Raw genomic sequence first — 144,179 nt, 5'->3', positions numbered from 1 at the left:
ATGGATTTCCTTATAGCATCTTACCGTTAATACACAGAATCAAAGAAAGACATGCATGAGACATTAACGTCAGTTTGGAGAATTTTACTTTGGGGGTTCCTAGAGCCAATTCTGAGGGCACTGAACATCTCTGCAGATGTCGTTCCCTGATGCTGATGTGTTAAGGATAAGGGTGGCCTGCTGCTATGGTCAGGATTCAGGCATCTTCCATTCTGGAAATCCAAGAGGCCAAAGCTGAATCTGTGTCCCAAACCTAACTAACTGGCCTGGACAATCGTGACATCCAGGGGACAGCACAGAGGTGGAACAGGCTCAGAGTCTCCAAAAGCTTTAGTTCAACGAAATCTAGTTTCCCATTGCCAATATTTGAGAAAATAAGAAGACTCATGAGCTGTCCATCTGGATGGACGCTGCCTGAAATGCCTGTCACTTATTCAGCAGTTCTCCTTGAAGTGCAGTCCATCTATAGTTTCATATTTCACCACTAAAGCAAAACTTGAAAGTGATTACGAGTCCTTTGCATAACTGTTAGATTTTTTTCTTGCTTGATTTTTTTTCTTAGCCACCTGGTGGTAAGAGTGTAAAAGGCAGGATTTAAGAGTTTATGATGATAGTTTACAAATCACAACCACCTCATATGCCTGGTACACATTTAAAAGCATGCACACGCAGACCAGGTGAACCGAACAAGGAAAGGGCTCGTGTTTAACTCTTAATTTACAAAAGGATCTTTAAATAGACACCGGCTTCTTTTTGAGACGGAGTCTCGTTTTCTCGCCCAGGCTGGAGTGCAGTGATGTGCTCTCGGCTCACTGCAAGCTCTGCCTCCTGGGTTCAAGCGATTCTCTTGCCTCAGCCTCCTGAGTAGCTGGGACTATAGATGCCCGCCACCACGCCTGGCTAATTTTTGTACTTTTAGTAGAGACGGGGGGGGGGGGGGTTCACCATATTGGCCAGGCTGGTCTCGAACTCTTGACCTTGTGATCCACCCACTTCAGCCTCCCAAAGTGCTGGGGTTACAGGCGTGAGCCACCACGCCCGGCCAACACCAGCTTCTAACATAACCAGCGTCTAACATAAAAACCACCTTTATAAAAAGATGCCTCAAGAAAATATTCCTAATATATATGAAAATTTCATGACAGGAGGAAATGTTAGTAAAATCTGTACGTGATCATGTCAAAGCATCTGTTTTCTCCACATGATAAATCAAGCCACTAACAATGCATACTGCCATTTGGCAAGTTAAGACTTTGTTAGAAAAAAGTAAAATGATTTGGACTTGGGTAGCATGAAGCTCAGGCCCCTGCCAGAGGGGCTCTGCCACTGGCCAGGGAGAAAACAGTTTCAGAATCATAAACTCCTGGTCCAGAAGATGGCCTGGCAAAGAACCCATCTCTGTCTTTACATTTGCTGCATTAATTTGCTTTTGTCATTCAACATCTTGTGTCAAAATTGGCCCCAGCAGATCCTGGGCCCACCAGACTCACGAAGGCCATGGCGATCACAGCTGTACCCTGGTTTCAAGGACACCAACTGCTGCCCTAGTCCTTCTGTGACCACCAGCAGCCACACACTGCGCCAGTCCTGAGCAAACGCAGCCATTCTACATAGTGGAAACGGAGTAAGAAGCACATGCGATGTTGTGCACGTTTCCCCTAGAGAGGGTTTTTCTTATTTTATGGAAACCTTCTTGTGTCTCATCAAGTAGCCACTTCCCCTCCCCTCCCCGCATTGTAACATTATTTTCCCTGGAGAAAACGCCGAGTGTCTGATATAGTTACACATTAATTCTTCAGAAGTTTCTTAGAACTGTAGGAAACAGGTGAAAAAACAAAATGCCTTGAACTTTGAACCTGCGTCTGGCCTGTGCGCGTGAGGTGGTCCCTAAGGTCACTCTTCCCCGCGCGGCTCGGGGCGACGTGCCAGGGAGGGCTCGGGCCGCATCCTGTTGGCTCTTTGATGCTTTCATTTTGTCGCTTGCTGGTTTCTTTACAGCAAAGGCAAGGGCTTCCTGCTAAGGCAGACCCCTCACCAGCCCCACTGCATACCCCGGAAAAGTCCCTGGCAAAACACCTTTCTTCCATTATCTGCACAGGCCCCGGTAAAACGCTGGCGCCTTTGAAATCAGAGGCCAGGGTCTCCTCTCCACGGTTCGCTCAAGACACTGAACACTCACAGGTCTGTGAAATCAAACAGACACTTGGTCCCTGATGCCACCCCGGGCCCCCTGAACGCTCCTCAGCAACCATCCCTTGAGTTTTTACTCTTTGGCCATGCCAAATATAAATAACGATTTTTTTCATGCCACATCACTTTAAAGGCAATTGTGTTGCCACCTTTAAAATGTTCAGTGACCAACAATGCAGACATGACCGTCCCCTGCATTCCCATGTCTGCTTCAAGTATGGAAAGGAATTGCTGGAAAATCCCAAGATGCCAGGCCAGGTAATGAGCTCTATGCAAACAGGCAGGATGGACCAGCCAGGGCCATGGCCCCAAATTCCAGGCGCGGCAGCAGGACCAGAGGTGCTGCCAGCCCCTGCTGCCTCCTCGTGGGACGCTCAGAAGGTGTAGCGGAGGCCGGCAGCAGGAGCCAGAGCCAGGAACACATGCCGTCAATCTCATCACACAGGGCCCTCAACCTGCGGGGATGGCCTCAGGAACCTGGCTCCACTTGCTGGATCTACCTGCGCCTCACAGGGGATCAACGCTGCCCCCATGGGACAGCCCTGACTCCATGCCCACCCCATGCCAAATGCTTCACTTACATTCTCCATCTGGTGCTCCAAACCACATGGTCAGGTCACTGCACTCCCAGCTTCTCCCCCATTTTGCAGATGGGTAAGCTGGGGCAGAGATGACTCACAAACAAGGTGACCCAGGCAAGGGTAGCAGAGCCTTCACACCTCCTCCTTGACCTCCACGGCCCCTGGAGGAGGGTACCTCCTCACTGCCCCCAACCACTCCAGGGTCCCAGGCAGCCAGTGGCCTGGGCTGCCCCTCATACCAGGCTCCGGCCACGTCCACCGTGGCCACCTGAATCTAGAAGGTGCCCTCAGGGTTTATTAAGCACACCCCGGGCTGCCTGCCTGGCATGTGCCATGGAATTGGCACTGAGAAGCTGCCACTATCCTGAAATTCCCGATTTTGTCTTTGTATTTTGTAAGTGAAGCAAAGCCTGCTGGATAACACAGCACTCCCGTGAGCAAAGAGCCCAGGAGCGTGGGATCGTGGTGGACCCAGGCTGTAGGGGGTTCCGGCATTAGGGTGAGGCTTGGGTGAGCTGCTGCCCTTCCCACTGCAAGCAGAATCTGTTCCCCCTGCAGAAGAAAGTAAGGGTTCGGAGAATTCAGACACCAGAGGTCCCATAATGTCCCTTCCTACCCGCACGTCAGCCAACCACATACTTGGAAAATGACACAGAAAGCCAGCACAACCTGCCAGGCCACCCAGAGTGCCTTTCCCTCCGCTCTCCTCCATCATCAGTAGGTAAAGGCAGACAGTGTTGGTAGAATATGTGTACCTCAAGAGATGAAAAAGTTAATTTTTTTATAAGAATGAAAGAGATGGGCACGGTGGGTCACGCCTGTAATCCCAGCACTTTGGGAGGCCAAGGCAGGCAGATCACGAGGTTTGGAGATCGAGACCATCCTGGCCAACATGGTGAAACCCCATCTCTACTAAAAATACAAAATTGGCCGGGCGTGGTGGCGGGCGCCTGTAGTCCCAGCTACTCGGGAGGCTGAGGCAGGAGAATGGCGGGAACCCAGGAGGCAGAGCTTGCCGTGAGCCAAGATCACGCCACTGCACTCCAGCCTGGGTGACAGGGCAAGACTCCATCTCATTAAAAAAAAAAAATGCATGTGTAAGTTATGAAAACTGTCATTTCTGTGATTTCACGAGTTAAATGCATCGAATACATGCACTGAAACTTAAAACTGATATCGCACAATATAAAGATGAATGAAAAGCTCCATGCTGAGAATTCTGTAATAAATAGACTTGGGTGCCGTGGCTCAGTCTGTCAGCCACTGAGTGCCATGGCTCATACCTGTAATCCCAGCATTTTGGGAGGCTGAAGTAGGAGGATCACATGAGCCCAGGAAGTCGAGACTGCAGTAAGCCATGATCTCACCACTGCACCCAGCTTGGGCCTCCGAGTGAGACCCTGTCTCTGAATAAATAAATAAATATGGAATATGTAATAAAATAATGTTTAGCTTTTAACAACTAAAACCCTCCACGCCAAGTTGAGAGGCTGAGCTGCAAGTCAGCAGAGGAAAGGGCTGCTGCCTCTTCTAGGTCCCTTGACCGCGCCTTTTCTTGCTTTTCGAGCAAGGACGTCGCATGGCCCATCCTCACGCCTCTAAACCACAGCTCCTCGAGGGCGAGGTCTTGCCTTCGCTTCCTTTCACCCCCCTATGTCATCTGGCATGGTCCGGCGCATGCAGTAGGCACTTCATAAATACTGCAGGAAGCCAAGGGGTCATCCCGCTCAGCCCAGATTCCCAAAGAGGCACCGTGGGCCTTCGGGCTGTTAGGAATCTTTCAGGTTCTCCTTGTCTCTCAAACTCCACAGGTTCCAACACAGCCCTGGGGGCACATTCACAGGCCCTGGATTCGGTGCTGGCTCTGCCACCTCTTCCTTCCCACAAGAGAACCAGGTCTCCAGACTCTCAGACCAGGCCGGGGGAGCAGGGCAGAAGCGGGATGTGCAGAGAAGACAGGCGGGATGGCACGGGGCGAGCTTCAGCCCCCATTGCAGCCACTGACAATGAACCTGCAAAACTCACCTCCAGGGACAGCACCCAGACCAGAGGGGGTGGGGTACTCGCTACCAGGGACACAGGACCCTCTGGGGAGATGGAAATGTTCTTTATGCTGATTGTGCAGTGGTTCCATGGGGGATACATTTGTCAAAATCATTGACCTATCTATGCAGTTAATCTGTGGATTTTGTTGTATGTAAATTATACCTCAAAAAAGGTGACCTAAAAACAAGACTGAATGAGCTCACAGGAGGCAGGCCGGTCCTGTGCAGGCCTGGTCTGCACTTACTGTCACTCGTGTGTGTTCTCGTCGGAGCTCAGCAGGCTTCACAGCCCCGAATCAGAAGCTGGAGCTCCTCATCGTTAGGGTTTCCACAAGCGCCCAAGCCTGTCCAACGCATTTCTACAGGTTTGTGCTGGCTTCCCTTCCACTCACTTGTTTTCTGGAGACAGTCAATAAAACAAGACAAGAACAAGCCATCTCTGCCAGTAGGGTCAAGGTCGAGCAGGCCCGGAGGCATGAGGTGGCTGTAATCCCTGCAGGCCTGGGCACTGGGGTGGAGACCAGGGCTTTCTCTGCCCACCCAGGGTCCCATGCACACCAGCTGCTGACTAAGCAGTGAGTTCCCACGAAGAAACAGAGCAAACAGTTTGCCTTTTAGAGTATTTTTCCAGGCCTGCTGGAAGACGGTGCAGCAATCACACGCTGGCAGTTGCTCAAAATATGTTTATTCTGCCTGGGGCAGCAAAACCCCGGGCAGCTGGGAAAAGCCAAGAATCTGTGGCTTGTCCCAGCCCACTCTCCGCTTGTTAAATAGGACACCCAGGCCTGGCTGATGGCAGGCAACTTTTTGTCTACCTTGTGTGCTCCCAAAGGTCTGGACTGTTTCAACTCCGGCAGAAGGCAGGGGAGGCCTGGGAATGCCACCTGTGCCTTTCTGCTGTTCATTTTTCTAGAGCATGGCTGCTTTTCATTTGGAACCTTTGGGCTAGAAATACTTTGAGTTTGAAACAGGAATAAAATATACATTAGTGTTCTGTTTTTCAGAAATATCTTAAGGTTGTATTGATGAACATAGTTTTATATCACTGTTTTGCCTTCTTAAGTGAGAAGTAGAGAATCCAACTTTGAGTTAGAAGAAGCACAAAACAATTACAAAATATCACAGTCATTCTCTTCTCTAGGTTTGCTGACAGTATTCTAGAAGGATAAGAATATATAAGAATAAGAAGTTAAACCTACTTCAGAGTGAAGAAATAGAAATTAAAATGCAGGTGGGGCCCGGCAAGGCCTGGGCCAGTGCACCCTGTATTTAGCAGCTCAGCCATCTGGTTGCTTCGGGAAGATCAAGTCCCTGGAGAGGGACTGGACATAGTAGGTACAAAAATAGTGAGATCCCCATAAACATGAACAATTATCATGTGCCCTTAAAATTTAAAATTAAAAAAATTTAAGAACTGAGAGCTGATAAACAGAGGTCAAAGCCACACTCCTGTCAAACATCTAGGAAGAGGCCCTCCTGACCCAGGCCAAGCAAGGCAAAGCCACAACAGAGTGGGATAGACTGCAGGGACATCCAGGGGACACAGGGTCCACAGGAGAGCCAACCAGGGAGGCCACCACCCAACATCGTGGAGCAGAATAGATGCATCAGCATGAATTAGTCAAAGTATTTCAGAGAATACTTCAAAGATAACCACCAAATACAACTGCAAGATGTCAAATTTAAAATCCCTAGGAATGCCACCTCCACTATGCATGGAGCCTGAGCATAGCTTAGAAACCACCACCCATGAACCGGGAGCAAGGGCTCATGCCTGTAATACTGGCACTTTGAGAGGCTGAGGCGGGAGGATCACCTGAGGTCAGGAGTTCGAAACCAGCCTAAGATGGTGAAGCCCCGTCTCTACTAAAAATACAAAATTAGCCAAATGTGGTGGGTGCCTGTAATCCCAGCTACTCCAGGAGGCTGAGGCAGGAGAATCGCTTGAACCTGGGAGGCGGAGGTTGCAGTGAGCCGAGATTGCGCCATTGCACTCCAGCCTGGGCAACAAGAGTGAAACTCTGTCTCAATAAATAAACAAACAGCCACCCATGTGGCCCTACCTGCACATCTGTCCACTCCAAACCAGCACAGTATCATCCTAACCTAGGGCTCGCTGCTGGTTGGCACTGCCAGCCAGGGCCCCACATCCCACTGCCCAGAAACATGAAATCAGGAGCTAATAGGAACCCCACATGCCACTGAAAACTGGGCAACAAGTTGTATTGTAGCCACCTGGTCTGCTGTGCCAGCGGCAGGGAGCTGGGTCCAGGCCCAGCCAGACTCTGCCTCCAGTGGGCTCTGTAAGGCAGGACTCCTTTCGGTAGCAATAACAGGCTTGCTTCCGCATCACCTTTTGCTAAGAACATTATTAAAACCAGTTTAAACCCTCCAAAAAGATGCTGACTACCTGGAGATCATGTAGCCGGAGGTGGCAGACAAAGGAAAGGAAAGCAACTCTAGAAAAGTCCACTGCTTACGTCAGCGCGCCCAAAGATATGAGGCCTCATCCCCAACACACGTGGACGCACACGCACGATGCCATTTTCACACATTGAAAACAAAACATCTTTAAAGATAAAAGCATAGAACTCAAAATTAAGCCTGATTAAGTTTTTTGTATGAATTATCTTGTTCCCAAAGCATTCAAATCCTTTCAGTGCTTGTATAGTTACCCCAAGTTAAATTCAATTAAAATGGCTGAGAGCGAAGACTGAACTACAAGGAAGAAGGGAGCGGGGGAGGCAATTCAGGGCTGTCCTGAGCGAGCTTCTACACCCCCTGCACAGAGTGGGTCCATCTGCCACATTCCTGTGAGTCCTAAACGCACGGCTGGCCACTGTGTGCTGGCGGCAGCCTGAATTCTGAGGCCAAAACTTCCAGAAAAAGGCACTGAGCTGGAGGGACTGGCCCTTCTAAAGAAACTGGATGCACTGAATGAATTAAATCCAAGCTGATTATACACTATACCCTCACAAAAAAAAAAAAAAAAAAAAAAAAAAAAACAAAAAAACAGGCCGGGCGCGGTGGCTCAAGCCTGTAATCCCAGCACTTTGGGAGGCCGAGACGGGCGGATCACGAGGTCAGGAGATCGAGACCATCCTGGCTAATACGGTGAAACCCCGTCTCTACTAAAAAAATACAAAAAACTAGCCGGGCGAGGTGGCGGGCGCCTGTAGTCCCAGCTACTCGGGAGGCTGAGGCAGGAGAATGGCGTGAACCCGGAAGGCGGAGCTTGCAGTGAGCTGAGATCTGGCCACTGCACTCCAGCCTGGGCGGCAGAGCGAGACTCCGTCTCAAAAACAAACAAACAAACAAAAAAAAACAATAAACAACTCACTTTTAAAAGCTCCATTATAGCCAGAAACCGCTGACGAAAGCCAGGCCAGGCTGCAGCCAAACACGCCAGTCTTTGGGTTTACAACTCCTTGGTCTCCCCAGTGTTAGGGGTGGATCCCAGGACCCTAGATACTATTTAAAAGCACGTTTGGGTATATACTCGGCTTCTGAAAAAACACTTAAATGCCCACGCACGGACCACTCCCGAGACAGCGGAATGCGTCAGGAAAACGTGCAAAGCCCCACCTGCTGCCGTGTGGTTATTAGGGAGAGCGGGGCTCCTCCAGCTGAGGCTCTCTCTCCAATCCACTTGCTTCAGAAACAGCAGAACAGCCGCTTTGTTTTTCATTATGGAGTTGTTTTCCCCCCAGATTTACAGTGTTCTTTCTTTCAGTTATGAAGCTGAAATCGTGTTTACTCAGCCATTTTCTGAATCGAACAGCTCACACATGTGAGGCATTTGACTTTTTTGGGAGGGGTATGTAAAAGTGTTGTCATTTCTCTCATCCAAAACTACTTTCTTAATTAAAAAACAACAACAACAAATCCATAATGTATATATAAACAGAGACGATAAAACCAAGGATGCTCTCCTCTCTGCCCCTAAGCTGTCCAAGCCAAGAAAACTTTTTCCTCAGGGAGGGACCAGTGCCCGTGACAAGGTGAGGAGGCCACTAGCCTCTTCCCACCTGCCGGAACTGGTACTGACTTTACTCGGCTCCCAGGAACTTCCCAGAAAAGAAGGAAAAAGGGATTTCTCCAAGCGGGCCATGCTTCAGTAACCACAAAATAGCTAAGCAGCACCTTAAAAATGTTCAACTCTTTACTGGTCCTTTGAATGGGTCCCCTAAAATCCAGGACCCCCAGGCTGTGCTGTCCAGGGAGCACCTGTGCCCAGGCAGAGGAGGGCTGAGGAGCAGAGCACAGCTGCCCAAAGAAGCTGCTCCCATCCCTTGGATGTTTGGGGTTTTTCTTTAAAATTCATGCAAACTTGGCGTTGTTTTACTATAACAAGGTTTCACTTATTTTCAGGTTAAGGAATTTCTCTCCCTTCCCTCTGCCCCCATCTAAAGGCAATTCCTTAGGGAGCAGGTCCCCATCTCTCAGAGGGGGCAAGACCAGTACAGAGAGGTAGGCTATACCTCCTCCCCTGGCCTAGCATCCAGGAAGGAAAGGAGGGGCTGCCTGGCCAGGGTAGCTCCCTGTGGGCACGCTCCCTCCAGACCATGCTGGCTCTATAGCTACCCGCACCTGAGGGGCCCTTGACCCTTCCTCCAGCCGTGCGCAGGGCAAGCTTCGAGTGTGGGCCAGGCGAGATCTCTTGGGAAGACAAAGCCTGGTGGAAACTTGCTCTATGAATTTCTCATTTCCCCAGGAGAGAAGAAAATTCACTGGATGGCGGCTGTCAGGGGCTCTTCAGGAACTGATTTTGTTCTCTCCTGGGGAAATGAGGAATTCACAAACTGGGCCTCCAACAGCCCCATGACAAGTCAGGTGTTACTGTCCCATCCCACACATGGGAAACTGAGGCTCAGACGAGTTATTTAACTGACACAGCAAAGCTGTTACATGGAATGGGCTGGATTTAAGCCGGGGCTTGATCCAAAATCCACACGCCGTCCCCCAACATACTCTGTGGTCAACCAGGAGAAACAGACGGGGAGGTTCTCAGTTGAAGAAAAGACTGAAGCTCTATCTGGTTCTCCCAGCAAACACTACCATTCTGAGATGTAAAGACGGTGACCTGTGATGAGCCTTGTTACCAATCCCCACCTATTGTTCCTGTGCAAGGGGCTGTGCTTTGAGTCCTTTTCTTTCCAACTTTAAAAACCAAAGCTAGATGTAAAGGTTTTCTAAGGCAAGGAGTGCCTGCCAGCCACTTAACGTTTGTGCCCAGTGCTCAGGACGTCCAGGCTGGCTGACAGGCCATTCCTTCATGAGGTACTGAGCGTCTACGACGGGCCAGGCATCCAAAGACAGAAAAAGCAGCAGTCCTTGTTCTTAAAAAGCTGCAGCCTGGTGGAGCAGCAGAGATGCTGAGTGCTGATGAGAGGGCGCTCTGCAGTGGGGACAATGAGTCCCACATCAGGACCAGGTGTCAAGTGTCCTGCAGGAGAGGGCGACCCAGGCAAGCAGCAGAGCCTCTGGGGATACCCAGGAGCAGGCAGGCCAGGCGGCGGGTGGCTGGGGAGTGGGGGAGGACCTGAGCAGAGGGGATGGTGGGCTGTTGGGGGAACAGTACTCATGCCAGCGGGCAGGGCAAGGCAGGGCCCGGGCCTCCAAGGGCCTTCCATGGTATCTTATGGAGCCAGATTTCGGCTTCTGTGTGAGGAGAGCCATTCAAGGGTATTACGCCTGGGAGGTGCGTGGTAAGATCTGGGTTTTAAAATATCGTGCAGTGAATCCCCGGGGAAGACTGTGTGGCAGTTTTAGGAAAGCTGAGCCTGTGTGTCCCCAAGGACCAGCAATTCCACTCCCAGGCAGATGCACAGCAAAAATGTGAACGCGGGTTCACCAAAATAGCATGGATGGGAATGTGCTTATCAGTACCAGGTGTCACATCCCCAAACCAGACACAACCGAAACGTCCACCAACAGTCAAATGGGCCAGTCAACTGTGGCATACCTGGGATACTCTATGGCAACAAGAATGAATAGGGGCACGACACGATGGCATTCACCATGAGTAGCACCAACTGAGAGCGGCCAGACAAGAGCACACACTGTAGGACAAGTTTACCTGAAGGTAAAGAAGTAACAGGCGGGGCGCGGTGGCTCACGCCTGTAATCCCAACACTTTGGGAGGCCCAGCCAGGCAGATCACGAGGTCAGGAGTTCAAGACCAGCCTGGCCAATAAAGGGAAACCTCATCTCTACCAAAAATACAAAAATTAGCCGGGCGTGGTGGCGTGCACCTATAGTCCCGGCTACTCAGGAAGCTGAGGCAGAAGAATCACTTGAACCCGGGAGGTGGAGGTTGCAGTGAGCCAAGATTACCCCACTGCACTCTAGTGGGGGTGACAGAGCGAGACTCCATCTCAAAAAAAAAAAAAAAATAGTAACAGCCAAAACGAACCTCTGTGCCAGGGGCAGGTACACAGTGCGTCCGCAGGAATCCTGCACTCTTCTAATCTATGGTATACTTTCATAAAATGTACACTGGGCCTTAAAAACAGAGTAACAGTAGAGGATGGATTTTTTCAAGGGCAAGAGTTACATACAGGAAACACAATGAACAAAGATATATAATTAATCACTACATATAATTGGTACTACACATAATTAAGTGGAATTCAGAGGTGATGGAGAAAAAAGGCTTCATGGACATTGCCTGGCCTGAACTGGACACGAAACCAGATATTTCCCAGGTCTTGAAATGGACAGTTGCCCACCCTTCCTTTATGTTCCCCCAGGGGATGAAAGCCAAGCGGATTTCTCAGGGGCTCAGAAAGTTCGAAGTCATCATTTAGTCCTCTCAGATTGAAGAAACTCCTATCGTAGAATAGTTAAATGATACCAACTGGAAGCAGACGGATCCAGAATGTGAGGCATTTTAGGGGAGAAATGATTATAAGACAGTTTATTGCATTAGAAAAAGTGAGGGTGATTTCCCTTACATTAACGATTTAAGGTACTGCCATGGGTAAATGTACAGACCTTGTTTGGATTCTGATTTGAAGACATAACCTACACAATGACTTTTCTGAGACACTTAGGAATATCTTATAGGTATATCTAGGTAATAAAAGAGTCTACCAAGGAACATGGTTAATGTTTTAAAGTATGATAATGGCATTGTGGTCCTGTAAGAAAATATCCATATTTTTTAGAGATGCATATGGAAGTATCTAGCATTTGAGAAGTATTATAATGTCTGGAACATACTTTAAAATACATCAGCATATCAAAGAAAAGAGGGAATTGATAAGGCATGTATGGCAAAGGCTTGATAGTTATTGAAACTGGGTGATGGATATATGGGAATCGTTGTACTGCTCTATTACTTTTACAGGTAAATGGGAGAGAGAGAAAAGAAATCATCAGTATAAGAAATCAAGAAGGGAACACCACTATATAACAAACATTAAAAGGATAATAAGGGAATGTAATGAACAACATTATACCAATAAATTCAACTTAACTGAAATGGAAAAATTCCTCAAAACGTCTAAAGTATCAAAGCTCACTCAAGAAGAAGTAGATAACCTGCAAAGCCCTGTATCTACTTAAAAGCTTTTACTCACAGTTAAAAACCCTTGCACAAAGGCAGATGGCTTCATTGGTGAAATCTATCGAACACTTAAGGAAGAAACAATACCAATGTTTTCCAATAATACCAAACAAATTTCCAGAAAATCAAGGAGGAAGGAGCACTTCTCCTTTTATGAAGCCAGTAGTACCTGATACCAAATCAAAGACATTGGTAGAAAAGAAAATTACGGCCAGGCATGGTAACTCATGCCTGTAATCCCAGCATTTTGGGAGGCCAAAGCAGGTGGACTGCTTGAGTCCAGGAGTTTCAGACTAGCCTGGGCAACATGGCAAAACCCTGTCTCCACAAAAAAATACAAAAACTTAGGTGGGCATTGTGATGCATGCCTGTAGTCAGTCCCAGCTACTTGGGAGGCTGAGGTGGGAGGATCACCTGAGCCCAGGAGGTCGAGGCTGCAGTGAGCTGTGATTGTGCCATTGTACTCCAGCCTGCATGACAGAGTGAGACCCCATCTCAGATTTTTTTAAAAAAGAAAAAAATCTGGGTGTGGTAGCTCACACTTGTAATCCTAGCACTTTGGGAGACAGAGGCAGGAGGATCGCTTACCAGCAGTTCAAGACCAGCCTGGGCAACAGAGAAAGACCCTGCCTCAAAAAATAAAAAAAGAGAAAAGAAAAAATTACAGGCCACCGTCTATCCTAAACATAAATGTAAGAGTCTTGAACAAATATTAACAAAATTCAATAATATGTAAAAAGGATAGTACAGCATTACTAATGTTTCATCCTAGGAATGCAACATAGTTTAATATTTAAAAATCAGTCAATGAATTGCCGTAGAAACAGATTAAAATGGAAAAACCACATAATGATCTCATTACAGGATAAGCACTTGACTAAAGTCAGCAAATTCAAGATAAAAATTCTTAGCAAAGTGGAAATCAAAGAGGACATCCTCGATCTACTAAAAAGGCTAAGTCTCTGAAAAACCTACAGCTAACATCCTTCTCTTTATAGTGAATAATCAAGTACTTTCCCTTGAGATTGTGCAAGGCAAGGACGTCCACTCTTTCCACTTCTAAATCCTGGAGGTTCTAGCCAGGGTAATATAGGACGAAAAAGAAATAAAAGGCATACACTTCAGAAAGAAAGAAAACTGTCTTTTTTGCAGTTAACATAACTGTCAACATTGAAAATCCTAAGAAAATCTACCAAAAGATTGCTACAACAAATGAGGTTAGCAAGGTTTTAGGATATAAGGCCAATAAACAAAAATCAGTTGTATTTATATATTCTAGCAGGGGAAAACTGGAACCTGAAATTTAAAAATCCAGTATCATGTATAGTATCACCAAAAAATCTGAAATACTTAGGGTCCCACTGAACAAAATATGTGCAAGACCTGTGTACTGAAAATTCCAAACACTGATGAGAGAACTTTAGTATCTAAATAAATGGAGAGATACACCATGTTTTGATGGATCATTTTCAGTTAAACTGTTAATTCTCCCCAAATTGAGTTAGACATTCAACATAATCTTAATGAAAATCCCAGGGTTTTTTGGTAGAAATTGATGAGCTAATTCTAAAATTTATATAAAAGATAACTTAAAGAGTATAACTGGATTGTTTATAACTCAAAGGATAAATGCTTGAGGGGATGGATACCCCATTCCCCATAATGTGCGGATTTCACATTGCATGCTTGTGTCAAACCATCTCATGTACCCCCATAAATACACACATCTAATATTTACCCACAAAAATTAAAAATAAAACTTATATAAACATTTGAAGGATCTAGTATAGCCAAAACAACACTGAAAAAGCTAACCAAAGTTTCTCTTTTTTTTGAGATGGAGTCTTGCTCTGTTGCCCAGGCTGGAGTGCAGTGGTGCAATCTTGGCTCACTGCAACCTCCACCTCCCAGGTTCAAGCGATTCTCATGCCTCAGCCTCCCAAGCAGCTGGGACTACAGGCAGGCACCACCATGCTGGCTAATGTTTTTCTATTTTTAGTAGAGATGGGGTTTTGCCATGTTGGCCAGCCTGGTCTCAAACTCCTAGCCTTAAGTTATCCGCCAGCCTCGGCCTCCCAAAGTGCTGCCAAAGTTTCTATTTCAATACTTACTACGAAGTTACAATAAACAAGACAGTGTGGAATTAGAGAAAAGATATGCATCAAGGTTGACGGAACATTCTTTCTGAGATAATGAATGTGATATGGAATTAGTGGTGCAGGCTTCACAACTCTGAATATACTAAGAGCCACTTACTTGTATAGTTTAAAGTGGTGACTTTTATGTTGTGTGAATTACTTCAATAAAAAAAAAAAAGAGTTAAAAAAAAATCAATGGAACAGAGTCCAGAAGTAGACCCCTATTTGTAGGGTCAGCTGTTTTCAATAAAGATGCCAAACTAGGCTGGGCACGGTGGCTCAAGCCTGTAATCCCAGCACTTTGGGAGGCCGAGACGGGCGGATCACGAGGTCAGGAGATAGAGACCATCCTGGCTAACACGGTGAAACCCCGTCTCTACTAAAAATGCAAAAAAATTAGCCAGGCGTGGCGGCGAGTGCCTGTAGTCCCAGCTACTCGGGAGGCTGAGGCAGGAGAATGGCGTGAACCCGGGAGGCGGAGCTTGCAGTGAGCTGAGATCCGGCCACTGCACTCCAGCCTGGGCGACTGAGCGAGACTCCGTCTCAAAAAAAAAAAAAAAAAAAAAAAAAAAAAAAAAAAAAAAAAGATGCCAAACTAATGCAATGGGGAATCTGTAGTCTTTTAAACGAATGGTGCTGGAACAATTGCATATCCATATGCAAAAAAAAATAAAAATAGATTTTTAAAAACCTCTTACCTCACTCCCTGTACATAAATTAACTCAAAATGTATCCAAATGTCAGAGTTAAACTTTCTAGAAATTTTTTGATAGGACACAAAAAGCACAAATAATAAAAAGAAAACATGAATAAGTTTTTTTTTTTTTTTTTTTTTGAGACGGAGTCTCCCTCTGTCGCCCAGGCTGGAGTGCAGTGGCCGGATCTCAGCTCACTGCAAGCTCCGCCTCCCGGGTTCACGCCATTCTCCTGCCTCAGCCTCCCGAGTAGCTGGGACTACAGGCGCCGCCACCTCGCCCGGCTAGCTTTTTTGTAATTTTTTTAGTAGAGACGGGGTTTCACCGTGTTAGCCAGGATGGTCTCGATCTCCTGACCTCGTGATCCGCCCGTCTCGGCCTCCCAAAGTGCTGGGATTACAGGCTTGAGCCACCGCGCCCGGCCATGAATAAGTTTTGACTTCAAACTTTAAAACACCTGCTCTCAAAATACTCAGGTAAGTAAATGAAAAGGCAAATGTAGACAGAGAAAATATCTACAAAATAGATATCTGATAAAGGACTGTTAAGCAGGATATACAAAGAACTCTTACACCTCAAGAAGAAAAACAATCCAATTAAAAGTGGGCAAAACAGCCGGGTGCTGCAGTCCTAGCTATCTGGGAGGCTGAGGCAGGAGGACTGCTTGAGCCCAGGAGTTAGAGACCAGCCTGGAAAACACAGCAAGACTACTTCTCCAGAAAAACCAAAACCAAACAAACAAAATGGGCAAAAGATTTAGACTGACACTTTACCAAAGACCTATGAATCTCATGTAAGCACATGAACAGATAGATGCTCACTATCATTAGTTATTAGGGAAATGCAAATAAAAACCACAAAGAGATACCATGAAAGTGGCTAACATGGAAAAGACTATTAATACCAAGTGTTGGCAAGATGTAGAGCAACTGAAATTCTCATACATTGCTTCTGGGAATTCAAAATGGTACAGTGACTCTGGAAAGCAGTTTGACAGTGTCTTATAAAGTTAAACATACATTTACCATACAACCCAGCAATTTCGCTTTGGGGAACAGACCCAGGATAAATGAACTCATATATCCACATAAAGACCTGTACATGACCGGAGGACACTATGTGAAGTGAAATAAGCCAGGCATAGAAAGACAGGTACTGCATGTTCCTGCTCACATGTGGAATGTGAAAAACCTGACCTCCTAAGAGCAGAATGGTGGTTACCAGAGGCTGAGGTAGCCAGGGGGACAGGGGATGGAGAGAGGTTGGTCAGAGGGCACACATTCACAGTTAGATGAGAGGAGTTAAAAAAAAAATAAAAGAAAAATGTCCAGAAGAGGCAAACATACAGAAACAAAAACAAGTCACTGCCTGGGGCTGGGGTGTAGGGGTGATGGGTGTGGAGGATAGAAGAGGAGAGAAATAGGGAATGACCACTAATGGTTATGGAGTTTCTTTAATGGATGATGAAAGTGTTCTAAACCCATCGTGGTGATACATTTTGTGAGTCAGAGCACAGCTCTGATGATGGTAAATACAGTTCTGCACAACATTCCAAAAAACCATTGAACCATACATTTTATTTTACTTTTTGTTTTATTCATTCATTCATTCATTCATTTTTGAGACAGAGTCTCACTCTGTTGCCCAGGCTGGAGTGCAATGACACAACCTTAGCTCACTGCAAACTCTGCCTCCCTGACTCAAGTGATTCTCCTGCCTCAACCTCCAGAGTAGCTGGGATTATAGGCATGTGCCACCATGCCCACCTAATTTTTGTACTTTTAGTAGAGATGGGGTTTCACCATGTTGCCCAGACTGGTCTTGAACTCCTGACCTCAGGTGATCTACCCACCTTGGCCTCCCAATGTGCTGGGATTACAGGCGTGAGTCACCGCGCCCAACCTGTATGTTTTATTTTATTTTTATTTATTTTTGAGATGGAGTCTTGCTCTGTTGCCCAGGCTGGAGTGCAGTGGCACCATCTCAGCTCACTGCAACCTCTGCCTCCCAGGTTCAAGCGATTCTCCTGCCTCAGCCTCCCGAGTAGCTGGAATTACAGGTGTGTGCCACCACACCTGGCTAATTTTTGTATTTTTAGTAGACATGGGGTTTCACCATGTTGGCCAGGCTGGTCTCCAACTCCTGACCTCAAGTGATCCACCCGCCTTGGCCTCCCAAAATGCTAGGATTACATGCACGAGCCACCATACCTAGCCAAGATGAAAGTCTTAAAAATAGAAATCTAGCTGTTAAAAAGATTGTGTTACATGTAATTCAGTTATGTACACCAGTTTAACAGCCAATAACTAGAAAGAACCCAAATGTCCATCAACTTGAGAATGCTTAAACAAACTGAGGTGTACAGATATAATAACATGCATAAACATCATCAAACAGATGAGCTGAGTGAAAGAAGCCGGACACTAAAGACTACATTCCGTATGATTCCATTACATTCAGGAAAAGCCAAGCCATGGGGGCAGAGCAGAGACTGCAAGGGGCTGTTGCTGGGGAGGGAGACTGACTGCAAAAAGGTGTCAGGAAGCTTCTGGGGAGATGGACAGGGCCTGTATCTTGAGTGTGGTGGTGATTACATGAGTATACATATTTATCAAGATTCGTTGACCCTTTAAAAAAATGCACTGAACTTTAAACAGTAAATGATCAAGCCTGTAATCCCAGCACTTTGGGAGGCCGAGACGGGCGGATCACGAGGTCAGGAGATCGAGACCATCCTGGCTAACATGGTGAAACCCCGTCTCTACTAAAAAAATACAAAAAACTAGCCGGGCGAGGTGGCGGGCGCCTGTAGTCCCAGCTACTTGGGAGGCTGAGGCAGGAGAATGGCGTAAACCCGGGAGGCGGAGCTTGCAGTGAGCTGAGATCCGGCCACTGCACTCCAGCCCGGGCGACAGAGCGAGACTCCGTCTCAAAAAAAAAAAAAAAAAAAAAAAAAAAAACAGTAAATGAGTGAATTCTGTCTGTAAATCAAAAAAGCTGAATTATTTTGGGGAGAAGCCCCTCCCAAACAGCAGCATCTGAACAAAGTCCTTCAATACCCCAGGATCTGACTCGCTTTTCTGTAGCGTGTTGCTGCTCCATAAACATTAAGCCTTTTCTTCTTTGCCACATAGGCAAGTCTGTTCCTCTCTCTTCCTATTTGAGTGAATATGGCTGGAAGTCTCTTGATATTCTCCTTTCTTAGCTTTTTACCCAGGAGCTTTACTCAAGTCTACTTCCAGGGCCAAAAGGGAATGGATAGGGAGTGAGTGTTTCTGTGGGAGCTGTGTGGCTCTCCCGGGCCCTGAGGGCTGCGCTGGGAATGTGCCCTCTGGGTTTGTATCCCTTGCTTTCACTGGGGCTGCGCCCGGCTGAGGGGGGCTGCGCCTGGCTGAGGAGGGCTGCAGCTTTGCAGCTCTGCTGTCATTGAGCTCTGTGCGATCCCTTTAGCCTCCCCACGTTTTATTCTGGACATTTCCATTCCCTCACATAATCTAGCTTTGTTTTTCTGACTCTTGGCCAAGGTTTTTGGTGTCAGTGTGTTCCTAGGACATGGTGTCCTAAAGTACAATGGAGTGATTTTCTAAAGAACCAGGACATGTACTCTAGCAAGACGGATGTGTGTGGGGGAAAATATGGGTCAGAATCTTTGCAATTGCAAACATCTCTGACAGCCCAGGCTGCGCACCCCGCATCTCCTTCAGGGCCTGGGATAGTGGGCTGGTGGGCTGTCATTTCATCACAAACACGCCTCTTAAACCATTCATCCACACAGCTCAGGAACACGTGCCTCTTCCCCCAGCTCCTGACTCTGCATTCATGCTTGTGGCTACGCCCACCTAAGTCTCATCAAGCATCAATACCCTCCCGGGGCATTTTAACCTCTCCATTTCAGTATTTCCAGCTCCACTGCTATTATTTTACCAGCGATTATCTACAAGCTTTCCTTGAACTTTGTGTTATATTTCCTTTTGGTTATCATTTTCTGGTATAAGCAACATTTCCATATTAGGAACAGCCCCAGAGAGCTGCTTATATCTGACTCGGTAACGGTGGTGAACCATATGGTATGTGAATTATTTCTCAATAAAGCGTTAAAATAATGCAATTCTGTATAGATCCATACAAATATAAAAATAACACTGAAATGGTTTCTATCGTAAAGGTAATAGTTGATGGATGAAGATGGTTAGCCCTGCCTCCTGCCTCCTCACCCTGATTTTGAGCTATCTTAATGCTGTGTCTTCCCGCAGAAGGCTTTCCTGGACACATGGCCTTGTCTTACCTGGGGCTATTAACACCAGGATGAGATTCTGAAATGTGCAGCGCAGGCTGAACACCCAGCAAGTGGTACTGGTTCCCTTCTCAGATCAAGAGAAGGCCATCTTCAGAAGATGTGTGCAGAGACTCCTGTGCTTAGAAGAACCCAGCAGTGACAGGGCCTGGGATGCCCTTCACACCTCCAACCCGGGACCCTGGAGGGGCAGAGGTGCTGCTCAGTGGGGGGCTGGGGGGCTGGGGCTCACGACCTTGGCAAATGACTGAACCTCTCATCCTGGATCTCCTTCTCTGTCCAGTGAGATGCCAGCACTTCCCAGAGATGGTGGGGGTATCCCCGGGGAGTACAAGAGTGCCCAGCACAGGTGGGTTCAAGCAATGACAGTTGTTTTGAATGAAATAAAACAAACAGGAAATCATTAACTCGGCTCAAAGGTCACGCTGCAGAGTCTCCATGCCCCAGAGGAGGCTGTGTGCAACAGTGGGTTCGAAAGGATCAGATTCCAGACAGCTCCCAGGTGACTCACTTTGCCTCACTGGGGTTTAGGTGCCTCTAAATGGGGACAGAAACTCGTACCTTGCCTACCTCGCAAGCTTCACCCTAAAGCTCAAATTACAGAAGTTGTGAAATTTTATTCTTCTATAAAATGGCAAGCCCCTGTCCACTGCCTGTGTGGACCCTGACAGAAAGTACCCTAGATATTCTCTACAACTAAGCTCGGTGGAGGGCTAAGACTTGATTTCCATTTTCATAAATACACCTTAGTTTTCCACAGAAAAAAAATTGTTCCTTGCACGAACACCATTGTCTCCAAACCTGGCACCAGCAAGGATCATGCCTAGCACCTCACGCAGTACCTGTGATTCACCACATATACTTCACCCACCTTCACGGCACTCAGAGGACACTGGGACAGACAGCGCAGGCAACTCACCCAAAGTACACCACTGGTAAGAGAAGCGCATGAGGCCAGGTGTGGTGGCTCACACCTGGAATCCCAACACTTGGGGAGGCCGAGGCGGGCAGATCACCTGAAGTCAGGAGTTTGAGACCAGCCCAGCCGACATGGCAAAATCCTGTCTCTACTAAAAATACAAAAATTAGCCAGGCATGGTGGCAGGCGCCTGTAATCCCAGCTACTTGGGAGGCTGAGGCACAAGAATCACTTGAACCCAGGAGGCGGAGGTTGCAGTGAGCTAAGATCACGCCATTGCACTCCAGCCTGGGCAACAGAGCAAGACTCTGTCTCAAAAAAAAAAAAAAAAAAAAAAAGCACGGCTTTAAACTTGGGTGGGCTCTTGACTTCAGAGTTCAAGCTCCTAACCCCCAAAAAACAGCTCCCGTTCCCCTGCCTGGGCACCCACTGTGATGTGCCGAAAAAGCAAGCAAATCAAAGCATCACTTGCCTTGAACTGCAAGGAAGCCCCACATAATCTCACTTGTATAAATCAAGCCAAGCACAGACTTCCAGAGAAACCAACCCTTCCGGCCCCTGATCTTGGACTTCTGAACCTCTAGAACTGTGAGAAAGTTCTGTTGTTCAAGTCACCTGGTCTGTGGCACTTGGTTGTGGCAACCCTAGCGAATGAATGCACTGATGGACGCTGCCCCAGGATGAATCTGCAAACATTACCCTCAATGAGAAGGGCCAGACACATGGGGCACGTGTGACGTGCATCCACTGATCCAGAACACCCAGCACGGGCAAAGCCACAGTGGCGGGAAGGGGGATGGAGGCTGCCCGGGGCTCGGGATGGAAGAATGGAAGGGACTGCTTAGTGCGGACGGGGTTTCTTTCTTTTGGGGTGAGGAAAACGTTCTGGAACTGGACAGAAGTTGTGGTCACATAACATTATGTACTAAATAATCACTGAATCCTTCACTTTTAAATGGTTTTCTGTTCTGTGAATTTTATCTCAATAAAAAAACCTCTAAATTAAAAGTAAATAAATCTTTTAAAATGGTCCCAGCTGGGCATGATGGCACATGCCTGTAGTCCTGGCTACTCGGGAGGCCAAGGTAGGAGGATCACTTGAGTCTAGGAGTTTGAGTCCAGCCTGAGCAACACAGTAAGACCCTGTCTTTACATTAATGAATTAAACTAAACTTTAAGAGATGATACAGATAAAATCTACTATAAGAATATGACGTGTGGAATGCCACAGTGAGGGTTTTGTTCAGCACATCATAAGGAACGGCAAAAAGAATGGATTTTGCTTGTGGGTGACTTGGATGCAGCCCCCGACAGGGCTGGGCACTGCCCCTCCTGGGGAGGAGGGTAAAAACCATGCTGGAAAGAGGGGAGAGGAGGAGGTGGGGTGCCTTCCAGGCAAGAAGCATGAGCCCAGACGTGTGCAGGGAACAGGGATTTGGACCCTCTGGGGGCCTGTGGGCTACTGCAAACCAAAAGACAGGGACTGGGTGGAGGGAAGCCTCTCCCAGTTCTTCCCTCTTTCCAGAGGGAAGCAGGCTGGGTGCCCATGGCCACCCTCGGTTGGACCTGCGGCTGGGGCTCCCCACGCCTGCTGAGTTCCCAAAATGCATATAAAGCTTCAACACTTCTAGGCCCCTCGCAAGAGAGTTGGATTTAGTAATTTAGGAGTTGGGGGCAGGAATCTACATTTCAAATAAAACATAGTATTTTTCAAAGGTCTCCAGGTGATTCTGGTAATTACCCTTTGGAAAAATCATTGATTGTGGGAAGGGTCTTTCTGTTTTACAGTGATGTTCTCGAACTATTAACTTTTAGATTAAAGAGGATGCATGATGCTCTGTATACCGTAAAAACAGAGAAGGGACACTCCTTCATTTTCACAGGTTTTCCTAAAAAAGACTTACATTCAACCTTCACCTACATGGCAAGTTCAATTAACCAGAAAAGCTAATTTTGTATAAACATATATTTTTTTTAAAAATTATCCAAGTTATATAAAAAGGAAAACAAAATACATAAAAATGAAGATAATACAAAAAGCCTTAGAATAACTAACAGGTAGCTCTTCCAAGTTTAGTACATATTTCCCCACCATTCTATGTAACTATGAGACTGTTGCCTAAATAACGCGGAGGACACATTTTCTAAGAGCATTATGTTTTTACTCTCATGATTCAAGGTCTACCGAAGTATAAATATTAAGCCACAGGAATGGCCATTTGAATAGTGTGGAATACATTCCATTTTTTACTTTCAACACCTGGTGTCACCAGCATCATGCAGTACCCGGCTCTGAGTGCTCCATGCCCAGGGTGGCGGGGCGGGGGGGGGGGGGGGGGGGGGGGTTGGCCTGAACCTGACAGAAGGCAGGCCTTCATCGGGGAGGGAAGCCCGAGGCCCAGGTCACCCTTCCAGAAGCAGCATTTTAACCACACTCCAGACTGCTATTATTCCCAAGGAACATACAAGTTTAAAGGGTGGTTGTGATGTTTGTTTTTGACTTCAAGCACAATGATGCAAGGAAAAGCCTGTTGTGATGCAGACCTGGAATGCTCTCTCTGTAGTATTTCACAGGGGATGGCTGTCTTCCCCTTCCCAATCTTTGACCTTGTTCCCACTGCGTATGTGGCTCTGCCCCCAGAATTCACAGCTCATCTTGTTTAGATTGGCTTGGTGAAATCAAAAATCGAAAATCTCAGGGGAAACTTCATTCTTTAAAATAATGTTTGCTCAGATCAGACTTCAAAAATCTGGGAGATTTCAAAAGGAAAGACACAATCCTTTAACCATCATGCTGAAAGATCAGAGTGTCACCTCTCAAAAGGGATGAATTGGTATTTTAAAGCCTGGTCCAGTCAACCTACCTGACAATGTAAACAGCTTTCATTTGCACATTTGACTCCTGACAGTCGAGGCATAGTGCTCACGAGACATAACAAAAAATAACAGCCCTGATGTTTCACAACTTTAAAACATGATGCTGGTGACACCAGGTGTTTGAAACGAGGTCGCTGCCTTGTAGCTTTCACAGCAAAGAGTTCCTGCAAAAGCCTCTCTGCAGAAAGCTGGTTTCTAACCACTCAGGTTAACCCCCCTTCCCTTCCCAACTGCTTGAGCAGTGTTTTACATTGATGAGGATGCCCCTTTCTTCTTCCCTACTCAGTTCTATCTTGTGTGATCCTCTCCCAAATAGTTTCACTGCTGCTCCCCCTCAAAGCTGGAGTGATATCTCCAAGATGCATGCCCGGTCGTGCCCCTGCCTGTCCAGCTGTGGGGACTTCTGTGTGGCAAGCAGACTCTCACATGGCACTCACCAAGCCCGTGCCTGGCATCCCTGTACCTGTGTGATTCCTGCCCCCGAGCATGGGTTTAGCGACTAACTGCCAACAAACACAACCGAGAGGAAGTGATGGGATTCAGTTATAAAAAGACTGCAGCTTCTGTCCTGGGGGCTCTCCTCTGCTCTCAGATCCCCCACTGTGAAGGAAGCCAGCTGCCATGCTATGAGCATCTCCATGGAGATGCCACGTAGAGAAGAAGTGAGGTCTCCACCAACAGCCAGAAAGGACCAAGGCATGCCAGCTGTCAGGTAAGCGAGCTCGGGGCCTCCCCAAGTCAAGCCTGGAGAAGGCCACAGTGCAGCCAGCACCTGAGTGCAGCCTGTGACAGACCCAAGTCAGAATCACACAGCTAAGCCACTATTAGATCCTGAGCCACAGAAACTGTGGGATAATTTTTGTTGTTTTCAGTCACTAATTTTGGGGGTGATTTGTTCCTCAGCAGTGGATAATTCCAGAGAGCCAATCCAAATGTCTTCACGGGCTCACAAAGGCCAGTTGCCGCTCAGCCATGCCTCACACTGCCTGTGGTACTTTCTTTGCTTTCTAGGTTGCTACTGCCTTTCAGGCCCTCACTCTTCATTCCTCAGCACTCTGCCTGGCAAAATCCTCCTTGTGCTTCCAGGTTACTTCAAACACCATCATCCTGGTAGCATGCCTCTCACCCTAAGCTCTAGAGGCAGAGCTGACCCTGGGACACCGCAGCCCTTTGCCCCTGGCCTTGCGGCTGCTGAGGTCTCCTTTGCCAGATTGCTGGCGGCCCGGGCACCAGCAACTCATGCTCCTTGGCTCTCAGCCCTGGTACTTGGGTGTGGTGGGTATTTAAGAAGTGTCTGCTCAGAGAGTAAACCACTGGTTAGTTGCCAACCTGATGCCCTTCATCCCTGAACATGGTCATGTCTGTTTCCCACAAGGACATCTGATCTCACCACACTACATGTGTGACATCAGGGCATCAGCATTCGTGACTACGTTTACTACCTTCTTGCAGACCGTTTGAACTTTTTTAACTGTCCTGATAATGTGCTTTACAGCAAAAGGGCTCAGTGCATAATCCGAATTGTATGTAGCTATGTCCTTTAGCCTCCTTCCATCCAAAAAAACAATTCCTGCCTGTCTTTGGCATTCATGATCTTTTAAAGATTGCAGGCCATTGATTTGGTTGAATGTCCCTCAGTTTGGTTTTGTCTGATGCTGTCTCCTGATTAGATTTGGATTGTGTATTCTGAGCAGGAATCTTTCAGAAATGATGTTATGTTCTTCTCACTGCCTATCAGACACCTCATGATTTCAACTTGCTCCATTATTGATGACATTCACTCCCATCACTTAAGGTGGTGACTGCCAGGCTTCTCCACAGAGAAGTTACTTTTTTTTTTTTTTGAGATGGAGTCTCGCTGTGTTACCCAGGCTGGAGTGCAGTGGCGCAATCTTTTGCTCACTGAAAGCTCCGCCTCCCGGGTTCACGCCATTCTCCTGCCTCAGCCTCCGAGTAGCTGGGACTACAGGCGCGCACCACCACGCCCGGCTAATTTTTTGTATTTTTAGTGGAGACGGGGTTTCATCGTGTTAGCCAGGATGGTCTCGATCTCCTGACCTTGTGATCCGCCCGCCTCGGCCTCCCAAAGTGCTGGGATTACAGGCTTGAGCCACCGCGCCCGGCGAGAAGTTACTCTTTTGCCCTTTATAGTTGATAAGTATTTTATGAAGAGGGATTTTGAAACCATGCAACATCTCATTCATCATCAGACCTGCCACTTGTTCATTTATTTATTTGTATCTGTATGGACTTATGGTTTCCTATTATATCCAATGCTATCATTATTTCTTTTGATGCTTACATTGTCCCCTTTTGGACAGATGGGGTGAATTCCAGCAAGCTTCTCTGTCCCCTTGGCCCATCTTCCTCATTCTTCTGTTGCTTTCTGGTTCAAGACGTTCCAGGCTCATCTTAGACTTTCCCTGTCTCAGCCCTGGCATCAGCCCTCTCTCCAAGGAGCTCTTGTTCTCTTGTAGAAAATGGTATTTAGATGCCAAGATCTGGGTGCAGGGTGTGCTGTCATTGGGCTGCATCTGTCTGCAACCCCCCTGCCAGCAGAATATATGCCTATATCCACATACAAACATACACACATGCACACTTACATTCACTTCTTTATACCTTTACATCTATGTTCACTTCTGTATCTGTCTACACTTATTGAAAACTATGAATTCACACAAACACAACCCAAAGCATATCACAGGATTCATTCCAGTTTTCTGCATTTTTGTATTCATAACTCTCTTCTTTTTTTTTTTTTTTTTTTTTTTTTTTTTTTTTTTTTGAGACGGAGTCTCGCTCTGTCGCCCAAGCTGGAGTGCAGTGGCCGGATCTCAGCTCACTGCAAGCTCCGCCTCCCGGATTCACGCCATTCTCCTGCCTCAGCCTCCCGAGTAGCTGGGACTACAGGCGCCTGCCACCTCGCCCGGCTAGTTTTATGTATTTTTTAGTAGAGACGGGGTTTCACCGTGTTAGCCAGGATGGTCTCGATCTCCTGACCTCGTGATCCACCCGTCTCGGCCTCCCAAAGTGCTGGGATTACAGGCTTGAGCCACCACGCCCGGCCTCATAACTCTCTTCTTTGACACTGGGAAACCTGGCTCCCACTAGCCTGAATGCAGTTACATATCTGACTGATCCCTTTATGTGCTAACTAATTTCTAATCTCAGGTACTACCATCTCCCCTCACAAAAGAAAAAGGCTGGTGGAGCTCTAGCCATAATGTCACATTCAAAGGAGGCGGCATGAGGCAGGGCAGGTGGAGAATCCCAGGGCCTTACTTCCAATTGAATCGGGTTCCTTTTTAAAACCTCCCTGGAAGCCTCACGCATTTCTGCTTACCTCTCATTCACCATAATTAGGCACATGGGTCACTGAATAAAACAGGACCAGTAATTAAGAAAGAAGAGAATGGATATTTGGTTGCAATCAGCAATTTCTACCAATCCCACTTTTTATATTTATTGGCCAACATCCTGCTGTCAAGGTTTACTGAAGACCTTGTATTAGTCTGTTCTCATGCTGCTAACAAAGATATACCCAAGACTGAGTAATTTATAAAAGAAAGGTTCAATTGACTCATGTTCAGCATAGCTGAGGAGGCCTCAGGATACTTACAATCATGGCAGAAGGGGAAGCAAACATGTCCTTCTTCACAAGGCAGTGGCATCAAGGAGAAGAATGAGTGCCCAGTGAAGGGGCAAGCCCCTTATAAAACCATCAGATTTCATGGGAACTCATTCACTATCATGAGAACAGGATGGGGAAACCGTCCCCCATGATTCAATTATCTCCACCAGGTGCCTTCCTTGACACAACACGATTATGGGAACTACAATTCAAGATGAGATTTGGGTGGGGACACAGCCAAATCATATCATCCCACCCCCGACCCCTCCCAAATCTTGTCTTCACAATTCAAAACACGATCATGCCCTCCCACAGTTCCTCGGTCTTAACTCATTCCAGCTTTAACTCAAAAGTGAAGTCCAAAGTCGTCATCTGACACAAAGCAAGTCCCCTCTGCCCATGAGCCCACAAAATAAAAATCAAGTTAGTTGCTTCTTACATACAATGAAAGTACAGCCATTGGATAAATAAACCCATTCCGAATGGGAGAAATTGGCCAAAACAAAGGGGCTACAGGCCCCATGCAAGTCTGAAATCCAATAGGGCAATCATTAAATCTTAAAGTTTCAAAATGATCTCCTTTGACTCCATGTCTCACATCCAGGGCATGCTGATGCAAGAGGTGGGCTCTCATGGCCTTGGGCAGCTCCGCCCCTGTGCCTTGCAGGGTACAGCCTCCCTCCCCGCTGCCTTCACAGACTGGCATTGAGTGTCTGCTGCTTTTCCAGGTGCACAGTGCAAGCCATTGCTGGTTCCACCACTCTGGAGTCTGAAGGACTCTCTTCCCACAGCTCTACTAGGCAGTGCCCCAGTGGGGACTTCAACCCCAAATTTCCCTTCTGCACTGCTCTAGCAGAGGTTCTCTATGAGGGCTCTGCCCCTGCAGCAAAGTTCTGCCTGGACATCCAGGTGCCTCCATACATCCTCTGAAATCTAGGCAGAGGTTCCCAAACCTCAATTCTTGACCACTATGTACTCACAGGCCCAATACCACATGTAAGCTGCCAAAGCTTGGGGCTTGTACTCTCTGAAGCAACTAGGAGGCAGGGCACCATGTCCCGAGGCTGCATAGCGCAGGTGGGCCCTGGGCCCAGCCCACAAAAGCATTTTTCCCGCCTAGGCCTTCAGGCCTGTGATGGGAAGGGCTGCTGAGAATGTCTCTGATATGCTCTGGAGACATTTTCCCCACTGTCTTGGTGATTAACATTTGGCTCCTTGTTACTTACGCAAATTTCTGCAGTGGGCTTGAATCTCTCCCCAGAAAATAGGTTTTTCTTTTCTATCACATTGTCAGGCTGCATATTTTCCAAACTTTTTTTTTTTTTTTTTTTTTTGAGACGGAGTCTCGCTCTGTCACCCAGGCTGGAGTGCAGTGGCCAGATCTCAGCTCACTACAAGCTCTGCCTCACGGGTTCACGCCATTCTCCTGCCTCAGCCTCCCAAGTAGCTGGGACTACAGGCGCCGCCACCTCGCCCGGCTAGTTTTTTGTATTTTTAGTAGAGACGGGGTTTCACCGTGTTAGCCAGGATGGTCTCGATCTCCTGACCTCGTGATCCGCCCGTCTCGGCCTCCCAAAGTGCTGGGATTACAGGCTTGAGCCACCGAGCCCAGCCTTTTTTCCAAACTTTTATGGTCTGCTTCCTCTGGAATGCTTTGCCACGTAGAAACTTCTACCACCAGATACCCTAAATTACCTCTCTCAAGTTCAAAGTTCCACAGATCTCTAGGGCAGAGGCAAAATGCCACTAATCTCTTTTCTGAAGTATAACAAGAGTCACTTTTGCTCCAGTTCCCAACAGGTTCCTCATTTCCATCTGAGACCACCTCAGCCTGGACTTTATTGTCCACGTTGCTATCAGCATTTTGGACAAAGTCATTCAACAAGTCTCTAGGAAGTTCCACACTTTCCCACGTTTTCCTGTCTTCTTCTGAGTCCTCCAAATTGCTCAAACCTCTGCCTGTACCCAGTTCCAAAGTGGTTTCCACATTTTTGGGTATCCTTATAGTAGCACCCCACTCTCTGTGGTACAAATTTACTGTATTAGTCCATTCTCATAATGCTAATAAAGACATACCTGAGACTAGGTAATTTATAAAAGAAAGAGGTTTAATTGACTTATGTTCAGCATGGCTGAGAAGGCCTCAGGAAACTTATAATCATGATGGAAGGGGAAGCAAGCATGTCCTTCTTCACATGGTGGCATCAAGGAAAATGAGTGCCCAGTGAAGGGGGAAGCCCCTTACAAAGCCATCAGATCTCATGAGAACTCACTCACTATCACAAGAACAGGATGGGGGGAACTGCTGCCATGATTCAGTTATCTCCACCTGCCCTCCCACGACACGTGGGAATTATGGGAACTACAATTCAAGATGAGATTTGGGTGGGGACACAGCCAAATTATATCAGACCTCAAATGAATCTCTGTAACAGTCTGGGTCCTTACCCATCCTCTAAGTTTATAAAATCCCAAGCAATGTCCCCTTCCACCATGATTATAAGTTTCCTGAGGCCTCCTCATCCATGCTGAACATGAGTCAATTAAATATCTTTCCTTTATAAATTACCCAGTCTCAGGGATGTCTTTATTACAATATGAGAATAGACTAAAATACAGTAAATTTTTACTGCAGAGTGGGGTGTTGCTATAAGGTTACCCAAAAATGTGGAATCTTAGGATTACATGCCTGCTCAGATGATGTATCACAACTTATTTGTTCATCTAGTAATTCCATATGTGAGAAAATGTTGCAATTGGCCTCCCTGAGAGATTGCTGAGTCTCCAAGAAAACGACCCCCTATGAGGACAGTTTATAGCCCTTGAGCTGTGTGAAAACACGGTGCCAGAACAGATCAAAACTCGAGCCCAAAACACCATGGCATTAAAGAGATGGGGAAGAAGAGAGCAGTGACAACAGTCCTAGCTCTCTGCCAATCCAAAGGAAAGAAGGGAAAAAAGGGAAGATAACAGTGTCAAGGAGGGTAACCTCAGATACATGGGAACTAGCACGTGAGAAGCACCCTTTTGTAAGTAGGGAGATTTGTTTTGCAAAATCCCCCAGCAGGCAAGCCTTGGCAATACATTTCAGATGAACTCATCCAAAATGATGCTGTGTCTTTGCAAGGAAAATTGAAAAGACCATATTTAATGCAAAGATATTACAGTTTTTCTAGTGACAATATAGAAGTGCCATTCTTTGATACCACTCTAATATCCTTCAGAACACAGACGTATATATGCTGCGCAGCAGAAGAAACTGTGGTGTGGGCAGAGAACATACTTTCTTTTTTTAATTTTAATTTTTGCAGAGACGGGGTCTCATTTGGCCAGGCTGGTTTCAAGCTTCTAGCCTCAAGCGATCCTGCCACTTCAGCCTCCCAAAGTGCTAGGATTATAGGCATGAGCCACCACACCCAGCCCAGAGGACACACTTTAGAACTAGATATACTTCATTTCAAAGTCCGGTAAAACCCTGCCATCTTTTAGCTGTGTGACCTTGTTCAGGGTGTTTTATCTCTCTGAACCTCAGTTCCAACTCCCAACAAATCAGGATAATAATGCCCACCTCAAACACTGAGGTATGGAGATAATGTATGTATATACACATTCTGGCACACACATGATTTCAGTAACTCTTAGTCCCTCTGAGTGAAGGATAAATCACAAAATTATAAAGACTAAATAGAATATATCACAGATATAATAATGCCTGGCATATATCTTGTATCCAATAAATGTTATCCTTTTTTTAACTCACTCAAACATACAAAAAGCCATATACTAGTTATCTGGTATGGTTGACTGGTGTTCTTTATTATGAAATTTAACCTTTTATGTGCAGGAAAAACCAGTATAAGCCCTTCTCTGCATTAGTCAGCACAGTACACTAAAAATGACATAGCACATGCACACTCCCAGCATCAGTATTCACAACAGCCAAGGGGTGGACGCAAGCCAAGTGTCCACTGACAGAGGAAGGGATAAAGAAAATGTGGCATATACACACAATGGAATATTACAGAGCCTTGAAAAGGCTAAAAGGAAATTCTGACCCATCCTACAACATGGATGAGCCTTGAGAACATTATGCAAAGCAAAATAAGCCAGTCCACAAAAAGACAAATACTGTAAGAGTCTACTTTTATGACATACCTAGGGTAGTCAAATTCATACAGACAGGCAACAGAATGGTGATTACCAGGAGATGGGGGATGGGGAAAATGGGGAGTTGTTTAATGGATATAGAATTTTAGTTGTGCAGGATGAAAATGTTCTGGAGGTTGGTTGCATAACAATGTGAATATACTTAATACTACTGAACTGTACACTTAAAAATGGTTAAGATGCTAAAATTTATGTGTTAATGTTTAAAACAGTTATTTACTTTTGTAGGCAGGGTCTTGCTACGTTGCCCAGGCTGGGGTGCAGTGGCTATTCACAGGTGTGATCACAGTGCACTGTGGCCTCAAACTCCTTGCCTCAAGGGATCCTCCTGCCTCAGCCTCCTGAGTAGCTGGGACTACAGGCATGCACCACCACACCAGGATAAAAAACGTTTTTTAGATGATGTAAGCTTTTCATAAGAACACAGAGTCCTCACACTGATTAACGCTGCAGGTAGATTTATGCATTTTGCTGCCCAGAGCTGAATCTGTATCCAGCTTCAGGGTATACTCTAGAACTTGCTTTCCTGAATAAATATCTGGGGTTTCTTAGGATACAGCTGCTAAAGGAAAACACTGAACTTGACATCATTTGCTATATAATGGCATCTTTTATTAATATCCTTGGAGAAGAACAGGGGATTAATGCTGGAAAAAGTTTAGAAAGTACATTTTAAAGTTGAAGAACATGAAATCTACACTTCAATCAAACTAAATGATTTTTCTAAGACCATATAGGTAGCAATCACAAGGAGAGTGGGAGAGAAGCGGCATCTCCCAGTTTCCTCTACAATCCTCTTAACACCCACAGTCCACTGGACTTAGCTCTCCACAAGTCCTTACCTTTGAACTTCACTGTTTACTACACTGCCACCAGGGGGCAGCAGGTGTATTAGTCTGGTATTCTAAACACCCTGGACTAAAGGCCCAATACTCTTCCATTACCCCTTCCCCCATCCCATGAAATATATGTGCATATATGTGACTTCATTGAAACAATCTCAATAAGCCAGAAGTTTGAAAGAAACCCATACATAACTTTTTAAACAAAACAAAGACTTGAGTCCAATGGACGTAACATCCCTACTAATCCTTTACTATTTCTGATTTATTCCAACCCCAACAGATGTAATGGTCAATTAATATGTTAGGTTTTTTTATTTGCTTGTTTTGAGAGATGGGGTCTCATTATGTTTCCCAGGCTGGTCTCAAACTCCTGGGCTCAAGCAATCCACACACCTCAACCTCCTAAAATGCTAGGATTACAGGTGAGGGCCACTGCACTTGGCCTAATACGTTAGTTTTAAACCAAAAATGACTCGACCACAGGATCAACAAGCAAAAAACAAATAAGCCCATTAAAAATGGGCAAAGGACATGAACAGACACTTCTGAAAAGAAGACATACAAGTGGCCAACAAACATACCAAAAAAAGCTCATCTTCACTAGTCAGAGAAATGAAAATCAAAACCACAGAGATACCATCTCACACCTATCAGGATGGCATTATCAAAAAGTCAAGAAAAAAAAAAAGATGCTGGCGAGGCTGTGGAGAAAAGGGAATGATTATACACTGTTTGTGGAAATGTCAATTAGTTCAGCTACTGTGGAAAGCAGTTTGGAGTTTTCAGAGAACTTAAAACAGAGCTGCCTATCTATCCCATTACTGGGTATCTATCCAAAGGAAAATAGATCATTCTACCAAAAAGACACATGCACTCATATGTTCATTGCTGTACTATTCACAACAGCAAGGACATGGAATCAACACAGGTGCACATCAGCAGTGGATTAGACAAAGAAAATGTGGCACATACACTCCATGGAATACTACACAGCCATAAAAAAGAAAGAAATCATGTCCTTCGCAGCATCATGGATGCAGTTGGAGGCCATAAGCTTAACAGAATTAATATGGGAAGAGAAAACCTGGCCGGGCATGGTGGCTCATGCCTGTAATCCCAGCACTTTTTGGGAGGCTTAAGCAGGTGGAATTATTTGAGGTAAGGAGTTTGAGACCAGCCTGGCCAACATGGTGAAACCCCGTCTCTGCTAAAAATACAAAAATTAGCTGGGCGTGGTGGTATGCACCTGTAGTCCTAGCTACTCAGGAGACTGAGGCAGGAGAATCGATTGAACCTGGGAGGCAGAGGTTGCAATGAGCTGAGATCGTACCACTGCACTCCAGTGTGGGCAACAGAGCAAGACCCCATCTCAAAAAAGAAAGAAAACCAAATACCACATTTTCACTTATAAGTGGGAGCTAAATGCTGAGCACACATGGACATAAACCTGGGAGCAAGAGCCACTGAAGATACTAGATCAGAGAAGGAAGGGAGGCAGGGGTTGAAAATGACCCACTGAGTACTATGCTCACTACCTGGGTAAAATATGCTCTGTAGAAAACCTGCACAGGTACCTCCTGTATCTAAAATAAAAGCTGAAATAATAAAAAGAAATTAACAGAACTGCTTCCTCCAGAATATCATATAATATATAAATCACACTTGTGTGTAAAAAAAGAGGAAGAAATCTATCCCATTTCTTTAACACTTGAAACCAAATCTTCCCTGCAGTTGGCCTCTGAGGCTTCAGCCACAGCAACCTCAAGAGCCCACCTGATGTCTGTCCTCAGTCTCCTTTGTCAGCTGTTCTTCATTTGTGATGTCCCTATATTAGAAAGGAAGGTCTGTCAATAGGTCGAACCCTCCAGTAACTTTTCAGAAGAAAAACAGGGAGATTCAAGTGACAAAATAAAACCTATATGCTACCGTTCTTCCAAGCAGATGACAGGAATCTCCATTCTGTGCTTCTTAAATACTACCACCAGCTGAGAGCCTAAACCATAGCAGTTAATAGGTGAGGCTTGAATTTACAAAAGCAGTGATGGGACTGCTCTGTATCCCATTGGTGATGGCCAGTACAAGAATCCACACATTTTAAATCTATTTGCATTGTACAAACAAGTTGGTTTTACTGTATATAAACTTAATAATAATGAATGAAAGCATGAGAGCATGCAACTACTCTAAAACAGTTTAAAATGAAAGGTAAAAGAATAAGAACACTCTGAATCAAATTAATGCCTGGCATACAAAATTATTTTTAAAAGAGACAAGAGATACATAAACCAAATACAATAGATGGGATTTAAAAATTCTGACTTGAGGCTGGGCACGGTGGCTTACGCCTGTAATCCCAGCACTTTGGGAGGCCGAGCCAGGCAGATCACCTGAGGTCAGGAGGTCGAGCCCAGCCTCAACATGGAGAAACCCCGCCTCTACTAAAAATACAAAATTAGCTGGGCGTGGTGGCGTATGCCTGTAATCCCAGCTACTCAGGAGGCTGAGTCAGAAGAATTGCTTGAACCCGGGAGGCGGAGGTTGCAGTGAGACGAGATCGTGCCATTGCACTCCAGCCTGGGCACAAAGAGTGAGACTCCGTTTCAACAACAACAACAAAAATTCTGACTTGAATAAACCAACTGCACAGACCTTGCTTTGTAAAAGTAGGCCTGGCACAGTGGCTCACACCTGTAATCCCAGCACTTTGGGAGGCCAAGGCAGGCAGATCACTTGAGGTCAGCAGTTCAAGACCAGCCTGGCTAACATGGTGAAACTCCGTCTCTACTAAAAATACAAAAATTAGCCAGGCCTGTGGTGGGTGCCTGTAATCCCAGCTACTCGGGAGGCGAAGGCAGAAGAATCGCTTGAACCCGAGAGACGGAGGTTGCAGTGAGCCAAGATCATTGCACCCCAGCCTGGGTGACAAGGGCGAGACTCCATCTCAAAAAAAAAGGAAATTGGGATACAATATTAAAAGATATCAAGGATTTTTTTTCATTGTTGGATAGAATATTTACATAAAAAACCCTCAAAATTCATACTAAAATATTTGGGAGTGAAATGACATAATTTCTGGCATTTGCTTCAAAATTCTCTAGAAACAAGCAAATAAAACTCCAAAACACAAAGAGAGGAGGGCACGTAGAACAAGCATGGCAAAGCCAGTATGGTGCAGTGATCTCTGATCCTGGGTGGCTGGCACATGAGGGTTACTACACTCTACTTTTGAGTATGTCTGGAAATGTTCACAATAAAATGCTGAAAAGGGGGGAAAAAAGGAGGAAGGGGAGAAGGAAAAGAGGGAAGGCCGTACGGAGGGATGAAGCGGAGAAGGAAAGGAGGGAGGGCCATAGGGAAGGATGAAGCGGAGAAGGAAAGGAGGGAGAGCAGCAGGGAGGGAAGAAGGGTTCATCAACTGGGATGTGTCTCTATCACTGCAGGAACCAAGTTCAAGGCCAATTTGTACCTAATTGTTATGAACAAAGGGTGGGAATGACATTTTCGCTTGCCTCTCTTCACCAGGGGTTCGTTACCTACTCAGGCACAACTAAAATATCAGAAGGGAAAGATAGGAAAGGGAAATGGATGTTTTCTGAGAGCCCTCACCACAAAGTTGACTCTGAAAGCCATTCATTTGATAAGGAGATATTGGCATCTGCGTGTCCACAGGGAAATGTCCGAACACCAAGTGCACTCCTCTTTTCCTCCCACAGTAGTGGTCACCTTCACCTCTACAGCTCTAATCCCAAACACTGCCAATGGAGAGAGCGCCTCCCTGGACACAAGTTTGTTCAACATGTCTCTGTTATAGATATTCTGCCAATATTGTTTTTATTCTACATAATGAAAACATCCACTTATGCCACCACCACACTGAAGCCTGAGAGTCCAGAATGTGTCGCATTTGTGTAAGGTATCTGCCAGATAGCCCAGACGGAAAGTGACAAAGAGGCTCGAGAAACCCAGTGAGAGGCAGGTAACCGAGCTTCTGGCAAGCTCCCAGTCAGTACATTCAGTTATATCCCAGCTGATCTTAAGCCCTGGAACCCTGGTACTGCTGGCTTACCTGTGAGTCTACTTGACTTCTGTTGTAAAAGATCTTGCTGTTCACAATTCTTCCTAAAATTACCACGTTAACCATGACTTAGACTTCGTAAATGTTCCCTGCAATGCCGTCAAACCATTCTTTGTTCATTTATGAGATATACTAATCTCCTAAGTTTTTATTAGGCTTTTATAATCTGGATCTAACTTTGCAGAAAACCAAATCAAGGGAAGAAGAGTAATTCAAAGCAGGCAGTTATGATTATTTTCAATAATGGCTCAAAGAACACTTTTCAAACCTCATTTAATGCTGGTAAGTTAATAAAACCATCATGAGATGTAAAAATATTAATTTTCATTAAACTTACCTCTTCATACTCCCAAGTACAGATGACAACAGCAGGAAGAGGTAATTAACACTCAAAAGCTTGAAAAGTAAATGTGGTCGTTTGAAAAATGGACAAGAACACAGCATAATATGAGGAGTATTCCCGCATATACTTTTCCTTACTCTAATTTACTCTGGCCTGACTCAGAACATGAGTTCTGTAAAAACATTCTCGACTAAATGGAAGTGAGTTCTTTCTTACTGGGTCCCCACTATGTGGAAGGCATGATGGCGGACTCCGAATGAGGAAGGCATGGTTCTTACCCAGTCAGAGCTCACAGCCCAGCAGTGTTCAGGCTAGTATGCAAAAACAATTACGCAGGACAAAATAACATGAAATTCAAATAAAAGAGCAGTTGCAGCAAAACCACCCCCAGGGTGCGGAGGCAGGAGTGCCAGCAGCTGTCGGGAGGGGAGGGCCTAGGAGTTGTGGGGCTCAGCAGCTCAGTCTCTCCAACTTTCTCCTGCGTGTGTCTTGCCCCTCTCATCCTCCCCCAAGGCAAACTATAGGATCCAGAATTTCTCTTCCCCAATGCAGGTGACAGGAACCAGAACCCCTTTCCCCAAAGCTAGCCATAAAACCTAAAAGTACTACTCTAGCCTTCCCCACGCCTTTCTGTGTAACAGCTGGCCATAAAGACCTTGGACAAGAGGATCCTGCCCCATTCCCGGAAGGAAGAAATGCCACAACAGAGAGGCCAAGAAGAACCTGGAGACTGGCCTTGCTGGGCTTCCCCACTCGGTCTATTTCCATCAGCTCACACCCTTTTTCCCAATTGGATTTCCACATGGCGGTCTGTGCTTCTTCAAATCTAAGCAAAATCTGGAGAGTTCACCCTGGGTCTCTGGTCTTCATTCTGAAAGGTCCTGTGTCATGTAAAACTATGATTGAACACGTGTTTTGCTTTTCTATTGTTAATGTTTGGCATAGGGGTGTCAGCCATGACCCTTATGATGGGGTAGAGAGGGATCACCCCCTTTCTGCCCCTACAGAGTGAATCAAAGAAGGTTCTGAGCACCGTTCTGCTGATGGAATTCACGCATGAAACCTATGTCTCCTGTCAGCCCAAAGCCCCCTCCCTTCAGCGCTGAGGAAGGAGGGGCCTGCTGGGTCTAGACCTGATGGCACTGCCTCGGTGTATAAGAGCAGCAGAAACACACCTTGGGGACTGGCACCTGGTCTTACTCTGCCAAAAATGCCTTGGGATCTGCTCTGATCCTGCGATGGCTGCAGCATCACAAAGTGAGGCTGACAGAACAAACGTCCCCGCAAACATGTCCATGCCCTAATCCCTGGAACCTTTGACTATGGCACCTCACACGGCAAAGGGACTTTGCACATGCGATTAATTAGGGAAGCTGAGATGAGATCATCCTGGGCAGCCTACATGGGCCCTGAATCCAATGGCAGATATCCTTATGAGGGACAGGAGAGAAGACAGACACCGAGGAGGGGCCATGTGAAGACAGAGCAGAACCAGAAGCTGTGCGGCCACTTGCCGGGGAACACCTGGAGTCACCAGAAGCTGAAAAATCTAGGGAAGGACTTTCCATACAGCCTTTGGAGGGAGGGCAGACTTGACAGCACCTTGAATTCTGGTTTTGGATTCTGTGAGCCGAGAATAAATTTTTGTTGTCTTAAGCTTCCCAGTCTGTGGTAATTTGCTATGGAAGCCCTAGCAAATGAACACAGTTACTAAGGAACTCTTCTATGTCAAGTCAGGATAGCAAAGGCTGCCTTGGCTCAGGCGGAGTAAAACAGCCAAGTGACGGAAGAACTGCCAGGGGGAAGCCATGGAATCTGCACCCTGTAGATCTGACTGGTAAGATGTTCTCAAGGTAGCAGGATCTCATTCAGCCTGCCCAAAGAAACTGTTTCACCTGTTGGCCCAGTCCACAGTTAGAAGACTAAAGGCAAAAGGAACTGTATATATTAATAAAAACCAGGCTCTCGTTGATTCAGTGGTTCCCATAGGGCGAGATGGCAATTCCAACACTGTCATACACACGTATGTACTGAAAAGTAGGCAAATGAGCCACAGGCGATGGGAGCCAGGTTTCTCACTGTTGGAGTGGGAGGTGAGAGACAGCAGGGAAAAGGCGAGAGTGATCCATGGGGTAAAGGGTTGGGGCTGGAGACACCAGTGTGGACTCACAGAAACAGATGGTTCCATACAGAAGTATTTACTGATATGTGTATATACACAGGTCAGTACACACAGACATTTCCTTGCTCCATCAGCTGAGAGGACCTACAAGCAATGCCACCACAGTCTAAATAAGCACACCAGCATCCAGCTTGTGGTTTCTAACAACATCTCCAACAGAGAGGACCAGGGTTCCCTAGAGAAACGGCTGAACCTAAGACTGGAGCAGGAAATACACAAGAAGAATCTAGGGCATCTAGCAATATTGGAAAGCAAAGAAGTGCTCAAAAATAAACAAACCCACCAGCCCAGAATGATGGGGCAAGTCGAAGGGACACAGGAGACGACAGAACAGGCTACCAATGGCCAAAGCAGGAACAACTGGAGAACAAAATAAGGAGTACTGGATTAGAACCTAAAGTGTAAAATAAGTATCTGTGAGTCCATAATGACACAAATGACTGAGTAAATAAATGCAAGAAAACAGATAAACCTCCTGCATGGAAGAATTCCAAATAACATATGTAGACACTTTCCCCTTAAGGAGAGGAAGCCTAAATAACTCCTCCCTCCAGAAGTGCAGGCTGCTCACTGTGACTTCCTTTCAGAGCACAGAATGAAGGGAGGGGGAAAGTGTGACTTTACAGTGGAGAAACCTGCCAATCACTATTTCAGTCAGGTAAGCAAGGTCAACAGCAAAAGAGAGAAGTCATGTAGATGGTATGTAGGTTTGATACGATGTAACAAAAATGACACTTTACCTCTGTGGTCTTCCCCCCAATCCCCACACCCCTGTGACAGTGACTCCATGAGGTGAGGGCTAAAGCAAATAATCAATTACGCTGGGTTGCTGTGAACTGAGATTTCTGGAGTGGAAGAAAGGGGTATGGATAAGTTCTATGACATTAAGCAAAAACACTGTAGTCCAGAAACAGACTTGGATGTTACCAGTATGCACTCATGAAATATTTTATCTTGAACAATGGTTTTCCCTGTCTGTCCGTTGAAATGGCTTAAAAACAACTGCCAATCCAACAGTAATGAGCACCCTGTTAGGTCCAGATTATGGTCTTTAAGTACCATTTTTCACTTTAAAACAGCTAACTAGGGCTCCTTGGAGAAACAGCTGATTCCAGATTTGAGGGAATAAATCTGACCATAACTTCCTCTTACTGTTGGGAGGAACTTCAAAACGTATGATGACCTACTGAATCCTCTCTGCCTGGCTCCCTCTCCAGTCCCATCTCCTCCCTGCCAAGGACTCAGTCACATTCACTTTCTTTTGTCTCCTCAAATCTGTGGCTGGCAGAATAATGGCCACTTTGGGTGTTCACATCCTAATCCCCGGAACCTATGAATCTTACCTCCTATGCCAAAAGGGACTTCACAGATGTAAGACCTTGAGATGCAGAGATTAATGTGGATTATCCAAGTGGGCCTAATCTAATCAAATGAGGAATCCTTAAAACTGGAAAACCTGTCCTGGATCAGATCAGACAGATGTGATGACAAAAGCAGGGTCAGAGAAGGGAAATGTTAGCTTGGAATATGGAGAAAAGGGCCAATAAGCCAAGGAATGCAGGTAGCCTCTAGCAACTGCAAAAAGCAAGAAAACATTCTCCCTAGAGCCTCCAGACAGCTGTTATTACACATATCTTTTTAATTAAAAAGTCCAAAATCACCCAGCTAGTAAGTGGCAGTGGGAGGACGAGAAGCCAGGCGGTCTGACACAGAAGTTGGTGCCCTTAACCATGATGCTAATATTTGTCTCCCACATAACAGAAATTTCAATAACTTTTTCATTTATTAACATGATACCCTCCAGTGTTCAGAACAGCTTAATAAATAGCTGCTGAATATGAATGAATGGGACAGAGATACAATTTCCCCCTGCTATTGCTGGTAAAAAAAAATTAAAATTAAAATTAAAATTAAAAAAAACTTTGTTATGGAAAGTAAAATATGTACAAAACTAGGGTAATGATAGAAGGAGCTCTCAAATACTCATCGCCCAACTTCAACACTTAGCAACATAGGGCCATAGGGCCAATCTTAATGCCAACATTAGTTTGGTATTATATTGTCTGGAAATACTCCCCCTTCAATAGTCTTTTTCAGAATCACATGTTCCCAGCTCTCATTACATTTTCATTTATCTGTGTCAACATGAATTTTAAAAAGAAACCTTAAAATGGGCAGGTCTTTCTAAGCAAAACACAAAACAAAGACACTGTAAAGGGGATATCGATATTTTTAACTACATAAAATTAAAATTTTTTGCAAAGCCTAGAGATTGTATTACACAAAGTATAAAAAATAGGGTGGAAATAGTTATAGTATATATGACAAAAGATTAGTATTCTCAATATATAATTCTTATAAATCAAAAGACCACACACCCCAGAGAAAAACAGACGTAGAAATGAACATACAATTTTTCTACTATTCTTTTCTTCCCTTCCCTCCTCCTTTAATTTTTTGAGACAGGGTCTCACTCTGTTGCCCAGGCTGGAGCACAGTGGCATAATCAGTGTAATCACAGTTCACTGTAGCCTCAGTCTCCTGGGATCAAACAATCCTCCCACCTCAGCCTCCTAAACTGCTGCAATTACAGTACGAGCCACCGTACCTGGCCCCCCACCACTATTCTTAAATGACAAAGAGACAAGGGCTTCCAACTGACACTATTTGTCAGCATACTTCTTGTGGTGCTCTAGAACTTGAGCAATGAACACTCTAGAACAGAGGCTAACAGTTCTCACCTGTAACCTTGTTCTTCAAGGAAGTGTTGCCTTAGAATCCAGATCCACAGTAAGCCTGAGAGTCTTAAAAACCTGTGACTTCAGATTCCTTCCACATGACTCAAGAAAAAGTAAGTCCACCTCATAGGGTGACCAGAAAGTCCATGGGCACCAAATATCCAGTTTTCAGTCCTGTTGGGAGGTAAGATAAGAGGAAGTCAACTGAAGAAAATTAAACATTTAAGCGATAAGGGGCTTAAAAACAAATATAAATGACCTAACTCCCATTAGAAGGCAATCTGAGACCCTGGGCACATGCCCAAGGAAGGAATGAATATATATATATATATATTTTTTTTTTTGAGACGGAGTCTCGCTGTCGCGGCCCAGGCTAGAGCGCAGTGGCCGGATCTCAGCTCACTGCAAGCTCCGCCTCCCGGGTTTATGCCATTCTCCTGCCTCAGCCTCCCGAGTAGCTGGGACTACAGGCGCCCGCCACCTCGCCCGGCTAGATTTTTCTATTTTTTTTTTTTTTTTTTTTAGTAGAGACGGGGTTTCACCGTGTTAGCCAGGATGGTCTCGTCTCGATCTCTTGACCTCGTGATCCGCCCGTCTCGGCCTCCCAAAGTGCTGGGATTACAGGCTTGAGTCACCGCGCCCGGCCAGGAATATATTTATATTCAGTGCAAAAGTGTAGTTCACATGCTTGAGGGGCCAAAGAATGCCTTGAATAGAGGCATCTTCCAGTGACCTAGAGAAAGGGTTCAAAGTTCTCAAGACCTCCTTGACAAAATGTGGTACATATATGTAATGGAGTACTATTCAGCCATTAAAAAGGAGAACCTGTCATTTGCAACAATATGGTGGAGCTGGAGGTCATTATGTGAACTGAAATAACCCAGGCAGGCACATAAAGACAAACTTTGCATGTTCTTACTCATTTGTGGGAGCCAAAAATTAAAACAATTGAATTCACTGAGATAGAGATCAGAATGATGGTTACTAAAGGCTAGGAAGGGTAGTGGGGGGTTGGGGGAAAGTAGAGATGGTTAATGGGTACAGAAACCTAGAAAGCAGGAATAAGATCTAGTATTTGATAGCACAATAGGCTGACTATAGTCAGTAATAATGTAACTGTACATTTAAAAATAACTAAAAGAGTATCATTAGATTGTAACACAAAAGATAAATGCTTGAAGTGATGGATACCGCATTTACCCTGATTATTTATGTGATTATTACACATTGTATCTCATATACACCTACTAGGAGGTACCCACAAAAATTAATCAAGAAAGAATTCTTTGAGAAATAACAGCTCTATATACTCTCCCACAAGTAAGAAAAGTAAAAAGAAAAAGAGAAAAAATGTATTCTCAGCCATCAGGCAAAGCCGATTTTAGTAATGCTGAGCTCCTATTTTGGTAATGTTGAGCTTCTTTGATGAGGGTTTCCAAGTCTTTAAAGTCAGATAAATTTAGATTTTAAAAAAGTCAAACCACTTCTGAAGTAGACTTGCCAAAAATGGCGAGCATGAACCTAATTAAGCCTCTAGATCGAACTTCTAGTTTACAGGAAATATAGGGGATAAAGAAGCAAGTCAAACCATACTCCACCAAAAGCAGCCCAACAGATCCAGAACATGAGGCCCTCTAAAGCCAATCAACCAAGCAACATCGACAGTCATTGGCATTAAAGAAACCTGCCAAGGCTGCTCTAGACCTGCGAGGACAAACCACAGCCTGCGGGTCAGTCCAGCCTGTGGGTGGATTTTAAAACACAAAGGTTTTGGAAATTAAGTATTATTGGAACACAGTCACGCTTATCCACTTACTATCACCCCTGGCTACTCCTGCATGACAATGGCAGAGCTGAGCAGTTTACGGCAGAGACCATAGGGCCTACAAAGCCTGAATGAGCTGGTATCTGGCCCTTCACAGAGAAATTTGCCACCCTTGCCCTAGACTGAAAGAGACAACAGCTGGGCATGTTAGCTTACATCTGTAATCAAAGCGCTTTGGGAGGCCGAGGCAGGTGGATCACTTGAGTTCAGGAGTTCGAGACCAGCCTGGCCAACATGGTAAAACCCCGTCTCTACTAAAAATACAAAAAAAGTAGCTGGGCATGGTGGCATACACCTGTAAGCCCAGCTACTTGGGAGGCTGAGGCAGGAGACTCGCTTGAACCCAGAAGGCAGAGGTTGCAGTGAGCCAAGATTGCGCCACTGCACTCCAGCCTGGGTGACAAGAGTGAATGAGACTCCATTGCGGGTGCGGGGAACAACCAACCAGTCTGGGCAATACCTATCTCTACAAAAAAAAAAAAAAAAAAAAAAAAATTAGCTGGGCGTTGTGGCACATGCCTGTAATCCCAGCTACTCAGGAGGCTGAGGTGGGAGGATGGCTTGAATCCAGGAGTTTGAGGTTACAGTAAGCCATGTTGTCAACAGAGCTGGATCCTGTCTCAAAAAATAAAATAAAAAGATAACAGATAGTCAACAAATTCTTGTCTGGATTTGGATTCAAACAAACCAACAGTAAAAATAAGTTCATTTTTGAGGTGATCAGGGAAATTTGATCATGGGCTAGGTTTTAGAAAATATTAAGGAATTACTGTCAATTTCATCAGGAGGTGATAATTGTATTACGGTTACACAAGCAAATGCCCTTTCTCTGGAGAAGCATACTGAACAATTTAGGGGTGAAATGTTATGTTGTCTGGAATAAATTGCTTTAAACTGCTTCAGCCACAACCAAAAAAAGAAGAAAAAAGATGAAGTGGATATGGCCAAACGAGACTTGTGAAGTCCATTTGATGGATATATGGAAATTCATTCTACTACTTTGCTGTGCTTTCATGTTTGCTTAAAATTTTCCCAATAAACAAGCAAAAGAAAAAATCAGAACCTTGATTGAAAAGTAGAGGTTATCACCAGAGAGCCGTGCTTTCCAGGCACCCCCACCCCTCTTCACGCGCAGTCCAGGCTCAGCACGCCAGTTGTTTGCCTTTCTCTGAACACACTGTCATTTTCAGCTTCTGATTTTTGCTCATGGTGTCGGCCACCCTTTCCACTCTTCTGCCTATAAAAATCCACTCTCTGCTTAAGGTCTGTCCAACTGTGACCTTCTCCTGGCCCTCCAGTGAGCACTCACCTCTCAGCTCCAACAGCACACTGCCTCTGGTTTCGTTCCTCTCTACGTTCTAGCTATTTACCAGATCTGTTACCTCATGACGCCATATAATCCCAGAGACTTCCAACAGCTGAGTCTTTTCTGTAAATCCATCTGAGGGGGTATCAAGACGCCTTTTACGGAGCAAGCTCCACAGTGCAGGGGCAGGTCCTCACAGCCTAAACACGGCTGCCTTATCCTGAGCAGTTTTACTGACAACAGAGCTTCGACTGAAGAATGAACTCCTGTTCAGCAGGACACTGAGCGGTCATGTTTAATTGAAGACTCTTAAAATTCCTAATAGATTTTGCCTAGATGGAGGATGTTCTAAAGAGGGCTGCGAATATTTCATGTTTTTGTCTTCTTATTGTCACCCTTCCTTGGGTCCTGTCCCTCTTCAAGCACGCCTGCACTACACCTCCACACCAGTCTGCCGGTGCCCTAATCCCTGGTAAGGGCCCTGGCTCGAGGTGGGTACAAAGCCTCCCAATGACTTCACTTCAATAATTGACACAGATTGGAAATCTTACTAGTAAAGAGAAAAATGAACAGATCATTTTAAAATCCCTCTTCTGTTCTACTTACTGCTACCCACTATCCAGAGAACCACAAACCACCACCCTCTCCTGATTAGTAGTAGATAGGTCCTGGTTAGTAAAGTCAACTAGCCCAAAGCATTTCCATACAAAAATCCACCAATTCGAAATTAACTTTGCAAACTCAGCTTTTACAATGCAAATCTCTGCTAGAACACAGTGGTCTGCTTATGGAGGAAAGTCTGGCTTTTCCTGGAAATAGTTGCAGGAAAACAAGGCATATTGGGAAAATACGGGCAAACTGCAGGTGCTCCTCATCTGAGCATTTCAATAAATTGAATGAGGCCAGGGAAAAGTCTTCATTTACAGGTTAATGTACATAAGGACACGTACGTGTGTGAAAGACCTACACTTTATATAGGTCACCTGTAGTTTTTCATTAATCATTTTTCCCGGGACATTTAGCAAAATAAATAACGCGCTTTTAAAAAATGCCACAGATTCCGGGTGCGGTGGCTCACGCCTGTAATCCCAACACTTTGGGAGGCCAAGGCGGGCGGATCACAAGCGCAGGAGTTCGAGACCAGCCTGGCCAACATGGTGAAACCCCGTCTCTACTAAAAACACAAAAATTGCAGGCGCCTGTAATCCCAGCTACTCGGGAGGCTGAGGCAGGAGAATCGCTTGAACCCAGGAGACAGAGGCTGCAGTGAGCCGAGAGCGCGCCACTGCACTCCTGCCTGGGCGACAGGGCAAGACTCCATCCCAAACAACAAAAAAGGGCCAGAAATCTAGTACATTTTCTTATCACTTCAATATTAATCAGCTAAGCATGGAGTTAAGAAGCTGTGTTCCAAAAACACTTAAGTCAGCTTTTGAGCCTATGGCGTTGTCCTTGGCCCACAGAGTAAAATAGCAAGGATAACCATAATTAATAATCAAGTCAATAAATTTCTTCAAAATTTCAGAATTTTCACTAACGGCTCCAAAGAAACCTTAGATCAGAAATTCACAAGTGCCAGGAGACGTTTTTAGATTTCTTTTGCTGCTTCTAGTCTCCTTACAAACGGGAAATCTTTAAGAACAATTTCTGAGAAGTGTTAGCCTGGTTCAGCTGAGGTCCTCTGAAAGCCAGCGTGTGGGCGGCCACGTTTCCTTTACAGGGAAGCAGCGTCCGAGCGTGAGGCGGTTCCTGGTTTTGCCGCCCTCCGCCCGTTCTGGCAATGGCGCCCATGGCCCCCGCGCGGGGCAATGAAGGACGCGTTTCGGGGTCCACCGTCCCCTCCCTCCGGCTGGCCGCGCCGGCGGCGCCCCAGGCTTCCTCCCTCACCCGCGGGGACGCCAGGTGCTACGACCTCGGCCCAGACGCCGCGCAGGCAGCGACGCCCCGAGTTCCCGCGGACCTCAGGACAACCCGCGCGGGGGGCGGAGCGGACGCAGCCCCGGCCCCCGCCCGCGCTCAGCGCCTCACCTGCCGGCAGCCGGGCCGTCGGGGAGGGCCGGGCCGGGCGGAAATGCAGGGCCGGGCCCGCGCCTCTGCTCCCAGGCCGCCCCCGGCGGCGCCCCCTGCAGGCGGGACGCGAGGCCCGCCCGCCCCTGCTGCGCCTTCGCACACACCTGGCCGCACGCACAACTGGCCGCCTAAGAGCCAGACCCACCCACGCCGATGCCCGCCGGAGACGCCCCGCCGCAGACACAGCGCAACCAGCTTCACACACCTGGGGACGCCCCACAGAAGTCACATCCACCCTAACACACCTGAGCACTCAGGCTCAAGCCCCGAATGCATGGTGGACCCAGACACACCTGGGCCACACCCCACAAAACACAGACTCATGACTCCACAAGCTTGAGGACACAGCACATCAGATGGACACACACTCTCACACAAATGAACCCAAAGCTCAGACACACCTGGGGATGCAAGCCATGTGTGTATCTATCACATCACACGTTACCAAGGGCCCCCAGCTGAGCGTGCACACAGCCCTGATACCGAGTCCAGACAGTCATCTAGTCACACTGCCCACTTATTTACCAATACTCTTTTAAAATGAAACTGTGGTTGAAGGAGACAATGGAAGGATGACATCACCTCTTCCCTAGCTCCAGGACTAATTTAAGCCCCAGAAATTACAGGACTGAGAACCAAAATCAGAAGAGAAAATTTTCCCTAGAGACATTGGGTTGAAGCAATGCCACTTGGGGGCCAGCTGGTAGGAATGGTACAGATAAGGAGAGAGTGACATTCCTGTCTCTCCGAAAGCCACAAATCTGTGCTTATCAGATTAGCAATAATCCCCCTTAATCATTTCCTGCCCTTTCTACTTTCTCATGGACGTGGACTGATTGAAACCTTTATATAAATTGGTTTTTATCCAAACATTTCCAACAATGCAGATGTGATTGTATTTTGAACAGATGTACAATTCCAAAAGAAATCTAAACCATCAGGTACATAAGTAGTTGGTTTTCACAGAGTCTTTTCTTGTCTTGGACACTTCATGATTAAATTGAAATGTATTTTAAAAAACTTGTCTAGCTCATATTAATATTTTTAAAGGAAGCAGTAATCTTAACTTTTTGAAGTGAAAAAATGATTCCACTTTCATTTCTTTTTTGAGGGAGGAAAATCATGTCAGCAAAGGAAAGTAAGGCAAATAGATTAATTCTTCTGATAAAGGAAAATTAAAGATGACAGACAGGATGAATTTTTTGTTTGTTTTGAGACAGGTTCTCACTCTGTCACCTAGGTTGGAGTACAGTAGCATGTGCTGGCTCATTGCAACCTCTGCTTCCCAGGCTCGAGTGATCCTCCTACCTTAGCCTCCTGAGTAGCTGGGACCACAAGTATACACTACCACACCCAGCTAGTTTCTTGTATTTTTGGTAGAGACAGGATTTCACCACGTTGCCCAGGCTGGTCTTGAACTCCTGAGCTCAGCCAATCCACCCACCTTGGCCTCCCAAAGCGATGGGATTACACATATGAGCCACAGCACCCGGTCAAGACAAATGTTAAGTTGCATCTATCACCAGGTAAGGCTGGGAAAGCCCAATTTAACATAGAATAGGCTCTGTGGGATGAAGCATTCAGATTAACTTCTTGGAAAACAACTCACAGTTTGAAGAGCAGTTTTTGAAATGTGGTCCCAGTCCAGCAGCATCGGCAGCACCTGGGTATTTAGAAATGCCCAATCTCCAGCCACACCGGAGGTGTCCTGACTCTGGGAGTCAACTCAGAGTCAGCAACTCTGGGGGTGGGGCCCAGAGATGGACGTTTTAATGAGTGATGCCAGTTCAAGTTTGAGAACCATCGTCTTTGGAGGATGTACCTCAGTGCTTCTCAAACTTTAACGTGCATGTGAATCAACCCAGGATCTTGTCAAAAAGTGTAGATTTTGGTTCAGCTAGCCAGGAGTAGGGTCTAAGACTCTGCAGGTGGACAGAGGGTGCTAAGTGAGGATTTTCTTGTGTATGGACATACTCCAGGTGCTGTCACTGTGAAGACAGCTCCACAGCAGAGCAAGGGTCTCATAGAGATAAAACTCACAAAATGTCTCAAGGAAACAGACTGGTCAGTCTAGGCAGGTCCCGGGCTTGTCACATTTAGGGTTGGTCAGTTACTCAGGATCCCTTGGCAAGCCAACTGCTCTGGTGGCTTTTAGGAAGTGGGTTGACCTGCCAAATCTGTTTGGTTGCGTCCAAATGGTACTATTGAGTCATTCACTGCAAAGGGTTCAGCTCTGTTCATTCTGGTCCCTTTGCTCTGCCTTTTTACAAACTCCCACATCCTCTAGGCTTAGGGTCATGCAGTCAGCAAATCACTATGCACCTGTGTTAGTCTGTTCTTGCATTGCTATAAAGAACTACCTGAGACTTGGTAATTTAAAAAGAAAAGAGGTTTAATTGACTCAGTTCCACAGGCTGTACAGGAAGCATGACTGGGGAAGCCTCAGGAAACTTATGATATGGCAGAAGGTGAAGAGGAAAGAGTCACATCTTAAATTCTTAAATGGCCAGAGACGGGGAGAGAGAGAGTAAAGGAGGAGGTGCCACACAGTTTTAAACAGCCAAATCCTGTGAGAACTCACTCACTATCACGAGAACAGCCAGGGGGAAATCTGTCCCCATGATTCAATCACCTCCCACCAGGCCCCTCCTCCAACACCGGGGATTACAATTCAGCGTGAGATTTGGGTGGGGACATAGACCCAAATCATATCAGCACCTGTTCAAAGCTCAGCAAACGTTTTCTTTATCAACTCCAAGGATTTAAACCAGCAAATTGTCTTTAACCAGAATTAACCAGTTTGGCATTTGTATTGCCTAAATCAGAGCAGGTAATTGCTGATCTCTGTTTTCTAGACCTGGGTGTAATGTCTAATTTACATTCCTATTTAACTAAATACAGTGCCACTTAATATTATGCAAATGACATCAGCCTCCTCTGGGTGTTACCTCTCCTGCATGTCTCCAGCATTGCAAGTACCACTCAATAGAGGGAAGATATCCCCTGCATCCCTTGAAACTCTAGTTATAATGTGAAATAAACAACCAAAAGGAGGGGCTATATAAGGGGCTTGAAGTCCAACTGAATAACACCATAAAATCTACTGAAGTATTACCGAATTATTCCAGTAAACCATTTAATAATCATCTTTGGGCCTAAATAGCCTGCAGACTAAATCCAACCTGGTTGTCTGCGGCCTTCAAATAATGAGTTTTACATTTTTAAATACTTCATTTTAATTTTAAATTACATTTTAAATACTTTAATTTTGGAAACGAAAGAATCATCATAGTTCATGAGATTTAAGTTTCAGTGTCTGTATATAAAATTTTGTTTGTTGACACTGTCTGTGACTGCTTTCACAGGACAGCGGCAGCACTGAGTAGCTGCCGCTGAGACCATATGGCCTGTAAAGCCTAAAATACTTAACTTCTTCCCTTTTACAGAAAGTTTGCCCACCCTGCAAACTGTGTTTCTTGCTCTTGCGTCTGTTTCAACACCTTCCTCTCCTTTCTGTAACTGTCTCCCTACTGCACCCAGTTTCACGAGCGCAGACCTTAATGCTTTGTGTGTATGTTTCAAGCACCTCATGCCATGAGGTTTACTTTCTGATCATTTCCCTTTGCAAATCAGTATGAACTTAATAAGAAGACTTTCAAGTTTCAACGTAGGATTATTAGGCTAATTCAGAAAATGTGTGTGCAAAAGACAGCAAATAGTGTATATTTTGCAAACCATTGGATTCCTTACTTCCACTTGTAAACCTGGCTCTAAAAAGTTGTTGTTAAATTTGAAAACAGCAGGATTATTCTTTCTGTGTGATTATTTTACTTGTTACAACAGGTCTCACTGCTGAACAATTTAAACCCATGACAAATTAACGAGCAGAGAAAACCAACCTCACGAAGCTAAGTTCACTCACATTAAATTCAATCCCAGTATTTCTAGAATTAATGTTTTAAAGATGATGTGGGTTGCTGTCAGATTTTTGTGAATAAGGCATTGACCTTTTCTCCACAAAAGATATGCAGTATCTTTTTTAAAAAGTATATGAAATTTTCCAAGAAATTGAAGTTGAGGTGGTTTATGCTATTCTTGCCATCTTCTGTAATTTCAGGAACAACAAGCAAAGATCGGAACAAAGCACTATGAGATTATTTCCTTAGCTTTGTTGAATAAATCCCTCATCATGAATAGGAGAATAACTAAGAATTCTCAGAAGTAATCTGACCAGCCAAGTATACTATCCACCATGCTCAAAGCGAATGACATTGAAAGAGCTGTAGGCAGGCCACAGCCATCTCTAACCCTATCACCTTGCTGCCAATCAAGTCACTGGGCCCTGCTATCCAAACAAAACAGTAACTTTTAAAAGGAAATCATGCTAATCTGGTGTCTAGAAATGTAAACATTACAAAATGAAATGTAGCTTGGTTCCCTTTGAGTGGTCATTGTAGGGAATGAATGCATATTGAGTGGGTCTCATATGCCAGGCACTTCATGATGCTTCTTGTGTCATCCTTTGAAGAATAGTATGAACCAGATATTATTATCCCCATTCTATCTGTGAAATGGCTCTGAGAGGTAAAATAACTCACTCAAAGGTACACTGCCAGTAAATGAGAGTACAACGGCTTGAACTCACACGCAGCTGAGCTGAAAACCCATGCTCTTAACATGAGGTTTAAATGGGGAAGCTGGGTAATATACCTTGAAATGTATATTATCAGGACTAATCATTTATGTTTGAACCTCTTTGTTAAAATTATTAGTTCCAGTAAATAATCCTATATATGTAGTTCTCTCAATGAAGCTCTTTCATGCACATGATCCATTTGATCCTTATTCTTGCATGAAATAGTGAAGACCAGGGAGAATGTCTTCTGCTTTGATAGGCACGTGGCCTGTCTGAGCCCAATCAAAGACCACCAGGTGCAAAACTGTAGTCGGATGAAGTCAGATTTATTGGCTCGTTGAAAGGAGAGAAGACTGAGGCCAGAGGAATCCTGGGATGCCTCAGCAAAGGTAAAGTTTGAAGACTTAGGGGAGGGGTGGCGTGTAGGTGAAATTTAAAGGAAAGAGTATTTTGACAGGTTCAAGGCAGACACGGCTGCGAGTACAGGTCAACATCAGATCTGGGAGTCTATGTCCTTGGAGACTACAGAATTAATATAGATGCAGACTGGCACACCCAGAAACCCTTTAAGGGAAGCTCTGCACCCAGGTTGGAAATAGAGGCTGCTTGTTTGTTTCAAGGAGACTTGGATGCCCCAGGCAAGTTGAGATGCTTCACTCCTGATGATTTCAGACAGCAAAGCTTCTGAGAGTCAATGCTTTTCCAGAAGGAGGCCTCTCAGTAAGAAAGCAGCAAGCACCCAAAGACGGGGGGTGTTTGACCTGATATGACATCAGTGTGTCCTTGGAGGACATGTTTCCTGCTCCCTCAGCTGCCGTCTTTATCTGCACTATCTCAGCCTGATGGATGGCAGGGGGCAGAAGTTTACTTTTTCAGTCTGAGATACTTTTTTAACTTATCAGGCCATATCAGGACTAGAAACCTTCAAAATATTTATTTCCATGCAGGTGTTGGCATTTCAAACATTACAACATTTCACAACAGATTTTGATGAGGATTTGCATAAGCATGCAAAGCAACTCACCTTTGTAACTTCTAGTGGATTTCTCTATAAGAGTTCAGTTTTTTAAAAAAAGGGTTAAGCATCTAGGTATTTTTGAAGGCTCCTGGGTTAGTCCAATCTTATTTCATAGAGGAGACATTAACCAAAGCAAGGACAACTACTGATAGTGACAGGAGGCAGCCAAATGCCTAGGCAGATAGGGCAGGTCCCCAGTGAAACCCCACCTTCAAGCCAAAAGCAGCCTGAAAGCTGAAAGACTGGATTGTTGGTCCCAGATGAAGTCTGCAACCCAGAGTGAGAACTTCTGTTCCTGTTTGCCCACCCTTTCCCGATTGATTCTTTCTGAATTATGCCTTTTAACCAACCAAATGTTGCCTTTTCCAATACTACCTATAGCCTGCCCCTTCTCCATTCTGAGCCCATGAAAAGCCCCAGACTCAGCCATATTAGGGGAACTTTCCCACCTTTGGGTAGGGGGACCACCCCGGTGTCCCCTCTCCATGAAAGTTGTTTCATCATTCAGTAACCCTACCTTGCTCACCCTTTGATTGTCAGTGCATCCTCATTCTTCTTGGGTGTAAGACAAGAACTGGGGAACCAGTGCGTAAGCCTGACTAGGCCCTGGCAGGCTGAGTGGGCAGGCTGTCTCCTGCAGCAGGTAGTGTGGTTGAGTGAGGCCTGGGTGGGGTGTTGCATCTTGCAAAATGACTGAGAAGAAAATCCTGTGTCACTACCATTATTTTAATCAGAAGCAACTGAGGCATGGAGTAATTAACAGATTCATCCCAGGTTCCAGGTAACTAACAGAAGGATTGGAGTTGTTTGTATCTAATTGGTTTGCTGGAACTTAAAAATAAAAGACACATGCCAGTGAAGTTAACCCTAGCACAGCTCTCACACACCTGTTCCTATGCTTTTTCTACCCTGTCACCTTGTTTGCAAGGTCTGCAGTTTCCTAGGCCAGTACTGTGAAAGCTATCATCTATATGCTTTGTCAGAAAAATTCTAGAAATGAGCAGTTTTGATATTCTTCAAGACAAATCTCGTCTAGCCATCATAATTAATGCTATCAAAATTTAACTGCTGAGACCTAATTGTTTTAAAAAGATGGATAAAAGTAGAATTTAAATCAAGAGAGAAAACATTTTCTCTAACACTTATCACAAGTGGGAAGAAGAAAACTTTATTGGTCTTTGGGAAGTGCCACATATTTAAAAATAAATGATTAGAAATGTAGGACACTCAGGCAGTTTTGATAAACAATGTAACTGATTAAAAAGTACTTGAACTAGTCAGAAAATAAGTGATTGCCCAGGTGTGGTGATTCACGCCTATAATCCCAGCACTTTGGGAGGCTGAAGCAGGAGTTCAAGACCAGCCTGGGCAACATAGGGAGAACTTGTCTCTACTAAAAAAAAAAAAAAATTAGCCCAGCATGGGGGCACATACCTGTGGTCCCAGCTACTCAGGAGGCTGAGACAAGAAGAATGCTTGAGCCCAGGAGGTTGAGGCTGCAGTGGGCTGAGATAGCGCCACCACACTCCAGCCTGAGTGACAGAACGAGATCCTGTCTACCCCTCCCCACCAAAAAAAAATCGATGTATAAATCTGAAATTATTTCTGGGTCATTTAATTATAGGATGGAAACAAGAAAAGTGAAGGGTTTTTCCCCCCTTCAGTTATTTATCAAATATTTTGATATACCAAGCTCCGGTCCAGGACTTTCTATGTCTTTTCTCACATAAACCTCTCAATAATTCTGTGAAAAAGGTAGTTATATTCCCCATTTTACAAACAAGGAAGCCAAGGTGCTGAAAGATTCAGTGACTTGCTCTATTAGTTCCCTAGGGCTGTCATAACAAGGCCCCACAGACTGGGTGGTTTCAAACGACAGAAATGCGTTCTCTTGCAGTTCTGGAGGCTGGACATCTGAGGTCAAGGTATTGGCAGGGCCACGCTACCCTAGAAGCCTCTAAGGAGAATTCTTCCTTGTCTCTTCCAGTTTTGGGTGGCCCCTAGTATTCCTCGGCTTGTAGAAGCATCACTCTAATCTCTGCCTCTGGTGTCATCAACCCAGAGTGTGGTAGGATGTGAATCAGGATGGACTTTGGCTTTGAAAAGCTTATACCCTGTTTTAAAGAGACTGCTTAGGGAGGGCGGCTCCCTAATCCAAAAGATAGGCACTTGCGTGGAAATGTGTGACCCTGAAGGTGGAAGCCAACCGGGAGAGAATGAAGAGAGAAATGGAGATCTGTGATGTTATTGCAGGAGGTCAGTACTGCCTGCATGGTTGAGTGGGGGAAATGAGTGATGTATCTCAAAATACAAATCCCCAAATTGGCACCAATGCAACATAAAGTGCCTGGAGGGATGCTACAGTGATGTGAACACCTGCTGGGTGTCGTCTTTGGCAGCGCCTCTGTTAAGACTCTGGCTTGCCATGCTGATGTTTTAATTCCCCAAGAATAGTCTAGAAGAGGAGGGTAGACGCTATGTAGGTCTATGGGGGCAATTGGGTTTCTGAGATGCCATCACAAAATTTCCCGTTTTGGCTGGGCGCGGTGGCTCAAGCCTGTAATCCTAGCACTTTGGGAGGCCGAGACGGGCGGATCACAAGGTCAGGAGATCGAGACCATCCTGGCTAACACAGTGAAACTCCGTCTCTACTAAAAAAATACAACAAAAACTAGCCGGGCAAGGTGGCGGGCGCCTGTAGTCCCAACTACTCCGGAGGCTGAGGCAGGAGAATGGCCTAAACCCGGGAGGCGGAGCTTACAGTGAGCTGAGATCCCACCACTGCACTCCAGCCTAGGCGACAGAGCAAGACTCTGTCTCCAAAAAAAAAAAAAAAAAAAAAAAAATTCCCATTCCATGTGCTCTTTTTACAATGTGATATGAACATGCCTCCCATGGAGAAGTGAGGTCTGTGTTCCCTCCCCTTGAATCTGAATGGACCTGTGATGATGGCAGGAGATACTTTGTGACTGCCAAAGCTAGGTCAGAAAAGGTGACATAGCTTCTGTTTGACTCTCTTGGAACTCAGCCACCATGCTGTGAGGAAGCCTAAGCAGCCACATGGAGAGGCCACGTGTTGGCATTCCAGGTCTCAGGCCCAGATGAGCTCACAGCCAATAGCACAAACTGCCAGACATGAGTGACAAAGACCACAGATGATTCCAGACCCCTGTCTTTGTGCCACCCCAGCTCACGTAGCATGGAGCAAGAGAGGAGCTATTGGGGATGAATCCAGCCCAACTTGCAGACGCATGAGTGTATTAATCAGGATAACAGTGGTTGACCAAATATCTGGGCACCCCATGACCTACCTACTCAAGTTGACATATAAAATGAACCATCACTGGCCAGGTGAGGTGGCTCATACCTGTACTCCCAGCACTTTGGGAGGCCGAGGTGGGTGGATCACCTGAGGTCAGGAGTTCGAGACCAGCCTGGCCAACGTGGCAAAACCCCACCTGTACTAAAAATACAAAAATTAGCCAGGCATGGTGGCATGCTCCTGTTATTCCAGCTACTTGGGAGGCTGAGGCAGGAGAATCACTTGAACACGGGAGGCAGAAGTTGCAGTGAGCCGAGATTGTGCCACTGCATTCCAGCCTGAGCCAAAAAGTGAGACTCTATCTGAAAAAACAAAACCAAACCAAGCCATCACAGTAAGGAAATTAAACTATCATTTTAGGCCACTAAGTTTTGGGGTAATAACAACTGGAACAAACTCTTTTTTTTTTTTTTTTTTTTTTTTTAGATGGAGTCTCATTCTGTGGTCCAGGCTGGAATGGAGTGGCACAGTCTCAGCTCACTGCAACCTCTGCCTCCCGGGTTCAAGTGATTCTTCTGCCTCAGCCTCCCGAGTAGCTGGGATTACAGGCTTGAGCCACCATGACTGGCTACTCTTTGTACTTTTTTTTTTTTTTTTTTTTTGAGACAGAGTCTCGCTCTGTCTCCCAGGCTGGAGTGCAGTGGCGCGATCTTGGCTCACTGCAAGCTCTCCCGGGTTCACGCCATTCCCCTGCCTCAGCCTCCTGAGTAGCTGGAACTATAGGCGCTTGCCACTGCGCCTGGCTAATTTTTTGTATTTTTAGTAGAGACAGGGTTTCACTATGTTGGCCAGGCTGATCTCAAACTCCTGACCTCGGGTGATCCACCTGCCTCAGCCTCCCAAAGTGCTGGGATTACAGGTGTGAGCCACTGCACAAACTATTTCTAATCCACAACTGGAAGTGTGTTGGTGAAGTGAAAATAACAGCAACTGCGAGAGAAAGTGTCTATACAGCCAATTTCTGAAAGCCAAAGCAGAAATGGCTGTGCAGGTGCAATTAGACTGGAATCAAAAGCTTCGGGAAGGCATGTTTCCAGAAGCTAAGTAAGTATCTCAAGAGGATAGGTAGGCTCTCAGTTCTCAAAAATGCAATTTCGATTGTGATTCCAGGGAGGGAAAAGATGGGCAGGCACCTAAAGTAATGAAATCAGGAAGTTCGCCATTAAACAAAGATATTTAAAAGATTTACCCAAAAGACAAAAATATGACTTGTCCCAGGACAATATGAAAGGGACCATTTGCAAGAATGGTGTCAGGAAAAATAAGCAGAGATCCATCCATTCTTCCTTTTATGTGCATAACCGCAGGAACGATACTTCTTCCTTTCACGTAAGAAGAAAGGAAATAAGGGAAAGAAAGAAAGAATCTGGAAGAAGGGAAAGAAAGCATGGAAGAAAGAAAGCGGGACAAGAAAGGAAAGAACGGGAGAAAAAGAAAGAAAGGAAGGAAAAATGGGAAAGAAAAGAAAGAAAGAAGAGAAAGAATGGAAAGACAGACCGAACGAAAGGAAAGAAGGGAAAAAGAAAGAAAGAAAGGAAAGAAGGGACAGAAAGAAAGAAAGGACAAGAAAGGGAAAGAAGTTAAAGAAGAGAACACACAAAGAAAGGGAAAGACAGACTCCCCCCCCTGGGAAAGAAAGAAATTCCCCTTTCCCTCCCTCCCTTCCCCTCCTTTCCTCCCTCCCTTCCCTCCTTTCCCTCCCTCCCTCCCTTCCCCCCTTTCCCTTCCTCCCTCCCTCCCTTCCCTCCTTTCCCTTCCTTTTTCTTTTAGTTATATGCAAATCCCAGACCTATCATTTTACCTCTACAGACTTGGCATGTATTTCTATCTTAAAACATACACATATTCTACATAATAATAGCATTATCATGACAAATTTAATATTTATTTATGGTCTCAGAAATGTTATTTTGCAGGTTTTTTTTTTTTTTTTTTCCTTAACATTAGGAATGAAAAAAGGCAAATTTTGGTTAGATTCAGGTGGAACTGCCTTTTTTGTTTTTTTTGGCAAGGATATTTCCTGGGAGGCACAATGTACTTTATGTAGCATCACAGTGGGAAACACGTATCTGGGTGTCCCACTCTTAATGATTGTGAAATTGGTCAGTGGGGCCGGGCACAGTGGCTCATGCCTGTAATCCCAGTGCTTTGGGAGGCCGAGGTGGTCAGATCACTTGAGGTCAGGAGTTCGAGATCAGCCTGGCCAACATGGTGAAACCCCGTCTCTATTAAAAATACAAAAATTAGCCGGGCATGGTGGTGCGTGCCTGTAATCCCAGCTATTTAGGAGGCTGAGGCAGGAGAATCGCTTGAACCCAGGAGGCAGAGGTTGCAGTGAGCAGAGATTGCGTCATTGCACTCCAGCTTGGGGGACAGAGCAAGGTCCGTCTCAAAAGAAAAAAGAAGAAATTGGTCAGTGGATTCAGCTGGTGACAGCCTGGTCCTATCAGCGCAGTTTCCCATCAACCTTTCATCTAATGATTTTATTTATTGCTGATCTCTGCTTGAATCAATTGGTTCACTGAGGACAAGAAAAAAAAAGGATGATTTCCTAATTCCTATTCTTTCAACATGTGTTAGCTATAATTAGTCAGCAAGGAAGAGTCTCCCTCATCAGCTATGGCTGTTTGCTAATCACGTAATCACAATAGGCCTGCGGAATCCAGTTTTCCAAAGGGCATCAGACTGGTCCACTTAGGAAAGCTTTAGGGACAAGATGAGAAATATAGACCTTGTAGGAGTCCAAGAATGAAAACATTAATTAGATTGCAATAATTAGATGCAATAAATATTCTTTTTAAAAACATAAATTAGATTGCGAGGTAGGTACCGTATACCCAGCTCCTACTATACTCTAGATCAGTGCTACCCATTGGAAATATCAAATGAGCTCCAAAGCAAGCCATAGATATAATTTTAAATTTGGTAGCCACATTAAAAAGTTAAAAAAAAGGGGGAAATAATTTTATGTTTTATTTAACCCAATATATCTAAATATATCAACATGTAATCAGTATAAACATTACTGAGATCTCACATTAATCTTTCATGCCAGGTCTTCAAAATCCAGCATGTATTTTACATTTATAGCACATCTTGATGTGGACTGGCCATGTCTGTAGTGGTCACTAGCCATATGTGGTGAGTGGCTACCTTACTGGACAGGACAGCTGTAGATATTTTATTATATTAACTTGAACTTTCACAACAACCTTGCAAATTAGACATTACCTGCTTTTTTAAATTTAATTTTATTTTTATTATTTTTTTTTGAGACAGAGTCTTCCTCTGTCACCCAGGCTGGAGTGCAATGGCGCGATCTTGGCTCACTGCAACCTCCGCCTCCTGGGTTCAAGCAATTCTCCTGTCTCAGCCTCTTGGGTAACTGGAAATACAGGTGCATGCCACCAGGCCCAGCTAATTTTTGTATTTTTACCATATTGGTCAGGCTGGTCTGGAACTCCTGACCTCAGGTGATCTACCCACTTTGGCCTCACAAAGTGCTGGGATTACAGGCATGAGCTGCTGCACCGGACTTTCTTTTTTTTTTAATATGAAGAAGTTGAGAGTCGGAGAGGTGGAACTTCTTGTAATATGACCACTGAATGCTGCAACTGGGGCTTAGCCAACTGTATGAATGTGCAGAGGTGCCTACATCTGTTCCCATCTGGACCTCTTAATATACAGAAGCCTTATTTCCTCTTTTGTAGGGCCAAACTCCACCTGATTAGGGGCCCTATCTCGTTTCTTCTCAAGAACCTTCTCTCTCCAGTTTAAGGCCAGCTTCTCCCTCAGTGGCTTCTGTGCCGAATTTTATTTAGCACCTCTCATTCCCCCACCACCCACCTCCGGCGGCCCGTGACTAGTTGATTGACTCCTTATCATTACTCTTAACTGTCTACATTTCTCCAGCCCCCCTGCCACTTGGCTGCACAGAGCCACCTTCATTTCGACGCTGACACCTGGGATGGTCTCTTGACTTCTCTGCTCATGTCATCTTAGCCTCTCTCCAATTCTTTTCCCACCAGCAGCCAAGTGACCTTGTCAAAACCTCGCTAACTTGGCTCATGTCACTGACCTGCTTTGGATTCTCCCCCAGTTTAAGGTAAGCACCACGTGGTCTGTGAACCCTGTATGAGCTGGCTCATCACCAAGGCCGGCCTTCTCAAGCACCCTCCCCGGCCTCCTTGGACTTCAGCTTTCCCACAGCAGGGCCTTTGCAGATGCTGTTGCTTCGGTGTGGTCCAGGTTTTCTCAACCCTGGGACTACTGATATTTTAGGCCAGGTGATTTTTGTGGGGGGTTGTCCTGTGCATATTCCATGTACAGCAGCAGCCTCTCTCTCCCCCACCACTTTCCAATCAGTTTTAACAATCAAAAATATCCCCAGGCCTCCCTGCCCCCAAGGGCAAGAAATTCCCTGGTTGAGAACAGCCAGCCTGGAGTGACCTTCCTCTTCTCTGCCTATCAATCTCCATCCAGAAGCCACCTTCCCAGGGCACCCTTTCCTGACTCTCCAGGTTAGAGCAGGCCTCCCTCCACAGCTACTATTCATGTGACTCTTTGATCATTGTTTTCTCTCACTGGACCGTCCACTGGTGTCCTCTTCCACCCACTTTACTATTCAGACAGCCTAAGAAAGTATGTGGTACATAGCCCTTAGTATGTGTTGAGTGAATGGGGAATAAAGGTATCTGAGGCCAGATCTGTGTACTCCCAAAAGAGCTCCTCTTTCAAAAGTCCAGCCTATCACTTATGGAGATTCTACTGGGCCCTCTAAGTTATGTCTATGAGGGATCTTATCCCCACTGTACAGATCAGGAACTGGGGCCTGAGCAATGCTCAGTGCCTTACCTATGATACTGCAGGGGGAGACACCAAGGTCCAAGTCTGGGTTTTCTCACCCCAAAGCCCAGGCAGGTTGGGTGTGAATATGGACATAGATGTCCAGTGCTTTGGTGGGGGGCTCAGTCTTCTGTTCCGATGTTTTTTCAGTCATTTGAAATAAACTGTGAAGAATGGCCGGGCACAGTGGCTCACGCCTGTAATCCCAGCACTTCGTGAGACCAGGGCAGGTGGGTCACTTGAGCCCAGGAGTTCAAGACCAGCCTGGGCAACGTGGCAAAACCCCGTCTCTACAAAAAATATAAAAATTATCCAGGCATGGTGGTGCGTGCCTGTAGTCCCAGCTACTCAGGAGGCTGAGGTGGGAGAATCACTTGAACCCGGAGGCAGAGGTTGCAGTGAGCCAAGACTGCACCACTGCACTCCAGCCTGGGTGACAGAGTGAGACCCTGTCTCAAAAAAAAAAAAAAAAAAAAAAGAGAAAGAACATCTGTAAGCAATGTGACAGGATGAGAACCTCAAGGGGCCCTGTCAAGGCCTGTAGGCTACGCCTGACAGGATGAACTTGGGAGAGAAACAAATGTAAGCCTGCGTTTAAATTTTTAAAAATCCAAACAAGAACAGGGAAGAAGTGCTGCATTTTCACATGTGCTACATATGTTAAACCACCCAACAAACCAACACCCAGCTCCAAGCCTCTTTCCAGGTTTGCTGATGTTTGCTATTGAGGAAGAGAAGGATGAAGAGATTTCTCAAACTTCTGACTTCCCCATGTTTGTTTTGACACCTGCCTCCCAACTGTCATTAGCAATAAAAACATTAAAATAGTAAAAGACTCTAAATAAGAGAAGAACTGCGAGGCGGCCTTCCACTTCAGTCTCATTGGAAAGGAAACCCGAGAAACAAAGAGGGTGGCTGCCTGAAGATGGAAGAAGAAAAGGGAGCCAGTGTGGTATGCTTCCAAAATCTGCACAGTTCAAAGACTTCCTGAAATATCAATCAAATTAATTACTGTGTTCTCTGGAAAGAAAACAGCTATGATGGAAATGCTGGAAGCTGAAGCAGTGAAAGCTAAGGGAATTTGTCAGTAGGCAGGGGTCCAGATTTGCACAACTTGATTTGGCACTCGTTTTAGAATCGGTAGGGAAAAAAAAGAGGATCCTGAAGGGGCTCTTGTAAGAAACATCATTTTTTGATTACTCTCAATAGACAAGTACTGTTTCAAAAAAAGAAGTTTGCTTTAAAAAAAATCAACAAAGCATGTAGTGCATCTATTGTAGGACAAGTGAAGCACTATAGGAACATAAATAAGAGGAAGATGGTCTTAGGCACTAAAGAAAGAGAGCTGTAAATTATTACTGTTGTTTTGGGACCATTTAAGAAATATTTGAAGGCCAGGTGTGGTGGCTCATGCCTGTAATCCCAGCACTTTGGGACGATGAGGTGGATGGATCACTTGAGGTCATGAGTTCGAGACCTGCCTGGCCAAACATGGTGAAACCCTATCTCTACTAAAAATACAAAAATTAGCCAGGTGTGTTGTTGCACGCCTGTAATCCCAGCTACTCGGGAAGCTAAGGCAGGAGAATTGCTTGAACCTGGGAGGCGGAGGCTGCAGTGAGCTGAGATGGTACCACTGCACTCCAGCCTGGGAGACAGAGTAAGACTCCATCTCAAAAAAAAAAAAAAAAAAAAAAAAAAGAAATATTTTACACACAGCACTTTATTTCTTGATATATTTCAACCACCAGAACTTACAATTACTGACTTAAACACTACACAGATCTGCCCCCAAAAAGTGAGTCCAGAGAATCAAATTCCTCTCAGTGTGGATCTATTCGCTCTGTTCTCTGAACTTGGAAAACGCTGTAGTGCAATTCTATGAAATGGTCCCCACGTCAAATAGAAGCCACATGAAAGATGATATGGTCACTTTGATTTCATTCTAAGGTAAAGGAGGATATAAAGTTCACTACTTGAAAATCATCGATTAAGAAAGCAATTTGACATTTTCATGCTAGTTTGTGTAATAATTTTACTGCATATGAAATTACAGAGATTGCATACATCATTAGGTCAACAGCATACAGAGAAGAACAAAACAAAACATTGTTTGGATCAAATAACAGCACGAACAACTCAATTCTTAAAAATACCACAAATTCCCCGAATGTGGCTCCATTTGAGAGAAAATTTTGCATTTTCTGGATAATGTCTGTAGTTTCATTAAGCAAAATGGAAAACGGCTTTTCAGTTAAAAACACTAAAAAGCAACTTACACAGATGTGTTGCCCTCTTCACCTTGGATGTAACAAAAATAAAGATGTGAGGCTGCCTGCTTTTGCCTAAAGCATGGCCTGAACTTTCAACTAATAGTAATTGTTTTATGTAAAATATTACATTACATAACCTCCTATGTATTGAAATTGCACAAGTCAGAGCATCCAAAAACTACTGCAGAAGTCAATTTCTTCCTATGGGGAAAAGCATATAGATATGGATATACTACATGTTACAATTTCCATTCCTCATTCGATTTCCATTCCTCATTCCATTCCATTCCTCATTCCCTATTCAAGACATAAAAATACAAATAAATATTTCCTTACAAAGTTCACAGTATATTGTTTTAAAAAAAGAGATAAAAAAACAAGAATCTTGTCATTAAATAAAAATGCTAATATACAGATACATTTAATATTTATACAAATTGTAGGGGTCAGTCTATCCTTTCTTGGTCATAATTGAAGTTTAATAGTGCTAGTCCATACACGACAAGGCTCAGATCCCAAATGAAAGTTCAATTCTACTAAAAGTTGCTCAAGATAATTTTTTCTCTTTTTCTGTTTAATTAAAAAAGACAATTTTGGAATTTTAGAATTACATTTGAGTTGTCTGAAAAAATACAATTTCAATGAAAAATCATATCAAGCATTCAAGAGTGTATTGCTGGTGCTATAATCTTTTTGCATGTCTTTGTTTTCATAGAAAAAAATCAATAAAATAACATGTCTAAGACTTTTAAATGGTTAAATGTAACCACATACTATTAATGATATGCCTCATGCACACACACACTCAAACTCAAAGCATGAAGGAAAAAGGATCAGACATCTTTCTTTTGCATTAGTTCTAGCTTTCTTCTTAGCAGACCATAGTTCTCCTTAGTTCCTGATGCCGTGGGGTCAAGCTGCAAGGAGATTTCATAGTGTTTCTTGGCCAAGTCTAGATGTCCCCAGCGATGATAAAGCACAGCTGAAATAGCAGGAGATAAATTTCACTGGGAATGCTTCTGAGTAACGTGCTGAATTCCTACCCTCTTGGACAAAGAAATATTACACATCCTATGCAAACAGCTTTCAAAAGTTAATTGTATGAAACAATATTGTTTGTACTGAAAACTTTATTTATTGTAATCACACTCCCTGATGATTATCCATTTACTGCCAGTTACTCCTAGGGCTCTTCACAGCACTAGACAGGATACATCTGCCTACGGTAACATTATTACATAAAGAAGTAAAAAGAAGAGTACATGCAATGTCTCAGTGCTGCCATGAAAGTTCCAGGAAGCAAGGCTGGGTATGGGAGGTGGGGGTGATGGATGCTAGGCACTGTCTAGAGTCTTGACTATGCAGAAGTTCAGCTGTTTATTTTAAATAGATATTTCCCCACACCGTTTGGGGAAGTAAAAGCTTGTTTGGGGCCATTTGGAAATAAGGCCTCTGATATTAAAATGATAGTTACAATAAACCTAGTCATTAGGATGATTAGCCTCTGATCATGACAGTGATTTTGTTAGTAAAACTAACTTTCTATATGGGCAGAAGAGCACCTGTGGATGCTTGTTGGCTTTTGTGAAGAGAAGCTTCAGAGTTGGTAGAGAACAGCTTTGGTCCAAAAACATTTCTGTGGGCATTCTAAACATCAACATGCTATGCTCTAAACATCTTAACCATAGAGACATAAAAGGGTGCAAGAAATGAATTCTAGGGAATAAATGATTATAAATGCATTTTAGCCAAGGCATAAGAGGATATAAGAAAGCAGAAGACCAGGTTGGAAGGGGAAGGTCTACTCTGTAAGAAGGAAGGAAAAGGAGGTAAGTTCAATGGCTAGCTTCCAAAGAACATACGATTCATTTACTGGGATAACTCTTTGTAACCACAGCCTGATTCTCTTGATCGGATCTCACCCTTCTCAGCTTAACACAAAGGTGGACAATCTGAGTTTCATCATGAGAAGGTGATAAACAGAGTAGGCAACTTTAGGGCTGTTCTGGTCATGCAATTAAGATTTGTAAGTGTGGCTATCACTTTGCTATCTTTAATGTAATAACAGAATCACATTGTAAAGCCAGGTTAGCTTTAAAAAAACTACTCTCCCAACATTAATTTTATAGACATGCACCCACTTCATTAAAGTTACAGAATTTCAACATGATTCAAGTTGAACATTTTTCTTACCCAAATTACCATGGTAACTTGCAGCATTTGGATTTGCTTTAATTGCCTTGAGGAATAAAGCTTCAGATTCCTAAAAAATGAGAAATATAAAAAGGAAGATATTTATTGTATGCGAAGCAAAAGCAGTTCCCAGTTTTATCACCTATGGTTTTCAAACTTTTAACCACCTCCTTTTGTATCACTGCATTCCTCTAGAAACACTCAGAAGGCCCAGAGGGGCCACGCTCTGCCAAAGAGAGGCTGACAAGGGGCAGCGGGAGGGAGCGGTGGCCGCAGAGAGGGGATGAACATGTTCGTGAGTGCCACCACCTGCCTCCCTGCAGTGGTTGGACTTCCGCCATGTTATGCAAGTCGCCCAGGTCAGGGTGCGTGAAGACAGGAGGTCCAGGGAACAGGAGAGGGCTGAGCCGTGGAGCACGCCCACGCCAATGCCATTTCCAGAGCTCCCAGGGTAGGAGTTGAGGACCATTTCCTCTCCCCCAAGAACCTACAACACTCTGGGCAGCCTAGAAGCAGCCTCATCCATCTGGAAAGAATGAGCAGAAAAGAGGAAGGAATGGCCACCTGTCAACTACATTGTCACAGTACTGGACATGACCATGACCAAATGCCCCTGATGGGTGTGAAGTGATTCTTGTACAACCTTGCATTTCTTCCAAGTCATACTCACTTCCAACCTGGCCACTAAGAGGCAGGGCAAAGTGTCTTCCTACCCTGATCACTGCTGAAAACTGCTGGCTGGATGCCCCTTCTACCATAATGCTGAGAAATAAAGACGCCTAACCTGTTTTTACTGACATGTGCCCCGGGGGTGCTGTTCACTCCATCCACCTTCACATTCCTTAAGGGCAGCATGCTTTAATCAGTATCACATGCTGGGCATGGTGGCTCCTGCCTGTAATTCCAACACTTTAGGAGGCCAAGGTAGGCAGATCACTTGAAGTCAGGAGTTTGAGACCAGCCTGGCCAACATGGTGAAAACCGGTCTCCACCAAAAATACAAAAATTAGCCGGGTGTGGTGGTGCGTGCCTGTAATCCCAGCTACTCGGGAGGCTGAGGCAGGAGAATTGCTCCAACCCAAGAGGTGGAGGTTGCAGTAAGCCGAGAGTGCACCACTGCACTCCAGCCTGGGCAAGAGAGCAAGACACTGTCTTAAAAACAAAAAACATCAGTATCACACACTGAGCTTAACCAACCAAATCTGTTGGTGTGGGGATAGTTTTAGTGCCTTCTACCTGGGTCATACATGAATTTTTCCAGGTGGGCTTCCCACATCTGGGACTGTGCATTTTATAATGTGCAAGACTACCAGTTCCCTTGCCCTGTTACGGCCTGTGGTACCCCTGATAAATTGGCTGGGAATGTGGGGGAACTATCTTCAAAACCACGACCTTTTGGACAGAGCTGGCAGAGAAATATTTATATTTTAGAAATGTCATCCAAGAGGGACTTAAGAAAGACATCAGGATAACATATGGGATGTCAGTTCAAAGTCAGTGTCTACATTCCAAGTTTCAGGGGTTGAAACTCCTTCCAAGAGGGTTAAGACTCTGGCCATATCAGGAAGGCTGCAGAAAAAAAGTCAATGGGTTGTGTAGCTTTGCAGGGGTTTCTGAGTTGCTGGGCTGTTTCTGAGGATTTTCAAACATTTCCATTTAAAACCTAAAACTTGAGACATAGGACGGTCAGGGAACCAAATCTACTTAAAAATGCTTCCCTACCTGTAAATGAAATAGTGTTAACTGGAGAGAAATGGCTTAGGGATAAAAAGTTAGGAGTTTTCTAGTGTTGCTAAATTCATTTATTTATTCAGCTAAGTTCGCAGATGCCTGTGAGGACGAACATCTTTCAGGACATTGAGGAGTCAGCAGTTTGGGGGACACAGTGGTGCTGAAGACAGGGAAGGGCTCAGATCTGACACCTTGTTAGAGGGCTACTGCTCTCAGCAGGGCTGGGCCCAAACTCTGCAGGGTGAGGAGGAGGCCGGTGTGAAGGAACAGGGATGAGGAAGAACAGGCAGAGAGCACTGGGCCAGGGGGACAAGGAAGGAAAAAAGAGTCAAGATTTCCAAGCCAGGGCAACAGAAACATGACGGCATGTGGACAAAAGAAGGGGTGTCCGGAGGAAGGGCTGGTTTGAGAGGAGGTGCGGGTGGGCCGGTCCGCCTCTATCCAAGTCATGGGGGCAGCCCCTGGGCCTGTACCTGGGCCTGGGAGTGGGGTTGGATGGGCCTCTTTAGAACGCAGCATCTGTGAGTATTCAAAGCCCATGAAATGTTCATCTATTAAATCAGGGCTTCTAATGGCCTCATTCAGGAAAGCAGTGAGCTGTTTATAAATTGATCTTCTGTGGAGGTCTCTGGATGTGTAAAGACCCAGGCAATGAGCCGATTTATGCCAATGAACCAATAATCTCACATTTAGAGTTGGGATATTTTTTTCCCAACAGAAAGGGGAAAAATAATGTATTATTTTCTGAAGCATATTAGACAAAATGTAATTAACAAAGGCGTAGGGCTTGAGAAAGTCTTGCAAATTGTGTCTCTAGGTAGGAACAAGCGCTAGTCTCTATGTCTAGGCGAGGAAGCCTGGGTGGGTGGAGGTCATTTCAGCCACAGCAGCCACCCAAGAATACTCTGGAGCACAGGGGCCACTGTGCCTCCGCTAGAACAGGAAGGGTAACATGGGTGATCTGATGTGAAGTTGAAACTGACTCACACAGGAAGAGGGTTCTTCTCTATTCTCCCTCCTTCCTTCTGATTGCATCGGGCTGAAGTCTGCGCTTGGTGGTGGTGTGTGGGCCCCACCCTCTAACACACCTGCCAATCTCTCCTTGAAGCTAAGAGAGCTCAGAACCTTGGCCAGCAATAGCATCTAGCTGGGATTTAGTATGATTATTTAACTTTCAGTTACCCTATATTTATAGTAATGATGTGTTGTTTCTCCTTTAAATATATTCATGTTAAAAATCTATTTAAATAAAAATGTCAAGTAAATAAGGTAACATCTAGATGCGGCAAAAAAAAAAAAAAAAAAAATCATAAAGGTGTGACATAAATGTCTGGAGCTTAGGAAACTGACTTTATCAACATAACCTGCAGGTAAGCTACAGGGCCATTGGAATTAGCACTACAGAAAAAGAAATCAGTACAAGAAGCAATGATTTAAGCACTGAAAAACATTACTTTTCTATTTTTGCTTTACCACATTAGCTTGAAATTGGAAATTAAATGGCAAGAAGTAACATAAATTTTAATATATATATATATTTTTTGAGATGGAGTCTCACTCTGTCGCCCAGGTTGGAGTACAGTGGTACGATCTCCGCTCACTGCAAACTCCTCCTCCCAGGTTCACACTATTCTCCTGCCTCAGCCTCCTGAGTAGCTGGGACTACAGGCGCCTGTTTTAATACATTTAATGATCCCTAGAGATCCACTGAATGATTGAATGCTCACTATACATACACACACACACACACATATATATATGCATATACACATTTACCATTTGATAGTTGCAAATTATGTTGTGCATTTTTTTGTATCACCTTGTCAAGAGATTGGGCAGATCACTATCTCCATTTTATACATGAACAAACTGAGGCCCAGAGAGGCCGACTGCTGTTAGGTTTTAAAAAGGGCTGCTTAGATAGGATACAAAGGTGCTTAGAGCCATGCAGATATAACGAGAACACTCCCTCTGCCCATCAACACCTCAAAATAGGTTCTGGAAGCCTGAACATTTCAGGGTCAAATGAGAGATGCATGCGATCATTTTACAATTACTTGACTGGGTGCTTTGTAACTACCTGACAGCAATGGAGATACAGAACCGGGACTGAAGTCTTGACTCCAACCTCAAGAAGCCTCCAGGCTCTCTGAGGAGATTTACCAAGTGCATGATAAATAAAACACACGTGCCTGGGTAAAAAGTGAGTTGTCGGGCAGCAGACACCTGCCCTGCCATCAACATAGCTGGGCTGAAGGGTCTGTTCACCCAGCCCTGCAACTCACCACCATATCCCCTCTTCTCTGGAACATTCCGCCCAGGGCTTTGCAAGGAAACAGACCCCTTCACTCCATCCTGAAACAAGCAGTGCCAGGGATGCAGCTGACCATTAGCAACCGGTATCATTTTTGCATTACAAGCGGAAAACCTAAACAGTTGTTTAAAATTCAAACCCTTAATTAAAAAAATACATGGAATGCTTGCTTGGTGGCTGATGCCAGGGCTCAGGAAGTCACATCATGTTCCCCCCACTTGGTAGCTCCTGAAGGTCTCATCGTGAGTTCTGTGTGTCAGATTTCACCTTCTGTTTCCTTACGTTAGGCCCAGAGCCTTGGCCTTGATAATTAAAATGCAAAATGTGTAGAGAAAGAGGAAGCTGATTTCTTCATTCTGCTTTACAGAGTATTTTCTAGTTTATTTGGGGGTTGGGGGAAGAACAACGTGAACTGGAAGCCAAACGAACTCTGGGTTCTGTCCCCTTAATAGAAATTCCAGCAGTTTACAGACTGTGTGATGATAGAAAAATCAATACGATTATATAAGCCGAGTCTTCAAGAAGACTCGCTATAGCTGGGTCACTGGAGGAGAACTGAGACTTGGGACCTCTCCCAGGCTGACAGATGGCTGGAAAGGTCATTAGAAGGGAAACCTGTAAATCTCACCTCCTTCCGTTGCTATACAAGTAGATTCATAAAAAATAAAACTAAACCCTCTTCAAAAAGCTATTTCTGGAGCAAAACCTAGAAATTTTAAAAATGTATAATGAAGCTATTCAACTCCCCAACATTATAAAACTAGAGAAATGCACGAAATTATCTTACCATTGTTATAGAAAATTATACTAATAATGACATGTATTAAACAGAAAAAGAGAAGTGAATAACACTGGACCGATGTTAGCTAGTTGCTGCCTTTAGGTCTTATACATAGGCTGAGTGATCAAAATAAGATATAGCCCCTGATTCTGAAATAAAGTATTTCTCTTAAGAAACGACTAAGGCACTACTTCTGTGATATCTGTGTTCAACACCCAGGATGCTAGGTAAAAATGTATATTCCCTGACCTGACCTAATCCACAAAGCCAATCCCTTGTAGGGAGAATCTGGGCATCTCTGCTTTAACAAGCTCCCTCAGTGATTCTGATAGACCAAATTAAAGTTTACAACCAGTCCCCTTCAACACACAGGGAGTTATGCACAGCCTATTCCTGCTCCACCCTGGCTGCCAACTGGAGCAAAGATTTAGTATCTTGTGGTTTTTTGTTTGTCAGAAAACTCTGGGCCTTGCTGGTGGCCTATATAACTCAGATAAAGAAAAACCTGGAAGCAGCAAGAACCAGTCATGCATCCTCCATGGGTCGCTTATTCTTTTGTGCAGAAGGTGGAACCTGCAGATAAAACCTAGAGCTCCAGCCCATGTGCAAGTGACAGAGTCAAACCCCATTGTGCCAGGGCAGGACCGGGGCACCTCCGGGGATGCACTGTGGCTGCCCCGAGTCCTCCTCTCGCACCAGCCTGCCCGGCCTCTGAGGCCAATCATTTAACAGTTCCCTGTTTGCTCCTGCCCCTTCCTTGGGCTTCTCTTCCTCTCTCCACGTGTGAACAACGGTGGTTAATTCTGATGAGAAAGGACACTGGGTTTGGCCCCCACACTGCTGTCTTTGAAGCAACTTGTCCAGGAAACAAACTGGCCAAGCCACATTGGTGCACCGCTGCCACTGTTTTGGCCTGATTCCTAATTTAACTGGGCAGAAGTAACACTTACGGCTTCTGTCAGATGCTGGCATTAACTGCAGGAACTCACAGCCTGCGGTTTACGCACCTTGTATTTCTGGGATTTCCCCAGCACGTTTGCCAACGAGAACATGAGAGAGTGATCATTAGGTATTAATTCCAGTGCCTCTCTTCCAACTGCTTCAGCTTGGGCTAAATTACCTGGGAGTAAAACATGGAAAAATAAAAGACATGTTAATGTTGTACTCGCATTTTAGCCTCTAACTAACAGGCTTTATGTGCACAGCACATGACAATTATGAATAAACTACTGAAGAAAATCTGTGTAGATCATGTAATACACACCCACATACAAATACACACACGACCTTATGAGTGGCAAAGCCACTGCAATTCAGCACATTTCTGACACAACATATAAACAGCTTTTGATTAACTTCTGTAAAACCATCTGAAACCTAGTTTTAATTTTTCCTCAGATACCAGTTATACCCAAACAAATCTGCAAAATAAGAGGATGACAGTAACACTTTCATAACTGAGAATTTATCACACTGAAGTATACATTCTGTATTTTCCCTAGAAACAAGCATGTATCTGCTCTATACCATGCAGATGATCAAATTATCACCATCATTAACATATTTTTATTGACACATAACTACATATTGATGGGGTGCATGTGATATTTTGATACATGCATACAATGTGTAGTGATCAAATCAGGGTATTTAAGACAACCATCACCTCAAATATTGATCATTTCTTTACATTAGGAACATTTCAAATCCTCTAGCTTTTTTGAAATATATCATAAAGTGTTAACTACAGTCACCCTACTGTGCAATGGAACACTAGAACTGACTCCTTCTATCTGTGTTTGTACCCATTAACCAACCTATCTTTGTCCCTGCCCCCTTCCCAGACCCTAGTAACTACTGTTCTGCTCTCTAGCTCCACAAGGTCCATTTTTTCAGATCCTCCATGCGTGAGAGCATGTGGTATTTGCCTTTCTGTTCCTAACACCATCATTTCTTAAAAGACGTTTGGAGTTTTAAAGTGAAGGCGGCAGAGTAACTCCTAAATCAATTGAATCTGGTCTGCTTGGGGATAGGAAACCAGATCTTCAAGTCAATTAGCATCATATAAAAAGTAAGAATCCATGGCTCTGAGTGTAGACTGAGGGGGCTCGTTTGAGTGAAGTCCCTTAACTTGGGGCATGGACCTAGCACTATCCATGTCATTAGCCCCAAGGCCATTCTTGCTCACTTCTGGGTGCTCCCAGCGCCCTAAATGATGGCCAATGGCAGATAACAGGCTTCAGAAGAAACAAGATACTGTCATACCTCTCCCCCATAATTCAACACCAGTTCTAGATGAAGTGTGACTTTCCCAGAATTCACATTCCAGTATGTCTAAAGAAATTCCATTTTCTTTCTTCTCTTTTTTTTTTTTTTTTTCTTGAGATGGAGTTTTGCTCTTGTTGCCCAGGCTGGAGTGCAATGGCGCTATCTTGGCTCACTGCAACCTCCACCTCCCGGGTTCAAGCAATTCTCCTGCCTCAGCCTCCCGAATAGCTGGGATTACAGGCATGTGCCACCATACCCAGCTAATTTTATATTTTTAGTAGAGATGGGGTTTCTCCATGGTGGTCAGGCTGGTCTCGAACTCCCAACCTCAGGTGATCTGCCTGCCTCAGCCTCCCAAAATGCTGGGATTACAGGTTTGAGCAACCGTGCCCAGCCTAGAAATTCCATTTTCTAGAATAATAGACATTTTTGTAATAGAAAATATTTAACTTCATATTTTTTTTTAAAACTCAGGAGGAAAAAAAGCACAATAATCTCTATTTCGTAAGTCTTCAGTGGCACTTTTCTGTGGAGCCATTTCCTGAGATTTGTTCCATCCACATCTCTGTACCTGTATTGTCGAGGAGTATAATCATGTTGTTCCAGGCTAGGCTGTGCTCTGGTTTCAGCACGGTGGCATTTCTCCACGCGTTCAAGGCATCCACGTGGCGATTGAGATCTGCATACTGAAAATAAAACACACCAAACAATTAGTATTCCAAGTTTCCTGCTTCCTCGTTCCAAGACATTATGGAAAAAAAAAGAAAAAGCCCAACAAACAAAAATAAAAAACCAACCTAACTTTAATTTATGTAGCTTCTAGTTTTTCGTATCAACTCACTGAATCCTCAAAACAATACCAATGAAGTAAATACTATTGTTATCCCCATTTTACAGATGAAGCAACTAAGACACAAGGAAATGAACTTTCCCAAAGTTATAGACTAGAAATGGTAAAGCAGGAATAAGAACAAGGTCCAAACCTGTAATGTCCCATTTCCTGTTATTTAGTGATTTTAGGAATCAAATCATATTTCAGACTGCTGAAATACTGAAGCAAGCCTCATTAGTCTTTTTCACTAAAGACTTCATAAGTTCATTGTTGATAAAGTATTACTTAGAATAGTAAACAAAATATTTCTCATGATCAAAAGCTATGTGTCCAATTCACCTTCTGAAGGGTGGTCTCGGGGCCTCTTCCTGCCTGTGTCTAACGTAAATACAAAAACAGGAGCATATCAGACATACTTTGCAAACTCCTTGGAAAAGTCTCCTATGCTAAGGCAAAACCTCTTGGCACTTTCGAGTTTGCCTCATTTAGGAAGGAGAAAAATACCTGTTGCTTTCTTATTTTTTATAATTTCAACTTTTATTATTATTTTTGAGATAGAGTCTCGCACTGTTGCCCAGGCTAGAGTGCAATGGTGTGACCTCGGCTCACTGCAACCTCCACCTCCCGAATTCACATGATTCTCCTGCCTCAGCTTTCCGAGTAGCTGGGATTACAGGTGCACACCACCATGCCCGGCAATTTTTTTCTATTTTGAGTAGAGATGGGGTTTCACTATGTCGACCAGACTGGTCTTGAACTCCTGACCTTGTGATCCGCCAGCTTCAGCCTCCCAAAGTGCTGAGATTACAGGCAGGAGCTACAGCGCCAGGCCTATGTATGTATGTATGTGTTTAGAAACAGAGTCTTGCTCTGTCGCCCAGGCTGGAGTGCAGTGGCATGATCTTGGCTCACTGCAACCTCTGCCTCCCAAGTTTGAACAATTCTCGTGCCTCAGCCTCCTGAGCAGCTGGGATCACAGACATGTGTCACCACGCCTGGCTGATTTTTGTATTTTCAGTAGAGATGGGGTTTCACAATGTTGCCCAGGCTGGTCTCAAATTCCTGGCCTACCTTGGCCTCCCACAGTGCTGGGATTACAGGCATGAGCCACCACGCTCGGCCTTCAACTTTTATTTTAGATTCAGAATGTACACGTGCAGGTTTGCTGCATGGGTAAATTGTGTGATGCTAGAGTGAGACTCCCGCAGCCATAGAGCGAGACTCCGTTTCAAAAAAAAAATAGTGTCCGGAATTGGTGGGTTCTTGGTCTCACTGACTTCAAGAAAGAAGCCAGGGACCCTCGCGATCCCCAGATAAAATGTTTTGATGAAGGGTAGGTAGACTGAAGTGAAGCAGTAGCTCTCATCACCTGCTTGACATAAATTATGTCTCAAACTATTTCAAAAGGGAAGAAAAAATGGAAAAGACTGTGAAGGGCCCTGGGTGGCAGGTGAGAAAACTGAGGCTCAGGGAGGTTAAAAAATGTGTTCAAGGTCACACTGCTGGTCTGCTGGAGTTTGCTGGAGGTCCACTCCAGACGCTGTTTGCCTAGGTATCACCAGCAGAGACTGCCGAACAGCAAAGATTGCCACCTGTTTCTTCCCCTGGAAACTTCGTCCCAGAGGGGCACCCATCAGATGCCAGCCAAAACTCTCTTGTATGAGCTCTCTGTTGACCCCTGCTGCTAGGTGTCTCCTCATCAGGAGGCATGGGGGTCAGGGACCCACTTGAGGAGGTGGTCGGTCCCTTAGCAGAGCTTGAACGCTGTGGTGTGACATCCGCTGCTCTCCCTCAGGCAGGAACGTTTATGTCTGCTGAAGCTGCACCCACACCCACCCCTTGCCTTAGGCACTCTGTCCCAGGAAGGTGGGAGTTTTATCTACAAGCCCCCGACTGGGGCTGCTGCCTTTCTTTCAGAGATACCCTGCCCAGAGAGGAGGAATCTAGAAAGGCAGCCTGGCTACAGTGGATTTGCTGAGCTGAAGTGGGCTCTGCCCAGTTCGAACTTCACTGTGACTTTGTTTACGCTGTCAGGGGAAAGCCACCTACTCAAGCCTCAGTAATAGCAGACACCCCTCCCCACAGCAAGCTCAAGTGTCCCAGGTGGACTTCAGACTGCTGTGCTGGCAGTGAGAATTTCAAGACAATGGCTCTTAGCTTGCTGGGTTCTGTAGGGGTGGGATCCACTGAGCTAGACCAGTTGGCACCCTGGCTTCAGCCCCCTTTCCAGGGGAGTGAACAGTTCTGTCTCCCTGGTGTTCCAGGCTCCACTGGAATATGGAAAAGAAAAAAAAGAAAAAAAGAAACTCCTAGAGCTAGCTCGGTGTCTGCCCAAATGGTCGCCCAGTTTTGTGCTTGAAACCCAGGGCCCCGGTGGTGTAGGCACCCGAGGGAATCTCCTGGTCTGAGAGTTGTGAAGACCATGGGAAAAGCGTAGTATCTGGGGAAGAACGGCACAGTCCCTTATGGCTTCCCTTGGCTAGGGGAGGGAGTTCCCTGACCCCACGTGCTTCCTGGGTGAGGTGACACCCCACCCTGCTTCGACTCGCCCTCCATGGGCTGCACCCCCTGTCTAACCATTCCCAGTGAGATGAACCAGGTACCTCAGTTGGAAATGCAAAAATCAGCTGCCTTCTGCATTGATCTCGCTGGGAGCTGCAGACCAGAGCTGTTCCTATTTGGCCATCTTGCCAGCCACCAAAAACATGTTTTTTAAATACATAAAAATAAAGGTATGCAAAACCTTATGGAAATAATTTGATTGTTAAGATGAAATGGGCAATTTTCTACAAAAATATAAATTGTTATAAGGGATTTCAGAACAGAAAAAATGAGATAGCCCAATAACCATGAAGGAAGTTGGGAAAAAACAAGTTTAAGGGAATTGCCTGAAAAATAATGTTTCAAATGATCTTATGCTTGATTGGTTTTAAATCTTCAAGGATCTGCAAATTTTCATATTTTCTTAATTATATTACCAGAAAGCAAACTCTTCAAAAATAGACACAAAGTCTATTTTCAAACCAAGCATAACTCTGATGCATAACTTTAGCAAAGATAATGCTACCACAAACACAGTAGTTTCATACCATTTATGAAGATATATCTACATATTTGTGTGAGTGTGTGTATATACATACACTAAACCATGAAATATGGGTGAATATTTATGTAATTTGGGGACTATGGAAGGACTTTCTCAGTATGACATCTAAGGCAGAAACCATGTAAGAAAAATTAAAACAATTTTTGAATTTGAATAGACAACTCTAAAAAAACAACAAATAATTCTAAAAGAAAAATGGCAGACAGTGAAAATAATTAGAAAACAACACATACAAGGTTAATGTCCTCAATATATGAAGATCACATGCAAGTCAATTAGAAAATGTGAAATGCCTTATAAGAAAATTGAATGAGAGGCATAAACAGAAAATTTATAAATAATATCAATTACTGTATGAAGAGGGTTTAACATTAAAATAATAAAATAATTCAAATTAAAAAAAAATTGTGTGATGCTGAGGTTTGGAATATGAATGATCCTGTCATCCAGGTAGTGAGCACAGTACCCAACAGTTAGTGTTTCAACCCTTGTTTGCCTCCCCGCCTCCCCACTCTAGTAGTCTCAAGTGTCTGTGGTTGCCATCTTTATGTATTAGTGCTCACTTATGGGAACATGCGGCATTTGGTTTTCTGTTCCTGCATTTATTTCCTCAGAATAGTGGCCTCCAGTGGCATCCATGTTGCTGCAAAGGACATGATTTTTTTTGTATGGCTGTGTCGTATTCCATGGTGTATATGTACCACATTTTCTTTTTCCAGTCTATAGTGGATGGGCACCTAGGTTGATTCTGTGTCTTTGCTATTGTGAATAGCGTTGTGATGAACATATATGAATGCATGTTTTTGGTTTTTTTTTTTGAGATACAGTCTTGCTCTGTCACCCAGGCTGGAGTGCAATGGCACGATCTTGGCTCACTGCAACCTCCACCTCCCTGGTTCAAGCAATTCTCTGTCTCAGCCTCCCAAGTAGCTGGGATTACAGGCACCCGCCACCATGCCCAGCTAATTTTTGTATTTTCAGTAGAGATGGGCTTTCACCATCTTGGCTAGGCTGGTCTTGAACTCCTGACTTCGTGATTCACCTGCCTCAGGCTCCCAAAGTGCTGAGATTATAAGCGTGAGCCACCGCACCCAGTTGCGTGTGTCTTTTTGGTGGAATGATTTCTTTTGGGCATATAACCAATCATGAGATTACTGGGTCGAATGGCAGTTCTAAGTTCTTTGAGAAATCTCTAAACTGCTTTTCACAATGGCTGAACTAATTTATATACAGTGTCCAAGCATTCCTTTTTCTCCCACAGCCTTGCCAGTGACTGTTGTTTTTTCACTTTTTGATAATAGCCATTCTGACTGGTGTGAGATGGTATCTCAATTGTGGTTTTGATTTGCATTTTTCTAATGATTAGTGATGATAAGCATTTTCTCATGTTTGTTGGCTGCTTGTATGTCTTCTTTTGAGAAGTGTCTGTTCATGCCTTTTGCCCACTTTTTAATGGGGTTGTTTTGTGCTTGTTGATTTGTTACTTACAAATCTCGATATTGGATGCATAGTTTATGAATATTTTTTCCCACTCTGTAGGTCATCTGTTTACTCTCTTGATAGTTGCCACTGCTGTGCAGAAACCCTTTGGTTTAATTAGGTCAATTTTCGTTTTTGTTGCAATTGTTTTTGAGGACTTAGTCACCAATTTTTTTCCCAAGGCTGTTGTCTAGAATACTGTTTCCTAGTTTTCTTCCAGGATTTTTTTTTTTTTTTTTTTTTTAAAGACAGGGTCTTATTCTGTCATCCAGGCGGGAGTGCGGTGGTGTGATGTGGTGCAACTAGTGGCTCACTACGGCCTTGACCTCCTGGGATCAAGTGATCCTCCCACCTCAGTCTCCCAGGTAGATGGGACTACAGGCACATACCACCATGCCAAGATAATTTTTTTGGATTTTTTGTAGAGATGAAGTTTTGCCATGTTGCCCAGGATGGTTTCAAACTCCTGGGCTCAAGCCATTCACCTACTCTGGCTCCCAAAGTGCTAGGATTACAGCTGTGAGCCACTGAGCACAGCCTCTTCTAGGATTCTTGTAGTTTGAGGTTTTATATTTAAATTTTTAATCTATCTTGAGTTAATTTTTCTGTATTGTGAAAGGTAGGGGTCCAGTTTCACTCTTTTGTGTATGGCTAGCCAGCTATCCCAGCATGATTGACTAGGAAGCGCTCGCCCCATTGCTTTTTTTAAAAAAAATATTGGTTGAAGACCACATGGCTGTAGGTGTGTGGCTTTATTTCTGGGTTCTGTATTCTGTTCCTCTCATCTGTGTGTCTGTTTTTGCACCAATACCATACTGTTTTGGTTACTGTAGCCTTATAGCACAGTTTGAAGTCAGGTAATGTGATGCCTCTGGCTTTGTTCTTTATGCTGAAGATTGCTTTGGCTGTTCAGGTTCTTTTTTGGTTCAATATGAATTTAAGAATAGCTTTTTTCTAATTCTGTGAAAAATGACATTGGGAGTTTGATAGGAACAGTGTTGAATCTGTAGATTGCTTTGGGCAGTATGGCCATTTTAACAATATTGATTCTTCCAATCCATGGTCATGAAATGTTTTTCCATTTGTTTGTGTCACCTCTGATTTCTTTCAGCAGTGTTTTGTAGTTCTCCTTGTAGAGATCCTTCACCTCTTTGATTAGCTGAATTCCCAGGTATTTTACCCTTTTTATGGCTATTGTAAATGGGATTGCATTCTTGATTTGGCTCTCAGCTTGAATGTTATCAGTATATAGATATGTTTCTTACTTTTGTACACCGACTTTGTATCCTGAAACTTTACTGAAGTTGTTTATGAGTTCCAGGAGCCTTGTGGCAAAGTCTGCAGGGTTTTCTAGGTGTAGAATCACATGGTCCATGAAGATAGATAGCTTGACTTCTTCTTTTCCTATTTACATGCCTTTTATTTATTTTTCTTGCCCGATTGCTTTGGCTGGGACTTCCAATACCATGTTGAGTAAGAGTGGTGACAGTGGGCATCCTTGCCTGGTTCCATTTCTCAAGGGGAATGCTTCCAGATTTTTGTTGCTTCTTTTGAGAGGCAATGTTAACATTGGTAACAGAATATAAAATGGCTAGCTCTCAATTTGCATAGTTAATAAAAGCACAGAGAGAGAGAGAGGGATTTTTTTTTTACCAGGTGACCCTGTTGCCCTCTTATCTCAGTTCAAATGCACATTCTATTTGAGTGTACTTGATCCCTTTAACTCTGCAAAAAGTACAAATGATCACAATTTGTCAGAGTTTAAGACTTGTTTCCTTACTTACTGGCAAGTCTGTCTTTTTTTTAGATGACAAAACCATTTTGACTTGTCCTGTGCTACACAGCAAATAGATAGCATATTATGCAAGAAAAAGAAAGCTTTAATGGAATTATGGAAATACTTATGAACATCCATTTGCTGAAGATGTTGTCGGAATTTCCCATGAGACTCAGAAACTCAAGTTACAATATTTTTACCCCTTTAATGAGGAAATGATAGGAAAAGTTCAAAAAATTAAAATAATTTGGGATGCTTAATTATTCTAACACAATTATCTCTATTTGATGTTCCAGTGATTCCTCAGATCAATTCACTCCACCGTAATATGCATTTGAGTCACTTGGACAAAATCCATGGTGGCATTTGAACACACCCAAAACAACCAACATAACTTCATTTATCCAACATGACAAAATTCTTTACTACTTTACGGTTACTACAACAATTATTATTGCTATTTATTGAAGAATAGACTGAATGAGATAAAATTTGGTTTCATTTTGTCTCAAACTCTACTCATCTTATAGCATCTACACAAAGGGAACAAACTTTCAGGGAGGCAGAGAAAAGTGGTGATTTAACCAAAACTGTTCATCCAGGAAGTAGACGGGTAACATCAGTTACCCAGCAGTCCTTCGCCCACCGTTCTGTACTCTGCTCTGAGAAGCAGGGGCTGGGAGTCTGCAACTACATTTCCCAGGTTTCTTCACCCTTTGGTTCCTTTCTGTCAACAGGTGCTGGGTGGTGGGGAGAGGGGAGCAGTCCTTTCCTCCCACTCTCACTGTCTCCTTCCTTCCCCTGGCAGTGTCTCTGAAGTGACTACATCCCCTCCTCCACCGTCCCAGGGTGGAAGCAGTGGTCTGTCTCCCATGATCACAGCTCTTGAGGCTGTGGTAACTCCATAGATTGGAACCTCTTGTGATTTCTTAAATCCTGGTAGTGCTACTTTCTCCTGTCTGTTCCCAAACCTATAGGATTCCCTTTAACCTCTGAGTTCATGTTACTATCCCATTTTTGCTCAATCAGCCTTCCAATGATAGTCTAACCAATTCCCTATATTAAGTCTTCTCTATCTAAAACACTTAGAATGGTTTCTGTTTTCTTGAACACATCCAGTGCTTTCATCATGCATTGTCTTCGGTAATCCCTCTAGCCACTAAACTTTCTAAGATTAGTAACATGTCCCAGTAATCGCGCTCTTCCTGATTTCCTATTCCACAAGAGAACTTCCTTATATTCTTTCCATATTCGGGTCTAGAAATCAAAACAAATCTCTGTCTCCTGTTACTAGAGAGTGATTTCTTAAAACACCAACAATTAAAAAAAAAACCCTCTTAAGTTATTAAGTTCTTATTTGCCAATATATAAACGGGTTGGTCGAGTTGTTAAAGATTAAGCTCTTAATGCTTTTAAGCTGTCAAACAGGAAAAAGCTGGATCATTAAACCACAATGGAGAGCAAAAGCCTGAAATAAGCAGGAACAGTTGGCGGAAGGGAACACAGGAAGACCATTTCACGGTAGCGTAATTAGTAAACAATATAAACAAAAAGCAGTACAAGGTCTCAATCTGTTCAATGCTACAGATGATCTTCCAATTTAAAGTGTAATGAATCCCAAGGACTACAGCACATGATGAAAGCTGGTACTTTATATTCTACATTCTTCCCTTTGGACATCACTCTTACAGAAGGAGCATTTATTATAAATCCTCTATTTTCCAAATCCCAAGGAATTGCAGTGATGGGCAGCTACTAGGAGAGGGGAGAAGACTAAGCTGTAGAGCCTAGAGGATAACCTGGGAGGCTGTGGGCAGACCCACTCACTTTGTGAGCAATAAAGTAACAGAAGAGCAACCTCCAGAAAAGGAAAAAAAAGGGACGAAAGAAGAATTCATATGAATATCAAGTCTCATATTTAGTCACTTGACTACTAGTTTAACAGATAGTGAACAGAAACGGTAATCCCTACACCCATATATTCATAACCACCCAAATGCATGAATTCAGGTAAGATCTCATGTGTTCCCATCCTCCACCCCACCCCTATTCTCACTTCACTAACTTTGTGACGATCGCCCCTGCTTTGTATGTGATTGAATTTTGAAGTCACCACTCATAACATTATGTTGAGGTTTCACAGCCTCCCCTTCCCTCTGGGAACAAACAGCCGATCATTATAATAGTTTCAGCTCTCCTGGAATCTTCAGGTCTCACAGAGAAAGCGGTTTCAACATCAAAGCAGGTAACTAGGTCATAAAGCACAGACTTTTAAAATGTAAAAGAACAAAAATGCACGCAAGGTCAGTGGTTCTGGAGAAAGTTAACGTGAGACAAAGGAGTATCTTGCCATTAATCTTCCTTGTTCAAGCATCATGCCATTCCATGGGTTCAGCCACATTCCTGCCACCCTTGCCTCTGTCCCCAGAAAGAAATAATTCCTCCTTTCCACACTGGAGTCAGCACATAGAGGACGTATCTTCCTATGGCATATCATAACTGAAACACGTTTTGCATTTTTTGAGTAATAAAAATGCAATGATACGGTTTGGCTGTATCCCCACCCAAATCTCATCTTGAATTGTGGCTCCCATCATTCCCATGTGTTGTGGGAGGGACCTGGTGAAAAATAACTAAATCACGGGGGCGGTTTCCCCCATACTGTTTTTGTGGTAGTGACTAAGTCTCATGAGATCTGATGGTTTTATCAGGGGAAAACTCTTTTTTGCTTGGCTCTTATTCTCTCTTGCCTGCTGCCATGTAAGTTGTACCTTTCACCTTCCGCCCTGATTGTGAGGCCTCCCCAGCCACGTGGAACTGTGAGTCCATTAAACCTTTGTTTCTTTATAAATTACCCAGTGTCGGGAATATCTTTATCAGCATTACGAAAACGGACTAATACATGCAACCACTTTCCTTTAATATTTCTAACACAAGCATTACTCGTCCACATAAAGGGACTTCTGCAGAGGGGGAAAGGTCACATTTTACCATTAGGTAGCCAGACGTTCCTGCCATCGTGTTTTCTCCATTCGTAAGATTCTATCTCCACAACTCACAAAATCATGGCTACCAAGTCCAGAAACAAAGACAGTAAGACCAAAGACATTCACATTATGGTAAAAAGCAAAGCCTGGTTTTCCAATAAATGTCAAGCAGTCAATGTTTTCTAGGATTGTTCCCCACAAACCATGGCTTCTCTCTAACGTGATTACCCTGTCATCTAAGTTCAGACAGAGCTGCTTCCCAGGTGCAGGGCCAACGACAGGGTATTGGAATCACCTGGGTGATTCATTATTGATATTTTACTTAATTTTTTTGAGGCAGAATCTAGCTCTGTTGCCCAGGCTGGAGTGCAGTGCTGCAATCTCGTCTCACTGCAACCTCTGCCTCCCAGGTTCAAGTGATTCTCCTGTCTCAGTCTCCCAAGTAGCTGGGATTACAGACATGCACCACCAGGTCTGGCTATTTTTTGTATTTTTAATAGAGATGTGGTTTTGCCATGTTGGCCAGGCTGGTCTTGAACTGATCTCAAGTGATCTGCCCGCCTTGGCCTCCCAAAGTGCCAGGATTACAGGTGTAAGCCACTGTGCCCAGTTTATTATTGTTACTTTAAAAATACAGATTCTCTGTAGAGCCTTTGATTCCCTAAATGTGAGATGGGGTGGGACAGTCTGGATGCATGTCAATTTTGGAAACTACTAGTTGGGTTTTTTTTTTTTTTTTTTTTTTTTTTTTTTTACAGAGGGAGAAGGAGCCAATGCAACAGCTAGTCTTTACTGGAAAGATGAAACTTTACAGCACATTTTGAGTAACTTGGTGCAGGCGCTCAACGCACCAGCTTGTAATGGGTTCCACAGCTGGGGCATTGCTGGGTCTTGCCTTTGTGCAGCCAAAACCAGATGACAGCACTGTTGTCCTCTTCATAGATGCACCCACTATTCTCTTGTTGGTGAAGGAGGGGGCGAAATTAGGGTCTTCCTTGGTGCCTAGAGCTGTCTTGGGGGGTAGTACATTGTATGGGTCCAGTCCCTTCCTTGTGGTCATCATGACCTCCATCTCTAACCAGTCATCTACTTGTTATCAGTAGAAACACCACCTCCAGGATGGGTGTGGTGGCTCACACCTGTAATCCCAGCACTTTGGGAGGCCGAGGTGGGCGGATCATGAGGTCAAGAGATTGAGACCATCCTGGCAAACACGGTAAAACCCTGTCTCTACTAAAAATACAAAAAATTAGCCGGGAGTGGTGGTGGGCGCCTGTAGTCCCAGCTACTCAGGAGGCTGAGGCAGGAGAATGGCGTGAACCCAGGAGGCAGAGCTTGCAGTGAGCTGAGATAGCGCCACTGCACTCCAGCCTGGGCGACAGAGCAAGACTCTGTCTCAAAAAAAAAAACAAAAAACAACAACAAAAAACACCACCTCCAGAAGCTATGGCACGCACCGCGGCCGTGCCATTGGGATAGCCGGCTCTCAGGGCCTGCGCAGCCAAGCGCTCCAGCTCCATGAAGTATCCTTGAAAGCCATCATGCCCGCGACAAGCAGCCAAGGGAACTACCAGTTTTGACAACATAAGAACTCTTTAAAGTGAAACTCTGTCTCAAAAAACAAAACAAAACAAAACCAAAAAAAACCAAACAAAACCAAGAAGCTTCAGGCCTTTAAAATGAGGGTAAGCAGGTATCTCTTTAGAACACGAGGATGCTTTCCTACCTGTAAGGCTAAGCTGGGTAAAATCTGGAAATCTACATATAAACTTCTGTGAAAGTCACATCACTATGGATGTATTCCAGTTTGGTTAAAATGAATAAAAATTTTTTAAATTAGCAATTTTTATCAAATACATCTAAATATATTAAGAACATATGTATCTGGTTTCTTGAAACCAAATTAAATGGTTGATTATAGGGAGAATACAACCATTCGTGTTTTAAGAATTTTGCTATGTGTGTGTCTCATTTTATTTTTGTCAAGAAAATCAAGAGCAATCAGATCTTCACAAACATCCTGTCAATAACCAAAAATATAAGCTACTAGAGAACACATTATTTTTTATTTCCACCAAATAACGTCAAAGCCCTTTCAAGTAAATCCCATGCCCTCCAAAGCTGCCTTTTTTGGGAGAAATGCTCCCTGCAGATGAAGAGCTCTGCTCCCTTGAAGAAGGAGAACAAGGGAGCTCAGAAATCATACTACGGATTTGTTTCTTTAATCTCTGTTCTTATTCAATTTTTGTTTTAAAAACAGAGAAACTGATGTTTATCAGGAAGTTACCTGTTGGAGCACTGTTTTGCAGGGCGGATGGGATTTTTAACATTTTAGTTTATTCCTTGGTTTAACCTTTTGCCTGGGTGACCTCTTAAACTTGACTAATTCACACTGCACCGCTCTCTAATGAGAGCTTTAAAAAATTACTCATAAGGAAATCACATAGCTACCTTCCAATGAGATAAAAACAAGTGAAAGAAGTTTATAAAATGTATGGAGTAGGTGGGTGTCACTATGTCATTTTATTATAAATAAGAAAAAGAACCCATCTTTCCTTCCGCAGGCATGGCACCCCAAGCTTACCAGACGCCCGAGGTTGTAGTAACAATCTGGGTATTTCCTTCTGTGTTTAATTGCCATCCGGTAACTTTGCTCTGCGGCTTCAAACCGTTTCAGGCTGTTCTGTACTATGCCTAGATTCATCCACGCAGCAGCAAAGTCTGGCCTAGAGGAGCAGTTTTCACAAAGATAAACAAGAAGACAAAAGGTTTAGATGTCGGAATGCAGGAGCTTCTTTCTTTGTCACTAGCATAATTATAAAGACAATGCTTACTGTATTCGAACAGCCAAAGACAGCAACTCCTCAGCTTCCCGTAGCTCATTCCTTTCTTTTAAGATATTTCCAAGATTATTCATGGCATGAACATACTTGGGATTTAATCTGGAAGTTGAGAGAAAAACCAAGCTGACCATTAAATACTCAGTGTAAGTTTTTACTAAACTCTCAGGAACTGGCAAAGATATTGTAAAGTTGGAGTCTTTAAAGGAATGGGTGTTTCATACCAGAAAGTGAAAACGATCTGTGTACATAATTCCTCTGTAAGACATACTCGCCATACCTTACAGCTTCCCGGTAGTATCTGATGGCAGCTGTCTGGTTGCCTTTATCAGCCAGGTTTTTGCCAATGTTGTAGTGAACCTGCAGACAGAGAATAACTGGGCCATCAGCAGACAGACTTCTTGTTCAGAGCCTGGACCCCATCATATCTTCTAACTGAAGACAAAAGGTAAAGGGATGAGGAAAAAAGTCACCCACCAGAACTTTAGCTAAAACCCTACGTTAGGAGTTGCTTGTGCTTTTATCTCCAACCCTGTAAGAGGATCAGAAGAAAGGGGGTACAGGCATGGTACATCTCTAAAGCACAACAGAAGGGAAATAACTAACGACCTCACCAGAGAAAGCCAGAAAACTACAAAGCTGGGCTTTTTAAAATTTTCCTTTTGATTTTTAGAGATGGGGTCTTGCTATGTTGCCCAGGCTGGAGTACAGTAGCTATTCACAGGTGCAACTATAGCATACTGCAGCCTTGAACTCCTGGGATTCAGGGATTCTCTTGCCTCAGCCTCTCAAGTGGCTGGGACTACAGGTACACACCACCACACTTGGCTTGTTTTTATCATCGAAACCTCAAATCCCCCTCACCTACACACTCCACTAGGGCTGAGATAACAAAGTCCAGTCTCATGTGGACATGAGTAGAAGAAAGCATGATTCTGTCCACCCATTTAAGCAAATATGGCCCTTTCTTGGATGACACCTTTCTTCTATAGCTAGCATCACGAGCATTTTACTCTGTATCTGTTCTAAGCAGAATGTTTGTGGACTCCCCAAATCCAAATGTGGAAATCCTGACTCCTAATGTGATGGTGTTGGGAAGCAGGGCCTCTGGGAGGTGACTGGGTCATGAGAGTGGAGGCCCATGAATGGATCAGTGCCCTCGTCAAAGAGGCCCTGGAGAGCTCCCGTGCCCCCTTTCTGCCACGTGAGGACACAGTGAGAAGACCGTCTGTGAACCAGGAGGCAGGCCCTCACCACACAACCAACTGCCTGCACCTTGATGGTGGGCTTTCCAGCCTCTGGCACTGTGAGAAGTGAGTGTCTGCTGTTGAAGCCACCCTGTCTCTGGTATTATTCTCACAGGGTCTGAGCAAAGGCCTCAGTGTGGCTGGAGCACGCAGAGCAAGGATGCAGGCTGGAGAGCCTGGGAGGAGCAGCTGTGCTCGCAGGGAACCCCGAGCAAGGGCAGGCTTGGATCAGTCGTTGTCCTCAGAGCCACGAGGCTGGGGCGGGGTGGGGTCTGTAAGTGTGTGAGTGCCCCAGGGTTGCGGCAGCAAAGCACCACACACTGAGGGACTTAACACAACCCACTTCTCTCACAGTGCTGGAGGCTGAGATCACGGTGTTTGCAGGGCTGGTCCCATCACAGGCTGAGAGAGCGACTGCTCCCTGCCTTTCTCCTGTCTCACGGTGCTTGCCTGTAATCTCTGGCTTGCAGATGCCTCGCTCCCACCTCTGCCTCTGTCTTCATGACCATCTCACCTCTTGTCTGTCTCCCTGTCTTAAAAGGACACCAGTCACACTAGATTAAGGGCCCATCATCCTCTTGGATGACCTCATCTTAACTGACATCTTAATTACATCTGCAACAACCCTATTCCCAAAAAAGACTATACTCCCAGGTCCCAGGGGTTAGGATTGGAGCGTAGCTTTTGGGAGGCATAATTCCACCCATAGCAGGAGGCCGGGTCGGGGGTGGCAGAGGTCATCATCAGGTTTACGTCCGTAGGAAACAAATCCCGTGGTGGGAAAGGGATGTGAGTGGGGGAGAAGCAGATGTCAGGGCCTCCGGGGAGGCTGTGGCTGCAGTCCTAGGAGAGAGGTCAGCATACTGAACTAGGGTGCTGGTGAATCTGTGGAGGGGTTTGAAGAACAGTGAGGAAGCAAAAAGCATAGAAACTGGTGACCAACTGATAGGAGAGAGGGAAGCGTGTCAAGAACAAACGGTAGGTTCCCAACATTCAGGACAGAATGTGTGTGATGGCTTTCAAGAGACGTGATGGGCGATCAGGCTTGTTTAGGGGGACAGGATAGGCCGACGTGGAAGTCCACGGTCACCATCCATCTCCAAAGTTCTTTTCATTTTGCAAATCTGAAACTCTGTACCCATTCTCCCCTCCACCGAACCCTGGCAACCTCCGTTCATTTTCCATCTCTATGCATTTGACTCCTATGTACCTCATGTAAGTGGAATTGTACAGGATTTGTCCATTTGTGTCACTTGTGCCAGAATTTCCTGCCTTTTGTGGCTGAATAATATTCTCTTGCACGAGTACACCACATTCTGTTTGTCCATTTGTCCCTGGATGGACACCCTGGGAGGCTTCTACTTTTTAGCTGTTGTGAATAAAGCTGCTATGAACATGGGTGTACAAATATCTCTCTGAGTCTCTGCTTTCGGTCCTTCTGGGTATTTGCCTGGAAATGGAATTGTTGGATAACAGAATTCTGTGTTTAATTTTTTGAGGTACTAACATGGATAATTTTATGTTATAGGAATTTTACCTCCATTAAAGAAAAAGAGAGAATGAGGAAAGGATTTTCAATGATTGAAGAGGGGGTGAAGTAGGCTGGATGGAACGAGGCTCCCAGCTGCCAAGTTACTAGGAATTCTCAGGTCACCTTGGAATGAGGGCATCAGGGAAGCCAACGTCTGGTAGTTTCTCAACTATATGTGGGCTTAGAATAAATGACAAAAGAAAAAAGTAGGGACCTGAACTAAGCCCAGGGCAGCAAGATGACACAAGCTCAAGAAGACTACAAGAAAAAGAATTTGTTGGCTGGGCGCAGCGGCTCATGCCTGTAATCCTAGTACTCTAGGAGGCAAGGTGGCTGGATCACCTGAGGTCAGGAGTTCGAGACCAGCACGTCCAACATGGTGAAACCCCATCTCTACTAAAAATACAAAAATTAGCTGGGCGTGGTGGTGCATGCCTATGATCTCAGCTACTCAGGAGTGTGAGACAGGAGAACTGCTTGAACCCAGGAGATGGAGGTTGCAGTGAGGCGAGAGCATGCCACTGCACTTCAGCCAGGGTGACAGAGTAAGACTCTGTCTCTCTCTCTCTCACACACACACACACACACACACAAAATAAAAATAAAAATAAAAAGCATTTGTTGATGACCAAAAGCTCCTTTTGGGACTTTACAATACAAAGGGAGTAGCAAGTCAAGAGGAGGTGATGCTATAGAAACTCACTCAATCAGAAGCATGAAGTGTGAGTGCTGCTAACAACAGTCACGGTGAATGGTAAGATGGTGTGTAGCTGGCACGCCTCGAGTGCCACCCACCAGCCGGGTGCGGTGTTGCGTGCTGCGTGATCGCAGTCTCTCCTCACGGTGGCTCAAGGCCGTGGCTGCTGTGACCCTCTCTTCTGAGTTGATAAACTGCTTTGGGGCCGTTCAGCATCTCATCTAGGGCTATGAAGTTGGACTGGAACCAGGCTCTGAAGCCTGTGTTTCTTCCCACTAGATAATACACATTGATTACAGTGCTGGGGGAAGATGAGGGTGACTGCTCGAGGAACTTTCTAGATCCATTCATTCATACCACTGGCCTTCCTCCTAAGTAAAATCACATTTCTTTTTATATGGTATTGTCCCCCAAAGTTCACATTCAACCCTCAGTACCCCAGAATGAAAATGTATTTGGAGGTAGGGTCTTTAAAGAGGTAAGTAAGGTCAAATGAGGTCATATGGTTGGGCCCCCATCCATATGACCCCAATCCAGTCTGAATGGCGTCCTTACAGGAAGAGGAAATATGGACACAAACACCAGAGATGTGTGTGCACAGAAGACAAACCACGTGAGGACACAGGGGAAGGCACCGTCTGCAAGCCAAGGAGAGGCCTCACAAGCAACCAACCCTGCTGACACTTTGATCTGCCAATTCCAGCATTTACAACGGTGAGAAAATAAGCTGTGGTCTAAGCCACCCAATCTCTGTGTGTGTGTGTGTGTGTGTGTGTGTGTGTGTGTGTGTGTGTGTTTATAGCAGCCTGAGAAGACTAATAAAATCTCGAAATACAGAAGTGGTTTAAACACATTCAAGTAACATGTCGGAACACGACTTCCAAATGACCCCCGAAACACAAGCACATCCTGCCTTATCCATCTTAACCTACAGTTACAGCACTGCCTCCAACACGTCGATTTCTGGAAGAGTATGCAGCAGTGCCTATTAACAGGTTTTCTTGACTGCCAATGTAAAAGCACGTAGATTTATGTTCAACCACTCTGATGAAAGGACTCACAAGCAGAGAAATCGCAGGTGATAAAAATGTGTGCACTACACAGTAGAATTTAAACTTTCTGCATCAAATTACTGTCCATTCACAGGCATTTCCGTCCTTAAACTGTATCCTGGAGGAGGCTCAGTTAATGCTATCGCCCAAGTGTGTGCTGAGAAAAGTGCTCTACATGATTAGAATTTGAGCTTTCCCCAACCCAGCTTGGACATGCGACTTTACCTCCTCTCCTATGCACAAAAGAACCTAGGGTCAGATAATCCAATCTGCCAGTGATGTCTTTGTGGTCCTCAGAATACAAATATAGCTTCTATTCAGACATCAACACGATGCCCGCCTCTTCCGCCCCAAGCTCCTGCTGTTTCCCTTTGTTCCAGGCAAATTCTGTTTTCTCAATAAAAAGCCCAGACAAAGAGTTCAACCGCCCTCTGCAGTATAGACAGTGTTCTGTTAGACACTCAGAATGCCAGAGACCAGAAGATCAAGGGAGAAGGACGTGGGACTCTGGAACAGGAACTAGTTAAAAATCTGATACAGCCTTAGAAGGCAGGCCATCCCTAAGAACTGGTAAACAGGTTTACCCAGAGGCCAGCTTTATCCTATGGGTTAGGTAGAGGGAATTCTTTTTTTTTTTTTTTTTTTTTTTTGAGACGGAGTCTCACTCTGTCACCCAAGCTGGAGTGCACTGGCCAGATCTCAGCTCACTGCAAGCTCCGCCTCCTGGGTTCACGCCATTCTCCTGCCTCAGCCTCCCGAGTAGCTGGGACTACAGGCACCCGCCACCTCGCCTGGCTAGTTTTTTGTATTTTTTAGTAGAGACGGGGTTTCACGGTGTTAGCCAGGATGGTCTCGATCTCCTGACCTTGTGATCCGCCCGCCTCGGCCTCCCAAAGAGGGAATTCTTTGAATAAAAAATAGCTGCCTAGATTGCAAAACAAAACAAAACAGAACAAAAATCTCACAACCAGGTCACTTAAAATAGTGTTTAGAGAATGTGTGACTTTTGTTTCCCTGAAATACAAATGATTGGAAAAGCTTATTGATTCTTCAACCTTCCCCTAGCATTTGTGATGCACATGCTGAGGCAATGAACTAGCACAGGAGAAGGTGAAGATGAAACAACCATTACAACCCAGTGACATGTAAACGCAAGAAAGTAAGAGTATTGGTTATGAAAGGCGCCTTTAATACCAGGGCTGATTTGTTATAAATATTCTGGCAACATCTAATGTTAAACTTAAAATGTTTTGAAAACACAAAAATCCTATAGCATCCTGGGTCACTTACTCCTTAAGAAAATACCTCATTGTGGCATATGATCTGTTTCATTGTTAAAAGAATTTATTATAGAATCATATCACAGAGTTGATAGTGTGACATACTTTTAAGCCTTAAAAACTATAAAAATGATTGTAAGTATACTTGGTATCTCATCCATAGCAGTCTCAGTGAATTCAATTTCCATTTGGCTTGATTCAATAACTAATATTGAGTGTCTACCATATGCAAGGCACTGTGGGTAATTTACATGCAGACCAGGCACCCGCACTACCTACACTGACATTGCAATCTCTCAAAAAAGATGAGTCTTAACTCATACATCTGGCCCTAAACTAGAGCCAGTTGCCAATTTCTTACTTTATATTCAATAGATAGCAAATGAAACCAGTACAGAAAATATGTCCCCTATAATAATGGGACTGAAGGAAACCAGTGTCTTCCTGAGATTTCTTTCCTGAAATTAACTTAGATTTTTTCAAAAAAAAAAAAAAAAAAAAAAGAAGAAGTAAAGATAATTTTATGACACTTCAAGTTAAAAAGAAACCCCTAAAAATCTCGATCTTGCTTATATTGAATAGTATCATTGAAAAACGTTCTTGAGAAAGGTCTATTACCACTGGGTCCATTTTGAAGATGAGGTCTTATATGTATTCCTTAAATTAAGAAGAAGAAACCACATTCTCTCTCTCTCTCACTCTCACTCTTACTCTCTTTCTCCTAATACTTACATGCATGCCCACAAGTGCACGCCCTGTGTTTTCTAGCCTGTCACATATGAAATCACTTCCTGGGCAGATTTTTGGGTTTGGACATCACCTGTGTTCCATCTCCCTTATTTACTAGAGGCACCTGGGCACATCAGCATACCAGGTATCTCTCGAGCCACCTACATTACTAACCTAGATAATGTCAGTTTAACCTTGCTATGCCTCAGTTTCTCTCATCTGGGAAAACAGAGAAAATAATACCCTCTCTCTCTAAAAAGCTGAGTGACAGGATCATAGAGATGAATTATAGAGCCTTTGTAAAGAAATCTGAACTCCTTGTGATGAGGAACTCCACAAACAGAAGAGGCAATTACTATGATTCAAACAGTAAAGGAAAAATAAAGCAAATCTATTAATGTTTATGAAATTAAACCACAGGCAATTTATTTTTGGTAGCATAAAGTGATAGGTCAGCAAATCAAACTAAAGATAAGAGCTGAAAGTAATTCATTATTTTATCTAAGTCCCTTAACTGTAAAATATGAACGAGAGGTTTTAATCTAAGAAAAAGATAAGAAACCAGTATCTCTTATATATTATTCTTTACTTAAGGTTCATAATAAGATGTCAACTATTCATTAGTTTTGTTTACATAATTTTGTCTGAAATCATTCTTTCCCTTAAATATGGAACATACACATGAAACAGATCCAGAGAGCGCCCCGTCTCCACCCAGAAGGACTGCATTTAAGTAATCTAGGCAGCTGTTATTCTGAGGACCTAAGACAGAATGAATCATTATTTAATGATAATAATCTATACTAACAGGAAATTCTTCTAACCTAACTCCCTTGGCCCCCATTTTGAGCAAATAGCATTCTACTCAACATAATGCAAAACCCAAACTGAAATGAGCCTACAAAAGCTAACACTTGGCTGGACGTGGTGGCTCATGCCTATAATCCCAGCACTTTGGGAGGCCGAGGCTGGGTGAATCACGAGGTCAGGAGTTTGAGACCAGCCTGGCTAACATAGTGAAACCCCATCTCTACTAAAAATACAAAAATTAGCCAGGCATGGTGGCGCACGCCTGTAGTCTCAGCTACTCGGGAGGCTGAGGCAGGAGAATCGCTTGAACCCGGGGCAGAGGTTGCAGTGAGCTGAGATCACACCACTGCACTCCAGCCTGGGTGACAGAGCGAGACTCCGTCTCAGAGGAAAAAAAAAAAAAACTAACACTTTCTGAGCACCTACTATGTGCTGGCCTCCGTGTGAAGGCATTTTAGTTCATTCAGCCCTAACAACAAACCCAGCAGATGGGTATTATCCAATTCTGATAGAAAAGGGCATGGAAAGTTTTAAAAAGTATAGTTTTGCCCAAAGAGGCACCAGCTAGTCAAGTGAAGAGCTTGGATTCATCAAGAATACAAGTGAAAAAATTCCTACCAGATTGCTTCAACCAAAAACATTGCCAATTTTAGAGTACAGTCACGCATTACTTAATGACAACAAGGATACATTCTGAGAAATGCATTGTCAGGTGATCTGTCATTGTTTGAACATCAAAGAGTGTACTTACACAACCCTAGATGATACAGCCTACTATACACCTAGGCTATGTGCGGTCTAGCCTGCTGCTCCTAGGCCAGAAACCTGCGTAGCGTGTGACTGTACTGAGTGCCGGAGGCAGTGGTAACACAGTGGTAAGGATTTGTGTATCTAAACACAGAAAAGAGGCAGTAAAAATATTGGTCGGGGCAGTGGCTCACGCAGCGTTTGGGAGGCTAAAGTGGGTGGATCACTTGAGGTCAGAAGTTCAAGACCAGCTCGGCCAACACAGTGAAACCCTGTCTCTACTAAAAATACAAAAATTAGCTGGGTGTGGTAGCAGGCACCTGTAATCTAGCTACTCAGGAGGCTGAGGCAGAAGAAACCCTTGAACCTGGGAGGTGGAGGCTGCAGTGAGCCAAGATCACACCACTGGACTCCAGCCTGAGTGACAGAGTAAGACCCAGTCTCAAAAAAAAAAAAAAAAAAAAAAGGTATAATTTTATGGGACCACGGTCATATATATGCTATATGCGGTCTGCTCACTGAAACGTTGTTACATGGTACATGACTGTATGTACATTTATGTTTACCTAATCTGACCCCCAAAAAATCACAAGCAGGGGACCCAAAGGTGACATAAATGTGCGCATAGCATAATTTAAACTTCCTGAACCAAACTATTGCCAATTTGTAGGTATTACTACCCCTTTAAATTATAGCTTGGAGGAGGCTAGTTAATGCTATCACTAGAGAGAGGCTTTGGAAAAGTGTGCTCCAGACGTCAGAACCTATGCCGTGGCCTCCCTCAGTCTGAATACGCAATGTCACCTCCCCTGAAGCTACTTCAAAGGGTGAGTAGCTCATCTGGAAGATGAGTAAGACCTCAGTAGAGTCATCTGTTTCATTGATATTGTCTGCTTTTAAATGATTTCTTTTCAATTTTGGCTGAGTGGAATTTTAATGAATCTTATCAAAATCATTAAAAAAACACACACACAACAAAGAAAAACCCAAGTATTCGGTCATGCTTACATTAAATACTGTGCGACAGGAAATGTTCTTATTCAGCCCAAGAACTTAACAGATATCCTAGTAAGGTCTCTTTAAAAGAAATCTGGCAGCTAGGTACCTTGGCATTGAGGGGACACACAGACAGAGCGCTTCTGAAAAGCTGTTCTTCACTCCGCCACTCGCCGCTGCGCACCACGCATCTCAGCATGTTGATGAATAAGATCCCCAGCACGACAGCAGCAATGAGTTTCTTAAGAACAGAGAGACATGGTAAATGTCACCAGTGAGATGCGTCTGGTCGTTTTGTTCATCAATCAGCACCACTCTCGGTTGACACTTTTTTTTTTTTTTGAGACGGAGTCTCGCTCTGTCGCCCAGGCTGGAGTGCAGTGGCGCGATCTCGGCTCACTGCAAGCTCCACCTCCTGGGTTCACGCCATTCTCCTGCCTCAGCCTCCGGAGTAGCTGGGACTATAGGCGCCCCCCACCATGCCTGGCTAATTTTTTGGATTTCTAGTAGAGACAGGGTTTCCCCATGTTGGCCAGGATGGTCTCAATTTCTTGACCTCATGATCCACCGCCTTGGCCTCCCAAAGTACTAGGATTACAGGCGTGAGCCACCGTGCCCGGCGGCTGATACCTTTTTCTTGGTATGTTTGCTCAGGGCTCCAAATCCAAAAGTCAGCAGCACACAGTACCCAACGCTGGGGAGGTAGAGGACTCGCTCCGCGACCACGAAGCCCACTCGGAAGAACAGGTTACTCGCGGGGAGAAATGGGATAACGAGAAATCCCAGGCCCAGAGTAAGGATCCTGGATGATGAAAAGTATTTAAATAAATGGCTATTTCCAGACTTCTCAAGAAAAACGTCCTACTCCACATTAAATTAATGCTAAAGACCTTTTCTTTTCCATGGCATCAACAGAGAAAAGATATTGTTGTCAGCCAAAGGATATCATCCGTAGAGAGAGTTTAGCATGTGGCAGCACGTGGATAAGGCATAAAAATATTCCTCAGGCACTTCACAGCGAGTCTAAGGGTAAAACTTAAAAGCTATACAATTCGTATGGAGAAAGTTAGAATGACCACATTTCTGAGGATTTTTTTTTTTTTTTTTTTTTTTTGAGACAGAGTCTGGCTCTGTCTCCCAGGCTGGAGTGCAGTGGCCGGATCTCAGCTCACTGCAAGCTCCGCCTCCCGGGTTCACGCCATTCTCCTGCCTCAGCCTCCGGAGTAGCTGGGACTACAGGCGCCCGCCACCTCGCCCGGCTAGTTTTTTGTATCTTTTAGTAGAGACGGGGTTTCACCGTATTAGCCAGGATGGTCTCGATCTCCTGAGCTTGTGATCCGCCCGTCTCGGCCTCCCAAAGTGCTGGGATTACAGGCTTGAGCCACCGTGCCCGGCCTCTGAGGCCTTATTAATTCCCCTACTCCTTACTATGCCTCAACCCGTTTAGGTACTGAACAGTTCAGTGGACACTATAGGTCTCAATTAATTAAAAAATTGTCCCAATCAGTTTTCATGGGGGAAAAACTTTCCTCCAAAATGTAATGAAAATAGTAACACTTAAGCAGTTTAAAGTTTATGAAATCTGAAATAAACAAAGACCATTTTTTGGTTGCTACATCACCATAAATTTCAGTCAGGGAGATACGAAGCTGAGCACTGAAACACTTCTAGAACCACTTGATCATTCCCAATGTCCCCTATGATGCGAGAGGATGAATTAAGACTCTAGGTCAATTTTGGTGGCTCCTTCCTGGGCCCCGTGGCTACAGTATTTCTTTAAAAATCCCATTTCCTGTGGATAAGGGAACGGGGACGAAAGTTTGTGGCTCTTTAGAATTACCAACCGATTTAAGACACAGGTAAACGTAAAACTTAATTTATTTTGAGAAATTACTAATTCCATAAACACTTAAGGCTTAAAAGAAATCACCTTAACAGTTTTCTTTTTCATGAAACACATTTGTTTTCCCCAATTATTTTCTCAATAACTTTTTTTTTTCCCCATCAAGAAAGAACAGTCTCTTTGGGGCAGTGGCTTGTTTTGTCCCCAGCAACAACAGAAGGAATCACGGCAGCGTTCACTGGGGTGTTTTAAGGAAGAATTGTGCAATAATGGGCACAACACACATCAATTACACTCTCTGTTCTGACCGTAAATTACTCTTTACCACCTATGGCGAAAAGGATCGCAAAATGCTACTTCCTGGGGAAAGGGGGAGAGAGGGATGAAGCAGTCATCCGTAGCCCCTCTTCCAGCCTCGCTCCCCACCCCCGGAAGCCAGCCATGGATTCCGAATGGATGGAACTCATCCTAGCCATAAATATGCATTTGAAACAAATGTCCTGAGATGTGACTTCCACAAAATCGTTAAAATGATCAGCGCAGGATTTCACAAAACACTTCTGACTCAACCACCGTGGAACTTAAGATTCAGTGCTGCCTCTTACCTTCTCTTGTGGCCGTCTTCAGAGCACAGGGCTTGGCATATTAGGCCAATTAGGCAGAACCAGAGTGCTGCAAGTGCAATTACCCTCCAGTCACTGACGGATTTAATGAGGGGGATGCAGCCCATTGACCAATCAAAACACAGCCACCAGGGACACAGCAGCAGCCAGGCATTCAATGAATAGTAGTAATTGTAGTTTATGGCCTGTCGGTCAAAAGGAAAACAAACATTTATTTGATACTGAACTTAAAAAACATATATATATGCACTAACTTCACTCATATGCTTCTGTTCAATGAAAGCAGTTGTATCAACTAAAATGTTGCCAACTTGTATTACAAGTTGTAATACAGGCTGTAGTCTGTAATGTGTTAAATGCATTCAGATTTTGATATATAAAAATATGGCAAAGCCACCAGACTATGTAATACATTCATTATATTTCTGGCCAAGCTATGATCTATTTGCTGCCGGAAGCCCATGACTCTGAAATCTGAGGCCGCAGGGTCACCTATGTACCCAATAACACAACAGGGTTCGATGGTTGTTCTCTTGATTTTGGTCTCTATGAAATGCACAGCTAAGAATTTGTGGCTTGATACTCCTGCCTTTAGAAAAAAGGCAAATCTAAAAGAATAGTCTTATACCACTAGTCTTCTAAAGATACCAAGAAGGTTATATTTAGTCTTAACCCAGCCACAGGGTTAGGGAGCCCTTTCACGGGACTGGCAAGGACCCTTATGTGAGAAGGAACCATCCTCTTCACTCCTCGCTAGAACAGAAATGCAAAGGGCTTCCGCACGCCCTTTCGACCCCCTCAGGAAGACCTGCTTTCATCCCAGAACATCTTCAGTGATCGCAAACAAACATGGAGGTGGCCCGTGTATTGGGGATTCTGTTGGCATGGAGGGGAGTGAGATGAGGAGGGGGGTGAGCGATCTGGGAATCTGGTGGGGGAAGAAAACAGTCCAGGGAGTGGCAGGCTCAGAACTCACCCTCACCAGCATGCTGTCAGCAAAGGACGCCGGGTTGTCCACCTCAGTGAAGGCCGGCGGGCCCGTGCCCATGATCGTCCAGCGCACATAGAGCACCCCAGCCCCTCCGGAGGTGAGCAGGGTCATTCTGAAGAGGAGGCCCCCGTTCCTGAGCATGCCGAGACTCTGCAAGGACACCGCAAAGCCCCAGAGGTGGCTGATTTTCAAATAAAAGTGTGGCTGAGCCAGGTACAGATGTGCAGCAATTCTGCCTGAACTACTTCAACACTGTGCTTTAAAAGGTTGGTTATTGCAGAATTCAGAATCACAAGGAATATTTGAAAATGGCATTTTAAATCAGCAGGTACTTGACATTTTCCATGTCTGGGCTGGAGATAAAAGTGCAGACTCACCTCTAATGACTTGTCCTTATGTAGTACCTTCTGGACAATTTCCAGAACATTGAATTTGCCTATCACCAAGATGTCAAATACTGCATTCAAACCCTAAGAAAGCAAAGCAAGACAATCAGCCACGGGAGAGCGTGGCTCTGTTAGGCAGCAATTAGACTTCACAATTTCATTACTCCATCTAGACAAGGAACACAGAGAGAATCACGGAAGACCTCTGCAGCTCTCTAAAAAAACACAAAACAGCCCTCCTCCGTTTCTATGAAGTTAGCTCAAGGTAATAGATCATATTTATTATTTACTAAGCCCCTGATAGTAATGATTTCATAGTTTACGTGTAGGAGTTCTGCAAGATTCAGGATAACTAGAAATTTGGGATTCCTAGGAAAAGCCCTCAAGAGATCCCTCCCCCCCGCTTTTTTTGGTCACTATAAAACAGTCCTTTAGTTCATGCAACAGACTGTTTTCCTGGGCAGTAATCATACTGGAAGATAAAGGCAGCCATCAACCTCAAAAACCCAGCCACGTAAGTGAACCTTACGTGCCAGTGGACTTTGGCCTCTTTATAAATGGGATGAACATACATGTAAGCTGTGATGGAGCTCTAGAGATCTCTTGTGCAGAAATCTAGTTGTCTGGTAGTTTTCTCGCTGGGTTACAGGTAGATGACATCTCCCAGCCTCCCCTACAGTTAAGCTAGGTCGCAGGGCTGAGTTCTAGCCTTGTAGTGGGAGAAGTGACATGTACCATTTTGGAGGTGTGGTTGTAAAACTTGGGCACACACTTCCACATGGTTTCCCCTTCCAGCTGGCTAGAATGGAGATGCCCAAGGTGACTTTGGACACCACACATTGATGAGAGCAGGCCTTTGCCAGGTGGGGCCGTGGTGTGGAGGATGGCCACCTCTATCCATTTACAGCTCTGCCCATGACCCATGAGGGGAACAACAACTTCAATTAGCCGTCCACCTATGTTAACAGTTTCCAATTGCTCCACGATAGTTACCTTCTAGCAGGTAAAATTAAACCTGTAGTTACAGGCGAAAGGAGAGATGGGCCTTGGATTCTATTCTCTCTCCTGCAATGGACTTTCTACAAATGTCACTGCTGCAGGCAACGTCATCGACAGAACTCCCTGCTCAATCTGGATAAAGTGGTCTGCACATACTCAGTGGATATAGTTAGAGCTGCCCCTAAATGACTTGGGTCTCTTTAATATGATCTTCTTTGCAGCAAAGGAGATCACACATCATCAGAAGTCAGTGGTAATTTGTGGTTTTCAGAGCAAGGATGACATCCCTACTTAACCCTCTCCCGGAAATGCTGGGAGCCACTAATTATCCGATACATGGGCCAGTGCTGGGTTAATCAGTTCAAAGAATCCTGATTTTATTCACCCATGTGAGACATGATCTTAGTGGGCCACAGAAGACGGTTTCTGCCTGGTTGAAAACCACTTTCTAGAAGGCAGATGCTCCCTGCGTAGCAGCCATTGTCTTCTCACAGTTTTCCTGTGAGCTGCAGGACAGTTACCAAGGGATGGCAGGGTCATGTGGTGAACAGGCCTGAGCCAAACACAAGACTGCCCCCTTCCCTCTTAAATGCTTCATCAAAATGGCCCCATTTTAATCCAATTTTGAGAATAGCTACCTTTCACTGTATCTTTATTCATGTAAATTCAACCGATTTCTCTCCTGCTCCTGAAAAATGGCACAGAGGAAGACTGGTGCAGTAGCTCACGCCTGTAATCCCAGCACTTCGGGAGGCTGAGGTGGGTGGATCACCTGAGGTCAGGAGTTTGAGACCAGCCTGGCCAACATGGTAAAAACCCGTCTCCACCAAAAATACAAAAATTAGCCAGGCGTGGTGGCACATGCCTGTAATCCCAGCTACTCAGGAGGCTGAGGCAGGAGAATCGCTTGAACCTGGGAGGCGGAGGTTGCAGTGAGCTGAGATTGCGCCACTGCACTCCGGCCAGAGTGACAAGAGAGAACCCTGTCTCGAATAAAAATAAAAATAAAAAATAAAATAAAATAAAATACTGCACAGAGGAGCCTCCTGAGGACCTTGTGGAAGGAAATTCCGACTTGGCAGGCCTGGGGAGGGGGTGGGGCCTGGGATCCTGAATTCCCAACACGCTCCCAGATATTGTTGATGCTTCTGGTCCTCAAACCACACTTCATATTAGGGAAAGGTTCTAAAACCAGTGGTTCTCAGGGAGGGTTGTACCCCCCAGGGAGTGTCTGGCACTGTCTGGAGACATTTTAGGTTGTCACAACTGAGAGGTTCCACTGGCACCTAGTAGGTAGAGGCCAGGGATGCCGCTAAACATCCCACAAAGCCCAGAATAGTCCCCACAAGAAAGAAGTGTCTGCTGTAAAACATTAATAGTGCCAAGGTTGAGAAACACTGTTTTAGAGCAAATTTAAAGAAAATTAACTCATGAAATTCAAGTATCTTTTCACGGTAATTCTCCCTATACCATCTCCTTGCTAGCTTAATCTTAATAGATACAACCTAATACAGCCACTGATTTTTGCCTTGACTTGTATCAAGCCCCAAACAGATTTAATTGTTCTTTCCTTTCCAAGCTATTTCTATATAATCATTCTAATCCCCCGACTCGGCCAGGTGCGATGGCTCATGCCTGTAATCCCAAGGCTAGGAGTTTGAGACCAGCCTGGCCAACACAGGGAGACCCCATCTCCACAAAAAAATTTTAGAAAATTAGCCAGGGTGGGGGCACGCACCTACAGTACCAGCTACTTGGGAGGCTGAGGTGGGACGATCGTTGAGGCTGCAGTGAGCTATAATCGTGCCACCACCCTCCAGCCAGGGTGACAGAATGAGACTCTGTCTCGAAAAAAAAAAAAAAAAGGAGAAAAAATTCCACATCTTTCCATTTTTCTACCTCTGTTCACAACCTTAATTTCTATATTTTCTTCTAATAATGTAAAGCAGCAAACTGGTTAGAATGGAGAAAAAGAAAAATGGATTTCAACACTTCTCCTTTCCTGGGTCTTTAATCCTAGCATCTACCCAGATCAGACTGGAAAGGTAGATGTCTTTCCGCTTCAGAGAGCCCTCTCCCCCACCCCCTCGACTGCCGGTGGAAGCTGAGGTACAGGTTCTCTCCAGGAAAACAACGTACCCCAAGAGAATACAGTGTATGCACCATATTACACAGAGAGAGACTTCAAGGCTCGAAGTTAAAACACGTGATTACCCAGCATATCTGGCATAAAAAGAGTCTTCTGAGAACAAAGTCCCACTAGAAACATTAGCAGCATTACAGATTCTCCTTTAAATACTAGTTAGTAATCTTTTAATTTCAGGTCAAACATTTGTGACCATGGACCACTTTGGTTCCAGCGTTGCTTGAAGTTGCACTTGGGTAGTGATTAACTATAACCATCGGTAACCGCTGGCGGTGGGGGAATGACGAGAAGAGAGACAGAATGTGTGTGCATGTGAGGCTTTGAGTGGCTGCAAAACTCTTGTTCCTTCATCTCTTTTTTTTTTTCTGAGACAGAGTTTCGCTGTTGTTGTCTAAGCTGGAGTGCAATGGCACGATCTCAGCTCACCGCAACCTCCGCCTCTCAGATTCAAGCGATTCTCCTGCCTCAGCCTCCTGAGTAGCTGGGATTATACGCATGCGCCACCGCACCTGGCTAATTTTGTATTTTTAGTAGAGATGGGGTTTCTCCATGTTGGTCAGGCTGGTCTCGAACTCCTGACCTCAGGTGATCCGCCCGCTTCGGCCTCCCAAAGTTCTGGGATTACAAGCGTGAGCCATGGCGCCCGACCCTGTTTCTTCATTACTAAACTATCCACCGCCCTTTCTAGACCTGAGATCAAAACGATTGATGAGGTCAGTCCTCGGTGATCTAGGACTGCTGAAATATGTACGAGCATCCCAGAAAACTCAAACCATTCTTTTATCTTTTTCGATAGGGCCTCTCAAGAGGACTCATCGTGGCTCCCTGAGAGCTCCTTATTCACCATTTCTCACCAGTTGCACATGACTGTCAAGGAAGACAGTCAGTTCTCCATCTGAAATGCCAGAATTGTGACAGCGAAAGTCATTTGCCCAGAAAGGTCTATCACCTCAGGCCAGCAATGGGATGAAGGCGTGGAAAATGCCACAAAGGCAGGGCCAGCCCCAGATGTCTTTATAGGAGTGAAAAGGATACACAGAAAAAGCAGGCCCCGGCCATTTCGCGGCTCTCACCAGCACGGTGATCCCTTGCTCTTTGCACAGCATGGCCACTGCTCCTAGAAAGATACTCAGCAGCACCCAGAAGGTGGAAGAATACGCTCCCTCCTTGTTACCTGTCAATTAAGAGAAATGATCAGTGCAAAAGTCATGGAATGCAGCTCAGTTTTTTAGCATCAGGAACTAAAATTCTAAGCAAATACCTTAAACAACCATAACTTAAAAACTGGGTTTGGGCTTCAGACAGCACTTCTCTGTGGGCAAGAGTGCATTAGACAATACCTTCTAAATGGTACATATGTCCCCTCTCAAGGCTCTCCCGAGGAGGTGCCCAGGGCCTTTGGGAGGCACCGTCATGAAGCCCTGGCCACAAAGACACCTCATGCCAGAGTCCCCATGCAGCAGGTACCTTCTTCCCAACCTACCAATCACCTGTGAGACCATTCTGATGAGTCTTTTTGAGAACTCCCACTGAGACTGCAAACAGTCCATCTGGTTTCAAGATGCCCCCAGTGGTCACTGCTGCTGTCATGATGGAGCTGCAGGGAAAGCCTCTGGGAATCTCCACTCCTCCTGGAACAGGAGTTCGGGCCCTCTGGACACCAGGTGGAGGTGGCTTAGAATGGATCTGCTCTGCTCCCTGTGGGGAACAGCTCCAACCTCTACCAAAGGGTGCACAGCCACTGACAGAGCTGGCACCTATCTAGCACCTGGGGCAGGTAAAGACACAGACCAGACTGGGCTGCCAATCTGCACGGGGGCTTGAGCACCAATAAGAAGCCAAAACATCCCCAGACGTGTGAACACTGTAAGAAGCTGGGCTGGGCGGCCGCTCGAGTAACCACCGCTGGTCCCTAAGTGTGTGCAGTTTGGGGGCCAGAACTAAACTGCAAGGGAGGAGAGGGAAGCTGCATGGATACTCCTCTCTGTTGTGAAGCCCTCATTCTTTATCTAAATAAATAAGCCAACATATAAAAAAGACATCAGTATCAGGTGGGACAAAAGCGAACTTTCTCGGAGAATCCAATTGTTAGCTCGCCTGGCATTACTCGGTTCAATTCCACTTACAACTAGAACTCCCGGTCTGAATGCCTATGGCTCTACGTAAGCATCTGAATGCCAACTCTGCCACTCACTGTGTGACACTGGGCAAGTGACTTTCACGGTCTCAAGGAACTCACCTATAACGTGGGGGCAACGTTACCAACCTCAGGATATATTTGAAAGGAAAAAATTACATAGGAACACCCGGCCATTGTTGCTAAACACTCATAAAGAATGCTTGCAAATGCAAAATACACCTCTATGACAACACATAAGAAATTGACTAGTTTCTGAGAAGTTCTAAAATGAAGATTTGGGGTAGAGGAGGAAGAAAGTTTACTTTTAGTCTTACTTTTCATTACATAACCTTCAGTACTCTTTACATTATCTTAACCATGTGCATGTATTAAAAAACTATGTTAAAAACTAAACATGTTAAAAATCACTTGGTATAATGCTGGGACTACAGAAATCATTTAATTAATGTTTGTGGCACTTGGGTTAGTCAAACCTGGTCAGCTTAGAGGGAGATCCAACTTCCAATGGGGCTTTGATGCAGTAGTCAAGGGGGTGGCTGATCAGCCAAAATCTGCCAGACAACTGGATAGTGTAAAAAATACACCGTGAGCTCATTAAACTCCCTGCTTGGGAAATTAACAAGTGTTTGTGTGTGTCCTGCAGACCCTGCATGGAGGGATAGAAAAATACTTGTGAATACTTGAGATAGAATCAGCAACACCCCAGGATGGAAGGTCTTCCTGTCCCAAAAACAGCCAGTGCTTTCTGGTTTGGGGGTGGGAGGCGTTCTTTTTCTTCTCTTCTTTTTTTTTGAGACAGAGTCTCGCTCTGTTGCCCAAGCTGGAGTGTAGTGGCCGGATCTTGGCTCACTGCAAGCTCTGCCTCCCGGGTTCACGCCATTTTCCTGCCTCAGCCTCCTGAGTAGCTGGGACTACAGGCGCCCACCACCACGCCTGGCTAATTTTTTGTATTTTTAGTGGAGACAAGGTTTCACCATGTTAGCCAGGATGATCTCGATCTCCTGACCTCGTAATCCGCCCACCTCGGCCTCCCAAAGCATTGGGATTACAGGCGTGAGCCATTGCACCCGGCTGGGAGGTGCTCTTAACCTCAAATGCTCTACATTGGGGTTGAAACCCTGTCAAGATGAGAAGGCCTGTCCCCAGCTGGGCCCCTGGCTCTCAATAAAGCATGAGCAGGACTAACTCCTGATGTGCCCAACACCTGCAGCTTGCAGGACCAGCTACACGGCTGGGCTGCTAGGACAGCCTCCTTACTCCCACACAGGCTCCAGTGGCAGCAGAGAGTCTGGCCCTCTCAGCTTTCTGGGGGAGGAATCTGTGTATCAAATTTCTAGATTTAAAATACAAACAAATGGAATGGCTATTATACAAAAAGTTGACTTGGCTAATATAGTTGAGGCACTTAAAAGCTTTTCACAAGGCCAACTGATCGACAGGAAAGCCTCTTAACTGAGATCCCATTGTCGCATAAAACACAATGAACATTCTTTTTTCTTTTTTTTTTGAGATGGAGTATTGCCCTGTCACCCAGGCTGGAATGCAGTGGCGCGATCTCACCTCACTGCAACCTCTGCCTCCTAGGTTCAAGAAACTCTGTTGCCTCAGCCTCCTGAGTAGCTGGGACTACAGGTGCACACTACCATGCCTGGCTAATTTTTTGTATTTTTAGTAGAGATGGGGTTTCACCATGTTGGCCAGTCTGGTCCCGAACTCCTGACCTTGTGATCCATCTGCCTAGGCCTCCCAAAGTGCTGGGATTACAGGCATGAGCCACTGAGCCCGGCCTGAACATTCTTGTTTTATGCCTTCCAATGATCTCTTTTGCCTTCAGGATAATGGTTCCTCTTCTGACTGTGGCTTTAAAGGCCTTGCTGAAGTGGCCACCACGGGCCCTCTCCAGCCCCTCCCAGCACACACTCACTCCAGGCCTACCACCACTGCCCACTTGCAGGTTCTCACCTGGGTATGCTTACTGAGTTCCCTTGGGGCAGAACGGTCCTGGCAGAATCCTACCTAATCAATAAAGCTGTTAAATGTCACTTATGCTGTGAAATGCCAAACCCAGTCCTCTCAGGCAGGTCTCTGCAATTCACTTGTTTCCTTCCTCAGTTAAAAGAGCAAACACCCCTGCTGTATGCACACCTGACTGCCCCGTGAGCAGGTGAGCCCCGTTCACCTCTCCATGTCCTGACTGCCCCTGTGAGCAGGTGAGCCTGTTCACCTCTCCATGTCCCTGACTGCCCCCCTAGATTAGGTTAGGCCCAGCTGTGGTGCTCTAAACTGCCCTGATCACAGTCTATCAAAACATTCCTCACGGAGTTTATCGCCAGCACTTGATTTTCTGTCATTCCCGAGTCGAGGTTCTCTCCACCTTGGCATTAATCACATGTGGGCTGCTTACTTTTTTTGGAGGGTGGTTGCCCTGTGCATCACAGGGTGTTTAGCAGTACCCCCAGCTTCTACCCATCAGAGGCTAGTGGCACCACCCCCCTCCCCCAGCTCCCCTCTGTGGTGACAAACAAAAATATCACAAATATTGTCAGATGTGAGTAGGGGCGTGGGGAGGGCAGGAAATCCCTCCCAGTTGAGAACCACTGCCCTACACCAGTGCTACTCCCAGGTATGTGGTTCACGAACCTGCACCTGGATCTTGTTAGACTCAGGCCCCACTGAGATCTGATGAATCAGAAATTGAGGATGGGAACCAGTAATCAGCCTTTAACAAGCTTTCCAGGTCGCTCTGGTGCTCCCTAAAGGCAGGGTGCACCCCCTTGAGAGTAAGCCTGCTCATGGCTGGACGGCTGGCACCACGCCTGGCTCGTAGGAGCAACTAAAAATTATTCTGACTGAATCAGCAGGCCTGACTGACTCTGGAAGGGCAGTACATGTTCAGTAAGTGAAGTGACTATCTACTCTATCAAAAGGGGTGCAATAAGCTTTGAGCTCCCGACAAATCATGGAAACGCAGGGGTCAACACTGCTTCTCAGAAGCTGTGCATCATCTGTCCTGCAAGGATGGAAATGCTGGAATCCCTTCCAAGATGCTTCCAGCAGGGGGCCACCTGGTCTTGACTTGAGGAACTTCAGTGATGGGGATTAATTTTCAAACCACAAACTGTTTCATTTTTAAACTCTGGGTTGTTAGATTATTCTAAATGCTGAGCCCAAGCCAGACTCCCTAAACTTCAGTCTTAGCTGTGCCCTTGGGCAGCGCTGCTCCAAGTTGTTCAGGAGGTGTGGAGCCCAGAAGCCAGGCTCCCTCCACTGAAAACCATTACACATGAGTATACTTAGATCCATCAAGCAAAGTAAGGATCATTTTATTTGCAGAAAGTAATTACTTTCTATGTATCTAATGCCAAAAGATCACAATAAGGAGCCAGGACAACAACAAAACCCTTTCAAATTACACGCAATTCCAACTTGAGCACTTACGGATTTATTGTTTCATGTGGGCATTTGCTACCACTCACTGGCAGATAAGTATTGGCAGGCACTAAAGCTTTAAAAAAAATTACAGCCAAAATAACCCAAAAGCTAACAGATTGATGAATTATTTTAGGCTATGATTTGGGGAAAGGGCCACAAGCTTTAGGGGGAGAGCACAGCGTCCAGCTTACAAGTTCATGCCAGAGCCTCTGAGAAGTCCAGGCCTTCCGCCACGTCATGAGAGATGGGGGCCTTTGTCCACTCAGTCTCAGGGTACAGCCCCTCTTCCCATGACACATTTTCCTGAGTCTGGGTCAAACTACCTTTAGGATTTTCTCCTATTAGCAGTTTATTTGCAAACAAAACCTTTAATTATAAATGACCTGATTAATTACCATGGGATCTCATCCAGAGATAAACAGGGCAAGAGACCCCGGGCCCCCGCTGGCCACTCTAGACCCAGCATGAGGAGATGGTGCCATGGCTGGGCTCCATCCATTGTTTTCAAGTTGACTAGGCGCTCAGCTCCATGGCTCACTAGAAACCGAAAGGACACTCTCCACCCCACCCCATCCCACCAACCCGTTACCTGAATTGGGTTTTTGTAAGCTTCTCTCACTCTCAGAATCTGTGTTGGTACTTCTCAACTAAACATAATACATTCCCCAGTGTAATAGTCTCTGTTCTTAATTTCAAAAGCAAGTTCCTTGATTTTACATTTCTGCCTAGAAAAAAGGAATTATCTTGTATTTTTACTTGACTGTAACATAGATTAATTTTCCTCCATGGACTGGGAGGCCTTTGAAAAGGAAAACATTCCCAGTTCCTTCATTAAAAATGCCCAAAAGACGGCTCTTGAAAGCACCCTATTAACACAAAGCTAAATTATGACACAGACAGGAAAGTGATGGGCTCCTCTAGAATTCCTCTAGATAAGAATTCTAGATATTCCTCTTATCTAGAATTTAAAATGGCTTTCTCCTTATAAGGCTAAACCAGAGACTTAGTTGAAAACAGACGAATAACAACTAGAAAACACGGCCTTCAGGTTTACCGATAACCTTCTCCCTAATCTCACCTCATAATTTCACCACATTCTCAAACTCTAAACCCCACCTCTCCCGTCCTCTATTGCAATTCTGACAGAAGAGTCCTACTGTTTTTCCTTAGACTTCCGATTTTGCTTCAAACACACCCAGCATGAAAAGATATGAAAGATGAAGGTAATGTTTCTTTGCTGAAGAAGTGTCTTCAGTCTCAGCAATTTTTTTTTTGTTTTTTTGAGGCGGAGTCTCGCTCTGTCGCCCAGGCTGGAGTGCAGTGGCCGGATCTCAGCTCACTGCAAGCTCCGCCTCCCGGGTTCACGCCATTCTCCTGCCTCAGCCTCGCGAGTAGCTGGGACTACAGGCGCCCGCCACCTCGCCCGGCTAGTTTTTTTTGTATTTTTAGTAGAGACGAGGTTTCACCGTGTTAGCCAGGATGGTCTCGATCTCCTGACCTCGTGATCCACCTGTCTCGGCCTCCCAAAGTGCTGGGATTACAGGCTTGAGCCACCGCGCCCGGCCAGCAATTATTAAATATTAAGTATCACTTCTCAAAACTGTGGTAATTTCAGATCAAAGGCAAAAGCTCAATGGTCAAAGATAAACCGAGTGAGCACCACATTCTAGACCCGCCACGGTCCAAGAAAGTAGTAATTACAGCTAACGAGTGCGTAAAATGTATCCAGACCCAGGTGGGATGTATTAGTGTGGAATACACACCCGGTTTTGGAAGCTTAGTATGAAAAAAAGATGTGAACATTTTCATATTTTTACACTGATTACACGTTGAAATTATAATTTTGATATATCAAGGCAAATCAAATATATTATTAAAATCCATCTCACCTGTTTCTTTTTAAAACGTGGCTATCCCAAGGTTTTCAATTCCGTGTATGGCTCCTGTTGTATTTCTATTGCATGGCAGTGTCTAGACCATGCGATCAAAGACCCAGCTCACAGGTGACATAGTGTGGACACTGCTGTTTGTATCCAGCTCTGTCCTTGAAAACTCAGAAAATACGAAATGAGTTTGCCTATTTAAATCCAACTCTTTCTCCAATCCCTACCAGATTCGTCACTTGACAATTTTTGGTGTTTTTTTTGTTTTGAGACAAGGTCTCATTCTTTTGCCCAGGCTGGAGTACAGTAGCGTGATCATGACTTGCTGGAGCCTTGACCTCCCAGGCTCACGCAATCCTCCGGCCTCAGCCTCCCAAGTAGCTGGGACCACAAACACATGCCACCAGGCCTGGCTAATTTTTAAAAAATTTTTATTTTTGTAGAGAAAGGGGGTCTTGCTATGTTGCCCAAGCTGGTCTCAAACTCCTGTGCTCAAGTGATCCTCCCACCTTGACCTCTCCAAGTGCTGGGATTATAGGTGTGAGCCACTGTGCCCAGCTGCTACTCAATATTTTATCCAGAGTCATAAGACGAAGCATGCACACAACTTTGAGTTCCCCAGAATCTAAATTGGAAAGCTTAACATTTTAAAACCATTTCATATACATGAAAGGGGTCCTCTTTATATATATGCAGTATATATGTGCATGAATGATAAACCAAGGCCAGCCCATACAGCGATGACAAAATATTTCCACTTCTGGAGGTGAACAAAAAAGGCCTTACAAAAATTCAAGTGAAAAACTAGCTCTGAGGGTTTAGATGGCCCAGACTAGTGGACTTCTGGAAATATGACCTGCTCCACCAACGTTTGGCCCACATAATTCCCCAAATTAAGATTTATTTTAAGCCTTAGTTTGTGAAGGTGACTAATGATAATAATTATCAACATATAATCTAGAGGAATTTAGACTCTGTGCTTTTGTGGCTATGTTCTTATACAGTAACAAATGCAAACCATTATTTTATTTCCAAGTTTGAGCATTTTAATAAGACAACTGAGACAGGTAACAGTAGTCCACCTTGCATACAGTGGGCACTCGATAAGTATCTGTTGAATCAATAAATAGTTTCATTTATTTCTACGTCTATCAGAGTCTTACTACATTACATTTTTCTTGCAATTATGACATGTAATTTAATACCCAAAAGTTAATCATTTGTTCAGCGTGGACAAATACTGCCAGAATTCCGGTCTTTTCACTTTGAATCTTTGAACCCCTTCACACTGGAAGAATCGCCATCATTAAGATATTCTTCTTTAAAATAAATAAATAAATAAAAATTACATAAGAAATATTTAAAAACCATGGAGAAAATCATAATTTTCATTTTAAATTTAGAAGTAACTGTTAAAAACAGTACAAATAAATTCTGAGTGGCAGATGTCACCTTCAGCATAGCTGCACTTACAAAGATTTTTATTCAGAAACATCTTCCCCAGATTTAAAATTCTAACTTGTACCCATATGGCTCTAGGTAAGCGTCTGAGGACATCACTCTTCCCCAGCAATCTCCATCTCCTTTCCATCAAGATTGTTAAATTTCAAGTACCAATGACCCAGGAGAGGATGGGAAAAAAACAAAAACCATTTGGACACCATGCTGCCTCTCTCATCCTTTAAGAAGACAACTTGCTCTAGTATAATTATGCAGCATTAGCAAACGTCAATAGTTTATGATCCAGAATTGACTAGAGACGTGCCTAGGCAATGTTCTTCTCGTTTCAGCATCTCGTCTCTAGCATCTAAGAGAATTCACTCACTTGGGTAAATGGAGGCAAAGGCTAAGGGAGTGAAGGGAGCACAGGGAAAAAAATGCAATGACAGAAAGACACTTGTCAGTGCTAACACCCACAAGTGCCAGCAGATGTGATCCATTTAATGAAGCATGTGCCTCGGATTTGGCACTCCTTTCCAGTGGGAAGATCTCCTTTCAGAAAAAGCATCAAATTATACAAGTTACCCCTCTCCACCACTCTATGCCTGGCATCTCTGCCGCTCGAAACTGGCACGTCATGTTGTGTGTGGGAACCACGCCACCCCGACAGGTGGCCGCGACTCTCTCTCTGCCAGAGCAACACAATGAGCATCAGATTCACGTCCCAAAAGCTGGAACGACCGAGCCGTGCTTCTATGCACAGAATGAAAGAAGTCAGGCTTGCTGCTCTAAAACACGGGTCCATTTGGGGGAAAATCAAGCAATGAAGGAACCAAAGAAACAGGGAAAAGAGAATCTGCATGACTCCCACCATCAGAATGCAGTCAGCAATCGCCCCAAATCTAAAACCAAGTGTCCTATCGGACATGAGTTAGCCAATTGTCCTATTTTGTAAGCAGTGTGATTCTAAGTCAAAGAAAAACAGGTGTCTTTAATCAGAATGAAAATACGAGGGAATGATATCCCAAGAGTAAGAGTTATCCCATTTTAGTGCCTGAACTATACAGCTTACGGTGAACTATACAGCTATAGAACTATACAGCTTAAGGGAAGCTATACAGCTTAAGAATAACGGAGATTTGAGATCCTGCCTTTGATATTATGAATAATAATTTAGAACTTAAAATGATTGTTCTAGGTATATAGAAAATCCATCCCCCTCTGGAAAAGACTCTCTTCTCCCCACTATAAATGAGATTAAATTTCTCCTTTTGGTCTTAACTCCCATGAAACAAGTATTTTAAGGTATTAGTTTGGAAACGAAATTGTTTTGGCTATTCTAGCGAGTTTAATGTGCAGAGATGATCTGTTTCCAATCTGAAATACCAGGCTTTAAGAGAGCTGTAAATACAAGATGCCTCATTGTAAGAATAACACTTTTTGTTTTAGGCATTCACAAGTAATACCCAGTGTGCTATTGATGTCATCTGACTTAGTGTTTTGTTTTGTTTTTTCAAGAAAATGCATGCTTCCTTTGTAAGGACACCTACTTTTTAAAAATTCCGTTGCAAAGATCTTGCTAGACATTCTATTTATGCACCAAAAAAAAAAGAGGCAGAGTCCCAGAAATGTTATGTGAGTACATTTTTCATTTTCTGAAAATACTAGGATTCCAGAGATTAGGACAGGATTGCTTGTGAATAAACTCAAGCAGTTAAAAATTGTCCAGAATTTTATAATAAAGACATTCCATCCATAAAAAAAGTTAATGATGTTACCAAAAAAAATGCATTCTCTGAAAGAACTTATTAACTAGTTGAATCATTAATTTCAGAGTACTTAATTTTTTGTTCCCTTATAAAATAATATTAAATTTGTTCCTCTGATGTTAGGCCTTTCTTTGAATTTATGTTCAGATCCCAAAAGTACAAAGATCAAGGTTACTTTAAACCTGAAATTTAAACATTAAATGGCATTATTATTTGTATCTCAATAAATAATGGACTTGTCTACCACAAAAGAGTTAGTTTTTGTTCTCTGCTGAACATTTATAGACATGGGCACTTGGAACAAGAAATCACCATTGCAATGACAATAAATACATGTGTTTACCACTCAGCTTTTTGTACAATTTGTACTGACTAGATAGGGTAAAATAAAAACATGGCTGGAGGATGAGGCAGGAGAATCGCTTGAACCTGGGAGGCAGAGGTTGCAGTGAGCCAAGATTGTGCCACTGCATTCCAGCCTGGGGGACAAGAGCAAAACTCCATCTCAAAAAACAACAACAACAACAACAAAAAAAAAAACCACAGAAAACAAACAAAAAAACAATGCTGGGCACGGTGGCTCAGGCCATAATCCCAGCACTTTGGGAGGCCAAGGTGGGCGGATCACTTGAGGTCAGGAGTTCAAGACCAGCCTGGTCAACATGGCGAAACCTGTCTTTACTAAAAACACAAAAATTAGCTGGGCGTGGTGGCAGATGACTGTAGTCCCAGCTACTGGGGAGGCTGAGGCAGGAGAATCACTTGAACCTGGGAGGCAGAGGTTGCAGTGAGCTGAGATTGCACCACTGCACTCCAACCTGGGCAACAGAGCAAGACTTGGTCTCAAAATAAATAAGTAAGTAAATAAACATGTGACTGTTTAAGATATCTCACACTCCAAAGGAACAGAGCTCTAGATCCAAATGAAAATATACATACACCTGAATTTTCATTAGGATCAAGAGCTCTGTTTTGTTGTACTGAAGGAAATTTAATAGAAGATGAAGGAAATAAGTAGAATAAAGGCCATGGCCTCCCCTTCTGCATAAACACACCATGAAAAGAAAGGATCCTTACTGAGTGCCTGCTATGAGGGGTACAGGAAGGAAAAAGTCAACAGGAAAGGAAGTAGAACCAGAATATTCTGCTCTGTAGACATTCTGAATCACGGAAGCTTTATTTTAATCAAAATATACTGGAGTTACGGTAAGCCCCTCAGGGGCATGAACTTTGTTGTTCTAGTCTTTGTATCCCCAGCACCGGAAACCGGACCTGGTACAAGAAACACCCTTAAAGTTTGATTAACTATTGGTGATGGAATGAATGACTAAAATCAATAAGCCTTTCTACTATTTTAGAACAGAATCAGAAACCACGGCTTTTCATGAACACTTTAACCAGAATTATTTTTGCATATGGGACTCTTACTGCTTCTTCTCTGTAAAGGTACTGTTAATTTGTAGAAAGTTTTCTCCTCCTAAAAAAGACTCTTAAGCACCCTACGAACTTAACTGAACATTAACATGATGATGTTCAAGGATTATTCTAAAGAGTTGTCATCTATCAACAAAGAAGCACATTCTATTCTTAGCATGTTTAAAAAGGAGTATGGAAAATCAGAAACAGAAAAGTTACTAAAAACAGTGCCTCTGCTAAGAGACTAGGAGAGGCTCCAGCAGACTTCATTAGCCCTGGTTCTGGGGTTGATCAGACAAAGGGAACTTTGGGAGTTGTGAGGAGGAGGGAAGAGACGGGCTGGCAGCATGAGGGGCTGTTCTGATGTAGCCGGGCCAGGGAACGAGGTGGGTGGGGCTGGATATACAGTCCTGAGGTCCTGAAGTGACAGAGGGTGGGTCTCAGGGCACAGAACCTTGTTGGGGAGGGGTCAGAGACCTGCTCACATGTGGGACACAGGGGACTCCCCCAAGTAAGCTGGTCACCGTGTGTCTAAGGCCCTCTCTCAAGAATCCAGGCGGCTCTGCGCCTCCAGGCCTGCGATGGAATTGAGGCAGAATCCAATCACTCCAGTGGAAGTCTGGAAGCGATGAGTGGGAATGGAAAATAGCAGTGAAAGCCAATTCCAAATGATAGAAAAAGCAGCTCGAGGATGGGTGTTTTAAACCGTCCACTTTACACTGCCAAGAAAAATTGTCATGATCCGTAACTCAAAGCCTGCCATGGCAGGTGGGCACCATGAGGGGACAGGAAGGACACAAAATGCAGGACAAACAATCAGTTTCAGGGTCAAGACACCAAGGCCTGGATGAGCATAAGATGCAAACTACTGTTGTTTTGTATTTTCCAAAGACCCAGTAAGCTGTTGGTGCCTGCAAAGGCCCAGAGACCAGTCTGGAGGCGACTCCATCGGCTCCATTGAAATCAGCGCTTTCCTTTTCCTCAAGAGGGTTCATGTTAACAAGAGAACAGATCCCATGAAGAAGGGGCAGCTTGCAGACAAGAGGTCAAGAGAAAGCATTCTTCAAAGGTTTCCCAGTCCACCCATGTGTCTTTTAACTGCCCCAAGTAACTTCAACCAAGTCAAAATCTAGTCATCTTAAAAAGGTTTCTACGGAGGCCACAGCTACCACTGCTGTCGGTTTGCAAATGCAAAAACGCCCAGGTTAACGCTCTCACAAACATCTACAAACTTAACATTAAAGTCCTCGTAATTTCCTTCCAATTTAAAAATAAACATAAATGCTAAAAGAACGTTACCAGACAAACAAGAAAGGTCACGTTGGTACTTACAGTTAATATATTTATGTCAGTATCGAAATAGAGTTCGCCTACTTCTCGTAAGTCAAAGTGTTAACTAACTGAACAGCCATCATACATGTCAGTACCTTTAACTTTGGTATGGGTTTCTTGCCAAAAGCTTTATAAAAAATGTATCTTTTGTATGGATACTTGGAAATAATTTTATAATTTACAAATGTATCCAAAATATACATGTAATATATAAGAATATACAAATTTGTGAATTAAAACAGAAAAGGTTAGTAAAAGCTTCCAGAAAAAGGATATAAAATATCTAGCCTTTTCACTTTTCTGTGAGAATACTCCATTAAAGGAGGCCAATATATGTATCTGTTCACCTGAGGGAAGAATGTTTCGTATCATGATAGCTATTTCATTATTTCACAAGAGCAACCTTCAGAAGCAGTGACAGGTTCCATCATATCTACTAAATGATGTCCCCCACAAGTTAAATCTATCAAGGTTTAGTACTTTCCTCAAAAATCACTTTGATGTCTTTGAAATCCATTCAGAATAGGGAGTAGTGACTTTAAGGGAAGATATGTTAAAATCAATAAAATGGCACTTTCAGAAACTTTAGAGTTGTCTTTGAGAAAAGTCACAACTCCTTTTTTTTTTTTGAGACAGAGTCTTGCTCTGTCACCCAGGCTGGAGTGCAATGGCGCAATCTCGGCTCACTGCAACCTCAGCCTCCTGGGTTCAAGCGATTCTCCTGCCTCAGCCTCCCGAGTAGCTAGGACTACAGGCACACACCACCACACCTGGCTAATGTTTGTACTTGTAGTAGAGACGGGGTTTCACTATGTTGGCAAGGCTGGTCTCGAACTCCTGACCTCAAGTGATCTGCCCACCTCGGCCTCCCTAAGTGCTGGGATTACAGGCGTGAGCCACCGTGCCGGGCCCACAACTCCTAATTTTTAATTTTCTTCAGGAAAAATATGATTTCTGATAAACTGTTATCATCTGTATCTGTAAATTCAGATTTAATTGCCAACTTTTGAAAAGGAAGAACCGTTATCTGTAGTGAATGTTAACAGTGAGGCAGTGAAGGCACCCCTCCCTCCCAGTCCCGTTCCTGATTCACTGTCTCATGAAGAGCCACATGATGGTACTGAATTCATTATGGGGCCAGCCTATGCAACCTCGCCAGGTCTCTGGCGGCTGCGTGTCTCTTGGGAGATTTATAATCATCACAGGTGGGGAGACCCCTATCCCAGGAAGAGACTGAAGTGCATTATTGCTAAGCTACAGGAAGAAAAGTCACCACCACTCTTCTCAATACTTGAAGCTGTTCTGCTCAGCTGTCCCCAAACTCTCTAAAGTATCAGAAAACTGACAAGCGATGGGAAGAAGTGGTGGTTTTATCCAGGCATGATAAAGTAATAATAATAAAAGGAGGTGGGTGTGGTTGTGTGTAACCATGCCCTGAGTGGGTATTGGCACAGGCTAGGGCCACTGGGGTCACTTTTCTGCTGCACCTTAGTGCAGTCGCAGGTGCTTCAAGACAGGGCCTGAGCCTGGGTTCAGTCTGGACAGGATGGGATGAAGGAGGGACAGTTTATGAAAAATTTCCCTGGCTCTTTCCAAGACACCTTTGGAAGCTGTGGAAGGATAGCTGGGCAATAAATACCTAGAACATCAAAACAGGAAAGGCTGTCCTGGAACCATTCGCAATCCTATAATTTTGCAGGAAATAAAATAGCAAAACTCAATCCTGCTGCTGCTTCTGCTCTTGGTCTCAATACCCAATAGGCTAGGCCACAGTGTGTACACCAATGTCAGGGCTTTGCATTATGGAAAAAGCGATGGCACAAACAGACATACACATCTAAAGAGAGTTTATGCATCCTCTGGTCCACATCCCCTCAGAGTGACACACTCATATAGATGGATTCTTTCCCACCTGTTAAGACACTGCTCAACAGGACAAAAACATGAAGAAGGTGGAAAAGTAAGAAGGCAAACGGAATGCTTACTTTCTCTAAATGCTTTACAGTAGCCAAGGAAAGACAAGAAGAAGAACAGGGCACACAGGAGGTCTGCACGGCCGACAACACCAGCAACCTTAAAAGAGGGGAAGAAAACAAAAAATTACATAAAACACATTTAAGCAAATCCTAAACTTAGGAGACACAACAATTTTTTTTTTTTTTTTTTTTTTTTTTTGAGACAGGGTCTCACTCTGCCACCAGGCTGGAGTACAGCGGTGTGATCTTGGCTCACTGTAGCCTCAAACCCCCTGGGTTCAAGCAATTCTTCCATCTCAGGCTCCTGAGTAGCTGGGATCACAGGCGCACACCACCACAGCTGGTTCATGTTTGCATTTTTTGTAGAGGCGGGGTTTCACCATGTTGCCCAGGCTGGTCTTGAACTCCTGGGCTCAAGCGATCCACCCACCTCTGCCTCTCAAAGTGCTGGGATTACAGGTGTGAGCCATTGTGCCTGGCCAAAACCAAAATTCTTTAGACATATAAAACAAGAAACTTCCCAGACTCTGCCACCTATTAAAATAAATACACGATGTAGCTGTGCAACAGCGCTTGGTGTTATCTTACAATCGGTTCTCTCCTTCCTTTTGGGTATAGGACTTGATTTAACTGCTTCCAGAGAACAGCGGATTGGTTTGAACCTGCTGCTAGCTATTCTGCTGGACACAGACGGCGATATGTGTGTGCCATAAAAGCTGTGAGCTGTGTTCTTTAACACACGATACCCAAGAGCTCCAAAGACTGAGTCTTCTGAGGTCACAAAGTGGATTTTCAATCGGAAAATGTTATCAGCTCAAAGGGCATGATATTTAAAAAATAAAATGTGATTGGAAACATGAAGGACATAAAGGTGCGAGAGAAGTGTGAAAAGCCGTCCTGCCGATAGAAAAAGACACAGGAGTAATCCTTCAAAGCTGCCTCTGCCCCTTTTTTTTTTCCCTTCAGACCAAAACTGATTAAGTGGGTTAACCTGGAAAGCTGAATGCTTCAAGAATGATTAACAAGTAGGATGAGCACTGAATACAATTTCTGCCATTTCTTTCCCACATTTTCCACATGATGACTCTGCCCTTCCTTTCCTCAGTGAGAAAGAAGCAATATAAACTACGTGTTTCTTTCTTTCAGGCTGATGACTCCAGTCATTGTTCTCCCAGTGCTGTACGGTGATGAAAGACACAGAATTCCACCCAGGGGTACTGGACTAGTTTAGGTGGGATTCTTTACTAACTGGCACCCGAATGTGACACGGACCAAAGCTTCTGCTGTGATTGTCCAGCTATCACTTTAAAGGCTGGTAGGTTAATCCCTTCCCAGAGGATGGGGATGTGATACATGAGCTGCAGAATAAAGGACTTTTCTATAAATCAAGATAAGAAAATATACACTGACTATGAAATTACTATATTTACATATGATTCTCAAGTTCACATGCAGTCAATAGCTAAAAAAGAATGTCTTTTAGGAGCAGATTCCCCTACACCAGTTATACATGAACTGCCAAGGACCATTTGTCACTGTAACTGTGACCTCCTGATGATGCGTACGTGGCAGCCTATGGTGTTAGGTGATGGTTGGGAAGATTGAATAAGCTGATAAATCCACCCAACGAACACCACACACACACAAACGCTACCGAGAAGGAAGCTAGGGACAAAACAAAGGCTTAACAGATCTGGGACAAGTATGCCAGTATGCTGGAGGGGAACAATCCAATTGCTTGATGAATGAAATGAATATACAATGAGAGCTCTGGAATACTCAGGGCTGGAAACTCACTCCATCAGGGACACAGTAAAATAGTCAGAGATGCAGCCATACAGAACAGAGCCTGGTACAGGGTGGGTGCGGCTCACTGTGAATTCCCCGGTGGGTCCTATGGGGTGTGTCTGTGAACAGGAGTAGCAGAAAGGCAAAGGACAAAGGACGCAGAAGCTCAGATGTCATCTCCACAGCCCTGGGTGAGTGAGGAGGCAGCTGGAGCATCCTGGCTCTGTGGTCCTCATGCCAGGAGGACACGAGAGGAGACAGGAGCGTCTTAGAGCTGTGGCTATCTATAGCACCTCAGGACGGACTGGAATCCCAACCCTTTAGAGAAGGGAAAGCAATGAATGCCAAGCCAGACAAGCCTGTCTGAAGGAGACCACAGAGAACAGGGTCACAGGAAACAGGGGGAGCAGGTGTCAGAGACCAAGGGGAAGTGAGGTGAGAGAGGGGGAAGGAAGTGGTTTGGAAAAATACTAGGGCTAGGGGCCAGGAGGGCCAAGCTGCCTAAACCACTTGCTATCTGGATGGCTAGGGTAGATCTGAAGAATCACCAAAAATGAAATTTAAACATCAAAGGCTTATTTTTACAGAAATGTTTCTTTCTGCTAATTGTCGAAGACCATCCCACGACTTCAAGCAATGTACATTATGTTCCTTGACATAAAGAAAAACAAAATTTTTAAAGTATGGGAAGTGTTTTAAAGCAAGACAGCATTTAGTATTTATAATGAATTTTTTTGGCATAGTAATTAAGAGACGTTTCACTAAAAGAATGTGAAAAAGCTACCCAAGGAGGGACTGTATCCAATCACTGTTTGAGAATGTACATAAGCAAGAAAACATTTTCTTTTCCTTTTCTGATATTTGCATAATATGTATTTTTAGGCAAACTTTTCTATAAAGGCTATTTTTTTTTCTCACAAATAACGTGAAATACTCAGAGTTTTCTGGAGAAATCACTGCAATCCCTCTGAATCCATAAAGCAGGCGGTACCATTGTTTCCCCAATAGGTACAATTTGCATGGGGGCCATGAAAAGGAATTAGGGGGGTGGGGAAGGTTTCCCCACCCGATTCCTTCTGGATTAAAGTCTGGGTTCATTAGGTAGACAGAACTCTTTTTAAACATTTTGTTTCATTTTTCACTTTCAGAGACAGGGTCTCACTCTGTTTTCCAGGCTGGAGTGCACTGGCGTGATCATAGCGCACTGCAGCCTCAAACTCCTGGGCTTGAGTGGTCCTCCTACCTCAGCTTCCCAAGTAGCTGGGACTCCAGGTGCACGCCACCACACCTGGGTACAGGCAGAACTCTTAAGGGGGCCCAAGCTTCTCTCCGTGATGTTGGAATTCAGACAAAGTGAAATCTTCCCCAACACTCTGAGGAAAACAAAAAGTAAAGCCCATACAAGCCACTTCTGTCCTCAGGGAAGCGCTGGGGTCCTCCTGCTGATGGCCACACAGAGCTGAAGAGTCACCAGCAGACCAGAGGCTGTGTGGCCCTCCCAGACTCTCCTCCCTGCAGTGGGGACTGGCCTGTCAGAGGCTTTGGGTGTCTACAAACCACTCAGCAATGTGCAGGGGCTCATTAGAAAAAGACAGACACGGCCGGGCACGGTGGCTCAAACCTGTAATCCCAGCACTTTGGGAGGCCGAGACGGGCGGATCACTAGGTCAGGAGATCGAGACTATCCTGGCTAACACGGTGAAACCCCGTCTCTACTAAAAAATACAAAAAACTAGCCGGGCGAGGTGGTGGGTGCCTGTAGTCCAGCCCTTAATGTCCTCTGAATTTGCTGAGGTAAAAAATAAAGATTTAAAAAGATATCAGGAGGAGGGTGTGATAACAACTCCACAACGCTCCTGATACTGAAGAATAGACAATTTAATAAAGTCAGATGCTAAAAACAGGACTTCTGCTCAGCATCTTGAAACTCCAAGAAGCAACACGCAACTGGTTAAATGTAGAGATTTCAATCCCGATGAAAAGAGAAGTCTACTGTGAGGGAAGTTATAAACTGTATGTGATTATTTTATGCACTTCGTGCTCACAGAATGAATGACTCGAGTCAAATCTCGTCCCTCAGCAAACACGCTGCCTTTTGCATTTTCAAAGGGTCCATGTGGTGGTGCAGGGGGTGGTTCCTGTAAACTTCACAAATGTCTAGTGAAATCCCAGCACAGCCTATTCCAAATACACAGAGGCAGCTCGATGGGATGGAGACGTAGCCTCCAGGAGGGTTGGCACCCACCAGAGCTGCCTGATCACCTTGGGGAGAGGATCACACAGGGTGAGGAGGAGGAGGGTGGAGAGACTTCACGAGCAGCTCCCCAGCAGGGCACGGGCACCACTTTCCAGTTCAACACCAAATACGTCAGCATCTCCTCAGTGGAGGCCTGGGAAGCCCAGAATTTAAGTCCTGCCCGACATCCACTTGCTCCTCACCCTGGATAAATTTTTATCCTCCCAGGCCTTTCCCTCATTCCTAAAGTGGAAATGGTTATATTAGCCCAGGTGATGTCATAGCGTTTTCATAACAATCATGTTAAGTCTAACAAAGGATTTTATAAATCATAAAACTGTCAGCGAACACAGAAACACTGCATCAGACCCTCCACTGAAGAACGGTTCTTAGCCTCTGAACTTCAGACCCCAAAGCCCAGCAATATTGAACATCCGTGCCTTCATCACTGGTGTTATCCTACAAGCTAAACAGAAAGTATCACCAGAGATCACACCATACCTTATTACACAGTCTCCACCAATACGGTGCTCTGCATTTTTTTTTCACAAGAGAGATGTCTCTGCCCCAGACAGAATTGTTTCAAATGTCTGGCAGGTATTTACGTAGTGTCCTTTCTATTTCTAGAGTATACTGTGGAGTAGACTTTCTCCAGCTCTGGAACCAAGATGGGTACATAAAGGGAGCCTGTTTTAGGAAACCAGGCGACATGGGGGTGTCATATCACTTCTCACGTGCATGCAGATGCCTCGTGCAGACGACACTTACACATTCGGTGTGCACAGGATGGACAGCAAACAGCAGCGCGGCCAGCAGGGATGCCCTGGGGGCGAGGTGCAGCCTCCGGCCTTTACTGGTGTACTGCAGGCCGCCAAACAGAACGGAGAAGACGTCCACCATGAGGACAGAGATGCCACCGTGCAGAAGGATGTTGACCACGTGAAAGCCCATGGGGTGGAAACCTCCCGAGAGGTAGTAGTTAATCCTGCAGAAACACAGGGTGTTCAGGGTACATGTGCAGCGGCAAGCGGCAAGAAATGGCAAAGGTCTGGAGGAGAAGGCTTGTGTGTGGAAATATTAAAAGGAGAAGTGGAAGACTTTGTGCCAGCTTGATAAAAACAGCACCAAGATAAATAATGCCTGTCGAGCTAAGAAGGCTGTGGAAAAGGTGGGAATGTAACTACAGGGAAAAAGGGATGGAATGGATGTGTCCAAGGGGAGTGGCACTGAAGCAACTTGCAGAGGAAAATCGAAAGGAAAGCTAGACGATGTTCTACATGCAGAAGGGGCAAGGCTGCATCCCAAGAAGATACAATATTCCACACATTGCTCGTGGCTAACCCCTAGGGACCTGGATTTAAGACAGTCTTAGACCTTGCTTATCCTCCCAAGAAGGGCTCCTCATCAGTATGCCCACCAGTCTTCCCCCAGAGAAACACCCTCCGCTGGCAGGGATTCTATTCTGACTGCTTCGCAGCTGCTGGTGGTTCCAATTCATCACTTCTACGCTCCTGTGGGACATCTCCACACAAGTGTTTAAATGCACCCGAGAAGCAGGTATGGACGAGAACCTTTGTGAGGTCAATGCATCTATTCAGTGCAAGTGCCTCCCTGTTTAATGGAGGGAGGATTGTTTGCAAGCTGCAACTTTTGCATATTGCTTTTGCATACTGACTTGGTAACAGTAGGAAGACTTATACTTTATTTATTTCTGTAGTGAAAAAAATAAGTTTCATCAGAGGCCTCATGTCGCTTTCACTCATATTATTCCATTGGTGTTAACCAGCAAAGGGTCAAACCTCCAAGAACTGAGAAAAATATGAACCACCACCAATGTGCATGCCATCCTTCACAGGGGCCACGCTCGCCTTCTCTGCACCTAGAGACCCATGTATGTGAGCAGCTCAGACCCCACCTGGAGTCACTGACTGGACTCCTGAATGCTGAGAGGCTGGTGACACACACCTGTATCCAATGTCACACACAAGCCGGGAGTGACCTTCCCAGGCCCTTCGATGTCATGGCTTACCTGAAAGTCAGGACGGTGAGAGGCCGGTAGGACTTGTGGCTGGTGTTGCTGCTCAGTCTACTGCCCCAGAAGTCATGGTGCCACAGGTCCCCAAGGGGCGTTTCTGCTTGGAGGTCCTGCAGGGACACAAAGGGGACGTTCTGGACAAGGGTCTCCCTCCAGCCCTAAGCCAAGCTCCTCCATCTCTCACCCGGGATGCAGTCAGGCCTCCTAGCGGGGCTGCTGTGCCCAGCATGTTCTCTATGTTGATCATCTCAAAATACACATGGGCTCACCCCACCAGGCTTCAAACACTGATCAGCTTTCACCCTCCTGGGACCGACAGCTTCCCCTGAACTCTGCAGGCCCATGTCTCTGGCGCTGTGCTCCTGCCAGCTCCCAACCCAGAGGCTCTGCATGTGCGGGTCGTCCCTGAACAGTCACCCTCAACTCTTCACGGCTCAATTCCTCCCGCCATTCATCTCCCAGCTGCCCAGCTCTGCCCTTCCTGAGCTGATCCTGTCCCTCTTCCATGGGTCTCTGGGCATCTCACCCTGTCAAGCAGTGCGTGGCACCCTGGCAACTTACAGTCACATGACTATTTGTCTGTGCCACTAGACTGGGCTCCACGAGGACTGGGCCACATCTGGGTTTGCTGGCTATATACAGAAGGTGCTTAATATGTATCAAATAAGTGGACCACACAGCTAAATAAGATCACTATTAACCTCTCACATCTAATAAATAAGGTAACTTACTAAAATGTCCCAGTTAAAACATAAGTGTGGATAAATATATTTTCTTTTTTTTTTTTTTTTTTTTTTTTTTTGAGGCGGAGTCTCGCTCTGTCGCCCGGACTGGAGTGCAGTGGCCCGATCTCAGCTCACTGCAAGCTCCGCCTCCCGGGTTTGCGCCATTCTCCCGCCTCAGCCTCCCGAGTAGCTGGGACTACAGGCGCCCGCCACCTCGCCCGGCTAGTTTTTGTATTTTTAGTAGAGACGGGGTTTCACTGCGTTAGCCAGGATGGTCTCGATCTCCTGACCTCGTGATCCGCCCGTCTCGGCCTCCCAAAGTGCTGGGATTACAGGCTTGAGCCACCGCGCCCGGCCAAATATATTTTCTTAAGTTTCCATTTTTGATCATGAGCTAGCAGACTATGAAATCCAAAAAAAATCCTTAATTTTTACAGACAAGAATCACTCAATATTAAAAAAAAAAAACTCTGTACCTCTCTTACTGCTGAGGTAGTTTAATTTGGTACTATACTACAGATGCTTAAAATGCATTTTTTTTACATTTAAAAGATGAAAGTAGATGGCTTAAATGGTGTCTAACGAGAAGAGAGGCAAACAAGGCACTGTGGTGGAGTAAGAAAGAAAAATGACAGATTAACTTTCTCTTTAAAGCGTAATTAAACGAATGTTTTAGGGACTAGAAATAACAACATGCTGATCATTTCCCTGGGTTATCAGTCAAGATTCTTCATTGCAGTAACCAAACTCTGATTAAACAAAAAGGGAATTCTTCAAAGGGCAGTGTGCAGCTCACAGACCCCCGCTGTGGCCTGGAAAGCCAGGGCAGGGCCACATGGCAGGAGCAAAGCCACCCATCATGCCCCGGTCACCTCGCAGAGACTGCCCGGCTGCCTCTGGGCCCCCACCTCGCGTGACCAGTTCCTAACTCCAACAGGTGGGCGCACCTGACGGGACAGCCCATCTGTGCCAGTTCCCTAATCAAATCGTCTTCTGAGCACCTAAGAATGCCCCAAACAGAAATGGGTCAAATGATGGGTGGCCCCAAAGAGCAATAAAGGTCCACACCCACTGTACGGCTCAGCACTTGCGACTTAAGTGCTTGCTGACTCAAAGGGAAAGGCTTGAAAAGAGGTGACAGATGCAAAGCTGGTCACCAATGTCCACTGTTAAGGGTGACATTTGCTTCCACGGGGATCGGCTTCAGAGGCCAGGAGTGCACTGACCACTCCCCGAGAGTGGGTTAGAGATTCTGTGAAGGTCGTGTGAGCCACCTGCTCCCTTCGTTGACTCGGTGACAAGCCTGGAAGCCTACCTTCTTCTACACTCTTACAGAAGCACCCGGTCAGCTGTGAAGGGCTTGGGTGGAGGATCTTTTCCTCCCTTTGAACAGGAAATGAACACCAACGAGGCTCTAAATATTTGATTAGGTGGAGCCTCCACAGCAGGGTGTGCTACAGAAAGAAAGGTCAATTCTTCCTCATAATGATTTATGGAAAAAATGTATTGTGTCTAAAATTCCCCTTAACTCCACTGTCTCAAAGATCATCATCTCAAGGAACAAAAAAGGCAACTCCATACTGCAAGGAAGCATCTGGAAAACAGTCTCTAACATCACTAAAATCCAGTAACAGCCTGTTTCACATTACTGTAGGCACAGTGCCAATGAATGGAGGAGTGCCTTTCATTAACTAGGAAAAGAAAAAGGGAGGGCTAGCAAGTTAACAAAAGGGGCACAGTGTGATGCTCCCGAAAACACTGCCAAGACCATGCTCAGCAGAACCACGAAATGGCTTCATCTGCCTCACCTCACAGAAGGAACGAGAATTACACCCAGACACCAGGGCCTCCACACACAACACGGCTCGTGTTTTTGTTCTTCCTAGCTGACCAACATTTTTCAACCTGGTTTCTGAATTAACACTTTATATGTCTTCTGCTTTACATGAGTGGAAAAGTCAAGATATTCTCACCAAAACAAATAATGTAATTTAAATAATAAAACTGTATCTTTGTGAGAAAAACAATTCTGTGCATTAAGCCACCAATCTGTGCTGGGCATGGTGGCTTGTGCTTGTAATCCCAGCACTTTGGGAGGCCAAGGTGGGAGCATCATTTCAGGCCAGGAGTTTGAGATCAGCCGGGTAGCACGGTGAGACTCTGTCTCTACAAAAAATTTTTAAAATCTGCTGGGCGTGGTGGTGCATGACTGTAATCCTAGCTACTTGGGAGGCTAAGAAGGGAGGATGACTTGAGCCCAGGCATTGGAGGCTGCAGTGAACTATGACTGCACCACTGCACTCCAGCCTGGGCAACAGAGTAAGACCTTGTCCCCACCTCATGAAAAAGCCACCAGTTTGACATAGCTGTGTAGAGTTACTTAGATCTTTTAAGCATGGTTTAAAAAAGAACTGAAACAGAATCATCTACAGACACTGCTGAGTGAATCTGAGGAAAGTTACAAATGAAGAACTTGAATTAAAAATAAACATTGGCCGGGTGTGGTGGCTCATGCCTGTAATCCCAGCACTTTGGGAGGCCGAAGTAGGCAGATCATCTGAGGTCAGGAGTTCGAGACCAGCCTGGCAACATGGTGAAACCCCATCTCTACTAAAAAATACAAAAATTAGCCAGGCATGGGATGCCTGTAGTCCCAGCTACTTGGGAGGCTGAGGCAGGAGAATTGCTTGAACCCTGGAGGCGGAGGTTGCAGTGAGCCAAGATTGTGACACTGCACTCTAGCCTGGGCAACAGAGCAAGACTGTCTCAAAAACAACAACAACAACAAAAACCCATTAATAATGATCTAGTTCGTGCCACCAAAATGGAGATCAATTGCAATATTATGTCACAAATAAAATATATGCAAATCAGTCATGTTCCCCCCCATACAATACATGCTTGTCATATACAGAGTTCTCAACATTTTCAGCATGAAAATGACTTTCCACTTATTTGGTAGAATCCATGACTTCAAATTTTTAAGAGCATTCAAAAGTGTTACAAAGAGTTGCTCTAATTATATCTAGTAGGGAGCTAAATGTGTATTTTCCTCCCAGTCTTCTTCACTGCCTAAGGAACACACAGAAAATATCTTCTGAGTAATGGATTGTCGAGAGACTAACTTGTGCCATTTCCGAGTTCTTTCTCCTCTGGATCTTGCCTGCCTCTGCATTTCTTGCTCTGGTTTGTAGCCTGCTTGAATCTTTTTCATCTTTTCCCACAAACCTCTTTCTTTTGCCCTAACTCCAGGTAGGGAGTGGAAAAAGTACCATTTTTCCTGCACTGATACATAGCATCCACTGGTAAGCAAACTGACTGGGATTCTGCAAGTCCAGCAAAACTGAATCTCCAAACACCAAACAAGCAGTAACTGCAGTGCCCATTGGCAGCACATTCCTCTTGCCCCAGCAGCTGTCAGCAGGCTGTCCCGACAGTCTCGGAGAAGGACAAAGCGGCAGCCAGCTCCCTGCCTGCTGCTGAAGACGCACCTTCTGGCAGGTGATCACACCCGTCCATCACTGCAGCAAATGCATGATGGTTTTGTTTTTTTTTGAACAACTGTGGAAATGTTTCACAAAACCTGAAACACTAAGTCTGCAATGCCCTGCAATTCCCTCGCCTTGTAATCTTAGAAGAACGGCCTCTTTGATCCATATGGGGACTGGGGCTCTTGAGGGGAATGCCTGAGCTCAGGCAGGGGTTCGGAACCTTGGTGACAGCAATAAGAAAGGCACTAAATCAAGGAAGCGATGTTGAAAAGAGACAGAAAAATCGAGAGCACCATTGGGGCCAAGGCCAGTGCTTAACCAACGTTCTACAGAGAACAATGCAACACAAACTTAGATGATTACTGAGACACAGGTGGACAGTTAAGTTTACCAAAAGAGAGTTGAGATACAAACCTTATTGTTAACAATAGCTTCTGAGTCATCAAAGACAAAGTCTCCATCATAGCTGCGTGCAAAACACACAATGGCAACCAATCCCACTACTAACTTAGCCCAGAATGGAGGAAGAACAGAAGATGGAAAAATGTGATCCAAATCAGTGTCCAACACGGCCATTCTGAAAACTGCAGGCTGGTGGCCCCCGGCTCCAGCATTATGCTGGTTAGGAATCTGCAGGAAAGACAACACCATATAAATATTCATCAACACTGGTAGGACCGTTTCTGCAGTGGGCACCGTAATAGCTAGATAGTCATTTGTGCTATGATTTTATAGGATGCGATCATTAACAATTTGAAGCTATGCTTCCCAAACTTTAGTGGGCAGAAAAGTCACATGGAACACATGCAGATACCTGGGCCCGACCACAGGATCTATCAAATCAGATGCCCTTTGGTTTCTGATGCTGGAATACCCTTTAGAAACATGAATTTAATGGTATCCTCATCAAGCCCACAAGGCAAATCATTTTTAATCATCCTTGAACCAGTTTACAGAGCTTAAAAAAAAGAAGTTAGCATCTTACCTCATCCAATCAAGAAAAATCAATAAATAGTCATTGCTGGGTTTTAGCACACTGCGTGTGTGGCAGGAGAGAGGGTAGTGTGTAAAACACAATCCTGCTTCTGAAAGAGCTTACAGTCTATTTACAGCATTCAGGCATACAGGCCAGGGAGCTGAGACTCTGAGACAGAGACAGGGGAGTTGAATGGAGAAACCCTAAGGCAGGGCACAGGATCGAATGCTGGGTTCCTAGGCTAGTGGCTCGACACAGAGGACAGAGAGAGGAAATGACTGGTGGGGACAATATCTTGTCCTAGAAAAGGCTGAGCCATACAAAGGAAAGGAAGGGAGGCTATTCGATGTAAGGATATGACCTTCAATCTTGGTGAAAGAGTCAAGATAAAAATATATACTATTTTGAACTTTTCTTTCAAATGGGCATAATGTTTCTCACCGGGGATGCCTGTGCCCTATCCTTGCCATGTGTTAGTTGTGTGGTCCTGTGAACAACCCCTTTCCTCTCTGAGCCCACCCCCTGCGGCCCTCTGCAAAGCATCTTAACGGTCAATGGTGAGAGGTGCCTGATAGCTTCCTGCCTTGGAATTCGCCAAAACAAATCCCAACCTACCCCCAAACTCACACTTTTGTCTGTCCACATTCCCACCACATCCTGGACAGGGGCTTTCTTTGGACTTACCAGGATCAGGTTTGGGTCAGACTGCTTGGTTCTGACCTGGGGTACCTCTGGGCAACTCACTTGACCTCTCTGGGCCTGTTTCCTCAACACTAAAATGGGGATGGTAGGAGTGCCTACCTTCTAGAGTTGTCATGAGGGTTAAATGGGATTCCCAACACTGCCTGGCTGTAATGAAGGCCCAGGGGAGGCCAGCTATTATTACTTTCTTCCAGAAGGCTGAAAGCAGAGGCACAGAATGATTTTCTGTGAGAAATCCCTTTTATTATCTGGTTGATTGGTACGGAGGCTCCTGTCTTTACTAAGGGACCTGGACCCTGTTCTTTTCCTGCCGAGATGAAAGAGAATCCCAGCCCTCTGATTGGGAAGACAGTTTGGATGTATTTGTTTCTGGATCTCTAAGTGGATACCCCAGATCATGGAATCAATAAAAAGCCAGCCAAATAGGCCACCTGAAGTCACAGGCATCCTTCTATAGCCTTCTGTCTGAGTGAAGATGGAGACAGATCCAACAGGCAACGGGACACACCATTCCATGGTGATGCTGTCCCCCTTCCAGGAGCCAGAAGGAGGCTCAGCTTTATAATCCAGAGATGAAACAGGCCACAACTCTTCCACTGCTTGTCTCTCAAGCCTCACGGCCTGACGTAGGGCATGCTCTCAGCAAGTGCTGGGGGAATACTGCAGCTACTTTTCTTTTCCAGTCAAAGGATAAACCACTTCTCGAATCTAAATTACAACGCAAACACAACACAGGTCAGCACACAGGCCTCAACCTCTATGCTTACATTTCAGCTAAAGAAATTACTCCTGCTACTTAAAAAACAACAAATCAAGGCTGGTTGCAATGGCTCACGCCTGTAATCCCAGCACTTTGGGAGGCTGAGGTGGGTGGATGGCTTGAGCCCAGAGGTTCAAGACCAGCCTGGGCAACAAGGTGAAACCCCATGTCTACAAAGAAATACAAAAATTAGCTCAGTGTGGAGGCGCATGGCTACAGTCCCAGCTACGCGGGAGACTGAGAGGTGGGAGTATTGCTTGAGCCCAGGAGTTCCAGGCTGCAGTGAGCTGAGATCACACCACGGCTCTACAGCATGGGCAACAGGGTGAGACCGTCGCAAACAACAAACCCCAACAAAGTCAAACACTGAATAGTTAGGAAGATACTATGATTTAACATGGAGAGAATAAGAACATTTACAAAATTACTGTGAAGGAAAACAAACAATTTATAGCAATTTGAAATGCACAATAGAGTGAGGAGCTGACAAAAGGTCATGTAACTGGTTTTGACGTTATCTGCTTTATTGTTTCAATAGTGAATTTACTGGCTCATGCAATATATTTTTGGAGATGGTGTCTTGCTATGTTGCCCAGACTAGATTCAACTTTTGGGCACAAGTAATCCTCTTGCCTCAGTCTCCCAAGTAGCTGGGACTACAGGAGTGTACCACTGAGCCTGGATATTATCTGCTTCAGTCCCAAATATTTGAAAATTATTTCACACACGTCTGTCAAGGTTCAAATGGCCTTCTAAGTAGAATACTAAATCAGGAAATACTTTGTGCTCCTAAATTAGCGACCGTACCTCAGATCGCTTAGAACATGACTAAGCATAGTCATGTTGTAAGCAATATATGTTCTAAGCATAATATGTTCCAAGCATAATCATGTTCCAAACAATAATCATGTTCCAAGCAATAATCATGCTCCAAGCAATAATCATGTTCCAAGCAATATGTTCTAAGCATACTCATGTTCCAAGCAACAGCCCCAGTATATATAAGGCAGACTGTGGACCGCACCATCAACCAGGTACCCTGGTAGGCCAGGTCCAGACTCTTGGGAAGTCAACTGGATGGTTGACTTGGTGGATCTCAGATGATCTCCTCCTCTGCTCTTGCAGGGACAGCAGAGAACCTGGCCTACCTCCAATGCCCCTGCCCCCACATCATTTCCTAGTTCTGGCTGGCTCTCCCCTCCTCGCTGTGACTCCCCTGCTTCTCTATCTCAGGGGGCTCCTTCTCCTTTCTCCAAGGCCTCCCACATATTTGCTGCCACCGAAAATACTCACAAATGCTCTTTTCTTTCAAGGGATTTACTGTTAATGTACCTATTGGAATAGTTCAGAAAATGCCTTTCACTAGCAAATGCAAAAAAAAAAAAAAAAAAAAAAAAGCTACAATTTGTTAGAAGGCCAGGCAAAGTGATCAGTCTAGTCCAGTGGTTGAGACCAAAGGCTCTGGTGACGGACAAACCTGGACCTGCCGGCTGCACGACCTTGAACTGCTTAGTCTTTCCAAGAATCAGTTTCCTCACTGGGCACAACATGGTACCACCACTACTTTCTTCAGAGGGCGGTGGTAAAGGATTAAAGGGAGAAAATGCATGCAAACAACCAGTTCTCATTATTGTTAGATTTTGGAGAAATTTGCTGCTGCTTCCCAGTCCCTGACCACCTGTCTCGAGCATATCCATGTTGCCACTGTTTATTCCTGCAGATGGGCTGAGCACTAGGGCCAGCAGCAGCCCATCGAGTGACCTGGTGCAATGAGAAAGGCAGACCCTTCTTTTGGGCAGACCCAGGGCACAGGGCTTCCTTGGTCCGGTGTCTGGTACACACTGTACAACCACACACAGTGACCCTGTTCCCAACTCTCCTTCCTCTAACACTAAACGACTTCTGTTCCTCAACGACCTGAGCCAGGCTTGGCACTCAGGTAAAAGAAGCCCTGTCTGAGTAAGGTGGTAGAGATGGGGGACCACCCTCTCTACACCCCTTCCCCTTTTTTTTTGAGACAGGGTTTCACTCTGTCACCCAGGCTGGAGTGCAGCGGTATGATCATAGCTCACCACAGCCTCACTTTACTGGGCTCAAGGGATCCTTCCACCTCAACCTTTCAAGTAGCTGGGACTATAGGCATATGCCACTATGCCTGGCTATTTTAAAAACTTTTTTGTAGAGACAGGGTCTCACCATGTTGCCCAGACTGGTCTGAAACTCCTGGCTTCAAGCGATCCTCCTGCCTTGGCCTCCCAAAGCATGGGGATTACAGGTGTGAACCACCGTGCCCAGCCTCCACTGTTTTTTACACTCAGGCCACGAAATAGGAAGGGATGCTCTGTTTTCTTCCAGATGGGCCCTAGCTTGCACTTTCTGGTCTCTCTTCTCCACGTGATGTCCTGCCTGGCTCCTCTGCCATAGCTGGATCGTTAGTTCACCTTATGAAGCAACAAGAGAGACCCACTGTGGCCTCAGCTACAGGCCAAGCAGAGGGCACAACCCGGGAGGAATGAAGTCAGTGTTCTGCTCGCTACCTGACTCCTGCAACAGAATCAACTGGCCCCTCAACAGGGGCTGAAATCGGGACCAAAGCAGAGGTCCCTTTATCCTACAATTTCTCAAACTTCTCGTATCAAGCCTCTGTTTTCAGGAGGTTAAAACAAATTAATCATCAGTGAGAAGGTCAAAAAGACCCCACACAGGGACCCACGAAAAACAAATGTCATCCAGCTGTGAACCATGAGGACCCAATGACAGCTGACACAGCAGCCTGGACTGCAGTAAACAGAATGGCGACACCAAACCTAAATGTTTCCCCTTGGAAAAATTAGCAGCAGCTACCTGCAGAAGAATATTCCTCTCCATGCATCCAGGGGCCTGCTGACCTCTGCCCAGGCTTTCTACCTCATCTGTAACATTCAACCACATAGCCAGCCATCCTCTGCCACGCTGAGAGGTGACAGCACCTCTGGGAATCAGATTAGAGAACACGATCACTTGTGACCCCGCATCCCCGGTCCTGGCAGTTTCCTGGCTGATCCGATCCTGGGCCCCTCAAGGCAGAGGCGCGAGCCACCACCACCGCCGTCCTCCGTGCAGTGCTGAATTCATGCTACTGAAGGCTAAGGTATCGTCCTGCTGTGACGGCCTTCCCATTTATAAGTCAGTAGCGCACGAGGGCCATGGCTGCCTATAGCAAGAATGTGTGTGGTTCGATATTCACAGCTCCACTGTCCCAGAAAGTTTCCAGCTTGCTAGCTTGTAGCCATTTCCCCCATCTAGGTGCACTGGCCGTCATTTTACCCCACCTCCATCTGGGGCGCGCCCGGCGCAGACAGGACTGCAGAGAAAGGGGACAGGGAGGGGACCTAGCCAGTCCCTACTATAACTAGTTCTCAAGACATTCTCCCCATGCATTTGCTATCCCGGGGAAACAGCGAAGTGTAGGATGACTCATAGTGGCTACATCTTTCCTCTTAACTCCTCCCTTCTTTTGTGTGTGGTTAAAAAAAACAAAAGAAAAACACACATGCAGCCCATAGTCACAACATCAACAAGACTAGAAGCCCCGCAGAGTTCGCAGGAGGTGGGCAGTGGCTGCCCCACCTGCTCAGCTTCCCCAAACTCTGAGCCCACGCCGGGAAGTGGCGGCTCGGTGGCCCCGGGCGCCCGGGCCGCTGGCCCCGCGCTCGCGCCGCTCCGCTCCGCAGTCGAGCATGGAGTAGCAGGCGCTCGCGGCGCGGCGGGGGAGCCGCCGCGGAACCCAGGGCAAGCGGCCAAGCGGCCCGGCTGTGTCCAGCCATCGCCTGCGCCGCGGCCAGCTGGCGGCCAGGCGCGGGGCCCCGCGGCCAGATGGCCGCTCCGGGGACGCGCCGCAGGCGCCCGGTGCGCCCGGGCCGAAGGAGCGCCCGTGCGGCTGAGCAGGCAGGGGCTGGGGGCGGCGACCTCTGCTCGGGCTGAGTAGCGCAGTGGCCCGAGCCGGGCGCGGGGAGGTGGGGCGCGCAGCCTCAACACCGCGCCCTTTGTCCCGTGTGCAGCTCACACAGGGGCCCGCGTCCCCCGTGACCCCGGCCCGGGCCGCAGCTCAGGTCCCGGAACCAACTCCTCCAGCAGCGCCGCGGCCGGGCCCGGGCCACCGTGCTGGGCTCGGGACTCGGCAGCAGCGGGGAGCCCGCACCCGCTCCGCGTCCAACTCCACTAGCCCCGCTGCGCGCTCGGCCCTGCAGGGGCCGCCCCGCGCGTTACCTGCAAGGAGCCTGAGCCCCGGCCGCATCGCCCTCCCGGGTGCGGAAACTCCGGTGGCTCCAGGCGCCCGCCCGGACCTGGCAAGGGGAGGGGCCGCCCGCGCACCGCCCCCCTCGATCTCCCCGCCGCGCCCCTGCCCCCCCGCCCCGCGCCTCCCGCAGCGCCCCACGCGCGCGGGCTCCCCACCAACACCCATCTCGGCCCGCCCCCTCCGCTCGACCATTGGCTGCTGCTCCCGTCACTTTCAGGTCGCAGCCGAGTCCCTCCTCAGCTCATTGGCGGACGCACCAGTGACGTCAGGCCAGGGGGCGCTAGTCGGCGGCGAAGGAGGCGCAGGGACAGACAGACCAGGCGGGAGAGGAGGAAGACGGGTTGTGGGCGCGGGGCTGAGGCGGGGCCGGGGCGGGAAGAGGCGGCCCCAGCCGGCTCGGGCGAGGCTGGCTGCGGAAGTGCGGACGAACCCTCTTTATTCTTCCGCGGCCCACGTGCGGGACCCTGTTTCTGGCTTGTGTCGCGCTTCGCCCGCGCGGTGGTCTCCGCGCTGGGACTGCGGCGTCCTGGCAGAACAGCCAGAACTCCACTTCTTCCTGTCCGGGAGGAGTTTTTTAAAATGTGCGTGTCTCCACCTTCTGCTTCTCAGAACTGACTGAAGCCGTGTTCTTCCTGCTGAGACCGTGCTGCCCCATCGACCCTGCTGCGGCCAGAGCCACCCAGGGCGGGCCCAATCACCGCAGGCTCCGGCCACTTGGTCCCAAACTTCCACTCCCATCCGGGTGGCCGGCACATCCCCCACACTCCCACTCTTAGAGGTCTTTGCCGCCTGCTTCAGGAAAAAGAAACTTATTCCACTTTCCACCGGCAAAACTGCACTACCTGCTCCCTCGATCACCGAGCCCCCCGCCCACTTCCGTTTTTCCAGCCCTCTGGGCTGGAATCTGTATCCTCGGCATTTCATCATTCCCAAGACTCTACTCCACTTCCCCTTGCACCGCTGAAGTTGGTGAAAGAGGCGCCTCCCCCCAGTTTTGTCGTCTCTCAACTCCATTCACGTGTTCCTTTTCACACTCGGTGAAATTGCCTTTTTAGCGGTCGCAAGTAACATCCACATCACTAAAGTCAAAGGACACTCTCCTTTCTTGTGTTACCTGATCTGAGCAAAATTCCTTCTTCCTCCTTAAAACACGTCTTCCTTTGGCGGGAGGGTGCTCCACTTTCCTGTCTGTCCCCAGTCTTGGCGTGCTTGTCCGCTCTGGGTGACCACCAAGTAACAGAGTTTTCAAGGTCTCAGACCTTTCCTCTCACTCCACAAGTTTTCCCTGAATGATTTAACCTGCTGTCAACATTTAAATCAATATATCCCAAATTTACAACTCGAATCTTTGCTCCTCTGAACTCCAAATCCGTTTATCTAGCTTCCTATTCAGCTATTCCTCGTAACAAGCACCTCAAATGGAACCCATCGAAAGCTGAATGTGTCCTTTCCCTGCTTGCTTTCAACTCCCTGTCTCCCTGTGATAGTGAAGACATCACCATCCAGTGTTTCCCAAACTCTGCCTTCACCCCGGCATCTAACAAATTGCCAAGATTCTACTTCCTAAATATCTCTGCAGTCTGTCCGCTTCCGCTTCCTTCCATTTCCAGTATTAGGTATCATAATGTGCTTACTGCACATGCGTCTTCCCGGACCACACTCAGTGATGTCTCATTGGTAGACTGTAATGGGCCATGGTTGAAGTATTTACACCATGGAAATTAGCCAACATTATGAATCAGGGATCAATTTGTTTTGCTGATTGTCCCTAGACTTAAGAAAGTGATGGGGAAAATGTTAATAATGTAGATTAAACTTTAAAATGTGTTGTGCTTAGTGCTGAAACAAAAAGATTGCAGTTTAATGAGTTTATACAAGGGTTAGAAGTAGTTTAACAGATCACATATCAGATTTAAGGAAGATAAATTTGTTAGCAAAAATCGGTGTGTAATTTCACTAGTCACATCATGGTTGAGTTACAAGCATTGGATCTATTCAGATTCAAGCCTTTGGCAAAAAGGAACCAAAACTTTCTGTGAGAATCAGTCAAGTAGACAGAGCTGACAATAAAGAGTGTCTGCCTGTTTTTTACTAGTGTATTGTTTATTACACAACCTTTATATCAGAAACATTTATAACACACATATGGTTGTATATGTAGGCACACATTTCTATTTTCCCCAGAGAGTCAGTTGTTGAACATTTACCAGCACACTGCTGACTGACATAGAATTACCAGTGCCTGGTGGAAATAAAAAGCAGATGAAATTTTAGTCAGGTTTTTTTTTTTTTATGTATATATACTTTAAGTTCTAGGGTACATGTGCAGAATGTACAGGTTCGTTACATAGGTATACATGTGCCATGTTGGTTGGCTGCACCCATCAACTCGTAATTTACATAGGTATTTCTCCTAATTCTTTCCCTCCCCCCAGCACCCCACCCACTGATAGGCCATGCTGTGTGAGATTCCCCACCCTGTGTCCATGTGTTCTCATTATTCAGCTCCCACCTATGAGTGAGAGCATGCGGTGTTTGGTTTTCTGTCCTTGCGATAGTTTGCTGAGAATGATGGTTTCCAGCTGCATCCATGTCCCTGCAAAGGACATGAACTCATCCTTTTTTATGGCTGCATAGTATTCCATGGTGTATATGTGCCACAGTTTCTTAATCCAGTCTATCATTGGTGGACATTTGAGTTGGTTCTGAGTCTTTGCTATTGTGAATAGTGCCGCAATAAACATACATGTGCATGTGTCTTTATAGTAGCATGAGTTATAATCCTTTAGGTATATACCCAATAATGGGATCACTGGGTCAAATGGTATTTCTAGTTCTAGATCCTTGAGGAATTGCCACATTGTCTTCCACAATGGTTGAACTAATTTACACTCCCACCAACAGTGTAAAAGTGTTCCTGTTTCTCCACATCCTCTCCAGCATCTGTTGTTTCCTGACTTTTTAATGATCACCATTGTAACTGGCATGAGGTGGTATCTCATTGTGGTTTTGATTTGCATTTCTCTGATGACCAGTGACGATGAGCATTTTTCCTATGTCTGTTGGCTGCATAAATGTCTTCTTTTGAGAAGTGTCTGTTATATCCTTTGCCCACTTTTTGATGGTTTTTTTTTTTCTTGTAAATTTAAGTTCTTTGAAGATTCTGGATATTAGCCCTTCGTCAGATGGGTAGATTGCAAATATTTTCTCCCATTCTGTAGGTTGCCTGTTCACTCTAATGATAGGTTCTTTTGCTGTGCAGAAGCTCTTTAGTTTAATTAGATCCCATTTGTCAGTTTTGACTTTTGTTGCCGTTGCTTTCAGTATTTTAGTCATGAAGGCTTTGCCCATGCCTATGTCCTGAATGGTATTGCCTAGGTTTTCTTCTAGAGTTTTTGTGGGTTTAGGTGTAATGTTTAAGTCTTTAATCCATCTTAATTTTTATATAAGGTGTAAGGAAGGGATCCAGTTTCAGCTTTCTGCATATGGCTAGCCAGTTTTCCCAACACCTTTGTCAAAGAGGGAATCCTTTCCCCATTGCTTGTTTTTGTCAGGTTTGTCAAAGAGGTGGAGTCTCGCTCTGTTGCCCAGGCTGGAGTGCAATGGTGCAATGTCAGCTCACTGCAACCTCTGCCTTCTGGGTTCAAGTGATTCTCCTGCCCCAGCCTCCTGAGTAGCTGGGATTACAGGCACTCGCCACGACGCCCAGCTAATTTTTGTATTTTTATTAGAGACAGGGTTTCACCAGGTTGGCCAGGCTGGTCTCAAAGTCCTGACCTCAGGGGATCCATCCACCTTGACCTCCCAAAATGCTGGGATTACAGGCACGAGCCACCACGCCTGGCCTAGTCAGTTTTTATTATTGTCAACTCTCTATAGACAATGTACCCCTTATTTCCTGCCTTCAGGATGGCTTTTCCCCACATGGCCCCTCTTGGTGGGCCCCTGCTTCCCAGTACTCTTGGATTGAAGGCCTCAATCTTTCATGATCTGCAGTGCCACAGCATGATCAGGCCCCTTGCCTGCTGCTCCTGAGTCATCTCATGCCTCTCTCTCCTGCATTCCCTAGGCCCCAGCCATATCGGCCTTCTTGTATCCTCCAGTGTGCTCTGAGCTCCTTTCCAGCCTGGGCTGTGCAATGCACATGCAGTGCTCCCTCCTACCCTCCTCCATCACACCTGGCTACCTCCAGTTTAGAGGTCTCCAGCTCCCCAGGGCCATAGATGGGTATCTGTCTATGGCTTGTTAGGAACCCGGGCAGCACAGCAGGAAGTGAGCCTGCTAAGGGAGCAGTACCATCTGAGCTCCACCTCCTGTCAGATCAGCAACAGCATTAGATTTTCATAGGAGTGGGGGAACCCTACTGTGAACTGTGCCTACAAGGGATCTAGGTTGCAAGCTCCTTATGAGAATCTAACTAAAGTGGAACAGTTTCATCCTGAAACTATTGCCCCAACTCCATCCATGGAAAAATTGTCTTCCATTAAACTGGTCCCTGGTGCCAAAAAGGTTGGGGAGCAACCTTTTGCTGCCCTAATTCATTCTTCAGGTCACTACTCAAGTGTCACCTCCTCTGAAAACCCTTCCCTGAATTATCTCCCCAAACACATATAGGTCCATCTGTATATACTCTCATAGCTTCTATTAAAACTATAATTAACCAACAGTGTGGCCATTTGTATAAAGTCTATCTCTAACTATCTCATTAGACTGTAAGTTCCATGAAGGCAAGAACCATGTCTGTGTAGTTAACTCCTGCACCCCTGCAGCTACCGTGCCTACCACACAGCAGGCATTTAACAAGGTATCTCCTAGAGAAGCACAACTCTTAAGGTCGCATTACATGTTATTGGCAATACTGGAGTTAGAATCAGAGTCTCCTGACTTTATCCAATGTTCTTTTGTGCTGTAAATTGCAAAGCCAGCCATGAACAAAATGATATAACACTATGTGCAAAGCATAGGGGCAGGCTCTGTGGAGAGGATAAAGGTAAACATGACACTGATTCCACCTCTTACAATCTTATGGTTTAGTAAGAAGGATAAGATGCAGGGAAAATTTCCCTGTTCCTGCTCCCCTAAACTGACCACAACCCCTTGCCCCCATCATGCCTTCTGCATGTGACAGCAACCCCCAGCCCCTTGGACAGGAGCTCTGGGGTTGCTGTCACACATGGAAGGCATGATGGTCGTGGGCCACTCAATGTGCTCCAGGCACCGTGTGTTATTTAATTCTCACAAAAGTTCTGGCCAGGCACGGTGGCTCACACCTGTAATCCCAACACTTGGGGAGTCTGAAGAGGGGCAGATCACTTGAGGTCAGAAGTTCAAGACTAGCCTTGCCAACATGGTGAAACCCCATCTCTACTAAAAATACAGAAAAAAAAAAAAGAAAAAATTAGCTGGGTGTGGTGGTAGGCACCTGTTATCCCAGCTACTTGGGAGGCTGAGGTAGGAGAACAGCTCGAACCTGGGAGGCAGAGGTTGCAGTTAACCAAGGTCACACCACTGCACTCCAGCCTAGGTGATACAGCAAGACTCTGTCTCAAACACACAAACAAACAAAAAAAACCAAAAAAACCATAACTTCTTATTGGGGGAACCCACCCCCGATGGTTATCGTGGGTTCTTTTCTATTCCCTAAGCGTCTCAGCTGGTTTGAGAAATAAAGGGAAAGAGTACGAGAGAGAAAGTTAAAGCTGGGTGTCCGGGGGAGACATCACATGTCGGCAGATTCCATGATGCTCCCTGAGCCATAAAACCAGCAAGTTTTTATTAGTGATTTTCAAAAGGGGAGGGAGTGCATGAATAGGGTGTGCATCACAGAGATCACATGCTTCACAGGGTAATAAAATATCACAAAGCAAGTGGAGGCAGGGCAAGATCACAGGACCACAGGATGGGGTGAAATTAAAATTGCTAATGAAGTTTCCGGCAGGCATTGTCATTGACAACATCTTATCAGGAGACAGGGTTTGAGAGCAGACAACCTGTCTGACCAAAATTTATTAGGCGGGAATTTCCTCATCCTAATACGCCTGGGAGCACTACAGGAGACAGGGGCTTATTTCATCCCTTCAGCTTCGACCATAAAAGGGAGCCACTCCCATGAGGGCCATTCATAGGCCTACCCTCCGGGGCGCATTCTCTTTCTCAGGGATGTTCCTTGCTGAGAAAAAGAATTCAGCGATATTTCTCCTATTTGCCTTTGAAAGAAGAGAAATATGGCTCTGTTGTGTCCTGCTCACTAGCAGTCAGACTCCAAGTCTTATCGCCCTTGTTCCCTGAAGATTGCTGTTATCCTGTTCTTTTTTCAAAGTGCCCAGATTTCATATTGTTCAAACACACATGCTCTACAAACAATTTGTGCAGTTAACACAATCATCACAGGGTCCTGAGGTGACATTCATCCTCCTCAGTTTACGAAGATGATGGGATTAAGAGATTAAAGTAAAGACAGGCATAGGAAATCACAAGGGTGTTGACTGGGAAAGTGATAAGTGTCCATGAAATCTTCACAATTTATATTCAGAGATTGCAGTAAAGACAGGCATAAGAAATTATAAAAGTATTAATTTGGGGAACTAATAAATGTCCATGAAATCTTCACAATGTATGTTCTTCTGCTGCGGCTTCAACCAGTCCCTCTGTTTGGGGTCCCAGGCTTCCCGCAACAACTTCTGCCAAGTGCATATCATGATCCTCATCCTACAGATGAGGAAGGAAGCACAGAGAGAGGTCTGGGGTTAAACAGTCAGTACTTTACTCAATGAAGCCAAGGTTGGGCACACAACCAAGGGATGTAGTCAGAGAGTTAAAGAACCCCCTACCTACCTAATAAGGTCATGTTGGACTGGAAAGAACTGGAACAAAAAAGAATGTACATATTGTCTTGTCTCCCCATACCTTATCCCTTACGAAGAGTGGATATCAAAAGTTGTTCGAGGGAGATAAGTCATTTGAGCCTTTGGGGATAACTACTTTCAGTTAGCTTGGTTGTAGATTTGGGGGTGGTTGAAATGGTTTTGGTGTCTGGGAAGTCTTTGGGCTCTGAAATGTGCACACAGGTGCACTATAATTTGCATGAATAGAGAGAGCCCTCTGGAGTTGGGCAGGGCACAGCTCTCCCAGGTGTACGCAGCTTCCCTGGACTTGGAGGACTCCTTTCATGAGATCCCCTCAGCCCTAGAAGAATGTAAGGGGACTCTCACGTTTCCTTCTTGCTTGCCACCCCTGTTCACCAGATAGAAATTCCAAGGAACAGCATGTACACTGGACAGCAGCAACAACCCTCACCATATACTAGCAGGGACTAAAATGTGGTTTCTGGGCAAGGAACACCTCAACACTTGTCCTCAAAAAATGTACAATCTAGAGAGAAAGAGAGAACACATAAACAACCTGTATGACATAAGGCTAAATGATAAATACTGTAAATGGAACACTAGAGAAAAATGCTCAGATGAGAGTGGTCATTTTCTACAGGAGTGACATAAGAAGGTATAAAATTTGAGCAAAGTGTTGAGGTATGATGTGCCATCAGAGTAGTTCAACTGCTATTATGAACAATGCTAACTCTCAGTGACTTAGCCTGATCAAGTTTTCTTTCTCATGTCCTAGCCATGCACAGTCTGCTCCATATAGTCATTCTGGAACCCAGACTCCACCCGTGTTGTGGCTCCAGGCTTTCATCTTTAACTGGCTTAATAGTTGCTTGACATTATTCCTTGGGAGGTGGGGAGAAAAGAGTGAATAGATTGAAAAGACAGATGTGCTGTTAACTGCCTTGGCCTGGAAGTTACACACATTACTTCCAGTCTCTTTCTGTTGGAGAAAAGCAGTCATGCTGTCCAGATGCAAGAGGGCTGGACGATGTAGTTTAATTATAGGCCTAGAAGAGAAAATGAGTTTGGTTTCACTTATGTATGATTTTAATAGGAGAGGATTGGTGAGGGACAGCATTCCAGCCATGAATGGGCATGAGATTTTGGAAAGTTATGGCCATATTTATAGAAATCCAGACCGTGTAGACATAGAATCCATGTGGAGGAATCAGGCTGGAAAGGGTTGAACTTTCCAGATTGAAGAGGGTATGCAGTGTCATGATAAGAAACTTGGACTTTTTTCTATAGGCAGTAGGAGGTCTCTGAAATTTCTCTTGAGAGAATGAATTAACCAAGCCGTGTTAAAGGGGATTAATCAGCAGAGATTGTACACAGTGAGATGGGATAACGCCAGGGTTGAAGCAACACTGTTTTTCTCCAGCAGCAGGGAGTTTGCTGGAAAAATAGGATGAATCAGATGTTTAGAGAGATATGGTGCCCAGATACCATGCAGCACTGGAGGCCAAGAGAGGTGCCTTAGGTCCAAAGTCTCTCATTTGGGAGGCCTCCTAGATCTTCTTGCCTCATGATTCTGGGAGATGCTTTTGTTTCCTTCCAATATATTATTTTTTTCTTAAGATATGTTGAATAGCTTTTCTTCCTTTTAGATGAAGGAACCTTGATTAAGATGAAGGTTTTTGGAAAGAAGATTTGAGAATTTATCTGTGTCAGACAAGGAACCAGACCTGTGGGTGAATTTAACTTCCACGCACCATTCCTTGCCCTGTCTGTTTTCAATCTTAGCTGTCTGAGTGAAGTTAGAGAGAAGAAGTGGTCCGCATGAGCCAGGCATGAGAATGGTTACCCCGTCTGCTTTCAATCTTAGCTGTCTGAGTGGAATTAGAGAAAACGAGTGGCCCGCACGAGCCTGGCATGAGAATGGTTGCCCTGTCTGCTTTCAATCTTAGCTGTCTGAGCGGAGTTAGAGAGAACGAGTGGTCTGCATGAGCCAGGCTTGAGAATGGACACTTTGGTCTCTGCTGTGACTTGTGGGTCATGGGGTTGACAGCCCAGGAGAGCAGGGAGGATCCCAAGGCCTAGAAGGTCATGTAGAAGGAAAATGTGCACATGAAGTAAAAGATTCTAAGAGCTTGATTGTAAGAGCCCCTCCCTGGGTCTCATTCTCTTTTAATTGCAGCTTCCTCACTTTAAATTTCTATTTTAAATAAATGAGAAAATAATAATAAAATTTATTCTGCACTGATAACTTAGCATGTGCCAGGCACGTGATAGACACTTCCATTATGTGTATGAACCTAATTATGTTATAGAAACCTAATAATCCCTTAAAGTTTGCTATAATGACCCTTTTTTTCCTTTTATTTTTCTGGAGACAGAGTCTTGCTCTGTCACCCAGGCTGGAGTGCAGTGGCATGATCTCGGCTCACTGCAAGTTCCACCTCCTGGGTTCATGCCATTCTCCTGACTCAGCCTCCCAAGTAGCTGGGACTACAGGTGTGCACCACCATGCCTGGCTAATTTTTTGTATTTTTAGTAGAGACAGGGTTTCACCATGTTAGCCAGGCTGGTCTCGATCTCCTAACTTTGTGATCTGCCTGCCTTGGCCTCCCAAAGTGCTGGGATTACAGGCATGAGCCACCGTGCCTGGCCTATTATGACCCATTTTACAGATGGGGAAGTTGAATCTTGGTGATATTAAGTAGCTTGCTCCAGGTCATGTGGATAGCAAGAGTCAGAGCTGGGATGTGTGCTAGGCAAACTGACACCAGATCCCATTGTAAAATCGGCACACAAAATTTCCTACCATTTGATTACTGTTTTTTCAAATTTTTGCTTTTCTCCTCCAAATTGATAAATCTTCCCAATATGCTCCCTTTTCCTTGGATTGGGCTGAGTAAACATTGACACATCTTGCTCTTTAGCTCAAGTTCTATGGTCTTTGTGCAGACCACCACCCACCTGCCTACATTTTTAGGGACAGGCTTTATTTCCATAATTATTATTTTACCCACTAATCACATTTATATCTTTGTAGCTCTCATGGAATTTGGAGGGTGCTCTAATACCTTGTGATTATTTGAGAATTTTCTCTTGTTCTTTTTTTTTTTTCTTTTCTTTTTTTTTTGATCATACGTCTTTCTACCTTTGCCTGGGATGTCCCTCACACCTGGATACTTCGCACCCACCTTCAGGAATTAGTTCAAGGAGAACTTTCTTTGTAAACCAGCCTTGCTTAAATCCTCAGGTAGAATTAATCATGCCCTCCCTTGGGTCCTCAATGGATCCCATAAAGCTATTGAGTCTTTCCAATCTGTTCATTGCTCTTGCAAAGATTCCTTTATAAGTGTAGTGTTTTCTCATCTGATTCCTTTTCTAGTACTGAGCACAGCACTGAACACAGTAGAAGCTCAAAAAACAGGAGCGGAGTTGTTGAATGTAATTCAGTTCCCAAATTCAATAGGATGACAAAATATGTAAGGAACACTCTAGTTCTCACATGGATCTAAGTATACTTAGCCTGGGGGAGAAAAAAACAAGAAGAGTATAATATCAAATATCCTAAGGGCTGTCAGATTCTGTGCTGCTCCTGAAAGCATAATTCAAACTAGTGGGTAGAAGTTGAAAGGAGATTTTGCCTTAGTTTGAGAAATAATTTTCTAATTATAAATGTCTAGCAATAGAACAGCTTACCATAAAAACAACCATGAGTTCCCCAAACAAATCAGCAAGAACAAAACAAACAATACCATCAAAAAGTGGGCTAAGGACATGAATCGACAGTTCTCAAAAGAAGATATACGAATGACCAACAAACATATGAAAAAACGCTCCACATCACTAACGACCAGGGAGACGCAAATCACAACCACGGTGCAACCACCTCACTCCTGCAAGAATGGCCGTAACAATTTAAAAAATAGATGTTGGTGTGGGTGTGGTGAAAAGGGAACACTTTTACACTGTTGGTGGGAATGTAAACTA

The 144,179-nt window shown here is 45.0% G+C and overlaps 2 protein-coding genes across 10 annotated transcripts in view; both read right to left on the bottom strand.

Moving 5' to 3' along the window:
* The window catches only part of GGACT (gamma-glutamylamine cyclotransferase), a 55,764-nt gene extending 9,258 nt beyond the window's left edge, over nucleotides 1–46,506 (bottom strand). Inside the window, exons 1-2 of one of the 4 annotated variants that reach the window (XM_010368508.2) lie at nucleotides 46,453–46,506; nucleotides 41,297–41,467 (exon numbers count right to left, since the gene is read on the bottom strand). The gene's annotated coding sequence lies outside the window, so the exon portion shown is untranslated. Of the gene's footprint in view, nucleotides 1–41,296; nucleotides 41,468–44,427; nucleotides 45,414–46,311 lie in introns of those variants that run through there. The other 3 variants (XM_010368510.2, XM_010368509.1, XM_030921953.1) reach the window with 3 other exon arrangements.
* Nucleotides 46,507–62,330: 15,824 nt separating this feature from the next.
* On the bottom strand, nucleotides 62,331–133,438 carry TMTC4 (transmembrane O-mannosyltransferase targeting cadherins 4). 6 transcript variants are annotated; one of them, XM_030922132.1, is made up of 19 exons: nucleotides 133,323–133,438; nucleotides 128,746–129,022; nucleotides 127,051–127,266; nucleotides 122,415–122,530; nucleotides 121,154–121,370; nucleotides 116,371–116,458; nucleotides 102,047–102,147; nucleotides 97,820–97,912; nucleotides 97,428–97,592; nucleotides 96,434–96,636; nucleotides 94,616–94,787; nucleotides 94,095–94,226; nucleotides 85,177–85,256; nucleotides 84,891–84,998; nucleotides 84,641–84,782; nucleotides 72,447–72,561; nucleotides 70,615–70,727; nucleotides 64,782–64,851; nucleotides 62,331–63,570 (listed from the first exon to the last, which is right to left on the bottom strand). In XM_030922132.1, the coding sequence occupies exons 3-19, from the start codon at nucleotides 127,210–127,212 to the stop codon at nucleotides 63,422–63,424; spliced, it is 2,226 nt and encodes a 741-aa protein (XP_030777992.1). In that variant the 5' UTR covers nucleotides 127,213–127,266; nucleotides 128,746–129,022; nucleotides 133,323–133,438; the 3' UTR covers nucleotides 62,331–63,421. The 6 variants fall into 6 exon arrangements, with proteins under 6 accessions (XP_030777992.1, XP_030777990.1, XP_030777991.1 ...); XM_030922130.1 differs by having other exon boundaries at nucleotides 128,823–129,022; XM_030922131.1 differs by lacking the exon at nucleotides 128,746–129,022 and having other exon boundaries at nucleotides 133,323–133,417.
* Between the last annotated feature and the right edge of the window lie 10,741 nt (nucleotides 133,439–144,179).

This window comes from Rhinopithecus roxellana, chromosome 18 (assembly GCF_007565055.1).
Source record: "Rhinopithecus roxellana isolate Shanxi Qingling chromosome 18, ASM756505v1, whole genome shotgun sequence".
Taxonomy (NCBI): domain Eukaryota; kingdom Metazoa; phylum Chordata; class Mammalia; order Primates; family Cercopithecidae; genus Rhinopithecus; species Rhinopithecus roxellana.
This window is presented reverse-complemented; position numbering and strand designations above follow the sequence as displayed.

Excerpts from the sequence above, each read along its gene's own strand:
- TMTC4 (XM_030922134.1), bottom strand. The coding sequence starts at position 127,299 with ATGAATATTTATATGGTGTTGTCTTTCCTGCAGATTCCTAACCAGCAT. Across the intron at positions 94,788-96,433 it reads GAAGACGGCCACAAGAGAAG|GATCCTTACTCTGGGCCTGG; the intron begins GTAAGAGGCAGC and ends TTCATCATCCAG. Across the intron at positions 84,999-85,176 it reads TACTACCGGGAAGCTGTAAG|ATTAAATCCCAAGTATGTTC; the intron begins GTATGGCGAGTA and ends CTCAACTTCCAG.